The sequence below is a fragment of the Diabrotica virgifera genome, chromosome 10, assembly GCF_917563875.1.
Source record: "Diabrotica virgifera virgifera chromosome 10, PGI_DIABVI_V3a".
Classification (NCBI taxonomy): Eukaryota; Metazoa; Arthropoda; class Insecta; order Coleoptera; family Chrysomelidae; genus Diabrotica; species Diabrotica virgifera.
In genome coordinates, this window is record NC_065452.1 from 29860076 (window position 1) to 30004254 (window position 144179).

Genomic DNA, 144179 nt, shown 5'->3' on the forward strand with positions numbered 1-144179 from the left:
TGGACTACCCCTGTCCGCATTTGGCCTTAATAAATTATGGTAAACCTATATATTTACATCTATAAAATTCTCCTGTCACAGTGTTAGTTTCCATACTCCTCCGAGACCACTTGACCGATTTTTATGAAATTATATATGTATATTCGGCAGGTCTTAGAATCGGTCGTAATCTATTTTTCATATCCCTGACTGATAAGGGGACGTCCCCCTAACATTTTGTAATGTTAGGTGGGGTTGTGTGTACATAACGTACTCTATAAGACTACGAGTACATACAAATTTAAAAAATTATAATCAAAATCCATTAACAAGTTCCAGCGATATTAATTGCAGCATATGTTTGCAGAATCAGTTTCATTTTTTGAGTGCACGTATTTTAGTAATTACCTCCACCGACCACGAATTAATTCTGTTCGGACGCCATTTTAAAGCTTTATTAACCACTCTGTTGAGGTTTAAAGTTTACTCAAACTTTTACACATAACCTCTATATCTTTAACTTCAAAATGGCTCTAGTTAGGTTGCTTAATTGTTATAAACAAAGTAGCCGTCAATTAAATAAAAAAAAAGTGGCTAACTTTGACCGAAATTAACCTAGGCGAAAAGTTTTTCTTTGAAAATTCGTATAAAAATACCAGTTTTTCAAATTTCATTGTAGTTTTAGCCTACAGTCAATATTAACAAATTTATTCAAATTGTTTATAAGCAAAAAATGACTCTATTTTAGTAAAATATTTTCTGAGTGATAAAAATGACTTTTTAATGTTTTTTTTAATGCATTGAAAACATGACTATTCTTCTTTCATGTTATTTTCACAGAATTGCTGTATCATTATTATTTTCTGAACAATTACATTGCAAAAAAAGCTCTTTGAGATAAACAAATTGAATAAAATTTAAACTAATTGACGCATCGTCTTAAAATTTTTTGTGTATTGTATGGACTGTTTGATTAAACTTTTCATGCAATATGAAAGTCCTAAATTCATTTTCGCAAAAGTTATAGCAAATTTTTTATTTTCGAAATTTTAGTTTTATTTTGCAATATCCGAAGAAACAAATAATCGGACCAAAATTTAAAAAACGCCATTTTAAACCTTGGCTCATCTACTAAAAGAAAAATATTATAAATAAGACATTTAATTACCCTATTTTTACCTGTAGCGGTTTAAACGAAAAAACTCTAATTTTTGACCCTTATTTGTTAATAACTAAATTTCTCGTCCAAACTGTGACGGGCATTTTTGTATTTATAATGTATTAGGTATATAGTACCCAAAAAACCCGTTTGCAACCGAGCTGCTCAAGTGTCCCGAACGTGGTATATTTTTACCTTATTTCCCTGGTGTATTATTTTTTTGAGGTTTTCGTAAAATTTTGTGTTCTTTGATCGGGCTATGAGGTGTCAGCCTGCAAGGGATCATAATTATCAATATACAATGGACGCATTTCACATGACAAACTCCATATTACCAAAGAATACTCCATCCAACAAGAAGCGAAAGTATCGACTATTTCACGATCCAAATTTCTTTGCGCATGTACGATCCGCCATGTTTCATGTATTATTTCTTATTTCTCAACCTAACCCCTAACAGCTGTTTGTTGTAAAATTATTGTGTTGTTTAATCTTTTCTAATTGTAGAAAAAAGGATAATACTACTAAACACATATATTGTTAAAATAAACTCTCATTGTGATGGCTCCACACAAAGGTGGATTTTCTTGTGTGGTTCGTACTGGGACGCCCCACTAGATCGTGAACAAATAATTCTCTTTTCAGTACCGAGAAATCGTAGCAGGTAAACGATCGTAGGGGTAGGGCAATGAGAGAAAGTTCTTTTTAAACATTTACCTATGTGATTCCATATACGTACATATCCAGGGCCGCGCCGTCCATATGGGCGAAGGGGGCGGTGCCCCCCGGCGCCGTATTAAAAAGGCGCCGGTAGGCACCAGAAATATTTTTTATTACCAGAAACAATAAATACAATAAATACAAGTAATGACATTGACTAAGAACAAGAAGGATTTTACCCACTGGTAAATTCAAACCAGAAATATTAGCAATATTTTATTGTTAAATTGAAAACTTACTAATCGTAGGTAAATAAAAATAGCAGCTATAGTATTACTTTGATCCCATAAGTGTACGAAACCTTATTTATCTCAACTGAACTATTTGTTTGAACTATATATCTGAACTATACTGTCTGAACTATATATTATTGTGTTTCAATTTATCAATCAAAGATAGAATAAAAAATTTATTTTTTTAATATAACGCGGGCACATAAATTTGATACACCCTGTATAGTAATTTGTAAATATTTATTAGAAGTTAGTTTTCCCGCAAGGTGGTTTCTCCTTAATTACTTTTCGAGGAAGAATTAAAAACATATTTGTAAATAAAAGTGAAGTGAAAGCTATTTAGGATTTTAATTTTAAACCGATTGTTTATTACGGGAAGGCAGAAACCACAGGTAATTTTAATTATTAGTGTTTAGGAAAATAGTTTAAAAGAAAGTTTGGAATTTTAATCTCTTTTTGTTTAACCCCGAGTAAATGTTGTAGAATTCCCCGAAAGTAATTATTATGATGGTAGGAATATTTTTGAAAGAATGACTGTTTGTTTTCGAATGAAAAGAGGGGAAGGTGGAGAGATAAATGTTTCTGCTGGATTGCTGGTTAAAAGAGGCCGGGCTCGTTGTTTTTGTTGGAGAATTGGTGCTGGTGTGCTGCTAGATTGAAACTTGAGAACGGAGAGGTCTTTGATGGGTAGCCTAACATAGTCAACAAGGGAGAGCTGTTTTGGGTCAAGAGAAGACGTCAGAGTGAGTGAAGCAAAAGGTCAGTCAATTTATGTGAAAGATATTTTTATGTTCGGAAACTAAAATTTTGAGTAAAAGCATATAAATTAAGATTCCAATATTTCAAAACTTAAATAGGAAGTATAAGTAATTTTGCGAATACCTAAATTTGTTTGTTTAGCTTGTTTTATCAAAGTCATCGGGAAAAAACCGATAAATTGTTATTTGAACTAGAATAAATTTAAGTGGTAAAAATTTCATTCGGACAGCTGTGTCCACAGGTTTTAATTTGATTAATTTTTAGAGTATTGATTTTGATAATAAAAGACAGTATGATTATGACAGTATAAGACTGTATGCTTATTTTATATTTCTATTTAATTCCTTTTCCTAATATTTTTTACCGATTAGAACCAACTAAGAGATACTGAAACCACGAGAGAAGATAAGTATAACATAAGATAATTTAGATATTTTTGTATTATAAAAAGGCACCCTGAGATTTTTTTTTATTTTTTTGTATGATTTGTGACAATTGGATAATTTATTAAATAATTAATTGGAGTAATCAAATAAAGACTAATTGATATAAAATTAATCAAAAGTAGATCATAACAATATATATGTTGAACTATATGTTTTCTAAAAAATCCACAAGGAAAAAGTTTTCCTGTAGTTGACTGTATACCATGTAATACAAAAAACAGTAAAATCCTGTATAAAAGGTATATTTAAAATCCCTCAAAAGGGCCACATCAAAATCACATAACTAGTTTTCGACTGGTTTACGTCATCATCAATGCTTACCTAAAGAATGTTTTCTGTGATAGTGTAATCGTTGTTTTTTGTAAATAACGAAGAAGTGAAGTCAAGCATTTCAAGAATAATGAAAGGAAAAACAGTTGGAAAAAGTGATATTCCTGGGGAAGTATGAATAGCATTGGTAGAGACAGGAACAAGGTGGCTAGCAGGTTTATTAGCAATAGAATTATGGAAGTTGGACAAATGCCAGACGGATGGAGAAGGAGTATACTAGTACCTGTCTAGAAAAACATGGGAGATACAACAATGTACAAATTACAGAGCCATAAAACTACTTAGTCACACCATGAAAATATGGGGGAGAGTAATTAATAATGATTGAAATATGTGATAATCAATTTGGGTTTGTGCAGGGCAGATCAACAACAGATACAGATGCAATTTTCATTATCAGGTAGCTGATGGAAAAATACAGGAATAAAAAAACAAACGCTTATATGGTAAATCTTTAGAATTTCTCGAAATTCCTCGAAAGATTCTGTGGTGGGCACTCAATGACAAAGGAGTTCCGGATGAATATGTAAATATTGTGAGGGATATGTATGAGGGAGCAACATCTAGTGTTAGGGCAGGTGTAGAAGAGACTGATACATTTCATGTGAAAGTAGGATTGGACGTGTACCAAGACTCAGTGCTTAGTCTTTATTTATTCTTATTAGTTTTGAATCAGATAACAGGGAAGCTACAGGGTAACATTCCCTGGTTCTTAATTTATGCTGTTGGTGTAGTGTGAGTATGAAGGAGTAAAAGCGACTAAGAACAAAACCTGGAAGAGTGGAGACAAGCTCTTGAGGAAAAGGGCTTAAAACTTTTTGAAAAATAATACTTTTAACTTTAACTACCTACAATCGGTATTACAGAGTAATGGGGAAATAGATGGATATGCATGTAGTGGAATTAGAGTTGGATGGATGATGGATGAAGTGGAATGAAGCAAGTGGTTTGTTGTTTGACAGAAAAATTCCAATGAAGCTGAAGGAAAAATTCTATAAGACAGCTATAAGGCCAGCTATGATGTATGGAAGTGAATGTTGGCCAGTTAAAAAGAAAGAAAAATAACCAATGCATGTGGCAGAAACGAGAATGCTTAGATGGATGAATGGAGCGATAAAGCAGGATGCGATTGGGATTGAGTATATTAGGGTAAGTCTAGGGTTGACACCAATAGATGCCAAAATGAGAGAGCATAAGTTAAGATGGTTTGGTCATGTTCTACGTCGAGACGTTAGTCACCCAATACGAAGAAATCTTAAACTGCAGGTTCCTTGAAGGAGTAAGAGAGGAACACAAAAGAAGACCTGGGAGGAGAGGCTTAGGCAGGACATGTCGGTAAAGGGGATTAATATCGATATGATCCGAGACAGAAACTTATGGAGAAATGCAAATAGGGAAGCTGACACCGCATAGAGATAAAGGCAAAGAGAATGATGATGAAACAAATAGTTTGTAGGTTTTCGCTTTGTGCATGACTGACGCGACATCACCTATCGGCTTCAACTGATATTTTTAGATCTTACAATTTGACGTTGAGCATATATAAATAGGTAACAGTTATGTACCATTCTTGACAAAAAATTTTATACACACAGTGACAATGGCATTACAAAGATAGCTCTAATATTGTCATATTTCGCCAGTACTCACGTTGGCATTGTTTCAATGTCAACCGCAGTATAGTCACGCACGGAGAGAATATGGTAAACTGATTCAATAAGTTTTAAAAAACTACTTACAAATGGAGGAGGAAAGGGGCGCCTAAAATGTCTTGCCCCGGGGCGCTTGAAAGCCTTGGCGCGGCCCTGTACATATCTATTAAAATTATTTATTCCCAGATTTTTAATTAAGCTTTTTAATAAAAAACAATTATAAACATAGCTATTTAGTGTTTAATTTAATTTGCAATAGTATAAATTTAGTGTACGGTTCTAGAAATAAAGGTCATTTTGAATTTATGCAAGGCAGGTCCACAACATCAATTTTTATTTTATGACAGCTGAGGGAAAAACTTATGAGTGGAAGAGAAAGACTTGCACATTGTGTTTATTAATCTTGGGAAGGCATATAGCAAAGTTACCAGAAATCTAATGGTACTAAGTAGGAAAGGAGTGCCGGCTGAATATGTGAGAGTGGTATAAAAAATGTATCAGAAGGTAACAATTAGAGAGAGCGAATGCAGCTGAAACTGGAAAATTTTGTGTGAAAGCAGAGCTTCATTAGGGTTAGGTTAAGTTCCGTATTGAATCCGCAGTTATTAATAACTAGAACTAGCGAATAACTAGAAAAGATAATGTTTGGAATCAGTATATACGAAAAAATTGGGTGTGGATCCTATTGATCCTATTGGAAACAAAATAAGAAACAGGTTAAGGTGGCTAGATGCTAGATCTGATGTCTTCTTTCTTTTGTATAGGCAGTACTGCCTGTTTTTCTTTAACGGCGCATTTTATTCTGTCCCTAAATTGTCATTACAGCTTTTCCTTGGGCGTCCTATACTTCTTCTGCCTAACGGTGACTTGTCCCTTACTATCCTTGATTTAAACATCCTGCTTATATGTTTAATCCACTCTTCTTTACCTAGGTATTTATATTGTCCACCCCACATATGCGGCTGATTTCCTCACTTCTTACCCTGTCCTGTAGTACTTTTCCAGCAATCCTTCTTAAGATCTTCATTTGGTTGGTCTCCAGATGTTTTTGTGTTTTGCTTGTATCTGGTCTTGTTTCGGCCTTATAAGTCATAACTGGCCTAATAACTGACTTATATATTTGGGCCTTTGTTTTGCACTCTTACGTGTTTGTTTTTCCAAATTGTGCCGTTTGGGCATCGGCCGTTCTACTGGCTTTAATTATTTGTTCTTTTACCTCTTCTTCGATATTGTTTCCAGCTGATAGATTAATTTCCAAGTATTAGATGCTAGATGTGATGAGGTAATTGTTATATATCCAGGCGAGTTGAATTTGGTACAGTACAACCAGAGCTTCCAGAAACCTCAGATGTACAGAAAGAAATCGAAGGTGAATAAAGTCATTCTAGCTTCCGCCGCAGAGTTTCCTCGTGCAGCGAGAATATGGCGGTGTTGGAGGTCAATAGACATTCAAAGAAATTTCTCAAAAGGAAACAAAAAAAATGATCAATCTAAGACAAAGTTAATAGAAAATTTGAAAGTATAATTCTGTCCTAAGTAAAAAGGTCTTGGGTCAAAAATATCTATTTTTCAAATTTTTAGTACGAAAAAAAGTAATAGAAATCGATAGAAATTTTAATCTCTATTTTGAAATTAACTATTAAATTAAACTAAGCATCAAAAATCCATCACGTTTACATAAGTTTACAAAACTTAGTCAAAATCGATATTTTTAACTTAAAACCTTTTTACTTATCAGTACAAAATTTATATATGGGTTATATTAAATTTTACAGAAAAAAATACAATTCATATTAATAGATCAACTTAAAAACACTATAGTTTTAATTATTACTTTGTTTCTCAGTGTAACTCAAATTTCCTACAGTTTTGAACGAATTCCTCATTACTTTTCTTAGTGTAGTGTGAAGTATTACCCCTACCATTCTCCGACCGATATTTCTGTCCCCTGAATATCAAAGGAGCCGACAGATGCTTTCGCTTCTTGTTGGATGGAGTATTCTTTGATATTACTTATGAAGTAAAATCGAAGCATTTGAACTGTTGGTCTACCGAAGCAGGGGCGTAACAGAGGCCCCCGCAGCATGAAGCTTGCGGGGGGCCCCAATCGGTCAGCGGCCCCAATTAATCATGGATATTAGGTAACCATCTTGTCGTCTGATATTAGGTAAACTGTGTTTAAATTTAAGAACGTAAATTTCTCAATAGGCATGTTCGGCAAGTGGATCATCTCACATCTATAAACTTAATCCTTTCCGGTCTTCCGAAATTTTATGGTGACGACAATAAACTATAATGTACGTGACCATTGAAAGACTTAAGAATTGCAATTTGCCGAATTTTAGAACAATATTTCTAAATCTAGAAATGAGCTTTCTCTTTACATTAAATGGTAAATTTTAGTATTTTTACTTCTTTGTTTCCCACTCTGTACTCTCTTCCTTTGTTGATGCTGTTGGCGATTTCATTCATGATTAAATTGAAGAGAATTGGGCTCAATGAGTCTTATTCCATTGCCTTATTCCATTGCGCATGTCTATAGGTTCTGTAAGTTGTCCATCTATTCTACAGGAACTTCTCTATTAATCTATTATACAGGAGACGGATTACATGTTTAAGTCTTGCTTGCGGGGGGCACCATCTTGTCGTCTAAGATATGTAAAAATTTGTCATTTTTATATTATTGTACGCATACATACGCAACGTTTTTTTAAGCAGTGTAGTATTGAAAATAAAGTTGTCCATCAGATAGATATGTATTAATAAAATTGTAGATATATTCCCTGATAGTAGTGCACGAAGAATGTTGTTCCTCTCATCAATAATACTATGCAATAATATAATAATTTATTAATTTTTGTTCTATTTTATTTTATACCAATAAAGATGAAAAATGTAAGTTGTCATAAACAGTAGGTACATGTATTTACAGTTCAAGTTGATTATCCAGTTGGAGTTGACTCCAACTAGTTCAACTCTAACGGCTGATTTCAGTAAAAGTTGATTATAAATATAAAATGAAGATTTATATTCAACATTTACTAGTAAAAGTAGACTCCAACTAGGAAAAGTATACTCTTCCCAATGCCATTTAGTAAAAGTTGATTCTGATTCACACAAACAGCCGATTCTAGAAATTAAATGTTACTGAATAATATGTTCAAATTAGTCTAGGCTGTATCGTCGCCCCCGTTAGGTAAATTACTCCGATTCGAATTTTTTGCACAAACTTACTCAAAAAGAGGTCCTTATAACAAATCTACTGGGTGCCAGGCAGTACCTTGATCGATAAATTGTTTAAACATTTTTTTTTAGACAAATTCACAAAAATAATTTTTTCACTTCACAAAATAATTTTCCTAACAAGTTCAGAAAGTCATACTTTTCCGCACGCGACTGCAGTTTGCCGAACGACGCGGAGTTCGGCAAGCAGTCGAGTGCGGAAAAGAGACTTTCTGCAAGCGTTAGGAACAATATTTTTTCTACGAGTCTTTAAAAAATGACCAAATCTTAATCAATTAATTTAATTAATATGAAAATACATACACAAATTAATTCTTTGACAAGGTTGTCAAAACCAAACTGTCAGCATAATTGGTTAGCATGACGACGATCTTGGTTTCCATGATGACGATTCAAAACCACTGTTATTGTCTACTGATTTGACTTTCGAATATTATGTCAAAATTATTTTATTTCATCGAATTCTCAGTAGTAATTGCACAAGAGCTCTGAAATTATTGAATTTTTCCCGAGTGACACTTTAACAGTTTTAATTTCACGAGCCGAATGCGAGTGAAATTATGTCAAAGTGTCACGAGAGCAAAAATTCTATATTAATTTCAGAGGTCGAGTGCAATTTGTTGCGATTATTTCATGAATAAAACTGTTCAAAACCAAAATTTTATTGTAATTTATTTATGTAAGTACCATTAAACACACAGTTTTTATAAATATTTGACGATTGAAAGTCATCACTTTTATAATTTTTAATACATTAATTGTCATTAATGTCACTGAATGTATTTTTTCGTAGCAACGACGGGCATCTGACGTAATATACTTAACGACGGGAGATTATTAAAAATTATCGATTTAATTCAGATTTCTGTAGCTTTCTATTGGTCAGAATATCCTATGAATGAAATAATCGCGTTAATTTCATTAAAACATGAACACAATAAGATATATTTGAAATAAATTAGTAAATAATATCTAAATATTAGTTTATTGTATGTATTATAATTACTTTAAGGCCATATTAACATATCTAAATTAACACGCGTGCGGAAAAGTAAAACGCGTGCGGAAAAGTAACACGCGTGCGGAAAAGTAAAACTTTCTAAACTAAAACGCGTTCGCGAAAGTAGACATTTTTGCACGCTCGTAGAAAAAAGGTATTTTGTGATTTTTCTCTAAAATTGATTGTTGTCGAGTTATACTCGATTTAAAATTTGAAAAATGCGAAAATAGCCATTTTCAAGGCTTAATAACTCGGTTAAAATCCATTATTATGAAAGTCAGAAAGTGACCAAGTTTATAGCCCCCTCTACAAGATCCAGCAGAAATTTTTGTCACTATTTTATTACTAAGCTTTATCTTTAATTATTAACAATGAGCGCTAAGTACGTATTAGGCGGCCGTCAATGGTGAGTGCTAAAGAGATGCACCATTCCAGCCGTCCAATGGTGAATCTCACTCGCACTCACATTGACGGCCGCCTCAATACACGCTTAGCGCTCATTGTTGATAATTAAAAATAATATCTTATTAATGAAATAATGACAAAAATTTCTTCAAGATCTTATAGAGGTAGCTTTAATCTTTGATTTTTTTTTAGTTTCTGACTTTCATAATATATAATATCGTATGGCATTTTTGCCTTTCGGACAGTTCCGGCGCCAATTACACCTTTAATCCTGTTTCAAGTAACTAGTGTCGATGTACACTAGCCCAGGGGGACCTACGGCTTAACGTGCTCTCCGAGGCACGGTGAGACGGCTCGTGTCATTATTGGAAATGAAAATGGTTTGTCTTTGGCAGGGCTCGAACCCACGTGCACTGGCGTATGAGGCCAGCGATTATGCCGTTACTCCACGGCCGCTCGCTCGACTTTCACAATAATTATCTTTAACCGAGTTATTAAACATTGAAAATGGTTATTTTAGCGATTTTCAAATTTTAAGTCGCTAATAACTCGACAACAGTCAATTTTAGAGAAAAAAAGGCCCAAAGGATCTAAAAAAAATTGTACGAAGTGAAAAAATTATTTTTGCGAATTTGTTTAAAATCATTGTTTATCGCCAAACGTCACTAAAATCATTCATTATTGTACTCATTTGCCCTCATTTTCGGCAGTAAAGTATCACTTTGTTGTATTGAAAGAAGAATGTTACTTTAGCTGCCGCGATTATTAATCAAATTAACTGAGATTGAATGTAAGTGGTCAATGGCAGCAATCGATTATTTATTTGAGTGAAATTAAAATTGATTTACTTTAATTATTAAAAATATTGTACAAAATTTATCTTATTATTAATAAAATTTATGTCAAAAAGTAAAATTCTGTAGTGTTTCGCAATTATATTCATACAAAATAAATCAAAACTTTACAGATTTAGTAATTAGGTAGGTATACAATATTGATAACTATCGATTAAACATCAAAACCGGCCATCGTGCAAAAGTCATCTGTCATTACTGTCATTACTGTCATACGAATTTTTTATTTCGTCTAAAATTAAACAAAATTCCTCAAAGTTGTAAGTAAGTGTTAATGTTTTTTATGATTGACGATACAATTTTGTACGCACCACCTCAATACTCTTTATCGAACGCGTCTGTTGCTCGCTTCGCTTCCTCTGCTCGTAATATCAGACTCGTTCGATAAAGAACCACTTTACTGACTTGGTACATAAATAACTATTAAACAATTTTTCGACCACGGTACTGCCTAGTACCATCTGTCCGACAGCGAGTATAACTCCTCGTTAATTATAACAGGTACAGGTACATAACAAATGAAGTGTCAAAAGAAAGATTAATATCCAAGGATGGTACTAAAGGTGACAAAAACCTAGGCTGTCTATCCGTCCGTCCGCGAATATAACTCCTCCGTCATTATAACAGGTACAATGACAAATCTTCTTCTTCTTCTTTTTGTATAGACATTACTTTGTCTGTTTTTTCAATGTGCCTCTAGTAAGTTGTCGTTCCATCGTTTTCGTGGTCTTCCCACTGAACGTCCTCCTATTGGGGAACCGTCTCTCGCTGTCCTGACTACATTCTATTCTATTCTTCTGTTTCTTACCCAGTTATTAATGTTATCCACCTTGCATCTCCGTCGTATATCTGTACTTCTAGCTCTGTCCCAGAGTCTTACTATCGATTTTTCGAAGGGTTTTGGGTTTTCATCTCGGCTGTTTCGGGCAATCTTTTTGTCCTCTCTGTGTCGGGTTGTGTTTCTGCCGCGTATGTCATTATTGGTCTGATGACTGATTTGTAAATTCTGCCTTTCATTTCTTTTCCGATATGACAAATGATGTGTCAAATGAAAGCTTATAATCCAAGGATGGTAATATTCATTTTCTTCTTTCATCCATTAAATCCAATATTTCCTCTGTCATCCATCTTTGCTTCGGTGGTCGCTGTTTTGTTTAATTATAAGGATGTTTAATTATATGACAGTGTGCTAAAAAACAGTGCGAAAAAGTAAAACCCATTTAAAATACATTGTTACTTCAGACACACTTTAAACCCTTCATGTACTATTTACAATTTTCACACAATAAAACCTTTACATTACATAATATGAGATAGAGTAGATAAAAATTATTTTTGTGAATTTGGTTAACAAAAATTGGTTAAACAATTTTTCGACCGCGGTACCGCGTGACACCCTGTGTATTTGTTATAAGGATTGTTATACGGATGTACATATTTCTTTGAGTAAGTTTGTGCAAAAAATCGAATCAGAATAATTTACCTAACGGGGGCGACGTTACAGACTATACTAATAAGTAGTTGAAAACGATCAAAACAAAGAAACGCACACTCATCAAAAATGCACTTGAGATTCTCGTATAATCAACATTTACTGAATCGATCCAGTAAGAGTCAACTCCAACTAGTAAAAGTTGATTTAAATTTTTAAAATCAACTTTTACTGCTCGTTTCAGTTGGAGTTGACTCCAACTAGTTGGAGTCAACTCTAACTGAGAATCAACTTGAACTGTAACATATACACCGATAGCCCAGTAAATGACCGTTTTGGAGTGTAATTATCAACGTCACAACGGATTTGCTTGAAAATTTGGATTTTGATTCTACTTACCCTCCACTTGGGAGGTAAAAAACATACGTTTAAAATAAGTCCGGAAATGGTTAAATTGACTAATTATAAGCAATAGTCTACAGTACATCGTCCTTTTTGGAAGATGATTACAAAAGTTTTAATTATCTTTGTGCTAGTCTACCACTTTCTGAAAAATTTCAGAGTGCAAGTTGAACGCATTTCCGCGTCCCGCGTCAATAACGTATTTACGTTGTCGGACTAACAAAACGCGGCTGTAAATATGTCGGACAAGAGATCGACAATCTTTATTATTTAAATATAAGTACTTTAAATAAATTGAAAATTAAGAGTTTTGTGATAACAAAATCGTAGAGTCCGACACCCGCAAGATATCATTCTATACTTTATTTCACGTTAAGAATAGAACATTACGCTTATGGAGATCAGTGTTGACAAACATCTCGGGCACGGGTGGCTACTCGACTGCCGATATACGATTAATTTTAATCAGTACGGCGTGGCATCGGCGCGCTTCTATCGTTCATAAGAAATGTATGGGTCTGTCTTCGCAATGTTCTATTCTTAACGTGAAATAAAGCGCGGTAGTTCTGTTATTACAAAACTCTTAATTTTCAAAAATAAAATAAAAATTTTCATCTCTTAATTTTCAGTTTAAAATACTTATATTTAATTAATAAAGATTGTCGATCTCTTGTTCGACAAATTTACAGCTGAGTTTCGTTAGTCCGGCAACGTAAATATGTTAATGACGCGGGACGCGGAAAGACGCCCAACCTGCACTCTAAAATTTTTCAGAAAGTGGTAGACTCGCTCAAACGAAGCAGTTAAGAACATTTTTAAGACTTTTCTAATTATCTTAAAAAAACGATGTACTGTGGACTACAATTTTTGTTCAATATTTTTCGAGTTATTGCGAGTGAAATTGTTTATTTTTCAACAAAAAAAACTCAAAATTTTTTCTCGAATTAAATATTGTTAAAAAAATATTTTTAGCAAAAATGTAGCTTATAAAAAATGGTATATTCATGAAGTCAATCTATAGAGTAAAAGCAAAGTTAAAGCTCATGAAAAATTATTCTTATCCGTCAAAAAACCAAAAAATAAAGCACTTTTAGGGGAAAACTCATTAATTTTTTTTAATGTTTAACAAAAGCTTTATTTTTATTTTTTATAAACGTTTCTAGGATCAAAACTAAGCGAGTTAAGCTTAAAATAAAGTTGGCCCGTTTTTTTTTGTCAAAAAAAAATCGTGAAAATCTCCCCTTGTTTAGCACCTCAAATAAAATTTATCGTTAGCGCTTTACCATTTACTTCGTATTTAGACCGTGCAAGTTCGGTAAAGCGACACCTGGTTTCTACGCTCAGCAACATTATTCGCACTTTTAATTATATTAGAAAATTATATTAGTCCTGGTAACTGGATAATTCTCAAGGCCATAGTGCAAAAAAATAGTAAGAAAAAAAAATAAGATTCAGGATATGGTATTAAAACGTAAACAATTGTATGTAGTAAATTAAATTAACTATTTTTAATGGGAAATAAGCCACAATTTTCCAAAAAAAAAATGATTTTATTAACGTTTCGAAGCTCAAATCGGGTTTCGTTGACAAAATACAAAATACTACTAAAATAAACAAAAATGTTGTTGCTAAATAAACTAAAATAAACAAAATCTTTTTTTTTTGGAAAATTGTGGCTTATTTCCCATTAAAAATAGTTGATTGTAAAAATGTCACAAGGAAATAGCTTCAGAACAACATAAATAAAATTGGTTATTAAAATGCAGTAAGTACTGCAAGCAAAATACAATTAATTAAATTTACGTTTATATAATAGTTGCATATCATATCAATATTGTGGAGCAATATATAATTTTTCTTCTTCAGTGACAGTAGGTATGAAATATACGTCAATTTAACAATTTCAATTGAAAATATGAATTATTTAAGAAAGTGGCAATATTTCTCCGCTATTCTCGCACGATCGAGACTGGTGAAGACTGCAAGCTATTTAACAAACTTTAGAGTGTCACCACGCCCTGACAAGGGTTCAAGAAATGAGACGGACGATTAGGAAACATGAACAATGATATAAATTATTTTACCTTTTCTTCTTATTTTCTCTTTGTTTTCTTCCCCTTCTTCCCCTTCTGCCCCTTCTTCCTCTTCTTCCCCTTCTATTTCTTCTGCTACTTTTTATTTCCCTTCCTAAAAGGAATGTAAACAGTAATTAAATCATTATCATGCAGGAGGAATAAGATATTTTAGGCATTTAGGCGATTTTTCACTTGTAACTCGGCTATATTTTGGGTAAAATAACTTTATAATAACTCACATTTAAGCAATAACTACCAGTTTTAAAAGTAAATCTTATTATATTCGAAATATTAGGTATAAAAAAGTTTTAACAAATATAAACTCATACTTTTATTCAGAAGAGGCATATAATTTGAGGAGGATCTATACAAATACAAAACCACACATGTCCACATTACATCTAAAGTGAGTTAGGAGTTGAATCTTAATGAATTTCCTGAACTAAATCCGAATATGGCGCCAGAATTGAGCAAAACTCATTTTGTCGCATATTAAACAGATGGGAATATACGAAAAGTCATCCAAAACAACACTTGTCCAAACAGTGACGGTTTAAGGCATCATGGGGCCCTAGGCGGCCATAAGAAATAGGCCCCTTTATAGCGGCCTTTACATTAAAACAAATTTACAAATAGGTCTTGCGCCCACACTTAAACAAAATCATGATTACCGCCCTTGTGACACTTCGTTTATCAGTTACCTATTCATGTCGAATCGGAGAACTTTTCTTCTTCTTCTTCTTCTTCCTCTTTATAAGCAATTCTGCTTGTTCATTGGCGGATTGATACCTCTATGGAAGGTTGTCGCTCCATCTTTTGCGCGGTCGGCCGATACTTCTTCTGCCGATTGGTGATTTATCTCGTGCTATTTTGACCACACGTGTTTCCCCCATTCTGGTTATATGGTTGTTCCATTCTTTTTTCTATTTAGTGTTCATTCGTTTATACACTGTACGTTACATTGTCTTCTAATATCTTCGTTCCTCTTTCGATCTCTCAGTGTATTTTCTGTAATTCTTCTCAGTACTCTCATCTCTGCCGTTTCCAGTAGTCTTTGTGTTGTGGCTGTATCGGGTCTTGTTTCTGATGCATATGTCATTATTGGTCTTACACTGGCTTTATAAATTCTTGACTTCATCTCAGTGTTAATATGTCGGTTTCGCCATATAGTGTTATTAAGGCATCCTGCCAATCTATTTGCTTTTTGTACTTGATTTCTCACTTCTTTGTCTAGGTCTCCGTAACTTGACAATGTAATTCCAAGGTATTTTACTTCCATTACTTGTTCAATACTGATACCATCAATTCCTATTTTGCATCTGATTGGTTCTTTACTGATTACTAAAGTTTTAGTTTTTTGAGATGAAATTGTCATATTGAATTCTTTTGCTCTTATGTTAAATCTGTGGACTAATCTTTGCAGACTATCTTCATCTTGGGCTATCAATATTGCGTCGTCTGCGTAGCAGAGTATTTTTACTTCTTTGTTTCCCATTCTATATCCTCTTCCTTTGTTGACGTTTTTGATGATTTCATCCATGATTAAATTGAAAAGCAGAGGACTCAATGAGTCTCCCTGTCTTATTCCGCTGCCTATATCTACAGGTTCTGTAAGTTGTCCATCTATTCTGACTTCCATCTTGTTATTTTGGTAGATGTTCTCAATAGTTTTTATGATATCTAGAGGGATTTCTCTATTATACAGAAGGTGGATTACATCCCTGAGTCTTACTCTGTCAAATGCTTTCTTTAAGTCAATCAGACATAGAAATGCTGGTCTATTATACTCTAGTGATTTCTCAGTAATTTGCTTTATGACGAATATTGCATCTGTACACGATCTTCCAGTACGAAAACCCTGTTGTTCATCTGCTAAACTTATCCTCTGATTCATTACGTCTTGTAAGATTTTAGTTGTAAGTTTTAGGGTAGTATTTAACAAGTTGATACCTCTGTAGTTCTCTGGCTGCTTTTTATCTCCTTTTTTGAATAGTAGGATTAGTTCGCTCGTTCTCCATTCTTCCGGTATTTTACCGTGTTTTATGATTTTGTTAATTAATGTTGTTAATTGTTCTGTCATTGCTGCTCCACAATATTTCAGTAGTTCGTTTGGTATTCCATCCTTACCTGCAGCTTTTCTGTTCTTCAGCTTTTCGAGTGTTTTTCGTACTTCCTGTGCACTTATATTAACATCTTCATCTGTGGTAATTTCTGGTGTTTCCGGTTCTAGCATTATTTGTTCTTCCTCTGCATAAAGCTTTTTTAGATAGTCAATCCATGTATCCTTTTCTATGTGTTTTGGTTCTATTAGTTCCTTTACCTCCATTCTTTGACCTCTTATAAAGCGCCATATTTCCTTTTGGAGACCATAAAAATCATGTTTCATTTCTTTCGAAAAACGTTCCCAGTGATCGTTTTTTTATTCTAATACGGAACTTTTCTAATACGGAAAATTTTCGGGAGGGGGACGTTTCATAAATATAGAGGTTTTTAAACTTTGGAGCGTCCTACAGTTATTGGATTACCTACTTAACCTTAAAAATTTGTAGGACAATATTATTAATACCAGTTAATTGTAAATATTTTTATCAAACAATCATGCAAAAATCAGATGTGAGGGTATAAATTTTATGACTCTATGATGCGTTATGGAGTCATAAAATGTATACCCTTACAGTTGATTTTTTAAGGATTTTTTGAAAAAAATATTTACTAGTTAATTTTACTACGGGTAATATTGTCCAACAAATTGTTAAGGGTAGGAATATTCCAGTTGTCGGACGCACCAAAGTGTAGAAACCTCTATATTTATGAAACGCCCCCTTCCCGAAATTTTTGCGTATTAGAAAAGTTGTCATACTCAACATGAATAACTGAACAAACGAAGTCTCATGAGGGAGGTAAGCATGATTTTTTTAAGTGTGGGGTGTGGGCCCAAGGTCTAAAATATTTATGTTATTTTGGGACAAACTACTACAAAAATAAATTATGACAATGGATAAAGATCATTTATTATCAGGTAGGTACTAAATTAAAACTACTTACTCGTATGTTAAAATTAATATTGGTCCAATACTGGTCCAAAGAAAACCAATAATTATTTTTGAAAAATATAAACGCAGAATGAAAGATTACATTATTACTAAAGGCCGAAAGTCCCTGAAAACTTCTATAATGTTTATTTTATTAAGTTACAGGTAGGAGCGTCATTTGAAATTTTGATAGGGGGGGGGGGGGCAAGCATTATATATACAATACATTATATATGCAAACATAATACAAAATTGATCTATTTTTTGTAAATTTCAGTCATTTTCAAAGTCAGGGGGGCAAATGCCCCCCTAACCCTATCAAATGACGCCCCTGGTTACAGGGGTGAAAATAAAAGAGAAAATTTAGTTTTTAATTGCAAATACATAGGTATTTCATTCAAAAGAAAATTTGTATTTATTCTAAGGGACTTTCGGCCCTCGGTAATAACGTAATATTTGATTCTGAATTTAAATTTTTCAAAAATACTTTCTCAGGAATACTTTCTCAAAAATTTTTTCAGGATTTGAAAAAAAAGAATGCATTTAAAACACAAGAACATTTTGACAGGCGACATTTTGCGCCTTTTCCCGTAAATGAAAACTTTTTGTCTGAAAACTGGTGAGGGAATACATAACAATGTCTCCGTTAATAATGGGCCGTTAATGATAGACGTAAAAAATGGTCTAGAAAATTTTTTTATGGTCTAGACTAGAATACGAATATCGAAACAACATTTCAAAATTTTTAATCCCCGGAACGTTAAAAAAACAAGTTATAAACAAATTATAACAATTTTCAAACGCTATTTTGGGGGAAGCTTAATTGAAATAATTGAAATTTAATTGAGTTTATACTCTATCGGCAACAACCCCATTTTTGCAATCGAAAAAATGGTAACATTTAATAAACAAATTAAATATCTCATAAACTATTGAATATTTTTCAATCAATTTTTTTTGCATTATACTGGTAATATAAAGCAACTTTTCCCGTAAAATAAAATATTTTATAGTGCTTATTTATTATGCAAATAATAATTTTTTGCAAATTTATTTTTTAAGCTAACAATTAGGTACACAATAACAGTAACAATCATTTAAATAAATTAAGGGCCATTTAACCCTTAAGTACTAACATCTTAAATCAATGGCGCAAACACTAACTAACCGCCTGACAGACGGGATTCACATTTTACTGGTTATTTTTCTTTTGTTAAATATTATAATCCAAAAAAATATTTCGATGACTTACTGAAAGTATTACTTATCTAAAAAACACAGTAATTGATCTAGTTTTTCTGTATTTATTAAAATACAAAACATTATAACAAGAATGGCAGGATTGTTTGTGTAACTTTTTATTCCTGAAAAAAAGTGTGATAAAAATGAAACAAATTAAAGAATCTTGATAAACATTTATAATCGAGTTAAACAAAGAGTAATAAACATGAAACTAAATTTTTTTTTAAAAAATATTAAAACAAAAAAAAACTGACAGGCACTAAAATTTGTACAGTGTAGCAATGGTAGTCAGTGGCAACATTTTCATCACAAATTGATCCCACTTCGCTTACGTCGTCTTCTACCTCATCAAGTCATTTGAAAAGAGTTTCCTCATAGTCTTTATCCCCTTATTTGAACTTTTTGACGAACTGGGGCACATTATGTTTAATGACGAACTGAGCACAAACACTAACACCCCGTCTATTAGACGGAAATCACACTTTGAGTCTAAATATTTTTCGAATAACAACCTGCATCAAATTGCCGAATTCAATACTAGTAAATAACAACCCAACTTGAAAAGTCATAAACGGATTACCTTCAAATTTTTCTAGGAAGGGAAATATCCCACTTTCAACAAACGATGCCGTCTGAGAGACGGTGTGTTAGTACTTAAGGGTTAATATAGAAAGTCTTATATGCAAGATCTTTCTTTCAACTTTGTCAATAAAAATTTAAAAACAAAACCATGAATTTTCGCAACAGTTAAAAAAGTAAAAGTATAAACATACACGATAAACATACTTCGAAACGAATTAAATTAATGTGTCATCACTCAAAAGTAAATGTAGATAAAAAATAGGTCAACCTACAAATTCATAGTACATTGAACTCAAAAGGATAAATTATAAGAACTTCTTAAAAAAATGGCACGTGTTGGCCCTAATCTCAAGTAGTTTTGAGATACGAACACAAGAGTTCCAAAAGAACTATTTTAAATAGGAAAATCTTTCTTTATTACTGTTAATTACTGTAAAATAATAAAATAAATTAGAAAATTAAAATAAACTCACCACCACTATGAAATGAGAATTCGACACAAAAAACTGTATACTTTACTGATTAAAAACAGATAAATGTGTAATGCGTTTACAAGGAACACCAAAAGAATACTCTGGCTAAATTAAGGGAAGTTTCTACTTTTATAACATTCGACACTTTATTGAAAAGTGTTCGAAAAAGTTAAGTGGGTCCTCAGTACAGATATTGATGTGGATGTTGATTGCCTAAGATTTTTTTTAATTACTTGGGACAAATTTTACAAGCTATGTAGACGTCTGTGTTATTCTTTCACTCATTCATAATAAGTGGTTGTGGTTAAATACCTACTTAAATCATCCTAGAGTAAACAACCAAGTTCTTATATATGTCATCAACTTTATATCAGCATGTATTTCAAAGATACATGCTGATGTATAACTTCCCGAAATATAGCTTACTCAGGCAGCGGTGCGACTACTATGTGGTTAAATTATTGATCTACAGAGGCGCATTCAAACCCGTATTTGATTTTAAATTTATAATAATGAAAACATAGGGGAAGTGCGGGTATTGCCGCCCACTTAAGCAATTTATTGAATTATTCAAAAACTACAGGTCTTAAAAAAAAAATGTCAACAGTCAAAATACAGTCATTTTATCTACTTCTAATTATTTAAGCCTAAAAGTATTAATTTATTTTATTTTGCGGAGTATGACATTTATTTTCACAAACCTACACTTGGCCGGAATTATCAGACTATGCGGGTAATAGCCACTGATGGTATAATACCGCCCAGGGTTTGCACTGTATAAAAATCAAACACAAAATAATTATTTACGCACAAACAACATCTATATATTTTTACTATAAAAAACATATTCAAAGAAATACTTAAGTAAAAAAACATTTCAAACTACACTCTATTTGCAATAATCACATATAAAACTTTTGTGATTATCGTAACCACTACATTCTTTATGCGCCCATTTATGGCAAACTCCGCATCTGTACCACATTTCCGATTTTCCATATTCGCCACAATAGATGCACTCTTCTTCTACGTCGCTGCTGGGATCATCGGAACTGTGGTCATTGCAAATCTCCATTTCATCGTGTAGGGATGAACCGCTTGAAGAACTATCATCGAAGACTTTCCTCGTAACACGTTTAATTTTTTTATTAACGTGTTTTACATTTTTTGAAAGTTTTTGCTTTTCTTTCTTTTGTAGGTATTTTTCTATTTTCTTTTTGCTCCAGTTCTATTTTTTCTGGAGTCGCCGTCAAAATCTTTGAAATGCCTAATTTTCTACCCCTCTTTTTTAATTTATTTTCAGATATGACGCACAACAGTGTCATTTCTTCAATCGATATATCTCCTTGTCTTTCATTTGTAATTCCTGATTTTGATGTTGAAGGAGTGACATCTGCATGAGCTTCGTTGGCTTTTGATGTACTTGGAATAACAGGTTCATTTGTTTCCAAGACTGCATCTTTTGAAGGCACTCGATTTGTTTCTGAGGTACAGGGAGTAAGTTCAGATTCAGGAAGTTGTAGTTCAACAGCGGGAATATTAGAAAGGGTAGAAGGCAAAAAATCTTCGTCAGTGAAAATATTTGGTCTATATGGAACAATACCGCTTATTTCAAAGCCTTTTTGAGCTTTTTCCATGGTAGCTACATGAACGAATGCTCGATTCAAAATTTCAGATACATCAAATGGTGTTATTTTTTTGTGAAACATTTCGTCTCATATAGAGTGAACATTCATTTGAATAGGCAGATTTTAGCGGCCCAAAAAATGTCAAATCTAGTGGCTGTAGCTTATTGGACGTGTGTGGCGGAAACGATAACATAATGATCCCATTTTCACGGCAAAATTCATAAGCAGCTAAAGAACAATGACTGCTGTGATTATCTAGCAACAGCAATGCTGGGTTGTCGTTCGAAGTAGATGCGTGTTTATTAAAATGTTTAAGCCAAATCAAGAATAATTCTACAGTCATCCAGCCTTTGGCCGAGCATTCATATATGGCACCTACCGGTCCATTGCGTTTGAGCTGTTCCGACATTCGGATTCTAGGATAAATAAACATCGGAGGTATATATATCCCTGATGCACTTACTGAGCAGCACAGAGTTATATTTCGACCTCTCTCCCAACTTACAGCTTTTCCCAGTTGTTTGACACCTTTTGGAGCTACAATTTTGGATGGAACCTGCACCGTAGTAATGCCTGTCTCGTCAACATTAAATATGCGGCAGGCTTGAAAGTTATATTTTGTTAAAACTATATTTAAATTTTTGAAAAAAATGCCTAAACTTTCAGCATTAAAACCCGAAATTCTCCCTAAACTGGTTGCCTCGGGTTTCCTCAAACTAAGATTTGGATGCCGTTTTAAGAAAGCTTGAAGCCAGTCTTTACCGGCCATTTTTTTGTCATCGTTGAAGCAGTGTTTGATATTATTTTTAACCGCAAACTCGTAGACGATTTTTCGTAAATCAGTGGCCGTTAGAACGTAGAACATCTTTGCCAAATAGATGCAGCGATCAGCCACTCGCTTTTCTTGTTCAGTGGAAAATATAGGATGACGACCTAGTTGTGCTGCACAAGGATTGTTTGTATTTAACCTATCTTTTAATGTAGAATATGGGATACCTGAAAAAAGAACATTAGAAAATGGATTAAAAAATAAAGATCATATATTACCAAACTCTCTTGCACTTTGCCTTTTCCCCTTTCCGCTTCTAACTGCATTTATAGCTTCCTGAAGCTGTTCTGCGCTCCATGTTGCCTTTTTCCGCGAATTCATTATTGTCTTTGGCAATCTTTATCCTAAATTAAAAATGTATAAATCAATGTATAATACCGCCCACTGGAGGGTAATACCGCCCAAGTTGGGCGAAATTACCCGCCATCGCCATATTACAAACAAAACAATTGTTAATCGTTATTTCTCAAAATATTGAAAGAAACTGTTTCGATTCATATGTATAAGAGGACCGGTTATAAAAAATTCAATAAATTAAGTATAAAAATAAGTTATACAAATTATTTTCGAGCTCCTAAAAATTATAGTGGCACCACAGAAAACACGTTGACTTCTCTGAAACAACTAAATATGCTTATGGCCGGCGACCTTGTTGCACGGTTCTCTCAGTAGTATCGTGGCGTCACTTCGACGTTGCCAAAGTTACTATTTCTCTATATTTAAGATATTTTATAGAGTGGGCGGTATTTGCCGCTGGGCGGTAATACCCGCAGTTCCCCTATATATTTTTTCGTATATTTACTAATAATTCCTTTTTTTTGCTTGAAAAATGAAAAACTTAAAATTCAATATTAATTAATTTATTTGAGCGGAATGCGGGCCCCATCAAGTGCCCGGGCCCTAGGCGGCCGCCTAGTCCGCCTAATGGTTAAACCGGCACTGTGTCCAAACGCAAAATTTCCTTCAATATTTCGAACAAAACTACTCATGTCCTTGGAAAAACATATCGACTAATTTATTGACTACTACAAAACTGCACTTGTCCACATAATACGGTTTTCTGTATTGCGGATTTGCGAGTTGCTTTATATTTTTATATTCACTAATAGAGGGTAGTATTAGCCTAATATGACAGTATTAAATCCTGCCTTCCTAAACATCTGATTTCTCCGCGCGGTTTCTGTATTACCTAACCAGTGGCGTAACAAACTCCGTCGCGGCCCCCCTGCAGAATTAAAAATGGGACCCCCTATAAAAAATTACTAAATGCGACATGTGTAACAAACACCTATTATGTGTTACAGCCCAGTAAATGAACGTAAAATATGGCGAACCGTGTAATTTCCAGTGTCACCACCGAAGTGGTCAACTCAAGACTTTTCGAGTTATTTATGAGTAAAAATGTTTATTGTTCAACAAAAAAAACCACATTTTTAGTCAATTTTTCGCAAATAGTTCAAAGAGTAAGTATTTGATCGAAAATAACATTGTTAGCAAAAATATAGCTTACAAACAAATGAAACAAAAATGAAGTCTATTACCCAGTAAAATAAAAGCTGTAGCTCATAAACAGTTTTTCATAGGTATTTCAGTTAGGTGGTACCAAAAATAATTATAAGAATTTTGTGGTACATGACTCAAAAACATTGAAAACCACTGCTTCAAAAGCCAATGTATAAAAATTTGCCAGTTTATGATGCTTTATGTGATACAACACATTCGGATAAAGGACCCCGCACAAACCTTATGGAAAATAGGCCCCAGTGGATTTCGTTCATACTTTGGGAAAATACTCTTTGAAGCATCCTGATAAAAAGTTCTCATGGGCGCATCGCAATCGTATGAAGGATTTTCAAGATATAGAGGCCCAAACTCGTGAAATTATAAGATTTACGGGGTATTCCAATTCCGTGAGTTACTGATTATTTGGCAACATGTAGAAGTTTGGATCAAGGAAAAGTACTAGTAGTCTAGGATTTTTTCCTGGCTATCCAATAGCGACCTTTACTTTGACCTTGACCTTCAACGGACGTCATCTTCTAGAGTTTCGAGGGTTTTCGGCATTCAATTGATATAAACAGATTACTCATGGGTTTTTGGGATCGCTAAACACGAATATGCCATCAGAATTGCCCTCCGGATGACGTGGTGGCCAGGGCCTCTGCAAGGGACGTCATCTTCTAGAGTTTCGATGGTTTTCGGCATTTAATTGATGCAAATAAATTGCTGGTGGGTTTTTTGAGGTCGCTATACACGAATATACCACCAGAACCGACTCCCGGAGCACCTGATTTCCAAGGTAAATGAAAGGGGCTCCTGGAGTTTCGAGGGTTTTTGGTACTACATTAATGCAAACGAATTAGTTTTAGGTTTTTGGAGCTGCTGAACACGAATACGTGATCAGCACAGACACAGGAGCACCTGGTGCCTAAGACAGGTTATCTTCTGGAGTTTCGGAAGAATCAAATGGATTACTCTTAGGTTTTTGGGGTTGCTCTTTTGGATTATTCTTTGGTGTGTGAACACACTAAGTGAGTAACTTAACCCAATTATTGTTTTAATTATTTATAAAAAATATAAACTCAATTTATATCTGACAATGTTTTTCCTTCATTTATTTTAATATCGATTTACTACATTCTATTTTTATAGTGGTATTCATGGTGGCCAATAGATACTCCAGAGTCTTTTATCTAAGTCATATTCGTATTCAGCAACCCCAAAAACACAAGAGAAATCCGCTTGCATCAATTTAGTACCGAAAACTCTCGAAACCCCAGAAGATGACGTGCCTTAGGCACCAGGTATCCCGGTGTCTGTTCTGATGGCGTATTTGTGTTTAGCAGCCCCAAAAACTAATGAGTAATACCCATCTGCATCAATTTAATACCGAAACCTGTCGAAACTCCAGATGAAGACCTGCCTTAGGCACCAGGTTCTCCGTGGATCGGATATGATATCGAATTAACGTTCAGAAGCCCCAAAAACCTGTGAGTAATCCGTTTGCATCAATGTAGTACCAAAGACCCTCGAAACTCCAGGAGCCCCTTTCATTTACCTTGGAAACCAGGTGCTCCGGGAGTCGGTTCTGGTGGCATATTCGTGTTTGGCGACCTCAAAAAACCCTCCAGTAATTCATTTGCATCAATTAAATGCCGAAGACCATCGAAACTTTAGAAGATGACGTCCCTTGCGGTCACCACGTCATCCGGAGGTTAATTCTGATGGCATATTCGTGTTTTGCGATCCCAAAAACTCATGAGTAATCTGTTTATATCAATTGAATGCCTAAAATCCTCGACACTCTAGAAGATGACGTCCGTTGAAGGTCAAAGTCAACGTAAAGGTCGCCATTGGATAGCCAGGAAAAAATCCTAGACTACTAGTACTTTTCCTTGATCCAAACTTCAACATGTTGCCAAATAACCAGTATCTCAAGGACTTGGAATACCCCGTAAATCTTATAATTTTCCGAGTTTGGGCCTCTATATCTTGAAAATCCTTCATACGATTGAGTTGTGCCCATGAGAACTTTTTATCAGGATGCTTCAAAGTGTATTTTCCCAAAGTATGAACGAAATCCACTGGGACCTATTTTCCATAAGGTTTGTGCGGGGTCCTTTGATCTTGATTCAAAATATCAAGCTAGACGTTATCTATTTATCCATCTCCAAACATATCCATGTTTAGGAGATAAAATATAAACATTTATGGCAGAGGAGCCCAAGCGGGGATTCTTGCAGGTACTCGAACGCGTCAGATTATCACATGGGGAGAAACCTGGGAAGAAACCTTGTATCCTTGTACCTCTATCATATATTGGCTCTTAATACAGGGGAGTTTGCTAAGAGGGCCCGAAAAAAAATCAATCCTTAGAAAAGCTCAAAATCGTCAGATTAAAATAAGGTAAGTTAAGTAAAGTTGAGTTAAGTTTAAGGAAATGGGCAACTTAGCGAATATTTTATGAAATGAACATCAGATCGAAAATATTTTTCAAAAATCTATCTAATGATACCAAACACGACCCCCACGGAGAGAGATGGGGAGTAAATTTAAAATTTTAAATACGAACCCCGCGATATTTTGCGAAATGAACATCAGATCGAAAAACTGCAAAATACACGTATTGAATGGAAAAACAAAAAAAAATGTGCTCAATATTTTTGACAAATCTATCGAATGGTACCAAAACACGACCCTCCACGGAGGTGGGGTGGGGGGTTACTTTAAAATCTTAAATAGGAGACCCCATTTTTTATTGCAGATTTGTATTATTTACGTAAAAATAAGTAACTTTTATTCAAGACATTTTTTACGAATTATGGATAGATGGCGCTATAATCGGAAAAACGATTGTCGGAAATGGAAACTTTATGGAAAACTTAACTTAACTTTTTTTGTTTTTATTTAAGACCTAATATTCACAACCCAATAGGTCTGCATAACGCTCCAATAACTGCAAATTTAGCATACTTTCCTCCCCTACTATTACATTCATATGCCCAGTCCACATATGATATAAAATTCTGATGAAAGTTAACTTCGTTAGCAAAATTTTATAATCAAAAACAATGAATATGCACCTGGCCTTAAATGCTTTACAAGAGTTAAAACAATTCTTGCTCGAGCTTCGGACAGATAGCAAATTTAATGGATGTTATTACGACAACAAAAGAAACTGCAGAGAAACTGGATATGGAGCCCACACTCAACGAAAAAGGTACGTAATATCAATAAAAATGTTAATTCAGACAACAAACGCAATACTTAAAATTTGTCCAATTCTTGGTTTTATTGGGACAACAAAACAACGTTCATCAATTCATTATTTTCGTTCGTTGAGCCAATGTATTACGTTTATTGAATGGATGAACATTCATTATGTATACCATAATATCACTTTATTGGTATTACGAACTCTGTTCACTGAGTCAACGAACACTATTTATTGATATTACGAACTCTGTTCACTGAGTCAACGAATACTATTTATTGAAACAACAACGTCGTTAATTGACCGACGAAGACTATTCGTTGTGTCAATAACAGTATTATTTCTCCTAACGTATTTCGTCTATTTCTACAATTATTTCCGTTTATTGTTACAATTAATTCCGTTCATTCCCACAATAAATAAGGTTTTTCTTACATCAATTCTATTCATTCTTACAATCAGTTTCGTTCATTCCTACTGTGAACGTATTTTATATTAATAATTACTGAATGCAATAGCTCAATGTATGATATTAATTGATTAATAATATTTTTTTTAATCCGCCTTTTTTGTCCTTAACCTAAAGGACTTTACACTGTGTGATTTTTTATATGATTTCACTTATACAGTGTACTGGAATAAGTGTTACACTCCCACCCAGTACCGGCGCTAGGGTATAAGGCGCCCACCTGCAAAAGAAACATAGGCGCCCTTCGATGTCTTTTTTATTAGTATTTTGTATAGCACCGACAGAAAAAAGGTCATTTGGGCGCCCCCCAAACAGGGGCGCCCGCCTGCAGTGCATCCCTTGCAGGCCCATTATCGCCGGCCCTGCTCCCACCACACCCTTATTAACTTATTTATTTTTAGCACATAAGCAAAACGCTCGGACCGGTCGTTTTTTAAAATAATCAAAGTATATTATAACATCAATGTTTCGAACTTTACACGATCCCTCTTCAGGTGACAGGCGCGGCGTAACTTTGATTTTTTTTAATGGGAAAGTACGTCATGTGACAGCTTATTTAAAAGCGTTTCAAATAGTCATTCCAAAAATGTATAACACTTTAATCCTTTTTGAGAGCGCAGGTGCAAAATTTCGTTCGAATTCTTTTTAAACGGATTCATTTTTTTTGGAATTCTGAGAAAACTAATAATTATTTTTGAAAAATTTAAACGCAGAATAAAATATTACATTATTACCGAGGGCAGAAAGTCCCTTAGAATAAACAAAAAGTTTGTGTTGAATGGTATGCCTATTTGAAATTAAAAATCATACTAAATTTTCTCTTTTTCAACCGTGTGACTTATTAAAATAATCATTATAGAGGTTCTCAGGTACTTCAGACCCTCGATAATACTGTAATATTTTATTTTGCATTTAAATTTTCAAAAATAATAATTAGTTTTCTCAGGACTCGAAGAAAATTAATACATTTAAAAAGAATTCGACCGAAATTTCACGATAATAGACACACAAAAACTTCCTTCTACTACGGACTACACTTGAAAACGAAATGCAATTATTATTCGACACGTCGGTAACACAGAGAAGCTAGGGGTAACACGATAAGGAAAAGCCGTTAACTTTCAAATGGTCAAGCAAAACATTTATTGCCTCAACAACTACGATTATTGTCACAATAAACGCATTGATTGTGGGTATTAAATGCAGTAGTAGATTGATAGGATAATCATATATTACTCTATATTAACAAAATTTGTACATTGTTTTAATGGAAGCTGTACGTTGTCACGATAAACCAAGGTAATTGCTTGTCATCTACGAAATCAAGAACGTGAGTTGCTGCCAGAAGTAACAGTATTTATTAAATATACGAAACTAAGTTATTGGCTGAATAAATTGAGTGTTATTGATTAATGTACTCTAGTTATTCTCACAATTATTATTCAATCATTGTGACAATAACCAAATACATTCGTCAATGTCTAAAAGTTCGTTGAAACAACAAATTAAATTGTTGTGACAACGAAATACTATTCAGTAATCACTGTTAATCAATATTACGAACTAAATTTTTTTGAGTGCAGTTTTCAACCAGCCACACAGTTAGGCATCGGAATAAAAACTGACAGTTCGATTACAAATGAACATAAAGACGAACCGATTTGGGATCCTAAAATGACATACAAAGTTAATTTCTTTTATTGTTTTCTCGACCAATCAATAATTTCAGTATAGATTTTCCATATTGGAAAATCATGTTGATTATTTCAAATTTTTATATAATTTGAACGACAGTAGGTACAGAAAACAGAAACGGGAAGATTAAACAAAAATGCGTATTTTTTGGGCGCCTTTATATGTTTTGCATACAGGCGCTACCATACGCTCGCGCTGGCTCGGCACTGGTTGTCATATACAAAAATCATTATTAGATAGATATTAAAAAAACATATTATGGGGGACACGATTTTCAGCAATTAACCCACACTAAAAAAGCTGCCCACACCAATGAACTGTCCTGAAATTTTTATTATTCATAAAATGCTTTCGAGCATAATTATGACCAATGAAGTTTTATCTGTAGACAAAACAAATCAATAATTTTATTGTTTTTGTTTGGTAGGTAAGAATGTAAACATTTGACTCAAGCAGGTAATTTAGTATGGTGTGACGTGTGACAAACAATGGGCAATTACTAAGTACCTAATAAAGATTTGACACGTATTCTAGAAAGAATATTGTTTATGTCAATTACTACAAGATTCGATAAATAATAAATAAGCCGTGTGAAGTTGGCACCTCTAAATACGATTTTTTCAAAAATTTTGTTTTTTTTAATTGTCCATCAAATGTCCACTCTTGTCCAGTAAACATTTTTTTTTGTCCACCTTTTGTTTACGAGATACTAAAAAAACGTGAAATAAGGCCTAACACCCCGAAGTCAAAAAAACGTCGTAAAAACTGATACGTTTGATTGTCCAACTGTTGTCCACACTTATCCAGGCATTTTTTTTTAATTGTCCACCTTTTATTTATTTAAATTAGCAATAATTATCGTTTGTTAGTAAAAATGCCAAAAAATGAGAATTTTTGAAAATTTTTTTTCACGTTGGATTGTCCATCGAATGTCCACCCTTGTCCAGCAAAAATTTTTTTGTCCACCTTTTGTTTACGAGATACTAAAAAACGTGAAATAAGGCTTAACACCCCGAAGTAAAAAAAACGTCGTAAAAACTGATACGTTTGATTGTCCAACTGTTGTCCACACTTGTCCAGGCATTTTTTTTAATTGTCCACCTTTTGTTTATTTAAATTAGCAATAATTATTGTTTGTTAGTAAAAATGCCAAAAAATGAGAATTTTTGGAATTTTTTTTCACGTTTGATTGTCCGTCGAATGTCCACCCTTGTCCAACAAAAAGTTTTTTTGTCCACCTTTTTTGAAAAAAATAGTTGAAAAAAATTTTTTGGACAGGGAAGAAGTACAAGTTTCCGAATTCGAGAAAAAGTTGTTAGGACTAACAGCTTTGGATTGTCCAATAGTTGTCCATTCATGTTCAGATATTTTGACATTTTCATTACTTGTGAAACATTGGTTTTTTCTCAGCAATATTTTTTAGTTTGGTAGCAACAATGGATCATGAATGCGAATTCCAAAAAATGATATTTTTATTCAACGCCGTGAGGAAAGGTTACTTTTCCACACGCTCGAGCGATGCAATATTCGCATTTTCACACATTCTTGAATAAAATATCGTTCTTAACTAGTGTGGAACAGTTTTTTTAACTCATCTGATTACAATGCTCGCCTTCGGCTCGCATTGCAACCCTCAGATTCGTTTAAAAAACTTTTCCACACTAGTGAAGAAGTATATTATTGTTTGTTTGATGTTTTTAACTTTACTATTGCTTAGCAAGAAAATTTTCGTTGTCCATTTTTACCCTAAGAGATAATTAGAAAATGATACATATATTTGACCCATAATAAGGCCAAGCACCTGGACTTTGAAAAAAGGTCGTAAAAACTAATAGATTTGACTGTCCAACTGAAGTCTAGATATATTTTGGCATTTTTTTTTTATTTGTACACTTTCTATTTTTCTTTTTTTTTTTTGTTGATCGCAATTATTTATAATTTGGTAATAACATATTAGAAAATTCCTGGGAAGTATAATTCATTTGATGCGTTAAATGCTGACAATTTTCTGTAAATTTGAAGGCGAGGATGAAAAATTTCTTGATCAACATTTTTGAGAATAGTATGTCATCTGTAACTTTTCACATGGGTTACTTACTTTTTAAAAAGGTGACTCATTTTAATATGCAGTACTTGGCATATATTTTAATAGTTGATTGTGAATGAAAAGTAAGGCATAAGTTAAATTGTAAAATTCGAAGAAACTATGCTCAAGTTATGTTGATTGGATAACCGAAAAATAATATATGTTTACATATTTTGAAAAAAAAATGCATGATAGGTTTGAGAATCACGGAGAAATAGACAATTAGACGACTAACAATTAATAAGTGAGTTTATTGATATACTTCTGTAGGATTTTTGTAAACATTCAACATGTCATTTTTCTATAAGTTTATAGAAAATAGTAAAAGTGTCGGTAAAAATAGTAAATCTCTTGAACAAAAGGTAGAGAGAAAAAACTTTTAGCTAAACAAGGATGGAAATTCGATTGACAGTCAAATATGAAAAATATTTTCAAAAATAGTATATTACATAACTAGGACTTATTTTATTTACGAGTGTGAAGTTTGTACACAGAGGCGAAGCCGAGATTTACAATCATACGAGACAATATTAGATTTGTTATTTTTTCTTGACATTTTTATTAAAAAACGACAACTATTCTTATAATGAAGAAAAAAGTGGAAAAGTAAAAAAAATGCCTGAACACGTGTGGACAACTATTGGACAATCGAAACATGTCAGTTTTGACGACTTTATCTCGAATTCGGAAAACTGTACTTTCTCCCGGTCCGAAAAATTATTTTAAACTACATTTTTCAAAAAAAGTGGACAAAAAAACTTTTTGCTGGACAAGCGTGGACATTCGAAGGACAATCAAACGTGAAAAAAAAATCCAAAAATTCTCATTTTTTGGCATTTTTACTAACAAACGATAATTATTGCTAATTTAAATTAATAAAAGGTGGACAATTAAAAAATTGCCTGGACAAGTGTGGACAACAGTTGGACAATCAAACGTATCAGTTTTTACGACGTTTTTTTGACTTCGGGGTGTTAGGCCTTATTTCACGTTTTTTTAGTATCTCGTAAACAAAAGGTGGACAAAAAAAATTTTTGCTGGACAAGGGTGGACATTCGATGAACAATCAAACGTGAAAAAAATTTCCAAAAATTCTCATTTTTTGGCATTTTTACTAACAAACAATAATTATTGCTAATTTAAATAAATAAAAGGTGGACAATTAAAAAAAATGCCTGGACAAGTGTGGACAACAGTTGGACAATCAAACGTATCAGTTTTTACGACGTTTTTTTTACTTCGGGGTGTTGGGCCTTATTTTACGTTTTTTTAGTATCTCGTAAACAAAAGGTGGACAAAAAAAATTTTTGCTGGACAAGAGTGGACATTTGATGGACAATTAAATAGAAACAAAATTTTTGAAAAAATCGTATTTAGAGGTGCCAACTTCACACGGCTTAATAAATACTTTTATCTACTCTACTCTATCTCATATTATGCATAAGTTTTTAGTTTCTGAAAACTGTTATTATAGATAGCAGTGCGTGAAGGATTTAAAGTGTGCGTGAAGTAACAATGTATTTTAAATGGGGTTTACTTTTTCACACACGTTCATAACGAGCGATCCACAATTATTGGGATCAAAGCTAGCCTAGCCGTGCAAAAAATTACATATGTCTTGTTTTAATCTGAATTTATATCACTGGCTTATCAATTAATTTTGATTAACATTATAAAACATAAAAAATCAATCAAAACCTCTAACTCAGAACTTTAATCAAAAATAAAAAGAATTAAAATTATAAGTAACAATAATAAATAAAATCAAACAATATGCTGTATGTCCACCACCAACATCTCTACATAACCTAACTTTTCTTCTTAAGTTAACGTACACTGCAAAGGTGAGGTAAACTCTAAAACTCTAAAGCAGCGGTTCTCAATCTGTGGTACATGGTGCATGTACCACTGGTGGTACATATCATTATTTGCGGTGGTACACAAAACACACAAAAACTTAAAATAGTAGTACATAGTAAGTCTTGATTATACAATCTAAAAATATAGAAATATAATAAAAGAAACTTTAGATGGTACATGCCTCAAAAAGGTTGAGAACCGCTACTCTAAAGTATATCTGAATTAAGAATACTTAGACGTGCACTGTATAGCTATTTCTGTCGTTATAATCAAATATCCTTAACACGCGTTGTCATGGTAATGACATTTGAGCAATAAATTACAACAAAAGTATTGACAGTTTTGTGGTTTGAAATAAGTTAGAATTTTTAAATGTCAAAGTCTAAAAATTGTAGAATAAAAATTCCAGTGACGAAGAATTACAGTATTTTTATTTGTTTTTCGTTGATAAAATATTGTATAAAACTGTGCGTGAAGTACTTTTGGCGAAGTTACGCTCCGCTGTCGCTCGTGCTCTAAATATCGCGTGCGTTCGCAAAAAGCATACTTCACGAACTGTTTCATAAATAACTATTTATCATGTTATAAATAACATATAACATAATCAATTGATTCTGAAGTCAAAAATTGCAATGATAAAGAATAAATTAGACTTTTTGAAAAAAGTGTGCAAACCAACCATATTCAGTCATTCCTAAGTCAAATTATTCCACTTTATCAAACAATAGGTACGATATTTTTGAATAATTAGAAACTGCAATCTGTTTTGCCAAAATACCTAAATATTTTTAAATGAAATAAAGAAAGCAAAAAATAAACTAATGTATCACAGGAAAAATGAAACAAATAGAGGCACAAAGAATAGAAAATAAACTAAACAAAAGATAATCAAAAAATCAAAATAGACTTAGTCTAAAGTGAGAAAAGTCTTAGAAAAAGTAAGTTCCCTAAATCTTTATTCTAAGATTCGATAAATGCTTTTAATCATGCTATAAATAATATATGACATATCTAATCAATTGATTTTAAAGTCAAAAATTGAAGCTACACTTTTCCAAGCAATTAACGCACCACCTCAAAAATTGGTCATTTTTAATGTCTCGAATTTCCCAAGCCAGTTGTCAGATTTTTTTACGTCACGTTATTTATTTAAATTATTCTTTAACGATATTTTTGTAATAATACTGTTGCTAGGCAGGACAATTGTCATTGTATACCGGGTGTACCAATCAAACTGTGATTTTTTCTCAAAGTTCGCGTGACCCTCTGGAATATTCTAGCATTTAAAAATACTGAAATTAAAACACAACTGTAGCCTCATGTTTTCTTAACATTCTGTTTTTTGATGCATTCGCTTATGTCGGATAATAAAAAAGTTAAATACCTACTTTAACACCTAGCCTCGTTTTTCGTCAATAAAGGGTGCTTTTAAAATAAGTATGACAAACTTTAAGGGTTAATTCTGCATTAACAAATAATTAAAGTTTGCTTTATAAACGTATGTCCGCAAATGCTTCGTTTCCGAGATAGGGAGTGTTAAACTTTTTCTTACAAACTGACGATTTATTTATTGCTCTAAAACCGTTTGAGATATACAAATGAAATGTGGTAGGTTTTAAGAGGTAGTTTTTGTGTATTTTTTGACACACAATTAACAATTTTATATTCACCATTGGCGCATATAAGGGTCATATTACCCGTATGCGCGCCAATGGTGAATATTAAATTGCTAATCGTATATCAAAAAATGCGCAATGCTCTTAAAACCCACCAAATTTCATTTGCATACCTTAACCGGTTTTAGAGCAATAAATGAATCTTCAGTTTGTAAGGAAAATTTCAACACCCCCTATTTCGAAACGAAGCGTTTGCGGAGATTATTATAAAGCAAACTGTCATTATTTTTTCATCCAGAATTACCCCTTAAAGTTTGCCATACTTTTAAAAGCAACCTGTATTGAGGAAAAACAAGGCTAGTTGTTAAACTATGTATCTTACTTTTTTATTATGAATGAAGTACGTGCCTCCTAGTGGCGGGATACGGGCAACAATACATTGGCTTATAGGGCAGTCCTTACAGTAGGGATCCTGGCCTATACAGAAAAATGCAGGCGGGTGTGGGGTAATACTGCACTTTGGTTGCATTGGTGGTGTATTGGCTAAACGTGCAGGGCAGGGTATGGTGCTGATAGAAAAGGCATTCAGGCATCAAATATCCAAAAAATCTCTTCAGGCCATAATAATGAAAAGACCTTCTCCGAACGTAATAAAAACTTATACTGAAATGATGGCATCTCCCGAGGTAAAATGTTCCGGAAGTAAAATGAGCCTCCGTTCGGATCTCCGGGTGAGGACTATCTCAGGGGGAACACCATTACAGGTTAGAAAAATCAGGATAGAGTCTTGGAATCTTGGTAGTCTTACAGGTAAGAGTCTGGAGTTAGTGGATGCGCTCAAACGAAGAAGAGTTCAAATTGCTTGTATTCAAGAAACTAGGTAGCAAGACAAAGGGCGAAAGAACTAGGTGATGGATATAAATTGTGGTATGTAGGGAGTAGTAACACTAGAAATGGAGTTGGTATAATTGCTGATAGTGAAATGAAAGATATCTAACCTAGTAGAAGTTGTAATAACGAGTGATAGAATGATGTCAGTGAAATTTGTAATTGATAAAGAGGTATTGAATGTTGTGTGTGTGTATGCTCCTCAAACAGGTCTGGGTGAGAATGAAAGAAGAGCTTTCTATGACCAATTAGGAGACGTACTGAGTGATATTCCAGCAGAGGAGAAAGTTATAATAGGAGGTAATTTCAATGCACATGTGGGCCAAGCCAAGATAGGATATGAAACAATACATGGGGGATTAGGCTTTGGAGCTAGAAATAAAGCTGGAGATGACATGCTAGAATTAGCAACATTGAATATGGCGATTGTTAACACATTCTTTAAAAAGAGAGAAACTCAACTTATTACCTACAAAAATGGACAACATCAATCCCAAATAGACTACTTCAAGATAAGGAAAGAAGACATACGTGAATGCAAGGACTGCAAGGTAATAGTTAGTGAGATAGTAAGCCAACAACATAAGCTGCTTGTTCTGGACATCGAAGTAAAAAGCGAAACTAAACAAAAATATCGGAGAGCACCACAAAAAATCAAGTGGTGGATGCTAAAAGATGAGAAGGAAGGTCTATTCAGGGAAAGAATAGTAGAAAAAATATGTTGGAACACGAAAGAAAGCCCTAACACAATCTGGAGAAAAATGGCCAATATTATTAGAGAGACGGCTATTGAAATTGAAATACTTGGGAAAACGTCAGGAAAGAAGTTTGAGGATAAAGAGACTTGGTGGTGGTCAAATGAAGTACAAGGAAAAATAAAAGAGAAGGGAAAATTATATAAAAAGTGGCAAGAAACCAGATCGGATATAGATCTTCAAAACTATATGGTCGCCAAAAAGGAAGCGAAAGTAGCAGTAGCAAAAGCTAAAGCAGAAGCGTATTCAAACCTATACGATCAACTTGATACCAGGGAAGGCGAAGCAAAGATATATAAAATAGCCAAACAGAGAGCAAAGAAAGCAAGAGATTTTAATCAGATTAAATGTATCCGAGATGAAAATAATAAAATACTAATTCACGAAAAGGATGTCAAAAAGAGATTGAGAAAGTATTTTGAAAGTTTATTAAATGAAGAATTTGTCATCGCAATTATGTTTAAATATGCAATTATATCATTCCAGTTGAAATATTGTGAACTATAATAGTTATTTATGATACAAGTGGTAAAAGTACAATTTTAAGGCACGCATGTGAAAGTTTGCAGAATGAGCGAAGCGAATTCTGCAATTCACTGTACTTTTTAACACGTATATCATACCTACAATATTTTTCTACAAACGTCTTATATATCAACAATTATAATTTATTCATTCTCAATTACAGGACAATATCTACAAAAACTTTTACTTGAACTTGACTGACATTCCATTTTTATATTTTTCTTGACATTACATCAAAACTGCCTATACTGTTAATACGTAAATCATAACAACTGTAGAATAATAACATCTACTTTTATTGTTGTATATTCTAACAAATTTTAATAGTTTTTTTTCTACAAACGTGTTAAAAATGCAATAATACAGTTTAAATTAAATTTTAAAAAACCTCTTAAACCACCTTTTTCTAATTGCGCAAGTTATATCTACAATTAATATTAATGTTAATAAATGAACTATAAATATTTTGACGTTTCACAATTTGACAATTCACGAATTCACTTTTAACTGCAGTGCCTTAAAAATTTTAAAGCAATAGTGCTTTAAAGTAGCATTTTTAACGCTCCTATGGAGTGCTAAAAATTGCATTTTTAACACGGTTGTAGAAAAAGGTACTTAACTCTTGAGCGAAATTCATATTTTTCGACATACCTCGTATAAAGTTGGTAAAATGTGATAATATATTACCATTGTATAACTAGACAAGACTTTCTTAAACAATGATATTACGATTGAATCTTCGTTTTGATACAATGCAGAGCTTTTTATAAAGAATCTTATAAGAATTTTATAAAGATTTTTTTCGTAAAATTAAAAAATTAATAATAAAATAGTTATCATAATTGTAATAAAATGATGTTGGTTATTGGTAATTTGAGAAAAATTTACAAAAATTAATTTTTTATTTACAGGGATCTAATTGCATATTAAAATTAAATTCGTATATTGTGAAATATAAAGGTATTTTATTCTTGAGTTAAATTCCTATTTTTTGACTTACCTCGTATAAAATTGGTAAGCTTTGATATCTGATGGTTGTATCTTATATCTCAGATTTAAGACCATTTTTTTAAGACTTATTTATTTAAGACTTATTTCATAAGCATTTCATGAAGAATAACTTTTTCGTAAAATTGATAATAAAAATGTTTCCCACAGGCCCGGCCCTAAGGATTTTGCCGCCCTGGGCAAGATCGGCGACCGCCGCCACTCCCCCTTGATATGCTGGAAAACTAAAAAATTTCACCATGGCTCTTAATTTGCTGAAATCTATCACTTAATGCATTAACAGTTGTGTCTAGTTGTATAATTTTTAAATAGAAGTCAACTTTATATCATGTATCTGGATCTAGGTCCATACTTTTATCTTCAGCCTCCTTTTCGGATTCTCAATTTCTAACTTTAATGAGCCCTTTTGCGTCTGTCAAATAGACCTGGAATTTTAAATTACTTCCGAGAGACTTAAAATGGATTTCCGATTTTTCTAATAAACTGATAGCTTGATACGCTCCCATATCAATACTCTGCATATGCGACTACGTTGATGTAGTCATGCCATATTACCACAGAGCAAAGAAAATTAAAATCACGGATTTGATTTGCCAAACAGCTTGCCTCATGAGCAACCATTTTATCGTAGTTTTTGTTCACAGTGATTTCTACAAGAGCATCGTAAATTTCTTCAATTTGGTCTCTAATGGGAGTAATTGCATCAATTATTCTACTTTCCCATATAGTTTCGGACAAAGGTTTCAATGTTAGGCTAGAAATATGATTTTTCAGCAGAGTTCAACGATGAATAGATGCTGAAAAAAAGTTGTAAATTTTGTCACTAAGAAAAAGAAAGAAACAGGCTTTAGCAGCATCTTTTACAACTAAGTTAAGTGAATGGCTAGAACAAGAACAAGGACAAAAAATGCTCTAGGATTCATTTTCAAAATTCTGTTTTGAACTTCTAAGTTCTTCTCTTGCATGCTTGCCCCATTATCATACCCTTGTCCTCTCATATCTTCCAAAGGTATTCCCAGTTCTTTCTGGGACTCTGTAACTCCCAAGCCAGTGGTTTCCACTACAGGCACAAATCCAAGAAAATGTTCTTCAATTTTAACACTTTGTGAACAATAACCTAAATCGACAAAATGTACAACAATAGTCATCGGTTCCACCCCAGCAATATCAGATATACAATCTAAAATTATGCTATAATACTTTGCTGATTTCAAAAAGTTTAAAATTTTATTTTTGATTTGGTCATGGAGGAGCTGAATAATTTCGTTTTGAATCCGTTTTTCCAAGTAGTGATGCTGCTTGTTACTCCCATTAGTTATTCTCCTAATGTGCTCTTGTAACACATAATCAAAATTTTTAAACAGCTTAAAAAAATTACCATTGTTTTGATGAAAATGTTTATCAGAATCGGCCCTTATTGGATGACACTGATGTGCTAAGAACTGTATTATTAATATAAGTCGTTGTATTACATTTTTCCAATGACCAATTTCTGAATTTAGAACTTTTTGTGTTTCTTCATCTATGATTTCTAATCAAATTGCTAGTTCTACCCACTGTCGCTGTCACTGTAGATGAGCTGGAGACTTATCGTGGCTGAACAAAGCTTCAGCCATATGTTTCTAATTATTATATCCATTTTCAGTAAAGTTAATTTTAAGTGAATTTAGTTTAGTTCTGATCCCACTATTCTTATGCGATGAAGAAGAAGGCGGTGTTGTCGATTTTCCGTCGCATTGCAATTCCTAACCTTGCAATGTTATTGTTTCACTTACTTAATTCTCGTTTTTACAGTTGCATTTTTGCCGCTCTTGTTCATAATATTGATTTTTTATAATATTAAAAACATAAATTATTATTTCTTAAATTTCAAAAATTGGCTGCCCTCTAAAATTTGCCGCCCCTGAATTTGCCCCCTGGGCTGTCGCCCAGTTCGCCCACCCCTGGGGCCGCGCCTGAATTTCCCATATGGTTCGAAGCCACGCAGACATACTGTATAAGTGCTCAAAAAAATTTATTTTGAATTTTGAAATTATAATGTCATATTCGAATTCAGCATAATTAAAAAGCAAATAGAAACATTTTTGAACAAAGTAAAATGATGAATTCACCGATATTTTTTAAAATTATTTAAGTACCTATACAAAACAGTTTTATGGTTTAAACAATTAATAAACGAGAGGCTAAATCTGTGTGTAGAACTTTTTACTTTAAGATAAAATATATAAACTATCAAAAAATGTTTTAGAAAAATATAAGCTTGTTTGATTTTTTCCGAAACAATGTAAGTTTCCTTCATTGACTCCCCTAAAGCGTAAGTGTTATAATTTCCTTATTTTACCGTTTATCTGTTGAGAGATTGTCCAATGATTACACAGGAAAAGTCGTCAATAATTGATAAATAAATGCGTACCAAACTAAACATAGGTAAAAAATAAAGAAAGAGAAAACCCATTTCTAGATTAAAAATAGTGTTCTATTCGGCAAATTGCAATAATTCTTAAATCTTTTAATCATCATCAGCCCATAGTCGTCCACTGCTGAACATAGGCCTCCTCGAAAAACTTCCATTCAGATCTATCCTGCGCTGCTGCAATCCAGTTGGTACAAATCCTCTTTATGTCGTCAGTCCATCTTGTGGGTGGTCTTCCCGGGTTTCGTCTATCCGCTCTCGGACTCCATTCCAAGATTTTTTTGGTCCACCTATCATCTCTCATTCTAGCGACGTGTCCTGCCCACTTGCATTTAATTTTGGCTATGTGTTTTAGTATGTCTTCTACACCACTTCTTCTACGAATTTCTTCGTTTCTTACCCTATCTCTTAACGTTATGCCCAACAATGATCTTTCCATTCTACGTTGCGTCACTTGTAGTTTTCGTGCAGATGTCCTTGTTAGGCTAAGTGTCTCTGCGCCATATGTAAGAACAGGCAGGACACATTGATTAAAGGCTCTTCTTTTTAAGCTGATAGGTATATCACCTTTAAAAATATCACGTAGTCTTCCATATGCTGCCCATCCCAGAGTTATTCTTCTTAGCAGCTCAGCAGTTTGATTGTCTCTGCTAATTTTTACCGTATGTCCAAGGTATATGTATCTGTCAACAACTTCAATTTCGACGTTTTCTACCTTTAAAGGATGGCTCGGAACTAAATTCGTCATCATTTTGGTCTTTTGGTAATTAATATTTAGACCTACTTTACGTGCTGCATCGCGGAGTTCATTCAACATATCATTGGCAGTTTTTAGGTCATCTGAAATCAGAACAATATCATCTGCGAATCGTAGATGACTGAGCATCTCACCATCGATATTTATTCCTTTATTTTCCCATTCCAGTGATTTCAAAGCATGTTCAAGTACAGTAATGAACAACTTAGGCGACATAGTATCTCCCTGTCGAATACCTCTCCTGATATATATCTTATTGGTAGGACCGTGCAGATTTATAGTTGTTGTAGCATTTCTGTATATATTTTCTATAATATTGGTGTACCTATGATCAATTCGACACTCTTCCAATGCCTTAAGTAGTGCGGGTAGTTCGATAGTATTAAACGCTTTATGGAAGTCTATAAACGTTAGAACTAGAGGTCTATTAAATTCAATTGATTTTTCAATCAAGACTTTGAGGCACTGTAGGTGGTCATTTGTACCGTAGTTGGGGCGAAAACCAGCCTGTTGTTTTGGTTGGTGCAGCTCAAATTTTGCTTCCAATCGATTGGTTATTATTCTGGTGTACAGTTTGTATAAATGGTTAAGTAGAGAAATTGGCCTGTAATTCTCTAGGTTCATGTTGTCACCCTTCTTATGCATAAGAATTGTAATTGAGTTATTCCAAGCTATAGGAATTTTTTGACTATACAAGCAGAGATTGAAGAGGTCTTGTATTTTTTTCAGAAGAGAAGTTCCGCCAAGTTTTATAGCTTCTGTAACTATTCCATCATCTCCCGGAGCCTTGTTGTTTTTCATTTTTTGGAGTGCATATTGTATCTCATCTTGAGTAATTTCTGGAATATCCTCAGATCCCTGGTTTTGTACCGTGTGTCTATTTTCTGGATTTATGACATTGTTAACTTGGTTTGTGTATAATATAATGTAGAACTCTTCGACGATTCCTAGTATTTTCTGTCTGTTGTTATCTCACCATTTTTATCCCTAAGCTGGAACATTTCTTTTCTACTTGTCGTCATTTTTTGTCTCATTTTACCTTCATGCTTCGGTTTTGCTCTATAGTCTGTACTATTTTTTCATGTTTAAATTTCCTAATATCTCTTCTCACAGCTTTCGATATGTCTTTATTGAGTGCCCTAATGGTTTGTGGATCAATGTCCCTTTCACTTTTTAACTGTCTTCTTTCTGTTATTTTGTGTTGTGTTTCTAAAGTGATCTTTTCATCTCGTTTGGTCTTTGGGCAAAAACGTGCTTGTGCCAGTTTAAGTGTATCAACTATTTGTTTGTTCAACTCATCGACATCGTTTGATATTATGGTGTGATCAAGAGTGTTATTAATGTAGTCTCCAAATACTGTTTCGTCTTGTGGGCGTGTCCAGTGAAAGTATTTCTTTTTTAATATATGGCGAGAGACCAACTGGTGAGATACCAACTCATTTAGATAGAAGCCATATATTAAAAAAAAAATCTTTTAATAGTCACTTACAAAGCATTATAATAGTTTATTGTCGTTACCTACCATAAAATTTCGGTAGGCCGGAAGGGATTAAGTTTCTAGATATTATGAGATGATTCACTTGGCGAATACGTCTATTTAGAAATTTCCGTTTTTAAATTTAAACACACAACGTAAAATAATATAACAATAACAGATTTTTACATAATATCAGATGGCAAGATGGGGCCCCTAAACGATTGGGGCCCCTAAACGCTTGGGCCCCCCCTCGCCCTGCTTCATGCTGCGGGGGCCTCTGTTACGCCCCTGCCTTCAGGGATGGAATTTATAAATTGGAATCTCGTTGGAACAAGTGTATTGATGTTCAAGGAGACTATACTGAATAGTGAATAATAAAGTATATTTCAAATCATAAACGTGTATTTTTCGTGTCGAACCAAAAAATTATTGAACAACCTAGTAATTGACATTTTGGGAAAATCAACCAATAAATCTTTCTATATGCACTGATAAATCTGATGCCTTATACATAAATTTATCAAATACTTACTCAAAAGTTTGCCCCTCTCCCGTTCAGCAATTTTCTTCTCTTTCACCTCGTCATAATTTTCAGTTTTAATAATTATAAAAAATTCTCCATAATCCATCTCACAATCTGTAAAAAAATTAATAAAACAGGTTTTAGTAGTGATAAACTTTATATTATTTTAATGCAATTTGCTATTTTAGTTTGAAATAAGCCACAAATTTAGTTTTTGTTGTTTGATAAAAAATTCTTCTAATTTAATTTTATCTGATTTTATTCGATTAGGTACATGATATCAACTTTAACTTAAGAATATCCGTCAGAAAAATCATAGCAAGTGTGACTTGTCTTTAAAAGGTCAACAACATAATAATAATAATAGCCTTTATTCCCCAACAGTTTCCCATTTACAGAGGAATACAAAGAATAAGAAGTTATAACAGCACTGCATGCTTAATACAAATAATAGAACTTAAAATATAAGGTTGCGCAACTTAAAGTAGAACAATAAAACAAAAAGAAAAAGAATAAAATATAGGTAAATATTACAGAGATAATAAAACAGAAAATTTATATGCTTATATGTGGTAACTGATTAGAAATTACAAATAAGTATTGCATTTGTTTTTCAATTCCGAGACACTACAACAAAAAATGTCACAAGCAGATGAAAGTTTGTTTGCATTAGCACACATCATATTAATCGGCCAATCGGCGCTTTTAACATTAGATTTGTTTGAGCTCGTTTGCACAGAAACGTCTCATTTTGTCTTGATGCAAGCCTCGGAACAAAAAAATCTAACTGATTTAGTAACACTGCACAGTCTATCCCACCGTTTAATAACTTATGTAGAAACAATACTGATGCCTGATTTCTACGTTTTTCTAGAGAGACAAAGATAAATCGTTCTAATAAATTAAAATAATTGCAACCCCTAGCAGGGTAAACGCCGTCAACTTTAAAACTAAGAAATTTTAAGAATTTCTTTTGCACCCTCTCAACAGCTGTTGTATATTGAGCATAAATAGGATTCCATATTAGAGATCCATATTCAAATTTTGTTCTCACTAAACTAAAAAATAGACACGACAGCGCAGTTACGTCAGTAAAATTCCCACAATTTCTAAATATAAATCCATATGTGCGGTAAGCTTGACTGACAATGAGGTTAATATGAACGTTAAATGTTAAATGAATATCAAAATGAACCCCTAAATCTCTAATTGTTTCAGTTCTCTCCAAAATTGTATTATCAATGACATACGAAAAAAATATTGTATTTGTTTTACGACTAAATGTTAAGACTTTGCATTTAGCTATGTTTAAATAAAGTCTATTGCTCAAACACCACCTTTGCAACAAATCAATTTGTTGTTGTAACATAATGCAATCATTTATATTGGATACCGAATCATAAAGTTTTAGATCGTCAGCAAACATTAATTTATTACAGCTTATGGACTCACATAAATCGTTAATGAATATTAGGAATAATAACGGACCTAAATTGGAACCTTGTGGAACGCCACTAGTTGCAAGGTAAGTGTCTGAACTATATCCATTGTAACAAACATACTGATTACGATTATGTAAGTAAGACTTAAGAAGTTGATAGAATGTCTCAGGAAAACCCATCAAGAAAATCTTTCTAAGAAGTATGACATGGCTAATTTTATCAAAGGCCTTGGAAAAATCGGTATAGACCACATCAACCTGTCCTCTTCTGTCTAATGTTTCGCACAAACACTGGCTGAAAATTGATAAGTTGCTAATTGTTGATCTAGAACTCATGAAGCCATGTTGATGGACAGATATAATATTTTTCGTGCACAGATAAATGCGACTATATAAGATTGTCTCCAAGAGCTTTGCGACATTGCATAATGTAGATATGGGTCTATAATTACTAATGTTCGCCCGATCCAATTGTTTATGAACTGGACATATTTTTGCTACTTTCCATTTATCTGGAAAAATTGGGTTTTCAATATTAGATTAAAAATTACTTTCAAAGGCAAAAGCAAAGATGGTAGACAGTCTTTTAATAAAAAGGACGGTATTTTATCCGGACCACTTGTGAACTTGTTTTTCAGTTTTTTACCCGCTTGTATAATTTCTTCTTCTGATATTGGTTCACAACTAATGTCTAAAAGTATGTTGTGATCGAAATTAATAGAAAAGTGCTGATCTTGATTTTCAGGAGGCGAAAATACACTTTGAAAAAAATTTCCAAACGCGTCAACAATAGATTGGGGGTTATCAATTTGTTCATTGTTATAAGACATTCTACCAGGAATTCTTGAAGACTTGTTTTTGTTATGTATAAATGACCAAAAAGATTTAGGTTCATCTCGTAGTGAGTACTGTATCTTTTGTACGTAAGATTGGTAAGCATTTTTAATTTCTTGCTTAATATTTGACCTAAATCGACTAAATTGGTGATAATAAATAATATTATTTGTAGATTTGAACTTTTTATGAAGTTTTGCTTTTACTTTGATGTGTTTATTTATTTCACTAGTATACCAAACCGGATATTTATGCTTAAAGTTTTTAAAAAGCGGTACATTGGCATCTATAATTTTATAAAATTTATCATAGAAATGTTGAACTGCAGTATTTACGTCCGTACAATTAATTAAAAAGTGCCAATCAGTTGTTATGAAATCGTTGTACAAAGATATGAAATTAGTTTTTTATAATTATATGGTTTACTGTTGACATTTGTGTTAATATTATCACATTTTTACGAAGCCCACTCATTATAATGGATAAAGATGGATGGTAGAGATCTTCGTTTACTAATGGCACGTAATCTCTAGAAACAGTACAATTTGCATTACCAATTACTAAGTCAAGCATCCTATTGTAGTTATTTAAGATGTTGTTACATTGCCTCATATTTAAAAAAGCTAATAAATTTTCTACTGAAGCAGCTTTCCTGTCATTTAGATTATTGACTACAAAATTTGGGCAATTAAACTCACCTAGTATAATAACTTTTAGTAAACAGAGTTTAGTACATCCCAGTTCTCTAGTGCTTCTTAAAAGAGTTCAAACTCATCAACTGTGGTAGATGGTGGAATGTACAAAACTGCTACAAAAAAAAGATTTAAAAGCTAGATGACATTTACATACTAAAAAAATCAACCTTTGGAAAATTAGTATCAAAATCAGAAGAGTTAACCAGTTCAGATTTAATAGTCCCGTCTACAGCAAGTAACACCCCTCCACCAGTAGAGATGCAACATGCAATGATGACACTAAAATTGTCGTGTTAGTGATCCGTGATCCCATAGTTATAGTAAATCATGAGTAAAAAACAGGAAAAGAACCTCATGATCCTATCCCGGCATTATACATATAGGGTGGAAGGCAGTTATGGAATAAAATTATTTCTGTCCTTGTTTTACAAAATTTTAAAAAACGCTAAAACCCGTCCATTTTTAAATATAAATTTACTCTCTTTAAACCGCAGTCTCGGATTAAGAATCTTGAGGTTCCTAGGTATCCCAAGCTAGGAGGCCTAGCTTGGGATGCCTTGCTTAAATTAAAATAAAAATTATTCCCAGATATTTTAAATTTTAAAGCAATAATAAATTATTTTAGTTTTTTTTGTTATAGTTATCAATAAACGAACGATTCATTTTTTTTTTTTTTTTTTTTTTGTTTTTATGGCATTGACTTGGGTGTCATTTAGCCAGTCACAACTTTTTTTTTTGTTTTCTGTTCATACATAAGGAAGGCAATGAGGTCCTTAGAGTTCCATAGCAAACTCTTCTACAGCTCTCTACTCAGTTCAAAAGCTGGCCGCTATGGACTGTCCAAGTTGCTCACCACATTTTCCATTATGTATCTTCTTCTTCTTCTTCTTCTTTTTTCATATGTACATAATATACCAAATTATCAGGATTAACAAGTTTAGAGATTAATTTTAGTTTCACAGATAAATTTCATTAAACAATCATATATATTCTTGCTGTTCAGAGACAATAGATAGGATACATTGAAAGGTGGAAAAACATTACATTTTATTAAATCTTGGATTAAATTATATGTGCATGGAATATATTTTGCGCACTCAAAGAAAGTATGATTTAAGTCACCAACCTTCTGACATTCTGTACAAAGATTTGAATCAAAAACTTTAATTCTTGCTAGATGTAGAGGGAAACAAGCATGCCCAAACTTCATTCTAATTAATGTTGTTATATATCTTCGAGGTACTACGTAATTTTTAAACCAATATATATTTGGAACAGAAGGTTGAATCAGTAAATACTGAGATTTGGATTGTTTACAAAGATCTCGCCATGATTGACTCCACTGATTTTTAACTCGATGCTTAATAGTGTTAACTAAGTCAGATATGCAAAACTTACGATTATGTGAAGTACCATATTCAATGGCTTTTTTAGCCAACCTATCAACATATTCATTATGCGTTAGTCCTATATGAGCCTTAACCCATAAAAAGTTCACTCTTCTTTTATTTTTATGAATTTCAAAAAGGATTTTCTTAATTAGTAGGATATAAATATTTGAATTGTTATTGGGAAAATCTATAGTTTGAATAGCAAGAAGAACAGAAAGTGAATCGGAAATAATTGTTGCAGATATATCTTCTGATTCTTTAAAATATTGCAGGGCCTCATAAATTGCTATGGCTTCAGCACTGAAGATAGAAAAATCATGGCCTAACTTAAATATTTTTTCTGTTTTAGTAGCAGGTATGAAAAAGGCACATCCAGTTCCAACTAACGTCTTAGATGCATCTGTATATATATTTATAGAATCTGGCCAATTATCTAAGAATGTTCTTAAGATGTTAGAGCTAATATTACTGTTTTCATGGTAACTTGGTTTTACTAATTTAACTGTATGTAAAAAAGAATGAAAATCTTCGAGTCCAAAACTATCAATCATGTTATAATCACAGTCAAAATTTAACAGATCTCGAAAAGCCTCGCAAAGGGGAGGAGAGTTCTTTAGCTTCCAGTATTTATTAGTTAAATCCGCTACATCCAGCTTGTTAATATTTTGGTAAAGACCGATATTTAGGTAACGAATTTTCATTAAAAATTTCTGGCTGAGATATTTCCTTCTATAATTGAGTGGAATTTCTAAAGCTTCTACATGTAAAGCTTTATTTGGGGTTGATTTCATAGCTCCCAAACAGATACGGAGTCCTAAGTTTTGTACAACGTCTACTTTGTTTAAAATATGTTTAGAAGCTGAGCCATATAGAATACTACCATAATCAATTATAGATCTAATATATGATCGATAGAAAAGCAAGGAAGTTTCAACATCAGCTCCCCACCAGATCCTTGAAACTGATTTAAGAAAATTTAGACCCTTATTACATCGATTTATCATAAAGTTAATATGTAATTTCCAAGTCAATTTACGATCCAAAATCATTCCCAAATACTTAATGGAAGAAGCAAATGCATAGTCGTAGCCATTAAGTTTTAAATTCTCTATTTTTGGGATATTATGTCGAGTGAAAATACAGACAGTAGATTTATTTTGAGCTATTTCGAATCCGTTTTGATTGAACCATAAATTAACACAACATTGAATTTGTCCTAAGGTTTGAATCGAGTTATCATAAGTTTTGGCCTGTGAATACAGGAGAAAATCATCAGCATATTGTATTATTTGAAATTTAAAAATGTCAGTAGGGACTTTATGCAAATCCGCAGTATACATATTAAACAAAAGGGGACTCAATACTGATCCCTGTGGTAGTCCTAAATTATTATATCTAGGGCCTATCAGTTTATTATAATTAGTTCTTAGATATATCTTTCTGCAGGAATAAAAATTATAAAGAGCTTCAGCCAACTGAGGCGGTATATGAAAATGTTTTATCAATTTTTCCCTTAAAATGTCAAGACTGACATTGTCATATGCACTTTCAATGTCTAAGCATATAGTAGGTAAATAGGTGTTGTTGGAAAATGTGTTTTGAATATCTGTTACTAGTGTAGAAAGTGCGTCTAAAGTACCATATCCTTTTTTATAACCAAACTGAAAATCTGGAAGAAGTTTATTTTTTTCTACCCACCATTCCAACCTGTGTTTTATCATTCGTTCTAGAGTTTTCAACATACAGGACATAAGAGAAATCGGTCTATATGACTGAGCCAAATTTGAGTTTTTACCTGGTTTTAATATTGGTAAAACAATTACATCGTGAAATTGATCAATAACTGATTTATTGCTGATTACACAATTAAAAATATCTAACATTAGAAGTTTGGCAATTTTAGGGAGATGTTGAATCATTGGATATTTAATATTATCAAATCCTGGACTCGTGTTTTTTCGATTTTTTAGAACATATTCTAGTTCTGTAATATTAAAAGGTTCTAGTAAAAAATGGCTTTGCTTTTCTGGAATATAATTATGAGTATTAGGTGGTTTAACAGATGGCGGAGCAATTTTATCAAAGATTTCATCCTCTAAGGTGTTATCCAAATTGTATGCATTTGGAATTGATTTTCTATTTAGTTTTCTGGCTTGCTTCCACAACGTTGTAGTTGGAGTATTTTTGTTTAGAGAAGACACAAAATCTTTCCAACTCTTTTTAGCTATCAATTTTAGATTCTTCTTAGTTTTAGCCATGCTAGCTTGACACTTTATATAATTATTAAAATTAGCATTTTTTTATATTCTGTCAGTGCTTCTTGCCTTTCTTTAATAATTGTATCACATTCTGTATTCCACCAAGGTGGGGAACAACGAATTTTATTTTTAAAAGTTTTATATTGCGGGATTGAAATGTGCGCAGCATGATTCATACTATCTATTAGAAAGCAATATTTATCAGATGTACTGTCCATTTCGTAAACACTATTAAAAAAATTTTCAACTGAGGTTGTGTATAGAGTCCAATTGGCTTCTCTAATGTTCCACTTACTTCTGGGTATAAACTCTTCAGTTGTAGTACTATCTAATATTTCCATATTGATAATAAAATGGTTAGAGCCTAGTGTGTCAGAATGTATGTACCAGTGGATTTTATTAGCTATGTCAGGAGTAACAAAAGTTACATCAATTGCTGAACTATTTTGATCTGGTCGAGTAAGAACAGTAGGCTCGCCATTATTTATTACGATAAGGTTGAGATCATCTGCAGTATTAATAAGCTGTGTTCCAACTGTGTCGTTGTAACTAGATCCCCAAATAGTATTGTGAGCATTAAAATCTCCTCCTATAATTGCTGAATTATTAACTTGCGAGAAGATGTTTGTCCAATCATTTATTGAACTTTTACTTTTAGGTGGTCTATATATAGATAAAATATTCAGATCCTTTGTTTTATATTTAATTGTTACACCACAAACTTCTATTTCCGTGTTAAAATTAGAGTTTAAATTTAATTCACTAAAAGTAATTGAATTGTGGATGAGAATAGCTACACCACCGAAGCCATCATTTCTGTCTTTTCTAACCAAATTATAATTTTTAAAATGATAACTAATATCTTTTTTGAACCATGTTTCACTAATTAGGAGGATGTCTATACTTTTATTATTTAAATAATGCATTAAACTACCTTTGTTTGATATAGCAGATCTGGAATTCCACTGACTTATTTTTAAATTATGTTGTATTGACATTATGAATTAATTATGAACTGTTCTACTTCTTTAATAATTATTTTGTTGTCTAAGGTTTTTATGTCTTCTACTGTATGAATATTTTTTAAAAAGTTTATTATAAATGTTGCTACAGATTTAGCTAGTTCAGTTTTATTTTCGATATTATTATTCGGTGTATAAGAATTAGTTGGCAAAGGTTGAGACGGTCCAAAAGTGAAGGGGAACATCGGTTTATGAGATGTTGATTCTAAAATAGGTGAATTTGCTTTTCTTTTCTTTCCTGAGTGTTCATTTGAATTATTTATATTAGAGTTTGATTGAGTCAAAAATTGAGATCTATTAATTTCTACAGTTGGCCGAGTCGGACCAAGATTTTTGTCATTATTATTAATTGGTAGGGATGGAAATTCTTTTTCATTATTATTTAAACAAGAGAAAGAGTTGGGACTGATGAGTGCCGAAAAGGAGTTTTCACATATTAATCTAGCTTCCACAAAAGTAGTTTTTTGTTCTATCATAATATTCTTAATTTTCTTTTGTTTTTCATAAAATGGACATTTTTTTGATATTGTCACATGTTCGTTATTTTTGCAATGTATACAAAACACACTTTTTTCGCAATGATGGTCTTTATTTTTAATTTCACCGCACTGTATACATAGTTCCTGTGTACTTCGGCATTGCCCTGAAACATGCCCAAATTTTAAACACTTATAACATTGAACAACTCGGCCAAAAAACTGTTCAACAGAAAAATATACTCTATTAAAGGCAACATAATTCGGTAAAATATTGCCTTCAAAAGTTATAATTATAGTTTTTTTGTCCACATATTCAATTTTATCTTCTTTTTGTACCCTACGCTTAGTCCTATATATACTCAAAACATTAGAAGGAGTTTCGATGTTATCCATGAGATATTTCACATCATATCTAGTGTCAACGTCTTTCACCACACCTTTTATTTCTAGTAAATGACTAGGAATATATGCTTTCAAATTTTGTTCTTTAAGTGAGCTGTTATTGACGAGGTTATTTGCCTCTAACCGAGAAGTAAGCAAAACTTTTACACGGTTCCTACCTATACTTTTAATTTCTCGAACATTCGTTAACTTTAATTTTTTAAAAATAAGGTGCCCAATCGTCATTGCATGTAATTTTCCCAAATTAAGATCATCACCAATCCTTTCAATGTAAACCCAAATATTATCAAGATTATACTTATCTGAAAGCAAATTGAATTGTTTAATCTTCGGTCTCGCATTTTGTCCATCATCTTGCATATTCAATTCCATTTTACTAATAATATCACCATTATCCGCAGTCACTCGCGTCACAAGAGACGTCCCTGACTCACTTTTATCCCCCATTTAGGGGGAAATAAGTTTTAAACCACTATATACTGAAATGTTTTTGTTTATAAACACTAAATTAATTATTAACCACTACTTTATCTTCCAAAAAACACCAAAACTTTTATCTTTTACAGGAGCAGATCAAAATATCAACATCAACTTTGACAGTTATTTTTGAACGATTCATTTTAAAGTAGAATAATTTTTCTACTATTAAAAAAAAAGAAGGTCGTAGAAAAGTATAGTATCCTACTTACATGTAATGGATATTACTCACTCTGATGAATAACGACACTCGCCTTCGGCTCTTGTCCCATCATTACATGCTTGTTGAATAATATACTATTACGTATTACATAATTATGTAGATGAACAAAACTACTTAAAATATAGACGAAGTAGTTTTCAATCCTAATAGTAAATTATTAATATTGAAAATATTAAAAAAATTACTAAAAGATTTTTAAATTGAAAACTTATTGGTATACTTTCCTGGTAACACCTCCAAGACCTCTACAATTTGCAAGTCAAATGGATGCTGCAGTGAAGACGAGAGGGAAGGAATTCTACACTATGCAATTCACATCCCCCGTCTGCAGCTGGTAAAGTTCCAACGGAAAAATGCACCTAGTTACTCTACGGAGTAATACGACTATAAAATAAAAATGTATACCATTTTTATTCAGTTGCAATGCGAAGGCAAAACAATCTTACTTTTCAATTAGAATACGAAGTGCAGTCCAGTCCCTTGAATCGCGATTTTCGGCTCTTATTGGAGCCTTCATCGGAAGGAACGTAGGCACTGTTCTCCATATTTTAACTGATTCGTATCGAGAGGTTTTCCCACCCAAAACTACTTCGTCTTTCAATGCCAGATGGCGCTAGCCACCTACTATCATCACTTCAGTTGCAATGGGTGGGAAAACCTCTCGATACGAATCAGTTAAAATATGGAGAACAGTACCTACGTTCCTTCCGATGAAGGCTCCAATAAGAGCCGAAAATCGCGATTCAAGGGACTGGACTGCACTCCGTATTCTAATTGAAAAGTAAGATTGTTTTGCCTTCGCATTGCAACTGAATAAAAATGGTATACATTTTTATTTTACTTAAAATATCTTCAAATTCCAAATTTTCGAGTAAATCATTCTCAATAGCCATACTTGAGGGAAACGCTAGTCTGTTTTGTGCCATTGTTAAACGGCGACAGATAATACATAATTTTCTTTTTTGAAAATGACCGTTCGCCTGTTGCATTTGTAATCATTATCGCACTGGCGAAGCGTCCATGTAACCACTGTTACCATTGGTAACAGTTAAAAATCTTGCAAATAAATATTTTATGACTACTATGAAATAATTCCAGTACCTACCTAATTCAGTAAATAGCCAACTAGACGCACGAAAATATTGGCGAGATTACATGTGAATACATTTGAATCCGTTGCACGTTATTATACTCCGTTACCACTTCTAGTTCTGGTAACGAAAGATGATTTTCGCTATCGGTCGAGAGTCGAGACTGAAAATTTTGAAGAAATGACGGCTCCAGAGACGGCGCGGGCACGCTGTGTATATCAGAATTGTCACCATTTTACAATATGGTAACATATTAACTCTCTTGTATATTTTTTTTATATATAATTTTGAAAAAAAAATGAAATTATTCAAAATAGAAGATTTAAAATATAAACACTAGTTTTCAAAGTTCTGTTCCCTACTTGTTTATTTTTTATGTCAATTTTATTGTAGATCTGTTTAGTTTGTTTATTATTTATTGTTATACCTATTACATGCATAATACATGTATACATAATTACATGCATATAATTTGGGAATAGTGATTTGTTTAATTTTATCTCACATGATTGAAAACAAAAACTTATATTTGGGAGGTTCAAAATAATTGTTATCTACTTTATGTCATATTATGTATAAGTTTTTAGTTTGTGAAAACTGTCATTATAGATAGCAGTGCGTGAAGGGTTTAAAGTGTGCGTGAAGTAACAATGTATTTTAAATGGGATTTACTATTTCGCACACTTTCAATGGGTTTTTTGGCACACTTTCATATAATCAAGTATCCTTAACTTTCGCGTTGTCATATTTATGACAATATGAGCAATGACTTATAATAGCGTGGCCGAACGTCCCGAAAAAACGGGATTTTCCCGTTTTTTTAACGATTTGTCCCGGTGTCTCGAAAAAGTCTCTCGGGACGCCTAAATGTCTCGTATTTTTTCTTCAATTTCAATTGTTTCTTCAATTTCTGCATTTGTTTTCATTATTATTTCTCCCTCTCTTATTACATTGTGGTCCAGTATTGTTCTCATTATTGTTCGTTCAAATTTTGGAATGCTTAGTTCCTCCTTCTTATTAATCGTCGTTGTTTCCATCCCATATGTATCAACAGGTCTTATTAAGGTATCATATTGGTTCATATTATACTTGTCTTGTTTCTCAACAGATTTTTAATCATTCCATATGTTTTTCTGCCTTTCAGAATTCTTTCTTCTGTTCTCTCTTTTCCGGTTTTCCATATTTTTACTCCCAAGTAGATAAAGGTGGATACAAGTTTGTCCTCCTTATGATTACTTTCAATATCAGATTAAATAATAGTGCCGGGGAGACAGAGTCACCTTATTTCACTCATTTATTTACATTTATCTCCTTAGAAGTTGTTCGTTGAAACTGATCCTTGCTTTGGTGTTCTTTAGACTTACTGTTAGCATAATTTGTCTTAATATTTCTGCGATTCCAACATTCTCTATCTCCTCCATCATTTTCGTACGATTGATTATATCAAAAGCGCTTTTGAAGGTTAAACCCCCCTGAGAGGGGACTTCGAGGTTAAACCCCCTTTCTCCCAGGGCATATGAAAAATATATAAAAAAAAGTAGGAAAATGTAACTTGTCTTTCACAAACAATACAAAAAAATAAGCCAACCTCCCTCCCCAGAGAAAAATTTTACGCTGCTGCTCCTTGGATGTGTCCCGTTTTTTTAAGTTTATGATCTGGTCACCCTAACTTACAACACAATTTTTGACAGTTTTGTGGTTTGAAAGTAGATAGGATTTTTAAATGTCAAAGTTCTAAAAATTGTAGAATAGAAATGAATTCCAGTGACGAAGAGTTACAGTTTTTTTATTTGTTTATCGTAGATAAAATATTGTATGAAACTGTGCGTGAAGTACTTTTTGCGAACTTACGCGATGTATAGCACTCGCTCCGTTGTCGCTCGTGCTCTAAATATCGCGTGCGTTTGCAAAAAGCATATTATCTATTCGTTAGGGATACACCGGTCACGGATTAATAAAGAAACAAACCAATTAGCAGGTCGATTGTAATATTTTAGGTATACCAGTAACATAAGCATAGACCTCGGGTGCGTAGAGGGCCAATATCTATTTAATTATTGAATTTTTAGTAATTTTTTGATTAAAATTTAATAAGCAGGATCATTTAAGGAAAAATAATAAGATAAATAATAAACTGCAATGTACTTTTGTTAGAAATACCTTTCTTAGCAAAAACTTAATACTAACTTAGGAGTAAGATTATGCAAAACACCTGACTAGAACATTTTCCCGAGCAGAGGCGAAGAGACTTCCTTGACTAAAAGAACAATTAGGATTTACCCGCAAGTAATATTTTAAATACGAAAAAATATATAGATTAGTGCCGATTCGATATGCGGTCTACCATCCAATATGCGGTCTACCGCAGAGTAACTAATTCGTTATGTGGTCTATCACAGTAGTTATTTCGATATGCGGCCACCACTAAATAATGTTAATGCATTCAGTAAATTTTGCATCTACTCGTATATAAAGTATACGAGTTATACGAGTATATACAGTATACAGTTTATATTATTAAATAGAATGATCTTTCAAATGAGCTAGCACACGACCCCTATTCTCATGTAAAAAATCATCGATTACTTCATCACGCCCATATGGATGAAGTTACTAGTATGACATTTATGGCAAAATATCATAATTCAAAAATAAAAATCAATCTGTTTCAGGATTTTTTCTTAAAGTCGTCGGTTTACGAAATAACGAATTTAATCCTTTCATTTGCACCATACTGTATAGTATCATAAAGCTCATTTTTTGACCTATTTGAATTACGGTAACTGTGTTGGCATTGTACTTATTCAAGTGAAAGTACTTAATTACCCAAATAGGTGCAAAACCAAATTAGAGAAAGTATGACAAACTAATGCAATTTTAATAGGTAATTTAACTAAATGGGTCGACAAACAAAGCAGGAATACTATAAGAAACTATAAGGACATTTGTTATCTTCCAGTTGAATTTATTCTGTCAAATTGGTAACGTCATATATTGTTAATTTTGTGAGAATCTGTTCGTGCTGTTTAACCGAAAATGCCAAGACGTATTTTATATGTAGATACTCTAATTTATAACCTACATAAGTACTTTATTGCGGACAAAAACAATGGTGGTCGTTTAAAATCGGTAACGTCTGTACAACAACGCGTGTGCAATACTTTAGGAATTAGCGAATCAAAATTAAGATCTACAATTAAAAACGAGAATAGGGCTTTTCATTCACAGTCATTTGTTTCGAGCTTCTGTCATGTGTAACATAATATTAATATATCTACGTTATTGGTATTGCCAATGATACAAACCAAAGACGTATGACGTAGATATATTATAATTATGTGACACATGACAGAAGCTCGAAACAAACGACAATCGATGAAAAGCCCTATAGTGAAGTGCCGGAAAACTATCACCACCATACTCGCCTGTCATTAAAAACGAACGGTATGGTCGAAGGACGAAAATTTCAAATTCGTAATATCATACATCAAATGCGTGCAAATATAAGGAACGTGTGACTTAAGATACAATTTTACTTAAGTTAAAAGAGAGGAAATTTGGTGACATCGGCAGAACAAGTTTATGGCAAGTCCTATATAACATAGGATTCAAATTTAAAAAAGAGGATAATAGAAAAGCGCTTTGTGAAAGAAGTTCTGTTGTACACAAGAGAATTGAGTTTCTTAGAAAATATAACAAATTTAAAGAAGAAGGGTCAACTTTTGTATATTTAGACGAAATATGGATATTTTCTAAGGGGAATATGGCAAGATGACAACATAAAATCGATCAAGCATACTAGTGGAGAAGGGAAGCGACATATAATTCTGCACGCGGGAGGGAAGACAGGCTTTATAGAAGGTGCTGATTTAATATTTTCGTCTACATAAAAAAACAGTGACTATCATGACAATATGAACACGAAAATGTTTGTGAAATGGTTGCGTGAAAAACTTCTTCCCGGATTAAGTGAGCCCAGCGTAATTATTTTAGACAATGCGCCTTACCATTCAGAAATACTAAACAAAAGTCCAACAAATTCGTGGAATGTAGATAAGATTAAAGAATGGCTAACCAATGAACGCATATCTATTCCACAGCATATATTAAAGTCTGAGTTGTTACGTTTGGCAAAAACAACATGCAAAACCAAAAATCTTTGTGATGGATCAGGTTATTGAAAGTTACGGGCATCAAGTTTTACGTCTTCCGCCATACCACTGCCAGTTTAATCCTATCGAATATATATAGGGAACAGCAAAACAATATTACGACAACCATATTGGGCCAAATGGGTATACAGACGAAGTGGTTTGGGAAACTTGGCGAGAAGCACTTTCAATTGCAACTCCAGAAGTATGGCGGAACTGTATATACGAGTGCGAAAAATTAATTGGTAGATTGGTGGATTCGTGAAAAAAAAATAAACAAAATAAGCCCAACCATAATAACAATTAACGGTGACGACAGCGATGGCGATGATAGTGTGAACAATAACGACTAAATCGTTTTAGTAAAAAAAATTGGTACGTGTATTGACTTAATAATATTTAGCATTTTACTTAAATATTTGATGTTAACATAATGCCCTGCTGTAGGATTTCCGGATCCTTTTCAAGGCGGGATCATTTTAGTAGGTGTGATTTGTTTGATTTGTTTGAAATCGAAACTATTTGTAGATATTGTAGGTATATACGTAATATTATAATATTGTTTTTAATAATTTTTATTTACGGGAAAAATACCACATTATACATATAAATAATAAAATATACATAACTAACATAGAAAAAATGCGATATGATAAAAGAATAAAACAAGCTAAAATTAGTTTACAATGTCATATAAATGCTTTTTACACGCGTCAATTGACTTTAATTTAAAAACATCCAACGTCAATATATCAAACAAATTGGAACATGAAGTAAAAACCACTTCTATGTAAAAGGTATATTTACTAAAAATTTTAAAAATCCCAATGGATTCAATAAAATGTGTTCATCAGAACGTTTTCAAACCTATCGGTCCATCATCAGTGAATTTGGATACTTGCAAAATAGCCCCAGAACCAAACAATAGTTGTGATTATAAATAAATCTGCATTATGTTAAATTAAAATTAAAAAGGCTAAACGCCGATGTTCAGGGATTAAACCTCTGGGAACATGGTGAAACTCTACCCGAGGACCCAATCAACCATCTTAGGTCAACGATGACTACTAAGTCTTAGTAGTCATCGTTGACCTAGTAGTCATCGTTGACCTAAGATGGTTGATTGGGTCCTCGGGTAGAGTTTCACCATGTTCCCAGAGGTGTAATCCCTGAACATCGGCGTTTAGCCTTTTTAATTTTAATTTAAGATAATGTAGATTTATTTATAATCACAACAATTGTTTGGTTGTGGGGCTATTTTGCAAGTATCCAAATTCACTGATGATGGACCGATAGGTTTGAAAACGTTCTGATGAACACATTTTATTGAATCCATTGGGATTTTTAAAATTTTTAGTAAATATACCTTTTACATAGAAGTGGTTTTTACTTCATGTTCCAGTTTGTTTAACTATAAGGTATACAGCCAACCCAGGGAACTACCCCTTTTTAGTCAATATATCACTTAAATTGATTGTGACAATTTGATAATGTGATAATTTGATTTATTTTTATTCTATCGATATTCATGCAACAATTATTATTAGGTATATTGATTTTTGGCTACGGATAATAAACTGTTATAAAGAATCATGAACTTATGTCGTTTAGGCTTCTGATGCTATACAAACATCTAAAATTTAAAATTATTTGATTTATATAAGAACCCCCTCAAATAAAAAATTACTGCGCCCTTGTGTAAATAGTCAAACTACAGCGGACCAGTAAATTCGTTCATTTCTTTCTTAATCACTGACCGGTGTATCCCTACCGAATAGACAGTACTTCACGAACCGTTTCATAAATAACTATTTTTCAATAAGATTTTTTTACATCTAGTTTTGGTAACACTTTAGAAAAAGTCACGCTTCGCCACTGCATTATCGTAAGATAAATCTTAAAAGCTACTTACAAATTTGGAAACTTTGATTCGAATTTGTTCTCATAAATAACCCAAAAAGACAACGCTACAACCTACAACCCCTAACTTTAAATTTTGTAATAGCACCCTGCACACTTTTTATAATTTTGGAGGTGGTCTTCCATCTTCTATTCACAAAAGTTTTTAAAAATAAAATTTGTTCGTAATTAATCAAGGAAATATCAGTTAATTTTTGAAATTAAAACACAATCAGTTTTTTTTTTTTTGTTAAATTAACCAAAAAAGCCTTAAAGCTTAAGAAACAATAAAAATACATATATGTAATAAAAATTACATGAAAAAAATAAATCAACAAACCAATTAACTAATGAATAGATATTATTTACATTACACGTTCGAATTTTAGTTTACCTGCTGCAACGCACATTTCGACGGCGGGTGTATTTTCCTCACCAAAATAATTTTTTACCTGCGTTTGGAAGGGTATGTCATAATCCCACAGGTATTTTCCTCACCAAAACCGAAATGGTTCTTTCAGGTAGATTTTACTAAAAGGCATTCAAAGCATATTTATCTACTATAAAATTACAGTAGGTACCTATAATAATAATTAGTTAATTGATTATAGTATTTTATTTTTAGTGGAATTTTGACAAAAATGGCATGTTTAATAGAAAGTAATTGCGGTAAACCTTTACTGGTATTTGAAAATTTTATTTTTTATAAAATGAAAGTTTTAAGAAGTGAAGAAGTGTTCTGGAGGTGTAATAAAACAACTTGTAGTGCGAAATTGTTTACTATTGAGATTGAACCAGATCGTCAGAAGATATATCTAAAAATTGTTTCTAACTCTTGTAAACGTAAATCCGAAGAGAATCTAACTGAAAAACCAGCAAAAATTATACGCCAAGAGCTTGCAGGTAATTTGACTGAAACAATTACTACGATTGATGTCAGTTACATAAGAAAATATATTTATATATTTATCGACGAAAAATGATGCCTGGTCAACCTCCTTCCAATATTGATGAGGTTCAAGAATTTGTGAAGAGCTGTGCTCAAAAAACAACCAAGGGGGAAAATTTTCTCTTTATAAACTGTGTCAAAAGTAAGATACCTAATTGTATTTAGTTGTGAAACAAATATAAGAATTTTAGCCACATTGAATTTTATACAGAGAGGGTAAAAATTATGGAATAAATTCATTTTCTCTAAAATGGACAATTTTGGAAAAAAAATGCCGAAACAGGTTGGTTTTTATTTGTAAATTAAAATTTTGTGGCATATATTTCATACTAGTCACGTTTGATAGCTCATTTGAAAGGTAAAATAATTCTCTATTCAATAATATAAACATTAACATCATTATTTATACAGGGTGACCAAAAAAATAATTTTTGAATTGAATTAATTGACGCAGAAAGAAGAAAGTAGGTATGTACTTTATTTAACTCAAAATGCATTGTACTGCTGTCAGAGTTAGCAAGTAGAAAAAAATGTTTATTCATTTGCCAAATAAACATTTTTTTCTATTCTCTGGCAGCAATATAATGTATTTTGAGTCAAATAAATTAAATGCATTCTTCTTTTTGTGTCAATTAATTTAATACAAGAATTATTTTTTGGCCACCCTGTACAAATAAATATGTTAATGTTTATATTACTGAATAGAGAATTAAACACCCTTTCAAATGAGCTACCACACGACCCCTATTCCCATTTAAAAAAATTATCGACTACGTGATCACATTCAGATGGATGACGTCACTAGTATGAAATATAGGCCAAAAAATTGTAATTTAAAAATAAAAATCGACCTGTTTCGGCATTTTTCTCCAAAATGGTCCATTTTAGAGAAAATGAATTTATTTCATAATTTTGCCCCTCTCGTATGTATGGTACCTACATTTCTTACTGTACCACATATTATTTGCAATTATTCACTAGTCTTGGGTTAACCCTTAAACGCCCAAGGGTGGGTAAAAAATGTCCACCTAATGCGTATTCCCTTGTAACATATTTATTACGTGTTTAAAAATTTTTATAAAAATTATTTATTGTTAAAAAGACATCCCCATTTATCGAATGTTAATTTGGTTCTACCGATATTTTTGAAAATAAAAGTAGCATCTTGAGCTAAATATGGGTGGGCATAAAAAGTACACCCTTGGTAAAACTTGTTACTAAAGATTTCTATATAATTTCTCGTTGGTAGGAAGATAATTCATATAATTATCGACGTATAATTACGTAATCTACATAATTATCCGCCAATGAGGAGGTTGAAAGGAAGAATGTGGAGAAAATCGACAAATCTGAATTACTGGCTTTTACTGGTATGTTAATTTGATGTACATTGTAATTTTGTTGTAAGATTTGTAAATTGTTTATATTAATATTTTAGAAGATGCTGTGTTTATTAAGCATAAGATTCTTAAGTTTATTCTATTTCCAACAACTCTCAATAAATATATTAGCTATTTTCGAGGTGGACATTTTTTACCCACCCTTGGGCGTACATGGAACCTAAAAAAGGTTGGGCGTTTAAGGGTTAAGTAATGGGCATTATGTATATGGGAATTATATCTTTATTAGATATACTGTTTACTGCCAAACAAAAACAGAAACTTACAACAATTTTTTTATTTATTAAAATCAGAAATTTTTAAAGCTCTCAAAATTGAGTTTGGTGGCGTTCAAGTATTACGTAACGCAATTTTTGAAGATTTTTGACCCCGCCCTCCCCCCTATGTAACGCACCGTAATGGGGCGTTCACGTATTACGTAACGCAATTTTTGAAGATTTTTGATCACCCCTCCCCCCAATCAATCCTAGTAAAATTTTTGTAGATTTTGAAAAGGCTATACATAATGCAATCATTCAAATGTGTCCGAACACTGAAATACATGGTTCTAGATTTTATCTACACCAAGCTTGGTATAGAAAAATTCAGTCTCTTGATTTAACATCAGAATATACAAAATGATTCTGAAGTAGGTAAGTGATTCAAACAGACTTTTGGCCTTACATATATATAAAACCAGAAGACGTATCAGATTGTTTTGTGTTTGATTTAATGTCATGCAAACCAGAAAATAAAATTTTAGATAATATGTTGATTATTTAGTTGAAACTTATGTAGACGAAAATACCATATTCTCCCCATATTTGTGAGCAGAGGCAAATTCTTCTGTTATTCGTACTACGAATGCTTGCGAATCTTTTCAGTCGCATTTTAGTTCATCGTTTTATAATACGCATCCATCCATATATATCTTCTTATAATAAATTAAAGAATTTCAGATATATACGTATGTTAAAATTTAAAGTTTAGATATTGCTAAACCTATCAAAGATAAAGAAGTTAAACTGAAATTGAAAAATAACTGTAGAAAATTTATTAATATGAGTCTAATCAACTGAATTTTGTATGGATTTTGTAAAGTGTGTCTCTTAGTATAATAGTAAATATTAAATAATAGTTTATACATTTTGCTTATTATCTATATTATAAACTATTATTATAATGTAAGGAATTTAATGTCTTTTATTCGGATTTTGGATGCTTTCATAATAATCATTCTTAAATTACATCTATATTTTTATTTTATTACCTGAGTGAGTTGGTGAGGAAAATACCTACCGGATTAATAGGAACCCTTAAATTTGGTGAGGAAAATACCTGTCGGATTATATGTTTTTACTGGTTGGTGAGGAATTTACCTCCGCCCATTTTCGGGCCTCACCAAGACCAAAATGGTTATTTCAGTTATTTCAGGTAGTTTTTAGTAAAAGAATTATTTATCTACTATTAAATTGCAGTAGGTACCTATATTATAATAATTAATTAATTAATTATAGTATTCTATTTTTAGTCACCATTGGAATTTTGACAAAATTGGCATGTTTAACAGAAAGTGATCGCGGTATTGATATTTGAAAATATTATTTTTTATAAAGTGAAAGTTTTAAAAAGTGAAGAAGTGTTCTGGAGGATAAAACAACTTGTAGTGCGAAATTTTTTACTATTGGTGCAACTTTTACAATATCTAGAAGTAGCCGACAACATAATCATGAACCAAATTGTCAGAAGTTAGATCGAAAAATTGTTTCTAACTATTGTAAACGTAAAGCCGAAGAGAATTGAAAAACCAGCATACATAAGAAAAAAATATATAATTATCGACGAAAAATGATGCCTGGTCGACTTCCTTCCAATATTGATGAGGTTCAAGAATTTGTGAAGGGGTGTGCTCAAAAAACAACCAAGAGGGAAAATTTTCTTTTGAAACAAATATAAGACTTTTAGCCACATTGAATTTTATTATATGGATTGGCACATTTTCTTATTGTACCACATATTATTTGCAATTATTCATTATTCATGGGCTAATTAATGGGCATATTTATTTATTATACTGTTTACTGCCAAACAAAAAAACAGAAATTTACAACAATATTTTTTATTTGTTAAAATCAGAAATTTTTATAGCTCTCAAAATTGAGTTTATTGCTAGTAAAATTTTTGAAGATTTTGAAAAGGAATGCAATCATTGAAATGTGTCCGAACACTGAAATACATGGTTGTAAATTTCACCTACACCAAGCTTGGTATAGAAATGTCTTGGTCTCTTGATTTAATATCAGAATATAAAAATGATTCTGAAAGAGGCAAGTGGCTCAAACATACTTTTGGCCTTACATATAAAACCAGAAGACGTATCAGATTGTTTTGTGTTTGATTTAATGTCATGCAAACCAGGAAATGAAATTTAAGATAGATATGTTGATTATTTAGTTGAAACTTATATAGACGAAAATGCCATATTCTCCCCATATTTGTGGACAGAGGCAAATTATTCTGTTATTCGTATTACGAATGCTTGCGAATCTTTTTATTGGAATTTTAATTTATCGTTTTGTAATACGCATCCATCCATATATATTTTCTTTGAAAAAAATTAAAGAATTTCAGGTAGATACGTATGTTAAAATTTAAAGTTTGCATATTGCAAAACCTATCAAATATAAACAAGTTAAACTGAAATTGAAAAATGTAGTAAATTTATAAATAAGATATTAGTCTAATCAAATGACTAGAATGGATTTTGTAAAGGGAATTTGTAAGGAAATTAATGTCTTTTATTCGGATTTCGGATGCTTTCATAATAGACATTCTTAAATTAAATATATATTTTTATTTTATTACCTGAGTTAGTTGGTGAGGAAAATACCTACCGGATTAATAGGAACCTTTAACTTTGGTGAGGAAAATACCTGTCGGATTATATGTTTTTACTGGTTGGTGAGGAATTTACCTCCGCCCCATTTCGAATATCCAAAACGTAAAATATAACCGCAAAAGTTGTTCAAATATTGTGACTTTGTTATAAGAGATTTTTTATGTAATGTATGTAATTTTGAAAACCAAAAGATAGTGTTTTAAAAAAATTAAATACCAAAAATTTAACAAAACACTTTTCAGTTTACTAGTTCCATCTCTTTTTATCTCACAACGTAATATGTTTTCCATCTTTTGCGTTATTTTGCCGGTTATTAGCGCGCTCATCACTATTCACTTATACACATTCTATTCCCTTATTACACATACCTATTTTAAATGTTAGTGTGGAGCAAATTTGCAATTAAATAAATAAAAATAAAAGTAATAATGTAATCTCTCATTTTGCTCTTAAATTTTTCAAAATACTTATTAGTTTTATCAGGATTCGAAAAAAAATGAATGCATTTAAAAAGCGTTGGCCCGAAATGTTGCGCTTACGCTCTTAATATCAGAATAAAAGGTTTATTAACACTAGAAGCACCAGAGCGGTCATTTTGACTGCTTTCTATTTTTGACCCTCTGTATTACTTATTCCTAGTTGTTTTAGAAAGTTGATAATTTAGGACTTTTCCTAGATCTACTTGAGGATTATAATTCCTCCTTTACAGGTACCTACTTATTAGTGTAATTACTTTTTGAGATGTATTAATATATATATATCTAGAAGCACCAGGGCGGTCACTTTGACTGCTTTCTATTTTTGACCCTCTGTATTACTACTTATTCATAGTTGTTCTAGAAACTTAAAAATTTAGGACTTTGCTACATCTACTTAACGATTACAAGTTCTCTTTTGCAGGTAGGTACTTAGTGTAATTACTTGTTAAATATGTTGATGTCTACCTAGAAAAAATGCGGTCCTTATTACGGAGGAGAAGTACCAGATCTGAGCGATGATCACAGATAAATTTGCACCTGCGTCGGCAATATGGAACTTATTTATAGAGAATTGTATATTTTGCTACACCTACAACTGGCTAAAATATTTCTATCGACGAACAGCTTTTTCCCACAAAGGCAAGATGTCACTTCACCCAGTACATGGCGTATAAACCCGATAAGTTTGAAATCAAATTCTAGCAATGTCTAGCCCAATTGCACGGATTTCCTTACCCACGGAAAGATAAACAACGACTAGACAATCAACTTCTAGGGGAACATGTAATTAGCCGTCTAATGGGCCCATTTATGAATAAGGGAGGAAATGTCACGATACATAAAAAGTATTACGAAAGAAGGCTACCAGCAGTACTGAAACAATAAACCGAGCAAGAAAGGATATTCCTCCGTCAATAAAAAATTAGGATTTATACAAATGGAAGACATACAAATATGGAATTATACAAATCAAAAATTTTTATACACGAAGACTTGAGCTAACCAGGGAAACCAGGTGTACCAGAGAAAAATGATCAAAAATGTTCTAGCTTTAGATTCTCTATACTCAAACAATATTGAAATAGACATAGACAAAAAGGAGAAACCTAAAACCATTACCAATTACAACCATACAAAATACGGAGTAGACGTTGTAGATCAGATGGCCATACAGTGCTCAACCAAATCAGCGTCAAGAAGATGGCCGTTGCAGGCTTTTTTAATATCTTAGATATGGTAGGAATAAATGCTTGGATTCTGTATAAGGAAGTTAATAGTTGTCAAATATCTGGGCAAACTTTCCTAGTTCAGTTACCAGAAGAATTGAGACAAGATCATCTGACTAAGGGCAGGACAATATCAACGGAAACAAATCAGAGATACAACACATCAATCAAATAATAAACGTAGGCAGTGACAAAAGCTACAATATCTCGGACATGTGATGCGGGGCGAGAAGTATGGCATCCTGCGACTCATAATGCAAGGAAAGATAGATAGCAGAAGAAGCATCGGAAGAAGACGAATTTCATGGCTGAGGTTTGGATGCAGCTCAAAACAACTATTCAGAGCTGCTGACTCAAAAATTAAAATAGCTATGATGATTGCCAACCTCCGTAGCAGAGATAGCACCTGAAGAAGAAGTGGAAAACTGGGAACTAAAACTAAAATAAAACATGTGAAAGTCATATACCTATGTAAAAATTTGTGTGTAGGTCTTGTACAAACAAAATTAATAAATTTTGTTACTATATGAATTGTGCTTAAATAATTAAATAATTTATTAAAATTAACTAAATGTTTTTGTTAGTAGGTATTAACTGAATCAGTCGGAAAAATGAAAGAATACCCATGAACGAACATATAAAACACGCTGTATTTTCCTGTCACCGTCTCGGTGTCACAAAGAAAATTGTCCAGTGCAAGTACATGTAACAATAATTATTACATGTACTTGCGCTGGCCAATTTTTTGTGTGACACGGTGACAGCAAAATACAGGTCTTATACGTTCGTTCATGGGTATTCTTTCATTTTTCCGACTGTAGGTTTTATCAATTAAAAAACGATACGAAAACGACTGACGATAGAAAATTTTAATACCCGTCATCTTGACCGCTGCGGTGCTTCTAGGTATGCAAAAATGTTGGTGCTTCTAGTGTTAAATAAAAATGTCTATCTACTATGCAATTTTAAGTCAAAATAAGTTTATACTTACGTCGAATATTAAAAATAATAGTCCCTGAAGTAAGAACACCAACTTTGAGATTTGTGATATTTTGATAACACCAACAGCGATAACAACGGTCCGCACTCGTTTAAAGTTTAATACAATATGTTGAAATATCAAACTTCTTTGTTAAAAAAAGGGCATACAAAATTTTTGCTGACCAGAATTTTGACTAACTAACTATCAAGTATAACAGTTGCATTATATGTATAATATAATGAACAATAGGTTTCGTTATAGGCAATATTTGTCGGCATTTATGACACAAACATAACTACGAGTTAATCACAAAACATATTGTGTTACCTTTCGGTAAGTTATCTGTGATAAAAGAAGTTTCAAAAATTCTTTAATCAATTGCAAAGCTGGCAACACACAAAATTTACGGTTTTAAATAATACACTTTCGTATTTTACACTAATAATCCAGGGCATCTGTTTTGAAATGGACGTTGAGAGGTGACTCAAATTTTTTTTGCAGAAATTGCTTGAAAATAACTCAAATAATAATATTTGAGATATCCTCCCACTCAAAATGGTCCGGAACATTGTTTAAATAATCAAAACGTCAAAATATGAAGGAAAAATTCGATTTTTTCATTGGTTTTTGATTATAACTGTAAAACTATTCATTTCTAAGAAAAGTTGTACTGACATAAAAGTTGCGTAATTAAATTTCCTACAATATAAAATTGGTTAAAAATTTAAAAAATAGTCACCTTTGTTGCAAACTAGCAATAATTGCGAAAAGAAACATACAAAAACAAGTCTTGGCATTTTACGTTTTTCAACCATTTATGCTACACATAGGACCTTCATATTTTACCCAAAAAAACTTTATGATATAGTAAACCAACACTGTAAATTTCATTACGATCGGTTTAATATATTTTGCAAAATAAATTTTGCAATGCAGCTTTAGCAAAAAAAATTCATTTTTTTTTAATGTTGCAGGACTGAAAATAAAGCAGATAGCCAGTTGAATTTTTTTTTGCTTATAGAAGTGTACTGTAACTTTCATTTGCAATTTGCAAAATTAAAATCAATTAATTATCACGGCCTCAGGAATTTTTTTAAATAAACATTAATTTTTGGTGCTACGCGCAGGACAAAGGTGTTCGATTCACACAAGTTGATTTCCACCAAAATTTCTTCCGATCTTTATCTAATATATTATTTTCTTACTCTCTATTTTGTTGTAATTTAATATTTTAATTCCACAAAAATCAAACTAATTCTATTCTTCTTTGTGAAATATTGTTTAAACAATTGCATATATTTAAAAATAATAAACTGTTATTCTTTAAGTTAAAGTATATGAACAAAGAAAGATTTTGCTAAAAAAAGTGTTATTTCAAATGATAGATTATGTGTTTTTATTTTGCAATTAACAAATTTATTTACATCGAAATGTAATAAAAATTAAAATGTAGCAATCATTATCAAAGGTCATGCCCGATCAGAGCAAACTATCCGCTGTCCTGCGCGTAGCACCAATAATTAATGATTATTTAAAAAAATCCTGACGCCGTGGTAGTTAATCGATTTTAATTTTGAAAATTGCAAATAAAAGGTACAGTACACTTCTATACGCAAAAAAAATTCAACTTGCTACCTGCTTTATTTTCAGTCCTGTAATATTTTGAAAAAATGAATTTTTTTGCGAAAGCTGAATTGCAAAATTTATTTTGCAAAATCTATTAAACCGATTTTAATGAAATTTACAGTGTTGTTTAACTGTATCATAAACTTTTTCTGGGTGAAATATGAAGGTCCTAAGTGTAGCATAAATTGTTGAAAAACGTAAAATACGAATACTTGTCTTTGTATAATTTTTTCGCAATTATTGCTATTTTGCAACAAATGTGACTATTTTTTAAATTTTTAAGCCACTCTATATTATAGTAAATTTAATTACGCAACTTTTATGTCAGTATAACTTTTCTCGGAAATGAATACTTTTAAAATTATAATCAAAAAACGAAGAAAAAAATTTAATTTTTCCTTCATTTGTTGACATTTTGATTATTTAAACAATGTTCCGGACCTTTTTGAGAGGGAGTATAACTCAAATATTATTATTGAGTTATTTTTAAGCAATTTCTGCAAAAAAATTTGAGTCACCCCTCAACGTCCAAATGTACTAATATTTTTAGAGATGCGTCCTGGTCTATAAAGATAAAGTCTATCTTCTTCTTCAGGTGCCGTCCTCGTTCCGAAGTTTGGCTATCATCAAGGCTATGCGTATTTTTGATACCGTAGATCTAAATAATTGGCAGCTGCTGCACTTGTACCAATCTCTTAAATTCTTCAACCATGAATGTTTTCTTCTGCCAATGGATCTTTTACCTATTATTTTTCCCTGAATAATTAATTGTAGTAGCTGGTACTTTTGTCCCCTCATTATATGTCCCAAGTATGGCAGTTTGCGCTTTTTAATAGTAAGCGCAAGTTCTTTTTCTTTCTGCATCCTTCGCAACACTTCCATGTTTGTCACTCTCTCTGTCCACGATGTTCTCAGTATCCTGCGGTACATCCACATCTCGAATGCTTCTATTTTCCTTGTATAAAGTCTATATGCTGATGCTATTTTATTTATTTAATTAAATTGCAATATTAGTACAATAATAAATTTCTCGTCTTTTAATAAGTCAAAATGAATGTTTGTCCAATTTAATATAATATACAGGGTGTTTGGTAAAGAATGTGCCATAGGTTAACCGTAAATTCCTGAAGTTAAAATAGGTGGATTTAAGCTAACTTACCTTAGTACGAAAGTTGACAATAACCGAAATACAGGGTGTCAAAATTAAACTTTTATTATATTTATTTTTGAATATTTCCTGACAGGCATGGGACAACAACGCGCAATTTGGTATGTGGTGTTGGTACTGTACACTCTACTAAATTATGTTAAACAAACGTTTCTGGCTACTACCAGAGGCCTACGATGGGGGAACGTGAATGGTTGACCCTTCCCAAATTATACGCCACTGGCGGAATTTCTATTTTAGTGCAATTTTTGGATTCTACAATACTTTCTATGTAAATAACATACTGTTCATTCGTAACTAACGATAAAGCGATTAGTTTTCGAGATATTTGCAGCTAAAAACGAAGGAGCATAATACATTAATCAAAATAACTGTGCCCTTTCATTTTTAATTTTAATTATCTCGAAAACTAATGACTATATCGTTACGAATGAATAGTATATTAATTGCATAGAAAGTATTGGAGAATCTAAAAATTATGCTAAAATAGCAGTTACATCAGTGGCGTAGAATTTGGGAAGGGTCAACCCTTCACTTTCACCTGTAGTACGCCTCTGGTATTAACCAGAAACGATTATTTAACGTAATTTAGCAGGGAGTACAGTACCTACACTTTCTGCCAAGTATGACACGGATATGTTAAATTGTTTGAAAGTATTATTTTTTTTTATTAATTTATAATTTATTCCCATTTATAGAGAATTTATAGAGAAGGTTCCCATTGTTTTCATTCTGGTGGGATATGTTATGTGCCATTAGAGTGAAAACTTAGTCTTTTTCTTATAATTTATTCTTTATTTAAAACTTTAAGAACTATTTGTGCCCGGTACTTTAAAACTATTTGACATATTCTTTATTCTTATGATACTTGGCAGAAAATGTAGATACTGTACACCTTACTAAATTATGTAAAATAATCGTTTCTAGTTAATACCAGAGGCGTACGACAGGGGAAAGTGAAGGGTTGGCCCTTCCCAAATTCTACGACACTTACGTAACTTCTATTTTAGCATAATTTTTAGATTCTCCAATACTTTCTATGCAATTAATATACTCTTCATTCGTAACGATAAAATAAAGTCATGAGTTTTCGAGATATTTGAAGTTAAAAATAATGAAAAGGCACAGTTGTTTTGATTAATGTATTGGGCTCCTTTGTTTTAGCTTCAAATATCTCGAAAACTAATCGCTTTATCGTTACGAATTAAGAGTATGTTATTTACATAGAAAGTATTGGAGAATCCAAAAATTGCACTAAAATAGAAATTCCAGCAGTGGCGTAATATTTGGGAAGGGTCAACCATTCACGTTCCCCCGTCGTACGCCTCCGGTAGTAGCCAGGAACGTTTGTTTAACATCATTTAGGAAGGTGTATAGTACCAGCAGCACGTACCAAATTTCGTGTTGATGTTCCATGCCTGTCAGGAAATATTCAAAAATAAATAAAATAAAAGTTTAACTTTGACACCCTGTATTTCGGTTATTTTAACTATTTTATAGTTTTAACTAACACCTATTTTACCTTCAGGAATTTACGGTTAACCTATGGCCCATTCTTTACCAAACAGCCTGTAATAAGAACATAATAATAATAAAATAAGAACAGAAAAGAAGAGTGGAATATGCACATACATAAGCAGGATGTCTAAATCAAGGATAGTAAGAATAGCCAGGGACAAGTCACCGTTAGGCAGGAAAAGTATAGGACGCCCAAGAAAAAGATGGAATGACAACTTAGGGGCAAAATGAAAGGTACCGTTGAAGAAAAACAGGCAGTACTGCCTATATAAAAGAAGAAGAAGAGAAGAATATTTTGCATCTGGTGCACACAATGAAAAGACGCTTACAAAGATTTGAAACAAGCGTCTAACCCACATATAATGAAAACGTGGGTTAGACTATATTAGTATTTTTACAAATTTCTGTTTTCATATTATTTGACGAATGTGGTTTAGAAATTAGTTTACATAAACCGCCATAACCATGGATATGGCTTATACCATTTATTATGCTTACTGTAGTATGCATTATAGTAGGGGAGGAAAGTATGCTAAATTTGGAGTTATTCGAGGGTTATAGGGATCTATTGGGTTGTAAAGATTAGGTGCTAAAACCAAAAAAATTAAGTAAAGTTTATTACAGTCCGTATAATATATACCTTTGCACGTTATCCTTAGGGCCCCCGTAAACGGGCGTGCAACGCGTGCGGCGCAAGCGGGCGTAACCCCAAAGGGGCGCCAAACCGAAGGTTTAGTAAATAAGAAATATTTATTTTAAATTAGATAATATATTTGGGCGCCAAACCGAAGGTTTATTAAATAAGAAATATTTATTTTAAATGAGATAATCATTTTTTATATACAATTTTAATTATTTCATGAACAGCTAGAGAAATCTCAAAAATCAAATATTTTGTTATTACTGAAAAAATAATTATTCCCGTCCTGAAATTTTGAACTTACTCCTTCAAAAATATATTTTGTTGTTCCTTCCTAATTTTTTTCTTTGAAGTAGATTGAATTACGCTTGGCATACCATCCAATCGATTTTATGTTGTTAACTAAAGTGACCCTCAAAATAGTCAAATAAACATAAAATCACACTCCTTGACGAGTAGAAACATAAATCATTAACACCCATAAAACGCAACTTAGCCGTTTACTCGTACAAAAACACAACTTGCTGGATCAAGCAGTTTTACTCGTATAAAGTGAATCTTTTACTCGAATTTATGATAATTATCCTTAAGTAAACAAATACTCTATGAATTATGATTATGTATTTGATAATACCTTTTCCCTTCTCGTCTATTAGGCACAAACATTATTTACTGTTACTGGTGAAGGTGTGGTTTCTTGCAGTGAAAGGTTTAAAATTTTATTTTATATTGAAGTTAATAAATACGACTATTATTGCAGTAATAATAATAATTCATTTTAATCTTTAACTACCCGCGCATCAAGTTATAACATAACTACACGCGTGGCGTACTTTGTACACCACAAGAAAATACACTTAAAAACAGCGGATTTGTTTAATTTTTTTTTGAAAAAATACACTTAATTGTTTGTTATAAACCTTATTCGGCATCAGTGAATACTTGGAGTTCCTTTTCAGTAAGCGAATTGGGATTTATAACTGGAATCATGGAATAACTGGATTCCATGATAAATAAAATTACTAATAAAAATTTTTTTAAATGTGATTTTTTACAGGAGAAAAAGTATTGTTTACAAAGAAAAATATATTTTTTGCCATAATGACTAAAAAACAATTAAAATATGTACTTATATTACGACTTATAGTAATATAATCCTGGGGTATATTGTCCACCACCGGAAACAACAAATAATAAAATGTAAATTACGATCTTTCCAGAACGCCGATTATAACGGAACTAAAACCAAATTGTAAAGCACATTCCAGTGATAGGAAGAAAAATAAGCAAGGTCAAAAATTAAATTTTTAAATATATTTCCAGTAGAATTCTTATATCTGGCGTACAAAGTACGCCAGCGCGTGTAGTTAAAGGTTAAATATAATCGAGTTTCCTCTAATAAACTTCACAATTTACAATTTATTTTGAAAAATAGAAAATTAAGACATTGTGCCTGCGTAACTTGGAACCATATGGGAAAGTTTTTCATTATTAATATTACGGAAAAAATTGTTCTTCATAAAATGGTTTGCATAGTCTAAAAACTAAAATACAACCAAATATAAAATTGTATCAAACTTATACTAGTATCAAAAATATGAATTTCGATCAAGAGTACCTTATATTTCACAATATCGAAAATTATTATTATGATTATTTTTTAATGATTTTAACTTCCAATCATATAGTAAGATATTTGATCACGTGTTTAATTCTGTCCAATCAGATTAAAATTATACTGAGAATTATCTACTGTAGAAAATTACCGATAGAATTTTTTTAAGTAGATTGTTTCTGTTTAATGGTTTCCTAGTTTTGACAACTGTCACATTTAAGAAAATATCCATAATATACGTATTAAAAAATAATCTTACGAATATCACACGACAGTAAGAATAAATAAGAAAATATTGCTTCATTTTTACTCAAATTTGTTGTCATTGGGCAATAGCCACGCGAGCCCTGCGGGCTCTCGTGTCTATTACCAGAGAACAATTTTTCGAAAATCAATATTTTCAATTTATTCTCACTCTCTTGTGATATTATACCCGAAAAGTTGTTTGGAATTAATTAAACACTATGTTTTAATATGTTATTACATCCTTTTAATTGAAATTTTTTTTCTCAAACTACAGATACCCAGCACCCTTTTCATTTATTACGAATAATGTGATAACTCTTTTATTATTAATGATTAATTAATTAATAATAATAAAAGAGTTATCATATTATTTTTGTAATAAATGAAAAGGGGTAATTATTAATAATAAAAGACTTATCACATTATTTCTAATAAACGAAAGAAGCGTTGTTGAAAAGTACAATTATTGTACGATAAAAAGTTCTTTATAAAAAGCTTTGCATGGTCTAAAATCTAAAATGCAACCATCAAATCCTATCAAATGTTATCAATTTTATATTATATGAGATTTGTGTAAGAAAATATGAGTTTCGATCAAGCGTAAAGTGCCTTTCTAGATCACAATATTATAATTGAAGGAGCAATTAGAAGGATGTAATTGCACATTATAGAAACATAGTTTTTAATGCTGAACAACTTTTCATAATAACTTTTCAATATTGTGACAACTAAACGTACTTTGTTCTTGACCGAAACTCATATTTTTTGACATACCTCGTATAAGATTCCTAAAATTTGATATTTGATGATTGTATTCTGAGTTCTAGACAATGCAGATCTTTTTATGAAGAATGAACTTTTTATGAACTTTTTCTCGTAAAATTAACAATAAAACAGCTTCCCATATGGTTCCTAGTTATGCAGACACCCTATATAAAATTTATTTGAAAACTTTGTAATGACAAAATATTATTGTTTATTTACTTAAATGTATAGCTTATTAATGTAGCAAAAAAATTTAAGGGGAAAGGCGCAAAATGTCGCCTGTCAAAAGTTTCAATGTGTTTTATTTTTTTTATAAAGTTATTGCCGAGGGCCGACAGTCACTTAGAATAAATAAAAAGTTTCTTTTGAATTAAATATTTGCAATTAACCCGGGAACAGTCGCGCCTTTTTCTGTCACAGAATCAGTCGCGCGTTAGATTTTATCTAACAAACGAATTTAAATACAAATTTACAACAAATTTTAAGTTTATAGTATTTTTATTTACTTGTTATGTTAGAAATATTATTTCTAACAATTATTAAAGCTAATTGATTCTCACCAAAGCCATAAATTCCAAAAAAAGACAAAAACCCACGAATTTCTACACATTTCCTCGAAGCACTTACGAGTGGAAAGTTATGTGGCAAAATTTTTCATCGATATGATATCACGAAAAAGGAAAAAATGTTAGATTTTTTCTAACGGCGCGACTGCTTCCAGGTTAAAAATCACACTAAATTTTCTCTTTTATTTTCACACCAGTAACTTATGAAAATAAACATTATAGAAGTTTTCAGGGACTTTCGGCCTCAGTAATAATGTAGTCTTTCATTCTGCGTTTAAATCTTTCAAAAATATTTATTAGTTTTATATTATAGTAGATTTAAAGGGCGCTAAGATATGTCCCGCGCGCGGGCGCCCAGGAGCAGACGTCTCATCGGACCACAACCCATTAGTGGGCCAGGTAGAACTCAAACTAAAGAAAATCATCAAAAGTAAACCTAAACAGAACCTGGATTATGACACTCTAAAAGACCCCGTAGTTCGTCAGAACGTAAGAGATGTGTAATGAGAGAAAAACTAGAAACCGCTAAACAACAAGAACAGAGTGTAGAACAAAAATGGAGTTATATCAAAGACGTCGTGCTGAATGCGGGAAAAGAACATCTGGGAAAGAAAACAAGAGTAAAAAATAAAGAATGGATGACTGATAACATTTTGCAGATGATGGATCAAAGGAGATTAATGAAGAACAGGGACGCGAAGAAATACCAAGAAATCAACCAAACAATTAAAAAAGAAATACGAAGAGCCAAGGAGACATTGATGCAAGAAAAATGTAAATTAATCGAGGAGCTCCAAGTGTTGTTGTTGTTTATTTGGGTTTATATGACTGCGGACACTAAATCCATTCGCCAATTTTACTATTTTTTATTTTATTAGTCATTTTTTCGTATCTTATCCTAAAACTAATACTAATATTAATCTCTAATAAACAATTCTACTAATAAATAATTATTTTTGTATTTTTTTTAATAATTTTTTATTTTATATTTTTTTTATTTATTTTTTCTAAATGATGTTCTCAGAGTTCCACAGTAAAAACTGCAACATTCTTCTTTTTCTTCTTTAGCCCTCTACTTCATTCGAAAGCTTTTTACTATGGACTGTCCAAGTTCGTCATTCATTTGTTTTTATTATATATTTTTTTATTATATATTTTTTTTTCTATTATTTTTTTTATATTTTTTTATATATTTTTTTGTATTTTTTTTTCTTTTATTTTTATTTTTTTTCTTTTTATTTATATTTTTTTCTTTTCGTTTTTCTTTTAATATATAACAATTTACAAGAAATACTTAAACTATATTTTACAATTACAACTTAAGATTAATATCTAAAATATGTTTATACAATAGTCGATATACCAACTCATTATTTTCTAATGTTAATAAATAATTTAAATTAATGGGATGGTGGACATCAGTCAAAGAATACAGTGAATTTAAAAACATATTAACTTTATTAGAAATAAGAGAACAGGTCAAAATTTTGTGTTGTAGGTTACCAAACTGACCACAAATACATTGAGGGCTATCAGCTATATTAAGTTTAAATATATATGATGGTGTAAGACAGTGGTTAAATCTCATTCTGCATATGGTTCTTGTCATATCCTTTGTCGACTCCATTTTAGAAAACCAAGGTTTATCTGTGATATAGTTTCTGATTGATCTGTAATGATTTCCTGTATTTATGTTCTCATCAATATACCTTTCTTTCCATTCTTTCTTAAGCTCCTTGAATAAATCTGATTCAATATCTCCAGACGTACAAAGATAATGTGTTAATACTCCTTTTGTCACCGCGTTTTTAGCCAATTCATCTACCATTTCATTTCCAGTTATTCCACAGTGGCTTTTAACCCATGCTAACTTAACAGACTTTCCTTGTTGCTGAAGTTCTTTAATTTTATTTATTATATATAATTCAATGTAGTTCACTTTTGATTTAGCATTTATAGCACTAATTTTACTTAGAGAACTTTTACTGTCACTATAAATTATAAAATTTGAACGATTTATACTATATAAATATTTTAGTGCTTCCATTATCGCTATTAACTCAGCTGTGTATATACTCATAATAGAATTTAGTTTGAACATTTTGCTAATTTTATTACTGCTATCCCAATAGGCACACCCCACACCTTCAATATTTTTTGATGCATCTGTATATACCATACAACAGTCTTTGAACATTTGTGAACTGTCGGAGATAAACACTAATTTTCTTAAAGATAGAGGCAAATTGCTATAGTCCCTTAAAAATTATACCTGAACTTGTTCCATAGTATTAAAGTCAATATTATAATTTGGCTTTATGTCATATTTCTAAAGTTGTTTATTATATATTGTCATTTTTGAATATAAATCTACTATATTTAGAGTTTTCTTTTTTATCCAATATTTTTCTGTCAAGTCTGCTAAAAACAGTTGATGTATTTTGGTAATTAAATTTAACTTTTTTTCATACAATCTAACTAAAAGGCTGATGCCAAGTTTTTTTCGTCTTATATCCATCGGCATTTCACAGCATTCAACTTGTAGATTATTTATCGGTGTACTTCTTAGGGCTCCTATACACAAGGGATTTATTAATGATGTTGTCTATTTTATTTAAATGACACTGTGATGCGTCACTATATAATATTGATCCGTAGTCGAATATAGCTCTTATATTATTTTTCAAAAACAACAAAGAAATATTTGGATCTGCTCCCCAACGTAAGTGTGATACGAATCGAAGAAGGTTTATTCCTCTCTCTGTTTTTTTAACTATATGGTCTATATGTTCTTTCCAGAGAAGCTGTCTATCTAGAGTAATACCCAAATATTTAACATAACTTTGTACTGGATAGGAGATATTGTTTATTAAGATGTGATTAGGTATTTCTTTTCGTTTTCTTGTAAAAATAAGAGCTCCAAGTGAAACACGATCATATAAATATTCACCGAAAGATTCGAGAAGCCACTGGTCAATACAAAAGGAGAAACACACACCTCCTCATAAACAAAGACGGGAACCTGGCGACGACAGTTAAGGAGAAGCTGGTTACCTGGAAAATGTACATCGAAGAACTCTTCTGGGACTACCGAGGCAACCTTCCAGAAATAAATTGCATGACAGGGCCGTCAATACTAGAAAGCGAGGTGAAAGCGGCTTTAAAACAGTCTAAAAATGGTAAAGCCACAGGTCCGGAACTTATTAAGGTGATGAGTGAAGTAAGCACGAAGGAGTTAACTGAACTGTTCAACCCCATATACGATTCAGGTAATATCCCAGAGGAATGGCTATTGTCAACGTTTGTAACAATACCAAAAAAACGATCTGCGAAAACGTGCGAAGATTTCCGGACTATCAGCCTTATGAGTCATGCACTTAAGATTTTTCTTAAAATCATACATGCCAGAATTTACAAGAAATGCGAGGAAAATGTCGGTGAAATGTAATTTGGATTCCGCGATTCCATGGGTGCACGTGAGGCACTTTTCACCTTACAAGTTCTGCTTCAGAGATGCCGCGATGTTAGTTGTGATGTCTATGCTTGTTTTATTGACTACGCCAAGGCATTTGACCGTTGCCAGCACCAGAAGATGGTCACCGCCCTATACAAAGAGTAGGATTAGATGAGAAGGACATTCGGATCATCATGAATTTATACTGGAACCAGCGTGCTCAAGTCAAGGTCGAAGACCAGTTGACCGACCAAGTGAAGATCATGCGAGGAGTAAGGCAGGGCTGTGTGCTCTCGCCGACTCTTTTTAATATATACTCTGAGGAAATTTTTACTGAAGCCCTCACAAACCTAGAGATGGGAATCCGAGTGAACGGTGAATACATCAATAATATCCCCTACGCCGATGACACTGTATTACTAGCAACCAGCCTAAATGATCTACAGGCCTTACTAGACCGTGTGAGAACTGTGAGCGTAACATACGGACTGAACCTTAATATTAAGAAAACTAAATTCATGGTTGTCAGCTGTGTAAATTTAGATCCCGGGGCACTAATGGCAGATAGCGAAGAGATCCAGAGAGTCGACAGATTCACTTACCTTGGAACTACCCTCAACTCACAATGGGACCACGCTCAAGAGATTAGATCCAGAATTGAAATGGCACGGTCTACATTTATCAATCTGAGATCCTTGCTGTGCTGCAGTGATCTCAGTTTGGGAACAAAGATGCGGATAGTGAGGTGCTACATTCTTCCGGTGCTACTGTATGGAGTTGAAGCCTGGACACTGACGCAAGCCACTGAAAAGCGGATTGAAGCCTTCGAGATGTGGATCTACAGGAGGATACTAAAAATATCTTATGTGGACCATGTCACCAACATTGAGGTCCTACAGCGCATGACAAAAGAAAAAGAAGTGCTTAATTTAGTAAAACAACGTAAGCTTGAGCACCTTGGCCACGTGATGCGGAACGAAGAAAAATATCGAGTTCTTCAACTCGTCATGCAGGGCAAAGTATTTGGCAGGAGAGGACCGGGACGCCGTCGTATCTCGTGGTTGAAAAACCTCCGACAATGGTTTGGGATAACCTCCGCGGAGCTGTTTCGCAGAGCAGTCAACAAAACAATGATAGCCTTGATAATCGCCAACATCCGGACCGGATAAGGCACTGAAGAAGAAGAAGCGGGCGCCAGTCAGCCTTGTGGGGGCCCTGGTTATCCCCGTCATAGCACGTGAGGTCATATGATACCAACACGAAATATTTAAGTCGTAGGTGGATTCCTTTTTAGAGTCGTTTGTCGTTTAGCTGAGTACACTGAGTACAGCCACTAGACATGTTTTATTATAAACGCATATAAATAATATTGAAAGATTTCTATTAATGAACATTTAAAAAACCACCCTAACTTGTTTCGTTTAATCTGTATAAGTGAAATATAAAGCTTTTTTTATAAAATACACTTGTTCGGATTACACTCTCACTGCGATCGAACAAAGGTGACATTTTGGCATACATTTTTAACATTTATTTGACAGTTGCGATATTGACACTGATTTGTTTTTATTCTTTACTATAAGTGTTTGTTTTATTATATTTATTATTTTTATTATTGACTTTAACGTAAGATTATTATCTACTTAATTCTTGTTGTATATTTCTAATGTTTTTATTTATTTACATTTAATATTAATTTGTTTTGTTGTATAATCAACTTCGCAATAATTATGTGATATACAGGGTGTCCAGAAACTCTACCAACAAACGAAGACAGGAGATTCCTCAGATAATTTTAAGACAATTTAACCAAATTTACCTAGTCCGAAAATGCTTCTTAAGGGAGCTAGAGCTCTTTGAAGATGGCGTCATGAAATTAGTTTTTCTTAAATACCTCCAGAATGCTTCTATTTAGAAAAACAAAAAATGGTGTGCGTATTTACTTTTCAGAGATGAATCGATTCCATCCATTGCAAATTTCTAGTACCCGTCATAGGCGTCCGTTTTGGGTAGAGCAACAGGTATTCTATCGCATAACTTTTTTATCCTTAACTTTTATGCATTTTTGACACCGGATTATTAAATTGTGAGGTATTCTAGTATTAAAAGGTACTCTTGCTTTAAGTCGCTAGGACACACCGTTTTCTAGAAAAATCGATTTGAAAGTTTTTCGTTTTTGGAATTTAAAAAAAAATTGAAAGAACTTTTCAACAAAAAACGAAGTGTTTTACCAACATAAAGTAAGAGTAACTTTTAGTACCTACTCGAATACCTCATAATTTAATAATCTAATGTCAAAAACGCTCAAAAATTCAAGACAAAAAGTTATGCTATAAAATAACTGTTGACCTACCCAAAAGGGACGCCTATGACCAGTACTAGAAATTCGCAATTAATGAAATCGATTTATCTCTGGAATATAAATAAATGTACCAGTTTTCATCTTTCTAAACAATCTTTTTTTGAATTTTTACCGGTGAAAACGGTGTGTCCTACCGATTTAAAACAAGGGTACCTTTTAGTACTAGAATACTTCACAATTTAATAATCCAGTGTCAGAAATTCATAAAACTTAAAGATAAAAAAGTTATGCGATAAAATAACCGTTGCCCTACCCAAAACGAACGCCTATGATCGGTACTAGAAATTTGCAATGGGTGGATTAGATTTATATCTTGAAGATAAATACGCGTACCAATTTTTGTTTTTCTAAATAGAAGGGTTCTGGAGGTATTTAAGAAAAACTAATTAAAAGACGCCATCTTCAAAGAGCTCTAGCTCTCTTAGGAAGCATTTTCGGACTAAGCGAATTGGGTTAAATTATCTTAAAATTATCTGAAGAATCTCCTGTCTTCGTTTGTCGGTAGAGTTTCTGGACACCCTGTATTTGATTTAAAATGAATTCAAGAATTTTTTGTAATTGCGCAACAATGTCAACTTAGATCTCTGACGTAGATAATGACGTGCAACGGTATGTATTATGTACGGACTGTGTACAGGGTGTTTCAAAAAGGTAAGTCATAAATTAAATCACGCATTCCGGTGACAAAAATAAATTGATTCAATCCAACTTACCTTAGTACAAAAGTGTACAGAAAAAAAGTTACAGCCCTTTGAAGTTACAAAATGAAAATCGATTTTTTTTCATTAATCGAAATCTCTTAGAGATTTTTCATTGAAAATTTACATGTGGCATTCTTATGGCAGCAACATCTTAAAAAAAATAAAGTGAAATTTGTGCACCCCATAAAAATTTTATGGGGGTTTTGCTCCCTTAAACCCCCCAAACTTTTGTGTACGTTCCAATTAATTCATTATTGTGGTACCATTAGTTAAACACAACGTTTTTAAAACTTTTTTGTCTCTTAGTATTTTTTCGATAAGCCAATTTTTATCGAGATGCGGCTTTTTTTAATATGTTTACATAAAAATTCTATGGGGGTTTTGTTCTTTAAACCCCTCAAATGTTCGTGTACGTTCCAATTAAACTATTATTGTGGTAGCATTAGGTAAACACTTTAAGTAGCTTTATCAACTTTATAAGGAAACGCCCCTGTCAGACTTCATTAGAATACAAAGATTGCAATGGGCCGGACATGTGATAAAATGGGAGAGGATAGGCTACCAAAACGAGCACTGAATGCTAGAATGCAAGGAAAGAGACCGGTTGGGAAGCCACGAAAGCGCTGGGAAGATACAATAAACAGCGACGCATAAGCCCTTTTAGGAGTCCGTGTATGGAGAAGAGCAGCCACAGACAGGCAAAGGTGGAGGCAAAAAATAAAGGAGGCCAAGGCTCAATTTGGGCTGTAGTGCCGTAGAAGAAAAAGATTAGGTAAACACAGTGTTTTTAAAACTTTTTTGCCTCTTAGTCTTTTTTTGATAAGTCACCTTTTATCGAGATGTATCTTCTTCTTCAAAATATACCTAAAAATGTAAATTATAAATAAATTTTCAGAGGTACTTAACCATATACAAATATGTGGTGGATTCGAAAATTATTCAAATATCTCGATAAACACTGGTTTATCAAAAAAGTACTAAGAGGCAAAAAATTTTTTAAAATATTGTGTTTAACTAATGGTGCCACAATAATAATTTAACTGGAACGTACACACAAGGTTGGGTGGGTTTAAGGGAGCAAAACCCTAATCAAATTTTTATGGGGTGCACAAATTTCACTTTAATTTTTTTTTAAGATGTTGCTGCCATAAGAATGCCACATGTCCATTTTCAATGAAAAATCTTTAAGAGATTTCGATATATGAAAAAAAATCGATTTTCATTTTGTAACTTCAAAGGGCTGTAACTTTTTTGAAGTTATACTTCTTTACCGGCGATCTGAGGGTGAATTTTTATATGTTAAAACCTATGATCCCGGCGCATGCGCATTATAACTTTGTTCTGATTGGATGTTCAAATGACATGTCAAAAATTATTCAATATGGCGGCTGTGGCACAGCTGTAGTTAGATTTTATTTATGGTTGTTGCGTTTTAAAATTTGTGTGAAAAGAAACAACAAACAAAAGTTAGTTAATAGTTATACTGCCTTTTTAAATAGTTTTCGTATACCTATATTTTTGGACTTTTGGACTATTTTGGACAAGGAAAACTCATTCTAATTTGGTAAGTAGTTTTTATTATAATCATATTGTAATTATACATTTGGATTAGGTTGAAATACAGTAGAGCGTCGATTATCCGAACTAATTGGGGGACATAGGTATTCGGAAAACCGATTTGTTCGGATGATCGAACTACAATATATTGATACATATTTATAGTCATACATATTTATCCACAAGTGAATAAAAGCCATATTTATATACCTACATATTTATTTATATCTTGATAATAACAACTAGCAACTAAACAAAAAAGTGCAGTCTTTGCAACAACATAATTATTTTTGGATACAATATTGAAGAAAATTGAAGATATTTTAAGCGTCAATTACTAACGCTTGCTCGGTATTCGAGTGCGGGACGCGGGAGTCGATAGTTTGAATAAGCGGTCGTTCGGTTGATCGACGCTTCGGATAATCGACGCTCTACTGTACATTTATTTTCTCAAGAATGGGGATTTTAGAGAGAAATCCCAAATTAGGTCCGATTTTTATTTTTAAATTATGATTTTTTGGCGTAGATTTATTTATCTAGTAGGTATATAATGCTTTGATTTACATACTTAATTTGATTACCAACAAAAGTTCTACCAATCTTCATCTAATATATTGTTTTCTTACTGTTTTGTTATATTTTAATATTTTCTTCCACAAAATTTAAACTACATAATTTAATTATATTCAAAACAACTGTCAAACAGTAAAACGTTCAGTTACCCTTTTTTTCCACATGACAAATAATGTGGAATTGGACGAGTGAATCTAGGCTTCGATTACGAATCAAAGCGCCCCGAAATTCACGGGTTCGATTCCCGATGCAAGTTTTTATTTTTTTATTTTTTTATGCATTTTATGATTGTAAGTATATTTGTTATATAATTTTTTTTTCAGAAAATGCGTATTTAAAATTGTTGCCAACAATTATTATCGTTCAGAAATCATTTTTTCTTTGTGGCATTTTTCAATGTGTTTGTGTGCGTTTTATTCTTTTATTTTTTTGGTATTGTCTTAAAAATCACATAATATGTAGTAGAAGTATAACTTCTTACGTGCGTACAAAGTACACACACATTCTTTTTTTGTACACTTTTGTACTAAGGTAAGTTGGATTCAATCAATTTATTTTTGTCCCCGGAATGCGTGATTTAATTTATGACATATATTTTTGAAACACCCTGTATATTATGTAACACAGAGTAAGATAATAAAAAATATGCCACTACATTACTTGCACGCCGCTGATAAGTAGTTCCATTTTAATGCTTATCTTTAACTATACAGTAAAACTAAAAGTTCTTAAATTATAAGGCAGAAGAGAACTAAGCGTGGCGCAAGACCTCACGGCACCAGCAGAAAAAGACGTTCATTTTGTGCAGTGCATCCCTTGCAGGCCTGTTATCGCCGGCCCCGATAAAAATCAATATTCAAATAAACAAAAAAGTGATTTGCAATTAAGCAATTCGCATGTAACGATATATTATAATCGTTGACAGAGTAGAAGTAGATAATTCCCCGTACGTAAACAATAAATTCCTCTTTGAGTGGCTTCCCGTATCAAGTTCTTTTTAATGGGACTGATTGTATTTTTAATTTTGTTTAGGCTTCTTAAAATACCATATTGAAGTGTAATCACATTTTTATCTCAAAAATACACTCAGGTGCAAAAAAACGATTAATTCCTTATTTCTTATTTATTTGAAGTTGTATCATTTTAGAGACATTAAATTACGTATGTAAATTTAGATGTACCTTTGTGTTTGTATACGAGAAATAAAATAATATATTTAATATTGCTTTTATATTTCTTAAAATAAATGGTATTTCAGGTTTTTTTCAAAAATTTCAAAAATCGTCTGATAAGCCAAGTAGATATTTTTTAGTGAGTGTTGTTTTTAGTTCAACAACCATACTAGTGTAGTTATTTTATTTTCAAAACGTGTTATATTTTTATTTAATTATCCTTCCTCTCTACAGAAAATGTCTCTAACTCCAACAGATGCTGCAAGAGCGGTGGCTATGAAATTTACTATGGAATCTCTAACGCGAGAATTTTACTGTCACCGTTGCATGTGGTTGTCGTTTTAAAGACAGATCACATGCTATGATTTTTTGTGATGGATATTCTTGAGTTAAAGTTGATTTCATGTAATCGAATGAACTATCTTTCAATAAAGTCGTCCCAGGAACGCAGCTCATAAAAATATTGACAATATAATTTTAAAGTCTTCTACCTTAAAATGTATAATATATGTCTGAATTGCCGATATAAATGAGTCAGATTAAATTAAATTATTAGAAAAATTTTTTACTAAGCAAGAACAATTTTGTTTAATTTATTAATATTTTGTATTTTGACAACGACGTCCGATCTTGACATCGAAACGTTAATGAAATCATTTTTTTAGTTCAATTGTGGCTTATTTCCCATTTAGGATAGTTTATTATTGGAATAATACGATATAGCTTTAATAAAATCTAACCTACGTATGTATTTGTTGGAATCGTAGTTTCTCTATCATTTTCCCCAAAATTTCCAATTTAGCCTTAAGGGTAGTATCTACTATCTCAGGGCTTCCCAAACTGTGCGTCGCGACGCCCTGGGGAGTCGCGGCGTTGTCCCAGGGGCGTCGCTTGTCAGCGCGGACTTTTAGTACAGAAAATATATTTATGTCTGGACAGTATGGAGGACTACGAACATTACAAAGAAACATTCTAGCAAAGAACATTATAACTGAATTAAATGTTATGATGAACAGCATTATTAAAGTGATGAACTACATCCGTGAAATCAAGCCTTTTTGATAAACTTTGTGAAGAAATGAGAGCCGAGCACACCTCTTTATTATTGTAACTCTCATTGGCTGTCCAAAGGCTACATACTCGTACGTGTATATGAATTAAGAAATGAATTTTACACGTATCTACATACAGAATCACATAATATACCTCTATAAATATCATTATAGCATACCTCTGTGACATATTTAACAAATTAAATGATCTTAATAAGTCTTTGCAGAGAAACAATACTCATATCCTGCAATTGGCAGATAAAATTACAGGGTTTTAGAAGTTAATCTTATGGAAGAGAAAATTAGAAGATCAAGAAATTGACTGTTTTCCTGCTTTACAAGGTATTAAGAAAAATCGATAGAAAGCCTCGATCCCTCTTTAAAAAATATGTTTACACAACACATGTTATCAATGAGCTAACACTTTGAGAAATATTTTTCAGAAGATCTGGAACAATATGATCTAGGCGAGACAGAAACCCTTTCCAGTTATCTATACCATCGACACTTTCAAAAGAGGAAGAAGAACAACTGACAGAATTGTCCTGTGATTCCAGCGTAAAGCTTCAACACGACAAGGACAAACTGTTTGAATTTTGGAGCTCAGTTTCTGATGAATATCATGCCATCAGCACTGCTGCGGGTTGCATAAGGTTTTATTACCACTTGCGACACCGTACTCGTGCGAAAGGGCAAATATCCAGTTACAGTAACAATTAAAGGTTAAACATAAACTTAGAAGAAGAGATGAGCGTTGCAATTTCTAACGTGGAGCCCCGGTTCATAAGCCGTGCTCAAAAAAGCAAACGCATCCTTCATATTAACCAGCCAATTACATAAATTAATTAATATCCCCTTTTATTTTTGTGCCTATGTTTTGATTTCGTTCTTAATTTCTAATAAAAATTATAAATGTTCAAATAGTGTTTTTGTTATAACTATAACCTGTTACTAGGCTAGTACTAAAATTGGTAAGTATATTTATTGGGGGTTGGGTTGAGGGGCGTCGCAAAAAAAGAGCAAAATCCCAAGGGCGTCACAGTACGAAAAAGTTTGGGAAGCCCTGTACTATCTATTTTGACATACGTGTCCACTTAAAACTTTTCAATCAGAATAAAAACAAAAGGATGCGTTGACTAAAAAGAAGAATTAAATCTCGAATGGAAGGGTTCACAGGCATTCGTGGTCCTCGTAATAGATCTGGATTCGGATTAGACCATATCTGTGGTGAAAATAGGCTATCGATTATGTAATTTTCCGGTAAATAATCTGCACATATAGGTATAAAGTGTTGCGTTTTCAGGTTTATATGACATGAAATCATAAACAAATAGGGTGGCCATAAATGGTTTGGCTCAGACCGGGACATCGTAGTTACCGGGGGGGGGGGGGGTTACCGGTGAAGTTAATCCATGGAAATGGGTTGGTTTGTGAAACAAAACTAACATTATGTTTCTTCTTATTTATTACCTACAAGGTCATAAACCTTTTTAATGAGTTTGGAAAGACAGTCATTTGTCCTAAAGCTGTGTCCATGAACAACTGCATGGTAGGCGAACATGCCTTCTTGTGCAGAGATTTTATCATCGGTGTCCTTTTTTAAGATGAAATTCTGTAAATTAGAAGAAGAGCTGACAGCTTTCTCAGCAACTTTATGTTTTTTCGTTTTTGTATGTTGTTTAAAACAAAGCATTCTTCAACTTCGTTAAGTTAAATCATATGTCTGCCTTAACTATTTTGCAATTTCTGAATTTGTATTCTTATATTCTTGCACCAAACCCAAAGATTGAGTTTTTTAAACATCATTGTCTTTACATCAGTTTTGATGTAAGTGAAAAGGGCATCCGCGAATTTTTACATTGGGTCACATATCCAAAACAGCACAATGAATGGCTTTTTCAAAATCCACAAACATTTCAGTTGACTTGGCTCTAATGATACTTGAAATGGCAAAAATTTTAGACTTTAGTAAACAAAATGAATTTTTGTACGTCTTCGACAATTTGTCCTTTAACAAGGAACATAATGTTCATTTCACAAGCCATGTATAGTAAATAATTGGAGAAAAAATTTGGTACTGTATGAAAATGTACTATTCATATACAAACAAGAAGTCACAAAAGAAATAAAATACATCTGAACAATATTCGTGTAAATTTAGATGCAAGTGATAATAAATATTGAGAAATCCCAAGTAAGTAATTACTTAGCTACCTGCTTTACGACGCGGTGTCGAAACTTCCTGTAATAAAATTTGGCACTTCAATTACCCCAGGTATAAACACAAGTTGGTGTCGAAAGTTCGCCCGCCGTCGAAATATCACGGACCACGGAAGGGTTTTATGACCTGGAAACCAGTTTTATGTAACAGAAACCTGTCGATGAATATTCGAAAGAAGGTCCTGAAGAAATTCAATAGGATAGACCTCAAAGTAAACTGATGAAATATCAAAAGGATGCAAAAGGACGAAAATTCAACAATGCATATTTTTCAACCGGAAATGTAAGATAGGCAGTGGCGGTTTCTCCATAAGTGCACATGTGCACGTGAACCCCCAAAATTATTTTTACACCGACATTCATATATGTAATATTTATCATTCTATAAATAACATTTTAATCTAACTATACAGTAATTGAAATTCGAAATAACAGATCCAAGGAGTTTATAAGTATCTAATAGGTAACATTTAATTATTTTTATTCTATTTCAAAGGAGAAAGTTCACGGATGCGAGGCCTTAGACAGAACCCCGCGTTCACCGCTCTCACAGTGGTTCCTATCCCAATGACTTTTCATACGACAAAATACAACTCACCACCCACCCCGCTACACGCTATAGCCCACAAGTTTAGATGGCCATAGGATATCACAAGTTGGATGTGATCTTATGGCATGATCTTTGGTGTTTTCAACGTGCACGGCACACGTATGTTTAAATTTTGCTTTCATGAAGTTCGAATTTCGGAACTATATTAAGAATGGAAGGATTTGTGGACGTAAATGTTAGCGTGGAATATTTAAAATCAATTAAATTTTCTTCATTATATTTAGAAGAAAAATTAAAAATGCCGAAACCAAATTTGTTAATTAAGAATGTACCAAAGTGCAAACGTCGGGATTATAAATGATTATTTAAAATGGAGATTTGTGTAAAAACTTACAAATTGTGTAGGTGTGAAGCACATATTTGGAGAAGAGGAGGCATAATAAATAAAATAGTAGATACGATTTTAACTATCCAGTTGGAATTCCAGATTGGAATTCTCCAATTATGTACTTATTACGATGCCAGTGACAACTGCAGAAACAGAACGATGTCTCTCTGCATTGAAACGTATCAAAACTTTCCTTAGAATAGCTATAGGCCAGGATCGATTAACTGCACTCGCAATGTTTTCAATAAAAAAAAATGATTCAAGAAATTCCAAATTTAATGAATTTGTTTGTGAATAATTTATCTAAAAAATAACAGGCGACTGACTTTCGTTACAAAACTTGCTTGTAACATTTAAACACTAAATTATAATTTTAAGTCAATAAAATACATTATTTATTGTATTTTTTAATAAGGTCCTTTGATTTTTACAATTTGAAGACACTCAAAAACCTTTACCTACGGAAATAGGGTCTCAAGGTCTTTTTATAGGTTAACATTATGTGTGCACCCCCAATATTTTACACCAGGCGCCGCCACTGAAGATAGGGAGATTGTCTTAGAACATGGTCAATATATCGCAGTCTTTAAAAATTCTGTTTTCTGCTTTGTTTTGTACGATTTTAGCGACTCCAGAATCTAGTTGTTTTAATTAAAAGGAAGAGTTAAAGATTGTGGGGGGGGGGACTTATCGAAGGACTTACATCGACACATCTTGAGGACCACGACCAGATGGAATGGAAAGACTTAAAAAGAAAATAAGAAAATAAAAATACCATCAGGGCCGCGCCGTCCATAAGGACGAAGAGGGGCGGTGCTCCCCGGCGCCTTACTAGAAAGGCCGAAAAAAGTTTTTGACAGAAATTACCAGAAATGTTAGTAATATTTTATTATCTTGTAAAATTGGAAGCTTACCAATCGTAGCAGTTAGTTTTACCTGTGGTATTAGGTTGATCCCATAAGTGTACGAACCCTTATTTCTCTCATTAAACTGAACTATAAATTTATTTTCTGACAGTGTAATCGTTGTTTTTTTGTAAATATTTATAGTGGTATTCATAATAAATTATCGGTACAATATATTACTTTCCTAATACATATAGAGTGAGGCAGATAAAGGGCCTATTAGAAATATCTCGAGAACTAAAGGTAACTGAATTATGAAAATTGTTATACAGGGGTTTTGAGGTGTGAACTATTTAATGAAAATATTTTGGTCTCTTTGCTACTTCCGGTTATACCGGAAGTTGATTGTAACTTCGTTTTTTTAAATAGGACACTCTGTATATTTTTACATTTTTGGATTCTCCTCAATTTCTTCTTTCTTTAAATATAAGGTTTTGTAATATTATACAGGGTAGGTTAAAATATAATTACGTTTTCTTATTAATTTCGTAGCAACATTCACACCCTGTAGGCTTGTAGTAGTTTGACATAATAAACTCTACTTATGTTCAAATGATTTATAATACAGTCTACTATTGTTAGGGATTATCGGTATAGTTAAATTTTTCGTTTTAGTATACAGGGTTGGTCGAAACTCGGATTGAGTATTTTCTGAGTTTTCCTAAATGGAACACCCTGTATTTTAGTATTGTAATGAAATGTTGCTTTATGGTACATTTTAATTACTTAAGCACTCCTTATACCTAACTGCTTTAATTTGTGAGTTATTGGTGATTCAAGCAAAACATTAATTCCAACACAAAATATGTGAAATTGTATTAGGTTGGCCGTGAAAATATTCAGTCACAAATAATTTTTTGGAAATAAATACATATTAATCTAGACTGATACTTAAAATTGCCAATAATGGTTGAACTGTCAAAATATTGTTGGAAAAAGATTGTTGGTGCGATGAACAATTAAGCCCAAATTAAAGCAGTTAGGTATAGGGAGTGCTTAAGAAATAAAAAAGTACCATGAAATATCATTTCATTACAATAATAAAATATAGGGTGTTCCATTTAAGAAAACTCAGAAAATACTCATTCCGAGTTTAGACCCGCGCTGTATAGTAAAATTAAAAATTTAGCTATACTATAAATTGTTAACAATAGTAGACTATATTAGAAATCATTTGAACAATAATAGAGTTAATTATGTCAAACTACTACAATCCTACAGGGTGTGAATATTGCTACGAAATTAATAAGAAAACGTAATTATCTTTTAACCTACCCTGTATAATGTTACAAAACATTATGTTTAAGAAAGAAGAAATCGAGGAGAATCCAAAAATGTAAAAATATACAGGATGTCCCATTTAAAAAAACGAAGTTATACGCAACTTCCAGTATAACCGGAAGTACAAAGTAAATGAAAATATTTTCATTAAATAGATCAGTCTTCAAAACCCCATTATTCCAATTTTCATAATTCAGTTACCTTTAGTTCTCGAGATATTTCTAATAGGCCCTTTATCTGCCTCACCCTATATAGTCCATTCACTCACGGTAAAATATTGCAAAACCTTCAAATTTTAAAGAACCGCTTGGATTGACATGAAATTTAAAATACACATAGCTAACATGTCAAAGAAAAAAAGTGATGTTATGCCGATGTGGGCTCCTGGCCTATGGATGAGTTTCACCCTTGCTCGTGGGTGAAAAAATATACGTTCAAAATAAATCAGGAATTTGATAAACTGACTAATTCTAAGCCAATTTTATTTGTTCTATAGCGTTTTTCACTAAGGCAATACTTTTCGAGGTATTGGCGAGTAAATATATTCATTTTTCACCAAAAAAAATACATTGTTAGATGTTTATTCGAATAACTCAAAAAGTAAGTATTTTATCGAAAAAAACATTATTATCAAAAATACAGCTTATGAAAAAGTGAAAAAATAACGAGGTCCGAGGTATGCAGACTCAGCAGTAGAGTTGTCGTTAATGAAAAATAGGCTCATATTCGTCAAATTTCAAATCGAATATTTCAACGTGAAATAACAAAAAAACGAAGCACTTTTCGGGAAAAACTCATTGTGTAAAAAAAAGCTTAATTTTTGTTTTTTTTAAGTTTCCAGCATATTTTTTGCAAAAAAGCAAAAGTTTTTGATAAAAAAAAACTTGAAAAATTAGTCGTTACCGCTTCACAAAATAAAACAATACATAATAAGGGGATGATTTTAACAATTTTTCCCAAAAAAAAAACTTTATTTTGAACGTAGTAACTTGCTTACTTTTGATGCTAGAAACTTTTTAAAAACAAAAATAAAGCTGATTTTAGTGATGAGCGAGACTGGTCTTGGTCTTGCGGTCTTGGTCTTGGTCTTGCAGCAAGACCAAGACCAAGACCAAGACCAAGACCGTCTTTTGGTTGCAAGACCAAGACCAAGACCAAGATTGCAAGAACAAGAGCAAGACCAAGACCGAACCTTGCAAGACCACGCAAGACCAAGACCAACCTGCAAGACTCTTGCACTTTTTTGAGAAAAATTGGTTTTTATTATTTAACTTTATTTTTTAGTTGAATAATATATACTGACATTGTAAGAAACCTTAAACAATATCGAATTTTTAAAATACATAATATTTTGGTTATATTTTTAAGTCGTTTTGATTAAGTCCAGAAGGCAAGTTTTCAAACGGCGACAGTTTAATGACAATTGAAATTACTTTTAAGACAAAAAAAAGTGTAATTATCGATAGGGTAATCCATTTAAAAAAAATGCAATTAAAAACGGTTTTTATGTACCAGTAGTTTTCGCTTTTTTGTCTAATAAAAATACTGACACTTATTTAAATTTTTTTCGCATAATCGAGGAAAAATGTAGGTCGTTAAATTAAAAATTAATACAAAAAATTTCATAATAAATTTTGAAAAGGGATTCACAATGCTGTGAAAGCATTGTGGCCTGAATAAAAAATAACTGGTTGTCGATTGTAATGTGTCAAGCTTGGTATCGCAAAATCCAAAGCTTAGGTTCAGTTTCTGAATATAATGACAAAAATTCCGATACTGGGAAATTTTTTAAATTATTTTTTGGATTAATTTTTACAATCAACGAAAGTTGGAAGTTGAATTATTTGTGAAAATCCCGGATGACAAACGCGTAAAGAAGTTTACTGATTTCATAGTTGAAAACTATTTGGAAGAATCTAGGTTTTCCCCAGAAAGGGCCAGTACTACAAATAGTATGTGCCGCACTTGAAATCATTTCAGTTTGTTTTAAATTCTAGTTTTTACTACCCACATCCGAATATTTTCAACTTTTTAAATGTCATAATGGGTATTCAATCCAAAAATATGTGAAAATAAAAAGTGCGAATAACTCGTGTTACGAGAGCAATGTAGTTTAAATAAAATTAAAGAACTGCAAGATAACAGATTACAGAATTAAGCGTTTATAACTCCCCATTAGGTATAGTTATTATGTTATAGTATTAGGTCTATAAATAGGTATGGTAAATATGAACGTATTTACTACAAAGTATGTTTTAGTTAGTTTATAAAAAAAGTTAATTTCATTAAATAATGATTAAATAGAGTAAAAAAATATTTGATTTTTGTGTTCTCTTAAAAAAATTTAATTTATGTTCTTAAATTTGACCCTCGTAGGATAAATACTACAGTGTTCGAGTGAAAGGAGCAGATCATTATCTGTTAACAATTATAAACCGTTTATCCCTTTTCGTAAAATCCGTGAATTGAAGGTCCCCGACCATTTGTGGCACCTTTAAGAAGCTCTTTTTCTTTAACATTTTATTAAAATACAGGGGCAATAAACAATAATCCAGACGCAAGACGTGGTCTGAAGGCAGGCGGCAAGTATCGACAGCATGCAAAACACAACGTGACACAACCGAAGGACGGCAATTGCAACAAGGGTTGTAAATGCAGGTTTTTCCTACTGATAAACATTACCATTATAAAAATATACTCTAATCTCTTTATATAGAGAGAAATAATTAGGTCATTAGGTGAATGTATAATGTTAAAATTGGTATCCGTTTGAAACTACATTCTACATTCTGTTAAAATTTTAAAGCAAATAATATAGTTTCATTCTTCACATCTTTATTTATTTCAATGTACATTTTATTCGAAATTGTTTGGTTCAAATTATTACTACCAAAAAAGCAAGACCGGCAAGACTCTTGCAGCAAGACCAAGACCAAGAACAAGACCGGCTAGTGCAAGACCAAGACCAAGACCAAGACTGCCTTTTAGCTGCAAGACCAAGACCAAGACCAAGCTTGCAAGAACAAGACCAAGACCAAGACTAGCCTGGTCTTGGTATTGTTCTTGTTTTGCTCATCACTAGCTGATTTTATTTTAAACACTTTAAAAAAGTTGTGATGAGTTTTTTATGAAAAGTGCTTCATTTTTTGGTTATTTCACATTGAAATATTTTATTTGGAATTTGACGAATAAGAACCTATTTTTCATTAGCTTACAACACTGCTTTTACTGAGTCTACGGACCTTATGCATACCTACAAAATTTTTCCAATTTTTTTAAGGTATATTTTTGCTAAGAATAGTTTTTTTTTATAAAATACTTTCTGGGTTTTTTTGCGAATAACCGTCTAAAAACGTTGTTTTTTTGTTGAAAAGTACATGTTCACTCGCAAATAATTTGAAAAGTATTAACTTAGTGAAAAAGCTCTATAGAACAAAAGCTGCTTAGAATTAATCGGTTTATCAACTTTCGGACCTTTTTGAATATGTATATTTTTGCACCCCTCAGAAGGGGTGGAACTCACCCCAGGAAAAAGCACACATCGGCACAATAGTATGTGCCAAATTTCATGTCAATCCTTTCCTCAATTTCATTAAAGCGGTCCTTTAAAATTCACAGCAAAAACCGTGGGTAAATGGATTATAAATAAATAAAAAATAGTTTGTATATATTCGCTCCGTGTATGACGTATGACTGACGCGACACCTAGCGCTTTTATCTGACATTTTTGGATCTCACACTTTAAAGTTAAGCATAAATGGGTAACACTTATTTACCATTCTTGATAAAATTTGTTATACAAACGATGAAAATGACGTTACAAAGATAGCTCCAATATTGTAATATTTCGCCACTACTCACGCTGGCATCGTTTCAATGTACCCCCAACCCCCACCATGGTCACGCACGAAGCGAATACCGCATACCCATTCACTAAGTTGCAAAAAAACTACTTACAAAGGGAGGAGGAACAGACCAGGGCATTTAGCACAAAATAAATAAATTTTTAAATACAGCACCTAGAGACTTGCAGGTTTTTGCATTATGTTCAGGATGACATCAGGAAAAAATCTACTATTCAAAAATGGGTGGAAATGCATAACTGCACTGTAAAGTGCATAAAATGCATCCAAAATTGCATAAATATAAAAATGAAGTCAAAATCAGTAAAATAAGGAACAAAATTTATTATTTGTGGGGTTTTTGGGGTCACTGAATACGATTACGCCATCAGAACTGACCTCCGGATCACCTGGTGCCCAAGGTCACGGCAAAAGACGTCATCTTCTGGAGTTTCGATTGTTTTCGGCATTAAATCGATGCAAACGGATTACTCGCGGGTTTTTGGGGTCCCTAAATACGAATATGCCATCACAATTGACCTCCGCACTACCTGGTGGCCAGGGTCGTTACTAAAGCACGTCATCTTCTGGAGTTTCGAGGGATTTCGGCACTAAGTTCATGCAACTGGACTATTCGGGGGGTTTTGAGGTGGTTAAACACGAATATGCCATCAGAACAGACCTCTGGATCACCTGGTGCCCAAGGTCACTGCAAGAGACCTCATCTTCTGGAGTTTCGATGGCTTTCGGTATCAAATTGATGCAAGCGAATTACTTATGGGTTTTTGAGGTCGTTAAACACGAATATGAAATCAGAATTGGCCTCCGGGGTACCTGGTACCCAGGGTACTAAGGCACGTCATCTTCTGTGGTTTCGAGGCTTTTCGGCATTTAATTGATGTAAATGGGCTACTCACGGGTTTTTGTGGTCGCTAAACACGAATATGCCATTAGAATTGACCTCCGGGGTACCTGGTGCCCAGGGTCGCTACTAAGTCACGTCATCTTCTGGGGTTTCGAGGGTTTTCGGCATTTAATTGATGCAAATGGATTACTCACGAGTTTTTGGTGTCGCTAGACACGAATATGTCATCAGAATTGACCTCCGTAGTACCTGGTGCCCAGAGTCGCTACAAAGGCACGTCATCTTCTGGAGTTTCGAGGGATTTCGGCACTAAATTGATGTAACTGGACTACTTCGGGGGTTTTTGAGGTAGTTAAACACGAAGACGCCATCATGACAGACCTTAGGATCACCTGGTGCCCAAGGCCACTGTAAGGGACGTCATCTTCTAGAGTTTCAAGGTCTTTCGGAAGGGCTACTTACGGGATTTTCAGGTCGCTAAACACGAATATGCCATCAAAACCGACTCCCTGTGTACCTGGAACCCAAGCTCACTGCAAGGGGCGTCTTATTTTTTAGTTTGATAGATTTGGGCATTAAATTGATAAAAATGGATTACTCGGGGGTTTTTTAAGTCGTTAAACACGAATATGTGATCAGAATAGACCACCGGAGCACCAGCTGCCCAAGGTCACTGCAAGGGACGTCATCTTCTGGAGTTTCGAGGGCTTTCGGTATTGAATTGATGCACATGGATTACTTGCTGTTTTTTTAGGTCGCTAATCACGAATATGTCATCAGAATTTAATTTCGGAGTACCTGGTGCCCCGGATCGCTACTAAGGCACGTCATCTTCTGGAGTTTCGAGGGTTTTCGGCATAAAATGGATACAAATAGATTATTCAGGGGTTTTTGTGGTCGCCAGACATGAATATGGCATTAGAACAGACCCGCGGAGCACTTGGTGACCAGAGTCACTGCAAGGACGTCATCTTCTGGAGTTTCGAGGGCTTTCGGTATTGAATTGATGCACATGGATTACTTGCTGTTTTTTTAGGTCGCTAATCACGAATATGTCATCAGAATTTAATTTCGGAATACCTGGTGCCCCGGATCGCTACTAAGGCTCGTCATCTTCTGGAGTTTCGAGGGTTTTCGGCATAAAATGGATACAAATAGATTATTCAGGGGTTTTTGTGGTCGCCAGACATGAATATGGCATTAGAACAGACCCGCGGAGCACTTGGTGACCAGAGTCACTGCAAGGACGTCATCTTTTGGAGTTTCGAGGATTTTCGGCATTAAATTGATGCAAATGGATTACTGGAGGGTTTTGGAATTGCTGAACGTGAATACGCCATCAGATCTGACCCACCGTGCACCTGGTGCCTAAGGTAGCTGATCTTCTGGAGTTTCGGGAGGTTTCGGCGTTAAAATTGATGCAAACGGATTACTTAATATCTTTTTATTTGTAAATAATAATTTATATATGCACAACACAATAATATAATATTTCCATATGATCCGCAAAACGAAACTAAAAAGTACGAACGTTGATTGAACGATAAACTGGATACACTGTTGACTAATTGGAGTGGTTACACTAAAAAATGTTTTTTTTGCTTTTTGTAGACTTTTTATTAAAATAACTATGCTGTGCTATTCAATTTTCTTACTTATGTATTTATAAAATTTATATAAACTATATTTATATCTGACAATGTTTTTCCTTTATTTATATCCAGATCGATTTACTATATTCTATTATGACAATGTCGTTGGCGTTATTATTTATAATCATAATCACTAGATTTTTCAGAATCCTTCATCTAAGTCATACTCGTGTTCAACATCCCCAAAAATCCAAAAGTAATTTGTTTGTGTGAATTTGGTACCGAAAACTCACGCAACTCCAGAAGATTACGTGCCTTAGTAGCGATGCTGGGCACCAGGTATTCCGGAATTCAATTATGATGGTATATTTGTGTTTAGCGACCCCAAAAACCCGTAACTAATCCATTTGCATCAATTTAATACCGAAAGCCCTCGAAACTCCAGAAGATGACGTCCCTTGCAGTGACATTGGGCACCGGGTAATCCGGTGGCCTATTCTGATGGCATATTCGTGTTTAGCGACCTCAAAAACCCCCCGAGTAATCCGTTTGCACCAATTTGATACCGAAAACCTTCGAAACCCCAGAAGATGACGTCCCTTGCCGTGACCTTGGGCACCAGGTGATCCAGTGGTCTGTTCTGATGGCATATTCGTGTTTAACCACCTCAAAAACCCCCGAATAGTCCAGTTGCATCAATTTAGTGCCGAAATCCCTTGAAACTCCAGAAGAGAACGTGCCTTAGTAGTGACCCTGGGCACCAGGTACTGCGGAGGTTAATTCTGATGGCATATTCGTACTTAGCGACCCCTAAAACCAGCGAGTAACCCTTTTGCATCGATTTAATGCCAAAAACCATTGAAACTCCGGAAGATGACGTCTCTTGCAGTGATCTTGGGCACCAGGTGATCCGGAGGTCAGTTCTGATGGCGTAATCGTATTCAGTGCCCCCAAAAACCCCCCAAATAATAAATTTTGTTCCTTAGTATACCGATTTTGACTTTATTTTTATATTTATGCAATTTTGGATGCATTTTATGCACTTTACAGTGCAACTATGCATTTCCACTCATTTTTGAATAGTAAAATTTTTTTCTGGCGTCATCCTGAACATAATGCAAAAAACTGCAAGTCTCTAGGTGCTGTATTTAAAAAATTATTTATTCGGTTGTTTTTAGTGCTAAATGCCCTGGTCTAGAAAGGGGCGCCTAAAATTACTTGCCCCGGGGCGCTTGAAAGCCTTGGCGCGGCTCTGAATACCATTGACGAATTATAGCGGATATTGAAAGGAAACATGGAGTAAATGTCTTAACCAGATTAATAGAAATAATACATTTTTTGGGAGGACAAAATTTGGCTTTTCTTGGATCATCGTATAAATTACACGATGGAAATAATGGCAATTTTTTAAAACATGTCGAATTGTTTGAAAAATTTAACCCGATTATGGAGACACACATCTACAGGTACTATGGAGACACACGTTGACACGTACTTACTAAAAAACACAGAACCCACTAGATACTTAAGTAAAAACACACAATGAATTAATCGACATGTTAGGAAATGCAATAAGAAATAAAATATTATCATCCATTCAAGAAAGTAAATATTATTCAATCATATTAGACGGTACACCAGATGCCAGTAAAAAACAGAAAAAATTACAATATAGTCCAGGGTAATAAGGTTTTTTCCATGACACTTCAACAGCCAGGGTACTGAAGCGTTTTTTCGACAGGTAATACTTATAAAAACAATTTGTAACTACATATTTCCTGCGTACAATCTGGCGGCTATTTTTATTTATAGGCAATTTAGTGTCAGAAAACGGCCTTTCCTTTTTTTTTGCAAATCAATTGAAAACAGTGAAACATGGTTTTTTTAGTACAAACATCTTCGAAAGCATGGAAAAAGCTTTGAAATTACATATTATTAAAGGTTGATGTACTCATTTGTTGTTAAGATAATTGCGAAAAAAGGTGTAAATTACACAAAAATTAATTTCGCAATAACTAGTCTAAAAATTAGTGGATAGCTTTGAAATTTTTGTTAAATGGGGGTTTTTTGGTGCTTAATATGTGACAAACATTCCAAAGCGATTCATTCAATTGTTTAAATTTTATTCAAATTGTTTATCCCAGAGAGCTTTTTTGTAATATAAGTCAGAAAAAAATGATGTTAGAACCATTCTACAGGTGTCAAATTAAAGAGCATTAGCAGAACTTTCAAACTGGTTAAAAAAGGTAAATAAATAATTACACTTTTATAAAAAAGAACTTTTTATAATAAAAATTTTTCATTATTTATAGGACCCAATATAAAATTATAAACTACATATTTTGTTGTTTCAATTTCTGTCATAAAAGAATTTTGTAATCGAATATTCTATGCATATTTTCTATTGCAGATTTAACCTCATATAAACCAAAGAAAATATTTAAAATGTTATATATAATATTTATATACAATAATGAACTTATAAAATATGAACTTTAAGTATATTAACTTTTAAATATTTATTTAAAAAATTAAAAAAAGGTAAGCAACAGCCGGGTTTCGAACTCGGGACCTCTCGATCTGCAGTCTAATGCTCTTATTTGTAAACAATTTAGTGTCAAGAAACGGCCTTTTCCTTTTTTTTCAAATCAATGGAAAACAGTGTAACTTATGGTTTTTTTAGTACAAACATCTTCGAAAGCATGGAAAAAGCTTTAAAATGACATATTATTAAAAGTTGATGTACTCATTTGTTGTTAAGATAATTGCGAAAAAAGGTCTAAATTGCACAAAAATTATTTTCGCATTAACTATTCTAAAAATTAGTGGATATCTTTGAAATTTTTGTTAAATGAGGGTTTTTTGGTGCTTAATATGTGACAAACATTCCAAAGCGATTCATTCAATTGTTTAAATTTTATTCAAATTGTTTATCCCAGACAGCTTTTTTGCAATAATATAAGTCAGAAAAAAATGATGTTAAAACCATTCTACAGGTGTCAAATTAAAGAGCATTAGCAGAACTTTCAAACTGGTTTAAAAAAAGTAAATAAATACTTACACTTTTATAAAAAAAGAACTTTTTATAATAAAAGGTTTTCATTATTTATAGGACCGAATACAAAATTATAAACTACATATTTTGTTGTTTCAATTTCTGTCATAAAAGAATTTTGTAATCGAATATTTTATGCATATTTTCTCTAGCGGATTTAACCTCATATAAACCAAAGAAAATATTTAAAATGGAACATATGTTACAGTTCAAGTTGATTCTCAGTTAGAGTTGACTCCAACTAGTTGGAGTCAACTCCAACTGAAACGAGCAGTAAAAGTTGATTTTAAAAATTTAAATCAACTTTTACTAGTTGGAGTTGACTCTTCCTGGATCGATTCAGTAAATGTTGATTATACGAGAATCTCAAGTGCATTTTTAATGAATGTACGTTTCTTTGTTTTGACCGTTTCAACTACTTATTAGTATAGTCTGTAACGTCGCCCCCGTTAGGTAAATTATTCTGAATCCATTTTTTGCACAAACTTACTCAAAGAAATACATCCGTATAACAATCCTTATAACAAATACACAGGGTGTCACGCGGTACCGCGGTCGAAAAATTGTTTAACCAATTTTTGTTAACCAAATTCACAAAAATAATTTTTATCTACTTTATCTCATATTATGTAAAGCAGCGGTTCTCAATCTGTGGTACATGTACCACTGGTCGTACATATCATTATTTGCGCTGGTACACAAAACACACAAAAACTTAAAATAGTAGTACATAGTAAGTCTTGATTATACAATCTAAAAATATAGAAATATAATAAAAGAAACTTTAGATGGTACATGACTCAAAAAGATTGAGAACCGCTGATGTAAAGGATTTATTGTGTAAAAATTGTAAATATAGATAGCAGTACATGAAGAGTTTAAAGTGTGTCTGAAGTAACAATGTATTTTAAATGGGTTTTACTTTTTCGCAGTGTTTTTAGCACACTTTCATATAATTAAACATCCTTAACTTTCGTCTTCGGGAGGAAATCAGACACGCCCTTGCAACGGCAACTGAAATACTCACAAAACAGCGACCACGGAAGCAAAGATGGATGACAGAGGAAATATTGGATTTAATGGATGAAAGAAGAAAATGCAAACATCACAAAGCAATGTACAAAGCATTAAATAGAACCATTAAACAAAAAATAAAAATTGCAAAAGAAAAATGGATAACCGAACAATGTGAAGAAATCGAAAACTTATATAAAAAACATGACTTCCATCTGTATAAGAAACTCAAGGAATTCACAGGCACGACATACTCACAAGGACCAAATAATCTAATCAACGCAGAAGGCAAACTGATTTCAAGCCCTGAAGAACAAATAAACATGTGGGAAGACTATATAAAGGAACTCTTCTATGACATCAGAGAACCTCCTACATTAAATACCGAAAACGACGAAGGTCTTCCAATACTGAAGTCCGAACTGGAATATGCTCTACGTCAACTAAAAAACAACAAATCTGTAGGAAAAGATGAAATACCAGCTGAGCTGTTGAAATTAATCAACGAGGAAAACTTAGACCTTCTTCTTGGACTATTTAATAATGTTTACAATACAGGGACTATTCCTAAAATATGGCTTGGATCAGTCTTCATACCACTGCCTAAAAAGAAGAACGCCAAATTATGCCAGGACTTCCGCCTTATAAGTCTATTAAATAACATTCTAAAGCTTTTCTTGCATATCATACAGAACAGAATATATTATAGAAAATGTGATGAGGTCACCGATCAAGAACAATTTGGCTTCAGGAAAAGTATGGGGACACGAGAAGCAATATTCTGTCTTCAAACTTTGGCACAAAGATACAAAGATCAGCAAGCAGACCTTTTTATCTGTTTCATAGATTTTGAGAAAGCTTTCGCTAGGGTGAAGCACAAGACCTCGGTAGAAAGATTGAACGACATCGGAGTCGACAAAAGAGATTCTAAAATTATAGAGGCTATTTATTGGAATCAGACAGCAATCATAAAGACCAATGGTAATACGTCAAGGCCAATTGAAATACAACGAGGTGTTAGACAGGGTTGTGTGCTATCACCCATACTTTTAACGTCTACTCTTAGGTAATATTTGCGAACTCTTTATCGCACCCTTCAGAAGGAATCAGGATAAACGGTCAGAGAGTAAATAACATCATATTAACGACTGATTCGGACCATAGTCTGCAGATACTGTTGGATAGGGTTACTGAGAGTTGTGAAAAAATGGGGATGAAGAACAATACTGCGAAAACCAAAGTTATAAGAATATCAAGGAACAAAAATTTACCTCTTCCAATAAATATGTGAAACACCAACAGCTTGAATACGTAAGCAAGTACAAACATCTTGGTTGCTGGTTCAACAATCAACTTGATTATAAACAAGAAGTCAAGAGCGAGAATAGAGGTAGCCCGACAGGTTTATCAAAATGAAAAGCTTATTTGTTAATTAAGTTATTAAGCCTTGAAAATGGTCATTTTCGTATTTTGCAAATTTTAAATCGAGTATAACTCGAGAACAATAAATTTTAGAGAAAAATCACAAAAGACCTCTTTTGCTCCGAATGACACCCAAATGATGTAAAGAAAATTGTCGTAAATGAATTTTTTTTGTGAGTTTGTTTAAAAAAATTGTTTAAACAATTTTTCGACCACAGTACCATCTGACACCCTGTGGATTCGTTATAAGGACCTCTTTTTGAGTAAGTTTGTGCAAAAAAATCGAACTGGAATAATTTACCTAACGGGGGCGACGATACAGCCTAGACTAATTTGAACATATTCAGTAACATTTAATTTCTAGAATCGGCTGTTTGTGTGAATCAGAAGCAACTTTTACTAAATGGCATTGGGAAGAGTATACTTTTCCTAGTTGGAGTCTACTTTTACTAGTAAATGTTGAATATAAATTTTCATTTTATATTTATAATCAACTTTTACTGAAACCAGCCGTTAGAGTTGACTCCAACTAGTTGGAGTCAACTCCAACTGGATAATCAACTTGAACTGTAACATATATAATATTTATATACAAAAATGAACTTACAAAATATGAACTTTAAGTATATTAACTTTTAAATATTTATTTCAAAAATTTAAAAAAGATAACCAACGGCCGGGTTTCGAACTCGGGACCTCTCGATCTGCAGTCTAATGCTCTTATTTATAAACAATTTAGTGTCAAAAAATGGCTTTTTCCTTTTTTTTCAAATCAATGGAAAACAGTGTAACTTATGGTTTTTTTAGTACAAACATCTTCGAAAGCATGGAAAAAGCTTTGAAATGACATATTATTAAAGGTTGATGTACTCATTTGTTGTTAAGATAATTACGAAAAAAGGTCTAAATTGCACAAAAATTAATTTCGCAATCACTATTCTAAACATTAGTGGATAGCTTTGAAATTGTTGTTAAATAAGGGTTTTTTGGTGGTTAAAATGTGACAAACCTTATAAAGCGATTCATTCAATTGTTTAAATTTTATTCAAATTGTTTATCCCAGAGAGCTTTTTTGCAATAACATAAGTCAGAAAAAATTATGTTAGGACCATTCTACAGGTGTCAAATTATAGAGCATTAGCAGAACTTTCAAATTGATTTAAAAAAAGTGAATAAATAATTAGATACACTTTAAAAAAAAATAACTTTTTATTATAAAAACGTTTTCAATATTTATAGGACCCAAAATAAAATTATAAACTATTTTGTTGTTTCAATTTCTGTCATAAAAGAATTTTGTAATCGACTATTTTAAAGGCATAGTTCCTCTAGTGGATTTAAACTCATATAAACCAAAGAAAATATGTAGAATGCTATATATAATATTTATATATAATAATTAACTTATAAAATATGAACTTTAAGTATATTAACTATTAATTATTTATTTAAAAAATTAAAAAAGGTAAGCAACAGCCGGATTTCGAACTCGGGACCTCTCTATCTGCAGTCTAATGCTCTACCACTGAGCCACCATCAATTTGTAATTATCGATTTGTTCACGTACTTTAAAATGGAATCTAAATGTCATTGCAATAGTCACATTTTTAAAATAGTTTGAAATTTAAAAAATCGATTTATCCATAATAAAAAACTGGAACGAAAATTGTCATGTAAACCGAATGGAACCAGACACATTAGCGAACATCTGTAAAAACAACAATCCGTATATCAGAAGATCCGTTGGAATGCCGCCGAAAAGGTGGAAAGACAATGTACAGTCAACAACAACTGAAACAGAATAAGAGGCAGACAAACAGGAGTAATCCTAGTCGCACGAAGAAGAAGAAGAAGATTTGTCCATATAATAGCAGTTCAATATTGCATTATTAGCAAGTTCTGAGCTATTCTGAAAATTTCAGGTGCCTAGGTAGCCTAGAACTCTGTTTAAAATGGATTACAAAATTTGCGGAGACAGTGACAAAAAGACGAAACCAAGTATATAAAAACGTTTTAAAAAATGCATTTATCTGTAATAAATAATTATGCGAAGTATCGTTAATTTTTCCTCATAAACTTTTTATTTTTTATATAATAAATTATATATATTTATTACAATTTTTTATCAAATATTATATAGGTAGTGGTGCACCTAAAACACGGTAAAAAATAGATTTGTTTGAAAAAATTCTTCAAAAAGTTTATAAGGAAATATTAACGATACTTTTGCATAATTATTTATTACTAAAATAAACGCATTTTTATTCACTTTTTTTAAACCGATTTGAAAGTTTTCAGCTCATGTTCTTTCATCTGACATCTGTAGAATGGTTCTAACATCATTTTTTTAAGTGTGTGTGTGTGTGTTTATGTTTTATTGGCACTGGTTTAAGCAACCAACTGGCCAGTCAATGTGTTTTGAATTCTCTCTTTTACAAAATATATGCTTAGTATCTAAATTTAAAACTATTAGTACTACTGTTTTTTTTTTACTCTGTTTTTTTTATTATTTTTTTTATTATATTTTTTAACATTTTTTTTATTACATTTTTTATTTTTTTTTTTATTTTTTTTTTATTTTTTTTTTTATTTTTTTTTTAGTTTTTTTTTTTTTTTTTATTTATTTTTTTATCGCGCTAAGACCTAAACCCGATTCAACCTCGCGGAGGTTTAGATCTTAGTAACTTTTTATTTTATTTAATTATTTTTTTTTTTTTAATTTTTTTTTTCTTTTTTTCTCAGAGCTTTAATTTTAAACAATTAACATGGTTGTACAAAATTTTATAAACATCTAGATTGTTTGATTGTAAAAGGTATATAAGATTAAAAGGAAATTGTACATTAATTTGAACTAGATTGGCAAAAAAGTTTGATATTTCAATAAAATGTAAAGGACATTCTAATAGCATATGTTGTAGATCAGCTAGCTCTCCACATAAACATTCATCATTATCTACAAGTCCTATTTCTCTTTTGTAGACTGGAGTCAGACAGTGATTACTTCTTATTCGACAAATAGTTTTGATAAAGCCTTTGTTGGAAACTTGATTAAACCATGTCTTGATGGGAAGTGTAGGCTGGATTTTTTTGTAATAATTTCCTTTGTCTGAATTATTGTATTGTTCCTGCCATTTCGTCCGTTTGATAGATCTCATAATAGAAATTATGTCTCCCATAGGAAGTTGATAAGTATGCAGAGTGGATTCCTTCGTTGTTGCTTTTTTAGCCAGATCATCTACTATTTCGTTGTTTTTTATACCAATGTGTGCTTTTATCCAACACAATATTATATTTTTGCCCGATTTCAAAGCTTCACTGTTCATTGCTATGATGTCACTGATGATATAATTTTCTGCAAAATTATGTACATTGTATTTCAATGTCTTTACAATGCTTTGGCAGTCTGTAAATATAACATAATTGAGTTCTTTTTGATTAATACATATTTTGTATGCTTCTTTGATTGCAATGAGTTCAGCTGTGAAAATTGTCATTTTATCAGGTAATCTGTTGTTTATTTTTATACTTTTTTGTGGGTAATATATAGCATATCCAACTTTTCCTTCCATTTTTGAACCATCCGTATATAATTTCTGATAACTCCCCCAGTTTTTTTGTACACACTGAAGGTGGTCTATTTTAGTAAGGAAGTCTGTCGCACGAATATTACTTAAATGACAGTTAACTGGAGATAAATAATCTTCATAATTTAGCTTTCGAGACGAGCTTTGTTCAATTTGGTGTATGTCGCCAATGGAATTAGAAACGTTGAGGAAGCTTTCCACAACTAAAAGCAGTTTCTTTTTTTCCCAGTAATAATGAGTTAGGTATGAGGTGGTTAAATGAACAATTTTATTTAATAGCAGTTTATCGTTAACCGCTGTTTTAACTATAAATTTCTCACTTAGGTATTCCCTGCGTAATGAAAGTGGAGGTTCATTAAGCTCACATTCCATGACCAATATAGGTGTGCTATGAAGATAACCAGTGCATAACCTAAGTGCCTTATTTTTGATCCTCTCGATTTTTTGGAGTACAGAGTTTGATGCTGAGCCATAAAAAATAGATCCATAGTCTAAGATTGATCTTATCAAATTTCTGTATAGTAATATTGATATGTTTGGATCAGCTCCCCAGTTACTGACACTTACAGTCTTCATGATATTCATTGCATTTTCCATTCTTCGTAATATGTAATTTGTGTGTTCTTTCCAATTTAATTTGGAGTCTAAAAATACGCCAAGAAATTTTATTGAAGTTTTATAAGGAATACTAGTATTATCAAATTGTAGATGGCTTTGAGGAACATATCGTTTTTTAGTAAAGGTAACAATGGTTGATTTACTCTCTGATATTGTTAAGTTATTATCGGTAGCCCATTTTTTTATAATATTCAATGTCGATTTAAGGTAGTTATTACATCTATCTATTGACTTATTTTCTGCATATATCGCAACATCATCAGCGTACTGTAGGATTTTTATGTGTTGAGGAAGTTTAGTTTCTAAGTCAGCAGTATACAGTATATATAATATAGGACTTAGGATGCTACCCTGAGGTAGTCCCAAAGATGTGTATCGGGAGTTAGATTGATCTCCATTTAATCTAACGTGAACTGCTCGATTAATGTATAAGTTAATGATGTTCCATGTTACTATCTCGGGTATTCCTATTTCCAACATTTTCGCGTATAGTATGTGAAGATTAACGTTGTCGTAAGCCCCTTTTATATCTAAAAACAAAGCACTAACTGCTTTCTTATAAGTAAAGGAACTATAAATGTCTATTAAAAAGTGGCAGAGGCTATCTTGTGTGGATTTACCTTTTCTAAAACCAAACTGACTTCTTGGTAATAGGTCGTTCTTTTCTAGCCAAAATTCTAGACGGTTTTTAATAAGTCTCTCATATGTTTTTAGTATACAGGAAGCCAGACCGATTGGACGGTAAGAATCCCAATTCTTTGATGATTTTCCTGGTTTTAAAACCGGGATAATAGTGTAAACGTGCCAATCGTCAGGAATCTTTATGCGGCGCATCCAAATTTCATTATATATATTTAGTAGTGCAGCCTTACCAATTCTTGAAAGATTTGATAGCATCGAGTAATGGATATTATCGGCACCTGGTGCTGAATTTGAGTTTTTCTTCAACGCAAAGTTTAGTTCAGTGGCAGAAAATGGTTTGACTAGGAAACGGATTGGTTCTGGATAGTCGTACAGAGCATTTAGTTGTAAATCAGGAATTACTAATTCTGCAGACGGCGGTGTGATATTTTGATGGAACTCTTCTATCCACGAAGCTTCCGACAGAATAACAGGGACTTTGTTCTTTGTTTTTCTATTTTTTATTCGGTTAACTTTTGACCATACATCTTTAATAGGGACTGACCTATTTAGGGATCCGACATAATCTCTCCAGCTATTTCTTTTAGTTTGTTTAGTGATCTTCTTGACATGTGCATCATCTTTTTTATACTTAAGTAGGTTTTCATGGTTTGGATTTTCTTTGAATATACAAAAACTTTCCTGTCTTCTTCTGACTGCTTCTTCACATTCTAAATCCCACCAGTATTTTCCTCTGGAAGTCGGTTTTTTTATTTTAAATTTGGGGATGCAGTAGGATGCAGTTGTATTTATATTGTGCAAAATTTGTTCATAAGAATTTATATCTTTAAATTGAGAGAATACATCTTCCGAATACTGTTCATATAATTTCCAGTCGGCATTCTTTAAATTCCACTTTTGTGAATATGGATTATATGTATGAGTTGGTTGATCCTCTAACTCTACTCTTATAGGTGTATGGTCTGAACCAAATAGGTCTTGAAGTGTTTTCCAAGTGATCAGGTGGTTTAAGTCAGGAGTACAAATGGTCAGGTCTATTGCCGATTTCGAGAAGTTCCTAAAGAAAGTAGGAGAGCCATCATTTTTGAATATTAAATTATTATCGTCTATACAGTCCATCAAGATTTTACCTTTCATATCTGTTTGGTTGTCTAGGCCCCAGGCAATGTGGTGAGCATTAAGGTCACCTCCTATTATAAATGGTCTTTCTATAGATGTTATGAAATTGTTCCATTGTTGTAACAATAACTTGGTTCCTGGGGGAACATACATAGATATAAATGTGACAGTATATGACTTAAACTTTATTTTTATTGCTACTTTATTGACGTTTATTAAATCTACTTTCATGGTGACTTCCTCGTAATATAGGTTTGAATTTATTAAAATTGCTGAGCCACCGCCAACAGTTACTGAAAAGCGGTCGTCTCTGACAATATTGTACCCGTGAAAGTTATAATACTTTTCTGGTTTAAATCTGGTTTCTGATAATAATGCGATATCAACTTTCTGGTCTTCTAATAGGTGGATAAGGTTTTCTCTATTAGAGTTAGCCGATCTACAATTCCATTGACAAATTACCAATCTATTCATTATTATATAAGAGAGAACTTAAAACTGATTGAATTGAATTTACTAGAACTGATTTTTCTGGAATTTCAAAATTTTTGTGATTTATATTAGAGATAATACTTGTAACTATATTTGATATTAATTCTGTTAATTCTTTTGATGGTTCATGTATTTTAGATCCTTGTTCTGGATTAAATGTAGATTGATACGAAGAAGAGGTGATAATACCACCAGGTCTGTTGGACATGGGGTTTAACTTTATTATTTTTTGATGTTCCATTGTTACTTGGTCTGGTGAGGAAGAGATAGGTCGTTTGTATTTTGGTGGTTTTATTATTGTATATCTATTTGAAACTGAAGGTAGAGCGAACTGATTGGAAGATGTTTGAGACGTGGACAATTGAGTAAAGGAATATGAAGAGGATGGTGCATTCATATTTGGAGTTTGATGAGAATTTATTGAGGAATTATTGGCTGCTATAGATGCATAAGTTATCTTAGGAAAGAGTTTAATTGTTTCCTTAAAAGATAAGCTGTTTTCAGACATATAATGTTTTATTTTCTTTTGGCGATCAAATTCTGGGCATATCTCCCATTCATTAGTGAAGTGTTCACCTTCACAGGATAGACATTTTTTGTTAAACGATGATAAAGAACAAGAATCGGAAAGGTGAGATTCATGACACTTAAAACAGCGAGGATTACTTTTACACTGCTTACTCATGTGCCCATACCTATAGCAGTGGTAACAGATAATTACCTTTTGCTGGTATTTTTCAACAGTGTGTAAGACATGATTAATTACTACATACTTTGGTATATTCTGGCATTTAAAAGACACAATAACTGATTTTGTTGGATTAAATATTACTTTGTCATCTGCTACTATTTTTCTTGTTATTCGTTTCACATACTCAACCGAGAATTTGCAATGGTGATCAAATTCCTTTATTCTATTTTTAAGATATTCTTCCGATATATCTGAATCTATATCTCTTACTACACCTAGTTTAAACAATTGAAATTTTGGAATGTATGCGGTCAGATTTTTTTGAATAAGGAATTTGGAAGTAACTAAAGCATTTGCGCTACTATAATTTTTAAATGAGACCCTAACTCGGTTGCGTCCGATTGAGTCAATTTTTTTTATATAATTGTCAATTTCTGGATGTAACGTAAATAGGATCTCGCCTATTTTAACAGCGTTTAATTTTCCTGTAAAATTTAAACTGGAGTTTTCAATGAAAATGTAAAAAGGTCCTAAATCAATTTTTTCGTATAAATAAACAGGCCTGGTTTTTTCTGGTTGATCTGAGTTTACTAAAGTATTTTGTTTTTCATTAATATTGTTAAGATTAATACTACTACTTATCTTATTTTGAGGCTGGTTGGGTAGAAATCCATTTAAATCTTGTAAATCACAGCTACTATCCATCGAATTCTCAATATCAGGCGGTTCGCCTCCACTAGATGACTCCATAGAGGAGTTTTCAAGTAACGTTTAACTTATGAACACTTTCAAAATGTAAACTAAATAAGGAAAAGTTTAACAAAACTAAACAAACTAAATTAGAACGGTATAAATCAAATAATCCGCCAAAAATTAATATTTTTCGGAGAGATTTCCAAATTTAAATTAACTTTGACAATTATTTTGACGTATGATTTTTTTTAAGTGAAAACTTCTTTAGGGACCTTGTGCGATTTTTGGATAGGGGAAAAAGCATTGAATTGGCGACCGTCATCGCGTCCGTCATCGCGACCGTCATCGCGACCGTCATTGCGACCGTCATCGCTTATGCTATATTATATTATGTGTATGTATATATAAATTGTGCAGAGGTATTTAAATTTAAAATAAATGTAAAACCTATTTTAGGATGGGGATTGATTTCGCGACCATCATCGCGACCGTCATCGCTTCGGCGAAATAAATTTTGTACATATATAGGTATATTATGTGTATGTATATATAAATTATATAGAAGTATTTAAATTCAAAATAAATGTAAAACCTATTTTAGGATGTGGAAAAAATATTGATTTCACGATCGTCATCGCTTCGCCGAAATAAATTTTGTACGTATATTATTATAATGTACGTATAATAATACTAATATTATTGAAGTGAAAACTTTTATAGGGACGTTGTGCACCTTTTAGATGGGGAAAAAGTATTGAATTAGCGACCGTCATCGCTTCGGCGAAATACATTTTTGAAGTGAATAGTTCTTTAGGGACGTTGTGCACTTTTTAGATGGGGAAAAAGTATAAATTAGCGACCGTCATTGGTTCGACGAAATCAATTTTTGAAGTGAAAACTTTTTTAGGGACGTTGTGCACTTTTTAGATGGGGAAAAAGTATTGAATTAGCGACCGTCATCTCTTCAGCGAAATAAATTTTGTACGTATCTATACAGGGTGTAACAAAAATACAGGTCATAAATTAAATCACATATTCTGGGACCAAAAATAGTTCGAATGAACCTAACTTACCTTAATACAAATATGCACATAAAAAAAGTTACAGCCCTTTGAAGTTACAAAATGAAAATCAATTTTTTCGAATATATCGAAAACTATTGGAGATTTTTTATTGAAAATGGACATGTGGCATTCTTATGACAGGAACATCTTAAATAAAAATTATAGTGAAATTTGTGCACCCCATAAAAATTTTATGGGGGTTTTGTTCCCTTAATCCCCCCCCAAACTTTTGTGTACGTCTCAATTAAATTATTATTGTGGTACCATTACTTAAATTCAATGTTCTTAAAACTTTTTTTCCTCTTAGTATTTTTTCGATGAGGCAGTTTTTATCGAGTTGAGGCTTATTTTTTAATATGTTTACATACAAATTTTATGGGCGTTTTGCTCTTTTAAACCCCCCAAATGTTTGTGTACGTTCCAATTAAAATATTACTGTGGTACCATTAGTTAAACACTGTGTTTTTAAATCTTTTTTGCCTCTTTGTATTTTTTCGAGAAGGCACCTTTTATCGAGATGTGGCTTCTTTTTTAGTATGATTCACAATATATTATTAAAAATGTAAATCATAAATAAATTTTCATATACACTAAGCGCCAAAATTAACGCACCACCTTAAAAATGGGACATTTTTAATGTCTCATATTTCCTAAACCTGTTGTCCGATTTTAGTGATTTTTTTAATATGTTATAGCTTTGTTCTTCGAGAATATCGATGTAATAAAATAAAAACAGATAAGTGTCATTGTATACCGGGTGTAACAATGATAGTGTGTTTTTTCCTTAAAGTTTGGAACACCCTGTGGAAAATTCTAGCGTATATAAAATATTGAAATTACAACTCAACTATAACCTTAGGCTATTTTAACATTTTGCTTTTTGATTCATTCGCTTATGTTGGATAATAAAAAAGTTAGGTACTTTAATAACTAGCAACGTTCTTCATCAATACAGGGTGTTTCTAAATACGTGCGACAAACTTTAAGGGGTAACTTTGCATGAAAAAATAATGACCGTTTGCTTTATAAACATATGTCCGCAAATGATTCGTTTCCGAGATACGGGATGTTGAATTTTTTCTTACAAACTGACGATTTATTTATTGCTCTAAAACCGGTTGAGGTATGCAAATGAAATTTGGTAGGTTTTAAGAGGTAGTTATTGCGCATTTTTTGGCGTACAATTAAGAATTTTATATTCACCATTAGCGTGCATACGGGTAATATGACAGGGTAACATGACCCGTATGCACGCCAATGGTAAATATAAAATTCTTAGTTTTACGCCAAAAAATGCGCAATAACTACCTCTTAAAACCTACCAAATTTCATTTGCATATCTCAACCGGTTTTAGAGCAATAAATAAATCGTCAGTTTGTAAGAAAAAATTCAACATCCCGTATCTCGGAAACGAAGCATTTGCGGACATATGTTTATAAAGCAAACGGTCATTATTTTTTCATGCAGAATTACCCCTTAAAGTTTGTCGCACTTATTTAGAAACACCCTGTATTGATGAAGATCGTTGCTAGTTATTAAAGTACCTAACTTTTTTATTACCCAACATAAGCAAATGAATCAAAAAGAAAAATGTTAAAATAGCCTAATGTTGCAGTTAAGTTGTAATTTCAATATTTTATATACGCTAGAATATTCCACAGGGTGTTTTAAACTTTGAGGAAAAAACACACTAACATTGTTACACCCGGTATACAATGACACATCTGTTTAGCAACAATATTATTACATCGATATTCTTGAAGAATAAAGCTATAACATATTAAAAAAATCACTAAAATCGGACGACAAGTTTAGGAAATATGAGACATTAAAAATGTCCCATTTTTAAGGTGGTGCGTTAATTTTGGCGCTTAGTGTATTACCAAGTCTCCATAATCGTACTTAACCATATACAAATATGTGGTGGATTTGACAAATATTCAAAATATCTCGATAAAAACTGACTTTTCGAAAAAGCACTAAGAGGCAAAAAAGTCTTAAAAACATCCTGTTTAACTAATGGTACTACAATAATAATTTAATTGAAACGTACACAAAAGTTTGAAAATGTCCATTTTCAATAAAAAATCTTTAATAGTTTTCGATATATTGGAAAAAATAAATTTTTATTTTGTAACTTCAAAGGGCTGTAACTTTTTTTGTGTGCACATTTGTACTAAGGTAAGTTAGGTTCAATCGAACTATTTTTGGTCCCAGAATATGTGATTAAATTTATGACCTGTATTTCTGTTACACCCTGTATTATGTGTATTTATACATAAATTGTATAAAAGTATTTAAATTTAAAATAAATGTAAAATCTATTTTGGGATGGGGAAAAATATTGATTTCACGACCGTCATCGCTTCGACGAAATAAATTTTGTACGTATATTATTATAATGTACGTATAATAATACTAATATTATTGAAGTGAAAACTTCTTTAGAAACGATGTGCACTTTTTAGAGGGGAAAAAGTATTGAATTAGCGATGGTCATCGCTTCGGCAAAATAAATTTCTGAAGTGAATAGTTCTTTAGGGACGTTGTGCACTTTTTAGATGGGGAAAAAGTAAAAATTATCGACCGTCATTGGTTCGACGAAATAAATTTTTGAAGTGAAAACTTTTTTAGATACGTTGTGCACTTTTTAGATGGGGAAAAAGTATTGAATTAGCGACCGTCATCGCGACCGTCTTTGCGTCGACGAAATACATTTCTGAAGTGAAAACTTCTGTAGAAACGTTGTGCCCTTATTAAATGGGGAAAAAGTATTGAATTAGCGACCGTCATCCCGACCGTTATTGCTTCGACGAAATAAATTTTTGAAGTGAAAACTTCTTTAGGGACGTTGTGCACTTTTTAGATGGGGAAAAAGTATTGAATTAGCGACCGTCATTTCTTCGACGAAATAATGTTTTGAAGTGAAAACTTCTTTAGGGACGTTTTGCCTTTTTTTAGAAAAAATTAGAAAAAATTTAGAAAAAACTGGGGAAAAATTATTGAATTAGCGACCGTCATCGCGACCGTCATTGCTTCGATTAAATACATTTTTGAAGTGAACATTGCTTTAAGGACGTTGTGCACTTTTTAGATGGGGGAAAATTATTGAATTAGCGACCGTCATCACTTCGGCGAAATAAATTTTTAAAGTGAAGTGAAAAGTTCTTTAGGGATGTTGTGCACTATTTAGATGGGGAAAAAGTATTAAATTAGCGATCATTATTGGTTCGGCGAAATAAATTTTTGAAGTGAAAACTTTTTAGGGACGTTGTGCACTTTTTAGTTGGAGAAAAATATTGAATTATCGACCGTCATCGCAACCGTCATTGCTTCGACGAAATAAATTTTTGAAGAGAAAACTTTTTAGGGACGTTGTGCACTTTTTAGTGGAGAAAAATATTGAATTATCGACCGTCATCGTAACCGTCATTGCTTCGACGAAATAAATTTTTGAAGAGAAAACTTTTTAGGCACGTTGTGCACTTTTTAGTTGGAGAAAAATATTGAATTATCGACCGTCATCGCAACCGTCATTGCTTCGACGAAATAAATTTTTGAAGAGAAAACTTTTTAGGGACGTTGTGCACTTTTTAGTTGGAGAAAAATATTGAATTATCGACCGTCATCGCAACCGTCATTGCATCGACGAAATAAATTTTTGAAGCGAAAACCTTTTTAGGGACGTTATACACTTTTTAGATGGGGAAGAAGTATTGAATTAGCGACCGTTTTTGCTTCGACGAAATAAATTTTTGAAGTGAAAACTTCTTTAGGGACGTTGTGCACTTTTTAGATGGGTAAAAAGTATTCAATTAACGACCGTCATTGTTTGACGAAATAAATTTTTAATTCTTTAGGGACGTTGTGCACTTTTTAGATACGAAAAAAGTATTGAGTTTGCGACCGTCATCACTTTAACGAACTAAATTTCGTACGTATATATATTATGTGTATGTATACATAAATAGCATAGAAAGTACGCAACGCGTACATAATATAGGTATAGCACTTTTTTTTGGATGGAGAAAAGCATTGAGCTCGTAATTTATATACTATAAGAAGTTTTCACTTCTGTCGGCACTCCCATGAGTGCTTTAATTTTTTTTCTGACTTAAGTACGTTATTGCACAAAAAAGCTCTCTAGAATAAATAATTTGAATTAAGTTCAAACATTTTTTAGAAAAATTGTGATAATATTCTAAAATCAAAAATCAATCAATAAATCATTGAAAATACTTACATTGGATACAGAAACACTGCAAGAATGAAATGTACAAAAAATCACTAACACTGTTGATTGAAATATTATAACGATTGAAATATTATAACTTAATATATCAATCAACGCTAACACTATCCTGCTCAAGGTTTAATGTCAACTGAACGCTGTTGTAGCCTACCGCTCAATGCATATCCATCAGTTTTATTCCAGGGTAATAAGATTTGTTTCATAACACTTCAACTGCCACGGTACTGAAGCGTTTTTTTTTCGACAGGTAATACCTATAAGAACAAATTGTAATTATTTCCTGCGCAGGATCTGGCGGCCGTTTATATTTTTTATAAACAATTTAGTGTCAAAAAACGGCCTTTTTTCCTTTTTTTTCAAATCAATGGAAAACAGTGAAGCTTATGTTTTTTTAGTACAAACATCTTCGAGAGCTTTAAATGTAACAAATCAATTGGAAGTTCTGTCGGACAAAATACATGTGACGTTTTCGTGGTATGACCGTTCCAAATTTTTAAACTGTTCCACAAGTAAAACTTCCCCTGTTCCAGTGTTCCCATATATCAAAGTTTGTCCGACTAGACACCCTTAAGCTCTAAACAAATTTTCAGCTTGCTATTAATCAACTTTTTCTCATACGCGGGATCCAGACCTATTATGAGAATAGTCGCCTTCTAATCATAACATAACATTCTTGCTTTGCGACCCCGATAGTAATATCAAATATCGTATCCAAACTTTTTAAAAATATGTCACCTTGCTGATAAATTATCGGTATATAGAATAGTAAGACTATTATGTATTATTTTTGCTGAATGTGCTATGACCTATGCTATGAGATCACTGGGTTACAGAAAATTTGCCGAAACAGCGCGGCTATTATTTAAAAGTATGAATAGTATGATAACGAGACAAAGGAACAGTGTAAATAAAATACCGAAATTAGCAATATACACTTCTCCAAAAAATTTACTCACCACCTTAAAAACAGGTCATTGTTAATGTCTTGAATTTCCTAAGCCTCTTGTGGGATTTAAGTGACTTTTTTGTTGTCTTATTTTTATAAATATCGCTGTAATATTATTGTTGCTAGACAGGTCAATTATTATTGTCACTGTAGACCGGGTGTACCAATAAAAGTGTGTTTTTTCACAGAGCTAGCATCACTCTGTGGAATATTCTAGCATTTATAAAATACTGAAATTACAACGATAACCTCATATTTTCGCTTATATTGGACATTACATTCGCTTATATTGGATAATAAAATACACTACTACTACTATTGCTATCGGTTTACAGCGTTCTTCGACGCCTTCCGACTCCTAACCTCCATTCTTCTCTGTTTAACCATAGACCTGGAGGGATTTCTCTTTCCTCTATTTCTTTTTCAATTCCCTCCCTCCAGCTTCTTCTCGGCCTTCCTCTTTTTCTTCTACCTTGTGGTGTCCATGCCAAAATCTGCTTAGGGATCCTGTCATCTGGCATTCTCTGTACATGGCCGTATCATACTGGTTGTTTTGTTTTTATGTCATCAATTATTGTATGTGTGACTCCCATCATTTCTCATATTCTCTCATTTGGTATCCGATCTCTTCTTGACAGTGGCGTAACAAACTCCGTCGGGGCCCCCCCGCAGAATTTGAAATGGGGCCCCCTTTAAAAAATTACTAAATGCGACATGTGTAACAAATCCCTATATGTGTTACAGCCCAGTAAATCAACGTAAAATATGGCGATACCGTGTAATTTTCAGTGTCACCACCGAAGTGGTCAACTCAAGGCTTTTCGAGTTATTTATAAGTATAATATTGTATTGTATTTATACGTATATTGTTTAACAAATAAACCACGTTTTTAGGCGATCTTTCGCAAATAGTTCAAAGAGTAAATATTCGATCGAAAAGAATATTGTTAGCAAAAACGTATCTAGGTTATAAAAAAATGAAACAAGAAATGAAGTCTATCGACTCAGTAAAAGAAAACTTGTAGCTCATGAAAAGTTTTTCTTATTCGTCAAACTCCAAATCGAATATTTCAACGTGAAATAACCAAAAAATGAAATACTGTTCGAAGTGTTTAAAAGAAGCTTTATTTTTTACAAAAGTTTTTAGCATCAAAACTAAGCCAGTTACGCTCAAAATACAGTTAATCCCATTTTTTTGTAAAAAATTGTGAAAATCTCCCCCTATTTAGCACACCAAATTAAACTAATCATTATCGCCTTACAAATTACCTAACTTTTTTATACGACCTGTAAGTCTCACCGGTTCAAAGTACTTATTTTTAAAAGGGTTCTAGTTGAAGGGCTTGAACGAGTCACTAATCACGAGTATATGCAAATTTTAAACAGCCCTGTCTTAACCAATTTTTGTCTTACAGAAAAACAAAATAGAGCCAAAATATTTTTAAAAGCAAGACCCACCTACATTTCTTTACTCTTTGAGATTTTTCGTATCACTAATACTTTTTAAGTTATTTTGAAAAAAGGCGTTTTTCCAAAATAAAAAAACTTTTAAATTTTTTCAAAAATAAGAACTTCGAACCGGTCATACTTACAGATCATATAAACAATAAATATTTAAAGTAAATGGTAAAGCGCTAATGATAAATTTTATTTGGGGTGCGAACTAGGGGCAGATTTTCACGATTTTTTTTACCAAAAAAGGGGCCAACTTTATTTTGAGCGTAACTCGTATAGTTTTGGTGCAAGAAACTTTATAAAAAAATAAAAATAAAGCTTTTCTTTGAAACATTTAAAAAAAGTGTTTTTTCCCGAAAATTGTTTCATTTTTTGGTTATTTCAGGTTGAAATATTCGATTTGGAATTGGACAAATAAGAATAATTTTTCATAAGCGTCAACTTTGCTTTTACTGTGTCGATAGACTTCATGAATAAGTACACCATTTTCTGTATCTTATAAGCTACATTTTTGCTACATATATTTTTCGATATCTAATATTTAATTCGATAAATACTTATTTTTGAGTTATTTGCGAAAAGCATGTCTGAAAACGTTGTTTTTTTTTTAAATAAACATTTTCACTCGCAAATGACTTGAAAAGTATTAACATAGATAAAGAAACTCTATAGAAGAACAAAAGTTGCTTATAATTAGTCAATTTATACATTTCCGGACTTATTTTAAACGTCTGTTTTTCGCCCCAAGGAGGGGTGTCACCAGAGGCGTAACAGAGGCCCCCGCACTATGAAGCTTGCGGGGGGCCCAATATGTCAGGGGCCCCATCTTGTCTAATATATGTAAAAATATGTCATTCTTATATTATTTTACGCATACATTCGCAACATTTTTTAATCAGTAGATATAGTATTGAAAATGAAGTTGTTCATCAGATAAACTCCTGGACAAAATTAACGCACCACTTTAATTAATCTAAATATTTACAATATGAACACAAAATAAAACTAAGTTACATTGAAATAATAATAAACACCTACAAATAAGTCCAACATGACTTTATCGTGACCTTAATTTGCCTTATTGTTTTTTTGAAAAATTGTTTTTGCCGGAAATGCTTAAATAATCTAGAATAACTCCAAATTGCACAAAGAAAAAAATAAGTAAAGTAACACAATAAAATGCATCTGGGTCAACACAAATACCGTGCAGGCCCTTCTCTACTTCTTATAACTGCATTTATGCGTCGAGGCATGCTTGATATCAAATGTTGAACAAAATCTTGCGGAATATTCTCCCATTATTCAATAACGGCCTCAATGATTTGGTTGTGATTGGCAATAGGGGGTCTACGACTTCGAATATTTTTTTTCAGATAGTCCCATAGATGCTCTATAGGATTCATGTCCGGACTGTTAGGTGGCCACTCTAATAATGGAATATCAACATCATTTAGGTAGCCAATAACCTGTCGAGCCACATGAGGACGAGCGTTGTCTTGCATGAATAAAAAATTAGACCCAAGAAACTAAGCAAAATGCACTATATGTTCGACAATAATATTGTCTAAGTAATAATGGGCATTCATAGACCTCGTACGTATGGGGATCAACTCCGCACGAGCTTCAAAACAAATTTCCCCCCAAAACATTTTAGAGCCACCACCAAAAGGTACTTTAGGAGAGATATTGCAGCTGGCAAACCTTTCTCCTCGCCTTCGCCAGACACGCTCACGACCATCTGGAGCTTTTAGGCTTACTCTAGTCTCATCGGAGAAAATAACTCGTTTCCAATCATTGTTGGTCCAATTTTGATGCAATCTTGCAAAAATCAATCTCTGGAACCTGTGTTTTCTGGTAAGCAAGGGTTTTTTGGCCGGTTTCCTGTTGCTCAATTCTCCTTCATTTAAACGTCTTCTAACTGTTCGAGAAGATATCGCGACATTTCGAACATCTGCTAGTTTATTTTTTAGCAAATTGCTGGTGACTATCCTATCTTTGAGAGCACGTTGTCTCAAAAAACGATCATCAATTTGATTAGTGCAACGTTTTCGCCCTTGTCCTGGTCTTAGATGGTACAACACTGTTTCATTATATCGCCTCACCTTGCGACTGATGCTGGAATGATGTCTTCCTAACAAACCTGCAACGTATCGCATTGAACATCCATCATCTAGGAGAGTCGATGCTCGCAGTGCCTCCATCGACAAATTTCTTTGGCGGTTCATTTTTTTATTTTATTTTTATGCAAATGAACTTCCAAACATGCATGTGATGAAAAATATCATAATAAAAAGCTTGTTTCTCACAAGCACTTTGCTTTAATCGGCACTTTTCATGAAAATTTTACTCACTTTTAGTCTAAAACGAAGTTTAATACAAATTATTGTTAAAACACCACTATTATTAGCTTACATACCAACTGTCACTGTCAAACAAGGTCCATAGGCAACTTGTCGCACAGTGAATTATCAATAAATAAAGATTATTGAGAAAAATATAAGTGGTGCGTTAATTTTGTCCAGGAGTTTAGATATGTATGAATAAAATTGTAGATATATTCGCTGATAGTAGTGCACGAAGAAAATTGTTTCTCTCATCAATAATACTATCAAATATACTCATCAATAAAAAAGTGCATGAATACACTAATAGCCCAGTAATTGACCGTTTTGGAGTGTAATTATCAGCGTCACGACCCGCGACGGATTTGCTTGACAATTTGGATTTGGGTTCTACTTACCCTCCACTTGGAGGGTGAACTACTTGTAGGTAAAAAACATACGTTTAAAATAAGTCCGGAAATGGATAAATTGTCTGACAAATGCAACTTTTAATCAATATTTTTCAAGTTATTTACGAGTGGAATTGTTTATTTTTCAACAAAAAAAAAACACGTTTTCAGGCGGTTTTCGCAAGTAACTCAAAAATTAAGTTTTTTATCAAAATAAATTTATCAGAAAATATTTTAAGCACAAATGTGGCTTATAAAAAACTAAAAAAAAATGGTGTTTTCATGAAGTCTATCGACAGAGTAAAAGCAAAGTTGTAGCTCTTATTCGTACAATTCCAAATCGAATATTTATAATATTTTTCTAGCATCAAAACTAAGCGAGTTACGCTCAAGATAAAGTTGGTCCCTTTTTTTGGTAAAAAAAAATCGTAAAACTTTTTCCCTACTTAGCACCAAAAATAAATTTAATCGTTAGCGCTTTACCATTTACTTTAGGGTGATCAACTTCTGTGACAAAGTCCAATATATCTGTTATTATAAAATATATGAAAAAAAGGTGTTAATAAAAGTTATAGACACCTTTAATGTACACATTTTAAAATTAGTGAGAAATATACAGGGTCCTCCATAACACGGTGCCAAACCGAAGTTATGTTTTTTTAAATGGAACACCCTGTATTTTATTCAAAATCTGATTTCTCTACATTTTTCTGATTAAAAAGATATGGATATTCTTGTCTAGGGTTATACTGAGTGTTTCAAAGTTATGAGCACTTTCATCAAAAAATCATGCTGATTTGATCGCCCTGTATGATTCAAACAGTATAATATAGACTTATTTTTTTACTGCTGTTGACTGTCAATATTAAAGTAGTTTTGCAAAAACGTACAATTTTTTTATCACTACACAAATTGTATACAGGGTAAGTCAAAATGCAAATAAAAGATTTTCTTCATATTTTTAAATGGAACACCCTGTATTTTATATTACCATCGAAAAGTTCTTTCATTATACTTGCATATCTTTTAAATATTCCCTATACCTAAAGTTATTAGTTTTCGAGATATTTTAGTTTTATTGTTGATAACTCATAGATACGTTTATTACAGTAAATTAATTACCCTTAATATTAGAAACCTCCACTGAGTTTGTTAATGATAATTAAAATTAGACTGCATTTCATTTTTTCTCCAAGTTTATGGTAAATTCTATACAATAACGATAATTTTATATTTAATAACAAAATGATATTAATTTTACGCGAAGAAATGGGAGCTATAAATTGCTGCAAGTTCTTGTTTAAGGTGGCTTTGAAATAATTGACACAAGAACTGTCAGATGTAAGATTTTAATTATCTGTACGTTTTTATTTTTGTTATTGATTATAATTGTTTGCCATATTGTTATAATTGGTACCTAACAATGAATTTTAGTCGTGAAGAAATGACAGACATGATATGGATTTTAGAAGAGTGTTTCAAAAACTCATTAGTTGCCACAAGAATTTATAAGGAACGGTGTCCATAGCGTCAACAACCAAATAAGAGAGTATTTGACAACTTATTAGACATGTTTAATCGTACTGGTTCTGTTTATGAAGCAAAGGAAAAAACAAAAATCATTATTACGCATGAAAATGAAATAAATGTTTTACTGCCTGTTACAGAAAATCCTCATACAAGTATTCAAAATATTACAAGAGAGCAAGATATAAGTTATGGATCTATCCAAAACATACTCAAGAAAAACAACATGCACCCATATCATATACAATTACATCAGGCACTTGTTGGGGATGACTTCGAACGAAGAGTACAATTTTGTCAATGGTCACAACAACAAATAGTTATGCAGAGAGATTTTTTTGAGTTTGTTCTTTTTTTTTGGAGAAGAGGCAACATTCCACAAAAATGGTAGTGTAAACAGACACAATTTTCATTATTATTCCACAACCAATCCGTACTGTGCTCAGACACATAGTCAAATGAGATGGTCCTTAAATGTTTGGGGTGGAAGTATAGGCAATTACGTTATAGGTCCTTTTTGTTTGAGGTATCGGTAAATGGTGAGGTTTATTTAAATTTTCTAGTGAATCATTTACCTATTCTACTTGAAAATGTACCATTAAACATCCGCCAACATATGTGGTAGCTTCACGACGGAGCCCCTGCTCACCACAACGTACTTGTCAACGGTGAACTCGATGAACTATTTCCTGAAAGATGGATAGGAAGAGATGGGCCAGTTCGCTGGCCACCCAGATCACCAGAATTAAACGAAATTGACTTCTTTTTTTTGGGTTATATTAAATACGTAGTGAATAGTACACATCCAACAATAGTTGACGATATGAAAATAAGGATTCAAAACGCCTTTTAAAGTATCACACAACAAATGCTTACAAACATCAGTAGGTCTTTCGAAACCCGTCTCCAGGCTTGTGTAGACGTTATGGGAGGTCATTTTGAACACCTTTTATAACATAAGAAGTACCGGGTGTCCCAATAAGAATGGCTCTCGGCCATATCTCAGGAACCGTTTATAGTAGAGCTTTGAAATAAAAAATTTTATAACAAAAGTTGCCTCAGGAAAAGCCTGGAAATTATTTTCATAATTGTGGGACCACCTCTAGAGGGCGTAATTGAATATCAAATATTAAAAAATCTAAATTTTACAAAATTTTCCTAATGAAGGGGCACTGGAAATCCGATCGTCGTATGCTTCATAAAATTCTACGCATATTTGATTTGACAAGTTTAGGTCTACCTTTGGAAATAAGAGGTGGGGGTGAGTGGGAACCTTGTTATGAAAAACTGGCTGTGAGTCCGGTTCTGCTCAATAAAATTTTGCAAACTTGGTCTTGTTGAAGACAGATCTTTTTCGTCAATGTAAAAGTTATGATTTCGAACCAACTTACTGAGTAATATGCCAGCTAGAAGGCGTTATTTAATTTTTTTCAGAAACCTAGTGTTCCTTGGAAAATATTAAATACAAACATGCATTTTTAATACCATATTACAAAATTAGACAAAATTAGCAACAGAATAGCGAAAACCGCATGTTAGTACCTTTTTTCTATCTCGAGATATCTTACAAAACGTGTAAATTTAAAAACATAACTGTTACTGTCACCGGTAAACGAAATAATTCATTAAAAGTAGTGTGCTATGGAAACAACAAAGAAACATTTTCTAGCTATCAACGTATATTAGGTCTTTTCAACGCTTCTCATTTGTTTCGAGCCTCGTTCATATCTCGTATATTAATATTATATACGGATTATACGGCATATGACAGAGGCTCGAAACAAATGAGAAGCGTTGAAAAGCCCTATTACAAAGAAATAAAAACAACTATTTAGTGATGACATAAACGTTCAAATTTTTGCCCATCATTTTCGTTGCACACATTTACTCTTTCAAGAGTAGATTAAACAGCAGTCTCAATTTCTGCTCTCAATATGCTTTGAATGGCATTTAGTATTCTCTGGATAATGTATTCTAGAGTAGTATATGATGGGCAACAATTTGAATATTTAGGTCGTCACTAAGTAGTTCTTTTTGTTCTGTGTTATATTTAATTTTAATAGTATTGTTTCTCTTTATATTGTTGTTTTAATTAATTATATTTTTATACGTTGACATCTGGAAAATATTATTTTGTTTTTTTCCACAGCACACTACTTTTCATTAACTTACTTTACCGGTGATAGTAACAGTTATGTATAACATTTACACGTTTCTCGAGATATCTTGAGATAGACAAAAGGTATCGACATGCAGTTTTCGCTATTCTATTTCTAATTTAATCTAATTTTATAAAGTATGATTAAAAATGCATACTTGTATTTAATATTTTCCAAAGAAAACTAGATTTCTGAAAAAAATTAAATAACGCCTCCCAGCTGGCTTATTACTTATTAGGATGGTTTAAAATTATCACGCTTACATTGAAAAAAAAGATCTGTCTTCAACAAGACCCAGTTTTCAAAATTTGATTTAGCAGAACCGGACTTACAGCCATTTTTTCATAACAAGGTTCCCACTCACCCCCACCTCTTATTTGCAGAGGTAGAGTTAAACTTGTTAAATCAAATATGCGCAGAATTTGATGAAGAATACAATAATCGGATTTACAGTGCCCCTTCATTAGGAATATTTTGTAAAATTTAGATTTTTTTATTTTTGATATTCAATTACGCCCTCTAGCGGTGGACCCACAATTATGAAAATAATTTCCAGGCTTTTCCTGAGGCAACTTTTGTTATAAAATTTTTTATTTCAAAGCTCTACTATAAACCGTTCCTGAGATATGGCCGAGAGCCATTCTTATTGGGACACCCGGTACGTTGAACATTTTTTTATTTAATTTAGTTTTTTTAATAAATTTGAATAAATTACAGTATTGTTATTAATAACTAAGTAATACATGCTGTTATCGACAATGAAACTAAAATATCTCGAAAACTAATAACTTTAGGTATAGGGAATATTTAAAAGATATGTAAGTATAGTGATAGAACTTTTCGAAAATAATATAAAATACAGGGTGATCCATTTAAAATTATGAAGAAAATCTTGTATTTACATTTTGACTTACCCTGTATACAATTTGTGTAGTTATAAAAAAATTGTACATTGTTACAAAACTGCTTTAATATTAATAGTCAAAAGCATTAAAAAAATAAGTAGATAGACAACCTGCGTTCTGGCACATCCCCTAAATCGCAACCCTTAAATATTAATAAATGCCAAACGGCTTAACGTAGGATGACGTGTGACGTATCGTTGGAAAGGGGATGAAAAATGGGGTTGAACGTAGTATGTGGCGTGCGCATCGGAATATGCCAAAAGGGCATTACGTCATATCTTCGTTTCTATTGGTCCGATTTTGACGTAAGAGGGCTCGTCGGAACGGGGAGGGGGTAACGAATAAGTTGAGACAAAAAACAAAGATGGCGGCATTGCCAAAAGGGCATTACAGCATATCTTCGTTGCTATTGGTCCGATTTTGACGTAAGAGGGCTCGTTGGAACGTGGAGGGGGTAACGAATAAGTTGAGACAAAAACAAAGATGGCGGCAGTGCCAAAACGGCATTACAGCATATCTTTGTTGCTATTGGTCCGATTTTGACGTATGGGGTGTCAAATAAAAGCGGTGGTGACACAGAAGCCAACTGTCAATTCTTCTTCTTTTCCGTATAGTGCCTAACAGAACGTGACATTCGACATCTTCGTTTCTATTGGTCCGATTTTGACGTATGGGGTGTCAAATGAAAGCGGTAACGACACAGAAGCCAACTGTCAATTCTTCTTCTTCTTTTCGTTTGTCAATTCTTCTTCTTTTCCGTATAGTGCCTAACAGAACGTGACATTTGACGTATGACGTGACATTTATGTGTGACGTGGCAAAGCGCTGACATTCGACGCAGAACGTGACATTTGACGTAGATATGTGACATTGTTCAGTTTTCCGTCCGACATTTGACGCAGAACGTGGCATTTATGAGACATTGTGACACTGAACATGTTCAGTATTGATATGAATCCCACCGAGTACATACATAGGGTTATGGAATTTCAAACTAAACTTAATCAGTTAAATAAAGATATTAAATCATATGAGGATATAAAACAAATTAAAAGACATTTCGATAGTCTGCATATTGAGGACAAAACGTGGAAGCCTGAAGAGTTGAATTTACAGCAGCAGCAGCAAGGTCTTTACGCTTTTAGAAAACTACCACAAGCTACATATCCATTGAGACGTATTCAGCCTACACCATGGGTGCCAGCAACAACACCAGCGAGTATGTGAAAAGTGAAATAGACAATGTCTTTGCAATGTCTTGTGTAATATTAGCATCTATATTTATCTTAATTATAAAAATTATGTTTGAAATTGTAAAGAGAAAATTTGAATCTTCATGTAATATAAGACTTGATCAGTAAATAAGGTGTTTAAATAAAAAAGCAAAAATCTCTCTCTAAAAATATTTATTTATACATAGAAAAATTACAATGGTAATATTGTATAAGAAAACCAGTGACGTAGACGATCCACATTTCTTTCTGTACACGAAAATAGTCCAACGGCGTGACAGGGGTTTGTAGCAGGACCAACGTTTCCAGTAGCAAGAGGCGTGCCATCAAACTTGCAAACATCAATAATAAGGGGAAAAACTCCAAAAATGTGACATTTCTTGCTTAAAAATTCTGCTTTTTGTTCTCCTCGAACGTATATGTAATCGGCTGCATACAACAACTTGGTTTCTAGTATTTCATTTATTTTGGACAATTCTACTGCTCCATCAGAATATCGAATGCCAAGCAGTTTTTTCTTCACGTATGATGCTGTCTTCTTATCATCATTACTTAGCGCATCGAATGGTTTCGGAGGTAAAAAGATATAATGACTTCGTTTAAAACCTATTTCGATGGTAAGTTCTTTGGGAACAAACCACCCGTCCACAGCGAATCCCTGAATATCTACGAATGCTACTCTCATGATGACTGCTCTTGTACTACTGACACTTTATGCGTCTAATTTAGACTTTTTACAATTTCGGTAAGTGGGTAGTACTCCATTACGCAGTCGTGAATTATAATGCAGTAGGCCTTGGTATTTTCGGGAAAACCATTATGTGCTTCAATATCGAGTTTTACGTCAACAGTGGATGCTTTCATGCTTTCTTCTTGTTTTGAACAGTCGATGACGAACAATGCACGATTCTTAAAAGCTGAGAAATCGAGTAGAGGTCGCTTTTGTTGGGAATGTACGTAGCTGGGATAAAATTCGGTATAGTTGAAATAGGCCTCGTTGTAGTCAGTTTTGCTGAAATCCAACTGCATTCTCTCGTTTGGCCAATATTCTCCATTTAAGGATAATCTAATACTTTGGATGCTAACATTGTCAAATAAGGTAGGATCAGCTGTAATCGTGTTACGTTTGCCTGTTTGAAAGAAAACAATGACATAACGTGGTCTTTCAACTGATGTGCTAGTTTTAACGGCCCAAACTTCACGCCTAGCCCCTTTGGTAATGGTAGGCAATTCGTGCAATTCCCACTTTCTAAATGGAATAACTATAGGTTGATCTTGTTGAATGGACTTCATTAGTTCTAGTTTAATTTCGTCATTTGGAAATATGTGCTTCACTCTGAATTCAATGTTGGTGATGTTAATCTTTGCTTTTGTAGTTTCATCAGTAATAATTAAACAATCGTTGTCGTTTCGAGCTCGAACTAGTCTTATTGTTTGACGACCACACGTAATCATTGGATAATCGTTGAAAATGTTAAAAATATGCTTAAGAGGTATCTGTATGTTGAATGAATTATCTGCATCGTGTAGAATGGGATCATTAGGGTAATTCCAACCCGCCATAACCATATAATGGGAATCTTCTTGATTGTAACACGTCATGGCACGTACAGCACTTACGATACCAGGATCCCGCACTGTTTCCATCTCCCGTGCGCTTTCGCTGTACGTACACGAATCGAAAAGAAAAGCACCCACATTGTTGGCTAGTTTGACTACGCCAGATCCTTCTTTATCGACGAGTGATCCTTTAATGCACAACAAGGTTTCGCTCATTGCAAAAAACGAGTCAACTTGATTAATGCTAAATTCTACAATATCATTACAGTTGAATGATTTGATGAATGGTGCATAAGCTCGGTATTCGGCCTTTCGAATCGACTCATCAAACATTGGCTTACGATAAATATCGAATATTGGAGGCATTACGATGTTGTCTGAACATTCTTGTTTTTCATACATTGTTGTAATTTTTTAGTTTAAAACCAAGTGATTGTAAAAACAATTTTTTTGCGAACGGAAGAGGTTTCCGCTTCGACACAACTAATGGTGTTCTTTTAATATGATGTTGTCGCTTGGACGGCTGCACAACTAATGGTGTCCTTTGAGCAGTAGATGACCTTATTACTAGTCCCATTTCCCTCTTGATCTAAGTTCCAGCACCAATGTGCTCTCTTCTCCTCTAAAGTTTACAGGTCGTCCTTCTTGATCGAGAGCCAAGACAGTGATATTGGTAAGTTCACTCTGCGACACAACGGGTAAATACAACAAATTGTGAGGAGTTTCGTCAATTGCGTACCCAGGATTTGATTGTATGACAAATTCGTAGATCGTATGAGCAGGTCTGTTACCGTCGAAGGCTCCAGTACTAATGTTACATTCAAAGCGTATGCTAGATACTTTAATAATCCTAACAGGTAGATTCGAAGAATGTATCCGTCCAGGATTGAGTATTGCCGGAGAAAATCCCAATACTGTACCAAGGCTATCAGGTTGCTTAAACGAAATCCTATATTTGCTAAATATTTGACACTGCAACGTGTTGTGGTTAGGTTTTAGACTAAATATCGATTCTGGTTCAAGCTCATTGTCAGCACCCAGTTTCTTTTGTATGTATTCTTCAATATCGGAAATTTCATAACATCCATCGGGAAAAGCAAAGTTTTGCCATTTGTTTTTGTCATTGCAGTAATAAAACTTGTTATTTTCAATGTTTGGTATACTGTTGTAGGAATGGAAGGCACGAAGAGCTATTTCGTAATCTTTTTTCGGATCCAACACGATTGGTGTGGGTGGTTGAAATGAAAATGTATAAGTGGTACTAACTACTCTCAACAACTGCGACATGATGACTGATTCAAGTCGATAGATTAATAGATTTATATATATATATAGGTGAATAAACACCATTTTTTTTTCACATATTTTTTATTTGTTCTAAAGCAAGTTTACATAAATGACAAGATGCTTGAGAATCGGGTGGTCCATCCCAGTGAGTCCTCCAATCTGGTCTGTTGTAATGTACGAAGCACGGAAGTAGTATCTGCAAGTTAAATTCTCCTCGATATTCCCCAGGCAATTTATGCCATACACTTAACAATTCTGAAGGTCTAACAGTCCGTATAATATACTCTAGCGGTATGTGTTTTAGTTCTTCTTCACTATATTCTGTAAAACATTTTTCGCGAAACATATGGGACATAAGCAATCTACTACTGTCCATTATATAAAAACTTTAAGCATAAATGCCCACAAACGATTTGATTGTAAGTTTGATACTGGTGATTATTGTAGAAAATTCTGGCACGTGCACCCAGATATTTCACAAGTTCTTTGGTCGGCTTCAAATTACCAAATGAATCGAAATATTCCACGTCGTTGTTTATCTTTCTATATGCTACCCAATGTGTTCCGTTATGCGCGGACACATCCAAGTTAACTATTGCACATTCTCGTTGTCGAGGACCGTCTCTAGGCAGAGCGTCATTCATGAAAACTCCTCGAAAATGTGGTATGTTAAGTATTTTCGCGTAATGTGCAATGTCCAAGTCGTACAGCGGACGATTGGGCAGCTTTATTGGAAGTTTTTTTTTTCAAATACAAGCCGAATCCGCCTCTGGATTTCTTACGTAGGTACAGGCCTGAACCGATATGTTCCATTGCCTTATTATGACGTATATCCTCTTCCAATTTCTTTTGGGCATTTTTTGCGTCGACCACAGTTTTTGCCACCCCCGCAGCACCACCCGCTAAAGCCCCCAATGCCGAAAGACCAGCAAAGAGAGGTATGAGTGGTAGGAAACCTCCAGATTTTAGTGGTAATACGCGAGGAACGTCAATTTCTTTTCGGCCGCCAAGTCTTTTGATTATGGATTTTGCAATTCGTACAGCAGTCAAAGCAGTATTGTGTAACGATGCTCCTCTCTTCATGGACTTTGCAATTTTTGAGACAACATCGCGATTGAAAGAGTAACGCCCCTTTCTTCCACGACGTAACTGACATCCCATTCCCAATTTTCTTTTCGTCTTCATTCCACCGGTTACAAGTAAGGCAGCAGTTTTTTCACCAAAGCTAGCGTCTTTCGACTTGAATCGCTCCCAGGCTCTATTTTCCAATTCCTTATCGGCCTTGTGACGTTCTTCGAAAGATGAATGTTGCGAGTAAGCGATATCGTGTTGTTTACAAGCTGCGTCTAATGGATTAATGCCTGGATCTCCACGTGCAAGACGTTTTTGTAGTTTTGTTCCAGCTATAAAGAACGTATTTTTTTTACTTATAAAACACAACAAAATTGTCGCAAAGTTACTTACGTCCACAGTACTGATAACCGCCAGGAATATGTAGCTCAAATGGCAGTTTATTAATTAAAGAGTTCACGAGACCTCCTCCTTCGACGACCAACATTGGACTGATGCCATGCAAGTGATGACATCTATAATATATTGCCGTACTTATGTACTACACTTGCCACACGATGAAGATCGTTCAACAAGAGCAGACGTTGCCAATTGATAATCTGGACATTGTCCAGAAAGTGACAGTCAGTAAACATGGTAAATTGCTACCAAACTCATTTAGAGCCATTATTTGCGGTCCAAGTGGGTGCGGAAAAACGAATGTCATGCTATCACTTTTATTTAATCCGAATGGCGCCAAATTCAAAAATGTCTATGTTTATTCGAAATCCCTTTTTCAACCGAAATACCAACTACTGCAAGATGTAATAGCCCAAGTCAAAGGTGTTGGGTACTTTCCATACAAAGACAATGAAGAAATTATCAGTCCAGATGAAGCACAACCAAACTCAATTTTTTTATTTGACGATGTTGCATGTGATGGCCAACAGAAGATTCGCGAGTATTATTCCATGTGCAGACATAAAGATATTGATGCCGCTTATTTATGTCAAACATATTCAAAAATACCGAAGCAGCTAATAAGAGACAATTGTAACATGATTGTATTATTCAAGCAGGACGAGATAAATTTGAAGCATATATTTGATGAACACGTATCGCCAGACATGTCGTTTGATGAATTTAAAAAACTCTGTTCAGAATGTTGGACGACAGACCGCTATGGTACTTTGGTCATTATGAAAGATTTTCCCCTTAACAATGGCCGATACCGCAAAGGATTTGATAAATATATAAAATTGTAAGTTGATGTATTGTTTAGTCGTCAACAAGATGTCTTATGATGCGGTCGCCATTGCCATTCGCAAGAAGAAAATTGCCGAATTGGCTAGATCAATTCGCAAAAAATATTTGGCATTGAAATTAGGCAAGACAGAACAAGATGAGTCACTAAATAAACTTTTTAAACCAATCTCGAAACCTCTCAAGGATATTGCGCAATCATCAAAAACGTTGCATCATGCTATCGATAACAAGTTTAGACAAGTTAAAAAAGAAGAAGATGTGAAAAAGGAAGAAGTAGGACTAAAAAAAGAGCCGAATATAGCAGAAAATCGTACACCAACACCACCAGTATCATTTATTAGTGATGGAGATGTGTTTGAAAACAACGATGAAGAAGATGAAGAATATGAAGATAGCATAGAAACACACCAATCGCAAGATAACGAAACCGAACAAGTAATGTTTGATCCTGATAATATTTCTGAAGATGCTTTCAACGAATATATGGAGCAATATCCTCCGATGAGTCATGAGTATATAAAAGAATTTTGGATGAAGTCTGATAAAATCGATAAAAACTATGGACCTATTTACAATGATTTGTTGGGCTGGACGTGGGGTAAACGACGAATAAAGTTTAACAAAGACGGTGCCATAGAGGTTATGGATGACGCCAAAAATGGTCAAGGAGGATCGGTGCAGGAGACGCCTGGACTATATCACCTTATTTTCTATGATAATCCTGATCCTGAATACTACAATGAAGAAGATAAAAATTTATACAAAACGTTATTAGAGAAAACCGAAGTTCATCTGAATTCAATAGGCCGCCTTAAAGGTTCAAGTGGAGACAAATATCATTATATTATTAAGCCATTGTTTAGACCTGCATCTACATCAACGGTAGCAAAGAAACCGTCACAGTCTACATCAACGATAGTTCAGAATCTGTCACAGTCTAAATTAACGGTATCACAGAATCCGTCACAGATAAATACTCGATCTACTACATCATCAGCACTAAAGCAACCACCACACAGTCGTTTACCAACTCGTTCAACATCATCTCAATCAGCGTCTCCACAGCTACCTTCGCCAGCTGCATCCTCCAAAGGATCAGGGCTTATCGATGACTCTCGTTTGATTTACAGTGAAACACCTAGGGAATATATTTACTGGGACGACCCAAATGAATTGGTGGAGCGTCTTCAACTCTTGGTGGCTTCGAAAGACGCCGGCAACACATCTCTCGACAACGAAATTGTAGCCATCATCAATGAACTAAAAGAAGCTAATATAATAGAGTAACTGGGAATGACAATATCATTTCCATTATGAGTGTCGACAAATTCGGTCATCATTCTCGTGGTGGTGGTGGTAGCGCTCAAAAGGTGACGCGAGTTACATTTCCACATACTTCTGACGGAAATATTAATGCCGAAAATGTGAAAATTTGCAATGTCAAGGATCCATCAGAAAATGGTGATGCTGCAACGAAAAAATACGTCGATGCACAAATAAATGAGTTGCGTAACATACAGTCACCATTAATTCAAACACATGGTGAGTTGTTGATGAAAAAAACTGGGGAGATAGAAGGCTTAGCCATCGGACTAAATGAAGTAAGAGAAGAGCTTCATAAAACTACAGTTCCACTTCTCGAGCAGAAGTTGCAGAAAATAATGAAAAATGATTTGAATACACTAAAAAAGGATACGGAGAATAATGTAAATAAGTTGTTGCAGCAAAAAACTCGTGATATAAAGAATTTAACCATGGAACTAAACGAAGTAAGAAAAGAGCTTCATAAAACCACAGTTCCACTTCTCGAGCAAAAGTTGCAAAAAATATTCAAAGATGATTTGAATACACTAAAAAAGGATACGGATAAGAATATAAAATCGGCTGCAGAAACCATTGCACATCATGCGATATACGATATGAAGATGGAAAAGAAGATAAAAGAAATGAACGCGGCATTACAGGATGTAGTAGACAACCTTCATTCGATGAATATAGATACCCGCCTAACAGCAATTGAAAGTCGTTTATAAAAATGTCTAAAGAAAAGGAACAGGTGGTGTATGAGTTGCATAAACCATCACGAAAAAACTATCCTCGTCGACGAACAATAATCAAAGGAATCGATGACTTGTGGCAGATGGATTTGGCTGAAATGCGTCCTTATGCGCACCAAAATAAAAATTACAAACTAATACTAGTTGTAATTGATTGTTTTTCAAAATTTGTTTGGACACGTCCTCTAAAGAACAAAACAGGTGAGGAAATTACTCGGGCATTTTCGGATATTCTCGCCCGTACTCAAAGAGTTCCGAAAAACCTACAATCTGATCAGGGAACCGAATTTTACAACAGAAAATTTCAAAATTTAATGAAAAAACACGAAATTAATCATTACAGCACCTACACGGTTAAGAAGGCTGCCATTTGTGAAAGAGTTATTAGAACGTTGAAAGCAAAGTTGTACAAGTATTTCAGTTTACATGGATCATACAAATGGCTAGATGCACTACCTACAGTCACTGAGGAATACAACAATACAAAGCACAGTAAAACAGGATACAAGCCATCTCATGTCAACAAATCCAATGAAAAAGCCATTTTAAACAAAAATTATAGTCATTTAAAGATTGCCGGTCCACAGAGATTTAAAGTTGGTGACATTGTACGTATATCAAAGGCAAAACATTTCTTTGAAAAGGCCTACACGCCCAATTGGACTACAGAATTATTTAGAATTGTACAAGTTAAGATAACGAATCCTATAACGTATTTGCTCGAAGACATGCTAGGTACACTGATTAGCGGCGGGTTTTACGAAGAAGAATTACAGAAAACAAAAAATCCCGACATTTACTTGGTTGAAAAAGTACTTAGACGAAAAGGCAATAAAATGTATGTTAAATGGTTAGGATTGGATAGCAAACACAACAGTTGGATTACTAGTTCAGATGTAGTTTAAGGATCTATATTTCGATACGCCGCGTAGACATACATTTTTTAGAAAATGCTGACAATTACACGCAAAGAGTGGGGGATTGAAAAAGTATAAATTCTCTCAGCAACCATCCGTCACATTCAGTTTGAGTTTCTCCAACCGACTTGTGTATTCAGTTGCAACAGCAGTAATATGGCTTCTCAAGATAGCGGATACGAAAGTGAAGAGACAATTATCTACGACGCTGAATTAGATCGAGTACTGGAAAAATATGAAGAAGCTGCCAAAGATGAGCCATATTATCTATTGGAAACTACCTATCCAATAGGATGTTTTCACATAAAAATTGGTCTATCTCCAGCTCGACAGTTTTCTCCATCCATTATTCTGTACCAACATGGTGAATGTACAAGAATCAGTTTAAACACATTCGAGTGGACTACCCTAATTGAGATGTTTATACAAATTATGGAAGAATTTTTCATACCACCTTTGCCCACCTGTTCCGATGAGTATGATCCAATCGAATTTGAGTGTGGTGATTTCTGCAAACTAAGACAATTGGTAATGGAAAATGTAAAGTTCCTGACTATCGAGAAACATGGAATCGAATATTATTTATGTGAAGATGATGTAAGCCAGATCCTGAGAGCAAACATTGATTTAGTGTCTCAACGAGTGTCGTTATTGGACAATTTACAGTTTTTTTCGTATTATAGAAATGTTGTAGACTTTATTCAGCAAAATTGTCATAAGAGTAACAGTTTATATAGTCGACTTCACGCTTTAACTGCGTTTTGTGGAATTTTTCCAGATACTTTGTTAAGTCAAGCTTTGAATGAATATGTATGGTATTATAGCAATAAAGTTGTAAATGATTTGGATAATTGTTAATAAATAATATTAATAAAATATGTTGTCTTTTATTTTTTTGACTTTAGAGAGTGTAACAGAGGTTATCAGAGGTCAGCAGAGGGTAGCAGAGCGCAGCAGAGGGTAGCAGAGGGTCACAGAGGATAACAGAGGCTAGCAGAGGGTACCAGAGACGTACAGACGTCATCAGAGACAAGCTAACAGAAGGCACAGACGATCACAGAGCGGTATAAGGGGTCAGCAGAGTGTAGCAGAGCGGAGCAGAAGGTAATAGAGATTAGCAGACGGTAGCAGAGCGCAGCAGAGGATAGCAAGTCGAATGTCACGTCATTCACGTTCAAATGTCACGTTCTGCTTCGAACTTCACGTCATTCACGTCACGTCATTTACGTCCTACGTCACATGTCACGTCATTCACGTCACGTCATTCACGTTCTGCGTCGAATTTCACGTCATTCACGTCCTACGTCGAATGTCACATATCTACGTCAAATGTCACGTTCTGCGTCGAATTTCACGTCATTCACGTCCTACGTCAAATGTCACGTTCTGCGTCAAATGTCGGACGGAAAACTGAACAATGTCATATAAATGCCACGTCATACGTCAAATGTCACGTTCTGTTAGGCACTATACGGAAAAGAAGAAGAATTGACAAACGAAAAGAAGAAGAAGAATTGACAGTTGGCTTCTGTGTCGTTACCGCTTTCATTTGACACCCCATACGTCAAAATCGGACCAATAGAAACGAAGATGTCGAATGTCACGTTCTGTTAGGCACTATACGGAAAAGAAGAAGAATTGACAAACGAAAAGAAGAAGAAGAATTGACAGTTGGCTTCTGTGTCACCACCGCTTTTATTTGACACCCCATACGTCAAAATCGGACCAATAGCAACAAAGATATGCTGTAATGCCGTTTTGGCACTGCCGCCATCTTTGTTTTTTGTCTCAACTTATTCGTTACCCCCTCCACGTTCCAACGAGCCCTCTTACGTCAAAATCGGACCAATAGCAACGAAGATATGCTGTAATGCCCTTTTGGCAATGCCGCCATCTTTGTTTTTTGTCTCAACTTATTCGTTACCCCCTCCCCGTTCCGACGAGCCCTCTTACGTCAAAATCGGACCAATAGAAACGAAGATATGACGTAATGCCCTTTTGGCATATTCCGATGCGCACGCCACATACTACGTTCAACCCCATTTTTCATCCCCTTTCCAACGATACGTCACACGTCATCCTACGTTAAGCCGTTTGGCATTTATTAATATTTAAGGGTTGCGATTTAGGGGATGTGCCAGAACGCAGGTTGTCTATCTACTAAAATAAGTTTATATTACACCGTTAGAAACATACAGGGCGATCAAATCAATATGATTTTTTAATAAAAGTGCTCGTAACTTTGAAACACTCAGTATAACCTTAGAGAAGTGTTATATTTCTAGAATCAGAAAAATATAGAGAAACCAGATTTTGAATAAAATACAGGGTGTTCAATTTAAAAAAAAAACATAACTTTGGTTTGGCACCGTGTTATGGAGGGCCCTGTATATTTCTCACTAATTTTAAAATGTGTAAATTAAAGGTGTCTATAACTTTTATTAACAACTTTTTTTCATATATTGTATAATAACAGATATATTGGACTTTGTCACAGAAGTTGATCACCCTGTATGTATTGTTTAAATGATCTGTAAGGTTGACCGGTTCACAGTTCTTATTCTTGAAAAAATTTGGATTTATAGTAGAAAAAGTATTTTTGGAAAAATGCCCTTTTTCAAAATAGCGTAAAAAGTATTAGTGATACAAAAAAATCTCAAATAGCAAAGAAATGTAGGTTTTGCTTTTATAAATATTATGGTTTTATTTTGTTTTTCTTTAAGACAAAAATTGCTTGAGATATGGCTGTTCAAAATTTACATACACTCGAGATTAGTGACTCGTTTAAGCCCTCTCAACTGGAGCCCTTTCAAAAATAAGCATTTTGATCCGGTGAAACTTACGGGTAATTTCCATTTTTTTATAAGCTACATTTTTGCCTAAGACTATTTGTTTCGATCAAATATGTACTTACTTTTTGAGTTATTTGCGAAAAACCGCATGAAAACGTGGTTTTCTTGTTGAGCAATAGGCATTTTCACTCGCAAATAACTTAAAAAGTATTGACTTGACCACTTCGGTGGTGACACTATAAAACAAACAAGACGGTGGTCACCACTTCGGTGGTGATAAAATTACAGGATATAATATATTGGTATTTCACGTTCATGTACCGGGTTATAACATATATAAGATTTTATTACAGAAGTCGCATTTAGTAATTTTTTAAAGGGGCCCTATTTCCAATTCTGCGGGAGGGCCCCATTTCCAATTCTGCGGGAGGGCCCCGGCGGAGTTTGTTACGCCACTGCATATTATAAAAATAAGAATTACAGCTATAGGATACAGATAGGATATTTCAATACCATGCAACCACAAAATCAATACATTATTACTATTATCTATCAAAAATGGGATTAAAAAATTATTTTACTAACGTTCTCTCTACGTGGCATTTATTGGATAAAATGAACACAACAATTATAAATTAAAGCATTCAATTTAAGAAAATATTTAATAAACACATTATTAACATCTACAATAGTTACCTATACCTATAACATATATTTACTATTTCATTATTATAAATAATAATGCAATAAAAATGCCGTTTCAAATTTTTAATCATAAATTTTTGTTATACTGGACATCTATAATTACTTTTTGTTTGTTAATAATTGTAACAACTATTAATGGGATTTTCTTGTAATAAATAAATCATAAATTATATTGTAAAAATTGTAATAAAAAATAATAAATTGTATTGATGACCGATAGGTACTGGAAAGAACCAATGAGGTTAAGTATCTAGGGGTAACTCTGGATTCAAAACTCAATTGGAATACTCATATTACCAATATAACCAATAGGGCTAAGTGACTCTTCTGGAACTGCAGACGAGATGTAGGTAAAACCTGGGGATTGAAACTAAAGGTAATCTGTTGGTTATACACATCAGTGATACGACCGACAGTCACTTATGGTCAGTGGCGTAACAAACTCCGTCGGGGCCCTCCCGCAGAATTGGAAATGGGGCTCCCTTTAAAAAATTACTAAATGCGACTAGTGTAACAAAAACTTATATAGCCCAGAAAATGTACGTGAAATACGGCGATACCGTGTAATTTTCAGTGTCACCAACGAAGTGGCCAAGTCAATACTTTTCGAGTTATTTAGGAGGGAAAATGTTTATTTAAAAAAAACACGTTTTCGGGCGGTTTTTCGCAAATAACATAGTCAAAAAAGTAAGTGCCTATGTATTTGATCGAAAAACATATTCTCATTAAAGCTTATAAAAAAATGAAAAATCGACCCAGTAAAAGCAAAGTTGTAGCTCATGAAAAATTGTTCTTGTTCGTCAAATTCCAAATCGAATATTTAACATACAATAACCAAAAAATAAAGCATTTTTCAGAGAAAGCTCATTAAAACTTTTTTAAAGTATTTAAAAAACTTTATTTTTTATAAAAGGTATAGCATCAAAACTAAGCGAGCTGTGCTCAAAATACAGTTAAAACCTTTTTTGGTTGAACAAAATTGTGAAAATCTCTCTCTATTTAGCACCCCAAATGAAAATAATCATTACCGCTTTACAAATTACTTAACTTTTTTTATATATGATTAGTAAGTTTCACCGGTTCAAAGTGCTATTTTTGAAAGGGCTTGAACGAGTCAGTAATAACGATTGTATGCAAATTTTGAACAGCCACATCTTAAACAATTTTTTTCTTACAGAAAAATAAAATAAAACACAAAATATTTACAAAAGCAAAATCTACATTTCTTTACTGTTTGAGTTTTTTCGTATTACTAATACTTTATAAGTCACTTTTATACGAATAAGATCAATTTTTTATGAGCTACAACTTTGCTTTTCCTGTGTTGATATACTTTATGAATACACCATTTTTTGTTTGTTTTTGTATAAGCAACATTTTTGTTAAAAACCGCTTGAAAACGTGTTTTAGTTGTTGAAAAATAAACATTTTCACTTTCAAATAACTTGGAAAGTATTGACTAATATAAACTCTATAGAACAAAAATTGATTAGAATTAGTCAATTTATCCATTTCCGGACTTATTTTAAACGTATGTTTTTCATCCCCGAGAGTCATCCCTTTCGCCCTCCCAAGTAAAAGCAACCAACGACACAAGTCCAACTTTGAAGTTGAAGTTGAAGTTTAAGTAGAACCTAAATCCAGATTGTCAAGCAAATCCGTCGTGGCGCTGATAATTACACTCCAAAACGGTCATTTACTGCTACTAGTGTCTTCATGCACTGTTTATGGCAGCTTATATTTTTTATCTATGCGTAAAATAATATAATAAACACATTTTAACATATATTAGACGACAAGATGGGGCCCCTGACATATTGGGGCCCCCCGCAAGCTTCATGCTGCGGGGGTCTCTGTTACGCCCCTGCTTATGGTTCAGTACTCTGGTGGAGAAAGACGGCTTTCCAATCTTGTGTGTCTTTCCAATCTTTTACCACCCTACAAAGACAATCGCTTCTAAATATTTATAACAGGAGCCTTGAATAGTACAGGAACGGCTTCATTAGTGAGCGCTCACAGCGAGGCGCCGCGCCGCGCCGACCCTCGCTCCCTGGTATTGCTCGTACCATGTTATCGATCGCCAGGTAAAATAAATGCATTATTTTAAATGCGAGCGTTCACAAAAATGAAGAGTACGATACTTTGCTCTAGGCCAGGATACGATGCGATGGTCTCCGATATGAACGCACCGTTAGAGGCTATCACAGGTCTCCCTCCGCTGGAATTATATATTTCGGCGGTAGCCTTTATGACCATCCTGAGACTCAAAGCAAACAATACTTGGAGGCCGAATTATGTATTGAATAGCCACACAAACACTATTGGGACTATACTTGAGGAATCCATCTTTGTGATAGAACTCAGATATAATGACACCAGAACTAATCTTCACTGAGAAGAATAACCAGTGTTGCCAATCGGCGGATAATTATCCGATTTGCGTACCTTTTTGAGAGTTGTCGTATCTTCTTCGTATCTTTAAATAAATCGGATATTTGCGGATATTTTTCAGTGTATCTACCATCGACTAAAACTTTCTCATCCATATATTCCCAACACCAACAACACATTAATTTTGTTTGGTTCTACCCAAATTTTTATAAATAGCCTATAGTGGATGAATGTTAGTGACATCCAATACTTTTCATCTTTTGACAAAAGGGACATGTGCAGATTCTTTTGATTAGAATTTAAATGCAAAAGTGCATCCACTTTTAGGCATACTAATCCAATTCAAATTTCAAAAACCGTCTGCTATGCCGTCCGATGTTATTTATGAGTTTTTAGTTTTTAGTCTTTAAACTTATGAAAGTTAATTCACGCACGATTTAGTTTTATGAAATGTAGTTAAATCTAGTTCTTTTTGTAAAGTTCTATCAAATCTAATATCTTAAACAAAACCATTTCATCAAAACATGTTATACTTACCTAATTATATTTATGATTTTTTTGAGGAATGTAATGGTACTATGCAGAAAAGAACTTTCCGGCACAGAAACGTCACTTTTCTGCACACTACTGTCACTTATTCTGTGAGAAAATATTAAGTTTGTTAACATAAAATTGTGCAGAAAAATGCATTTGGAATATTGGTTGTAGAAAAATCTACTTATTTGAAACTAGTATTATCTAGATATCTACTAATTAACTCAAAAATCCTTTAAATTGTTTGCTTATAAAAATTATTTAGTCGGGCATTAACGTTGAACGCACCACGGGTATTATGGATAATAACTTTGATACCTTAATAACTACAAGACTGTCAAATACATTTCTATTGTTTTAGTTATAATAAATCTTTAGTTGTTAAAAGAGCGTAGGCGCAAAATTTCGGACCAATAATCTTTAACGTATTAATTTTTTTCGAATCCTGAGAAAACTAATAAATATTTTTGAAAAATTTGAACGCAGAATGAAAGATTACATTATTACCGAGGGCTGAAAGAACCTTAGAATAAACAAAATGTTTCTTTTGAATGAGATATTTCAAATTAAAAATCACACTTAATATTCTCTTTTCCTTTTACCCCTGTAACATATTAGAATAAAAATTATAGAAGTCTTCAGGGACTTTCGGCCCTCGATAATAATGTAATCTTTCATTCTGCGTTTAAATTTTTAAATAATACTTATTAGCTTTCTCAGGACTCGAAAAAAATAATGCATTTTAAAAGCATTGACCAGAAATTTTGCGCCTATGCTATTAATGTAGCTGTAGTTTATTTTGTATTGATTTATTTATTATTTGTTTTTCCAGTACCTAGTTTTAGGTAGTTATTACTTTTTAATAAAATAATATTTAAAAGTGATTTTTTTTACTTGAATAATTATAATAAATTAATATAACGATCCAAATAATGAAATATTTACATTTATTTATTTATTTAGAATTTAACACTTACGATAATACAAAATACGAATAATATAATAATAAGTAAATAGTATTTACGTACATGAATTAGGTAATAATCAGCTAGGATACGAGATTTTCATCTATAAACGAAAATTTTTAAACTGTGAAATAGAGAATCCAGTAGCTTAAAGGGCCGGTTGTTCGAACGCTAATCAGAAATGGAATCAACTGATCATTATCAAATATTTAATTACTGTCAATGTCAACTTTGATTGGGTTGCTGAAAACATAATTGATTACAATTATGAGATTAATTGATTAATTAATCAATTATGTTAATAATTGTTACGTTAATTGATAATTAATAATTAATTAATCAATCAATTATGTTATCATAATGATAATTGATTACAATCAACTGATTGGCGTACGCACAACGGATGTTGTTATTTGATGGTTGTTAAGGGGACTAAAAGAATAACATTGGCAAAATTGATTTTAATAACAGAATAATTTTTGACCTAGCGTACCTTTTCGTGACAAATCGGATATTTTTCGAGCGATCATCGGATAATCTAGAGAAATGCGATTGGCAACACTGAGAATAACACAATTATACCAACCAGAGAAAAAAAGTCCCAAATATTAATGGGGACTTATGGGAATATGGTTCACTGATGGATCTAAAACTGCCTATAGTACTGGATCAGGAGTCTTTGGGCAGACATGCAACTATAATAAATCTTACAGCCTATGTCAACATACAACGGTGTTCCAGGCTGAAGTTTTTGCTTTGGTGGCCAGCATTGATAAAATCATTGATGACGGCCCTAAAGCTAAAAGAATCAACATTTACACAGATAGCCAATCGGCTATTCTGGCTGCAAATAACCC